The following is a 120,755-nucleotide window of genomic DNA, read 5'->3' on the forward strand; positions in this document are numbered from 1 at the left end:
AAGGTGGCTTTGTCTGATGAATCACGCTTTCTTTTACATCACGTGGAGTGCGTCGCTTACCTGGGGAACACATGGCACCAGGATGCACTATGGGAAGAAGTCAAGCCGGCAGAGGCAGTGTGATGCTTTGGGCAATGTTCTGCTGGGAAACCTTGGGTCCTGCCATCCATGTGAATGTTACTTTGTTACGTACCACCTACCTAAGCATTGTTGCAGACCATGTACACCCTTTAATGGAAACGGTATTCCCTGATATCTGTGGCCTCTTTCAGCAGGTTAATGTGCCCTGCCACAGAGCAAAAATGCTTCAGGAATGGTTTGAGGAGCACAACAACGAGTTTGAGTAGTTAAAAGATCTGCTGCTAACATATTGGTGCCAGATACCACAGCACACCTTCTGGGGTCTAGTGGAGTCCATGCCTCGACGGGTCAGGGCTGTTTTGGTAGCAAAAGTGGGACCAGGACAATATTAGGAAGGTGGTCATAATGTTATATCTCATCGGTGTAAAGCTCCACCATTTGTATTGGTTTATGTAGTTATGTAACAGCTAGCGTCCATAAGATGGCAGTAGTACTTAGCCATAGAGGAGTGCGTCGTGGGTTTTGTGCCGTGTGCAGCAAGTATGCTACCGTAATGACCCAAAACAATACGTTAAAATTAATATTCTGTTTTTTAGACGTTTAGTCGTTTAGGCCAGTGATAGCTCAGTGGTTAAGGTACTGGACTAGTAAACAGAAGGTTGCCGGTTCAAGCCCCGCCACCACCAAGTTGCCACTGTTGGGTCCCTGAGCAAGGCCCTTAACCCTCAATTGCTCATCGTGTTCCGCTCATTGTGTAAGTCGCTTTGAATAAAAGCGTCTGCTAAATGTTTTAATTACATTAGATTTATTTTACATAATAAGAACGTAAATAGTACTATATTTGTCGAAAAAATTGAAATGACTGTTTTGTTTACATATTTTATTTTACATGTTTATCAGTATTATAGACAGTACGGTACTGAAAGAGCTAACCGCATCGCGGATTGATTCTTGCTCACGTGACTAATGACAGGAGAAAGCGGAAGAGGAGATCGTGGTGTCTGGGTAAGGAGGTAAACAAATAGCTTCTTTTCTTATTATAAGTTACACTTAGTGAGAATGGCAGTCGCTTGTGTTGTTTGTATATATGTTAATAGAGGGATATCTAATGGAGCTATAATCATATCGGGATGTCTAAACGACCATGCAATCAGACGTCATCAAGTCTATAAAAAAAGATGAATTAATTAGAATTACAATGTACAGTAAATAGATGCGCGGTTCTGTTTTACTACACAGCAGAACCGCTTTACATCTAACACTCGAAACCAGCACAATATGTTCAAAACACTATAGCTTTCGTTTTCGTGTAATGAGGAGTAAAGCGAAAGCTACAACCCGAAGGATAAACTAGCTTTTTTATTTCTTTATATTATATTCAAATTTATTTGTGTTTATTTTATAAGGGTTTAGTTTTTTTAGTAATAAGCGCGGTGACTTTACTGTTTAAACTGGGAATTTCCCAAAGCCGTGACGTCACTGGACCAGAATAACGCTTGCGTTCATGATATCAGCCATAACACTAAAATCAGCTCCACTTACCATATGGAAGCAATTTCAAGTTCTACAATTACTGACTGCAGTCCATCTGTTTCTCTGCATCATTTTTTACCTGCTTTTACCCTGTTCTTCAATGGTCAGGACAGGACCCCCACAGGACCACCACAGAGCAGGTATTATTTAGTTGGTGGATCATTCTCAGCACTGCAGTGACACTGATATGGTGCTGGTGTGAGTGGATCAGATTTTTTAAATACAGTGTTCACTCACTGTTCAGTCTATTAGACACTCCTTCCTAGTTGGTCCACCTTGTAGATGTAAAGTCAGAGACGATCGCTCATCTATTGCTGCTGTTTGAGTTGGTCGTCTTCTAGACCTTCACAAGATGCTGCCCACGGGGAACTGTTGGCTGGATATTTTTGGTTGGTGGACTATTCTCAGTCCAGCAGGGACAGTGAGGTGTTTAAAAACTCCATCAGAGCTGCTGTGTCTTATCCACTCATACCAGCACAACACACACTAACACACCACCACCATGTCAGTGTCACTGCAGTGCTGAGAATGATCCACCACCCAAATAATACCTGCTCTGTGGTGGTCCTGACCATTGAAGAACAGCATGAAAGGGGGCTAATAAAGCATGCAGAGAAACAGATGGACTACAGTTAGTAATTGTAGAACTACAAAGTGCTCCTATATGGTAAGTGGAGCTGATAAAATGGACAATGTGTGTAGAAACAAGGAGGTGGTTTTAATGTTATGGCTGATCGGTGTAAATGCTAATGTAAAATAACCGTTACCTGTCTGTTTCTCGGTCTACCTCTCCAAAAATACATGCAGACTGGCTTTTCTCAATTGCCTCTACATGTAAACAAATGAATATAGAAATGTTCCAGGTTGTGTTCCTGTCTTAATAAAGCAATAAGCCACGAGAGGAATATTCATCATAGGTACACTTCAACTATGAGAGACAAAATGAGAGAAAAAAAAATCCAGGAAATCACATTGTAGAATTTTTAAAGAATTTATTTGTAAATTATGGTGGAAAATAAGTATTTGGTCAATAACAAAAGTTCAACTCAATACTTTGTAACATAACCTTTGTTGGCAATGACAGAGGTGAAACGTTTCCTGTAAGTCTTCACCAGGTTTGCACACACTGTAGCTGGTATTTTGGCCCATTCCTCCATGCAGATCTCCTCTAGAGCAGTGATGTTTTGGGGCTGTCGCTGGGCAACACGGACTCCACAAATTTTCTATGGAGTTGAGGTCTGGAGACTGGCTAGGCCACTCCAGGACCTTGAAATGCTTTTTACGGAGCCACTCCTTCATTGCCCGTGCGGTGTGTTTGGGATCATTGTCATGCTGGAAGACCCAGCCACGTTCCATCTTCAATGCTCTCACTGATGGAAGGAGGTTTTGGCTTAAAATCTCACGATACATGGCCCCGTTCATTCTTCCCTTAACACGGATCAGTCGTCCTGTCCCCTTTGCAGAAAAACAGCCCCAAAGCATGATGTTTCCACCCCCATGCTTCACAGTAGGTATGGTGTTCTTGGGTTTTTCTTCTTCCTCCAAACACGATGAGTTGAGTTTTTACCAAAAAGTTCCATTTTGTTTTCATCTGACCACATGATATTCTCCCAATCCTCTTCTGGATCATCCATATGCTCTCTGGCAAACTTCAGACGGGCCTGGACATGTACTGGCTTAAGCAGGGGGACACGCCTGGCACTGCAGGATTTGAGTCCCTCTCGGCGTAGTGTGTTACTGATGGTAGCCTTTGTTACTTTGGTCCCAGCTCTCTGCAGGTCATTCATCAGGTCCCTCCATGTAGTTCTGGGATTTTTGCTCACCGTTCTCATGATCATTTTGACCCCACAGGATGAGATCTTGACCCCAAGGGAGATTATCAATGGTCTTGTATGTCTTCCATTTTCTTACAATTGTTCCCACAGTTGATTTATTCACACCAACCTGCTTGCCTATTGTAGTTTCACTCTTCCCAGCCTGGTGCAGGTCTACAATTTTCTTCCTGGTGTCCTTTGACAGCTCTTTGGTCTTGGCCATGGTTGAGTTTGGAGTCTGACTGTTTGAGGCTGTGGACAGTTGTCTTTTATACAGATAACGAGGTCAAACAGGTGCCATTAATACAGGTAACGAGTGGAGGACAGAAGAGCTTCTTAAAGAAGAAGTTACAAGTCTGTGAGAGCCAGAAATCTTGCTTGTTTGTTATTGACTAAATACTTATTTTCCACCATAATTTACGAATAAATTCTTAAAAAATCCTACAATGTGATTTCCTGGATTTTTTTTTCTCATTTTGTCTCTCATAATTGAAGTGTACCTATGATGAAAATTACAGACCTCTCTCATCTTTCTAAGTAGGAGAACTTGCACAATCAGTGGCTGACTAAATACTTTTTGACCCCACTGTATGGCTCTTCTCAGTCAGGGAGGTCAACATCAGTAGAGAGGAAGGGTAATGCAATCGGGTAATTGGATACGACTAGATTGGGAGGAAAATTAGGGGAAAATGTAGATATGCATTTGGTGATTAAAGCCAAAAGAATATACATTGCCTGGCCAAAAAAAAGGTCACACACACTAATATTTGGTTGAACCGCCTTTAGCTTTGATTACGGCACGCATTCGCTGTGGCATCGTTTCCACAAGCTTCTGCAATGTCACAACATTTATTTCTGTATTGTATTGATGATGGGAGATTCGGACCACTGTGCAAAGTCTTCTCCAGCACATCCCAAAGATTCTCAATGGGGTTCAGGTCTGGACCCTGTGGTGGCCAATCCATGTGTGAAAATGATGTCTCATGCTCCCTGAACCACTCTTTCACAATCTGAGCCCGATGAATCCTGGCATTGTCATCTTGGAATATGCCCGTGCCATCAGAGAAGAAAAAATCCATAGATGGAATAACCTGGTCGTTCAGTATATTCAGGTAGTCAGCTGACCTCATTCTTTGAGCACATAACGTTGCTGAACCTAGACCTGACCGACTGCAGCATCCCCAGATCATAGCACTGCCCCCACAGGCTTGTACGGTAGGCACTAGGCATGATGAGTGCATCACTTCAGCCACCTCTCTTCTTACCCTGATGCGCCCATCACTCTGGAACAGGGTAAATCTGGACTCATTAGACCACATGACCTTCTTTCATTGCTCCAGAGTCCAATCTTTATGCTCCCTAGCAAATTGAAGCCGTTTTTGCCGGTTAGCCTCACTGACAAGTGGTTTTCTTAAGGCTACACAGCTGTTTAGTCCCAATCCCTTGAGTTCCCTTCGCATTGTGCATGTGGAAATGCTCTTACTTTCACTATTAAACATATCCCTGAGTTCTACTGTAGTTTTTCTACCATTTGATTTCACCAAACGTTTAAGTGATCGCCGATCACGATCATTCAAGATTTTTTTCCGGCCATATTCCTTCCTGGAAGATGATGTTTCCCCACTGTCCTTCCACTTTTTAATAATGCGTTGGACAGTTCTTAACCCGATTTTAGTAGTTTCAGCAATCTGCTTAGATGTTTTCTCTGCTTGATGCATGCCAATAATTTGACCCTTCTGAAACAGATGAACATCTTTTCCACGACCACAGGATGTGTCTTTCAACATGGTTGTTTAACAAATGAGAAGCTACTCACTGCATCAGTTAGGGTTAAATAACTTGTTGCCAGCTGAAACATAATCACCCATTCAGTAATTATCCAATGGGAGGCTCTTACCTATTTGCTTAGTTAAATCCAGGTGGTGACCTTTTTTTTTATCAGGCAGTGTACTTTTACTTTATTAGTCCAGAGCACTTGTTCCCAAAAGGTTAGGCCACCAATAATGCACTACCACTTCTGTGTCAGCTGAATTTTCTGCTTTTGCTTTAGCTTTCTTGTCAGCATAAGAACAGTTCAATCTAAGAGATTTCTTGTTCCTCCAGATATTGCCTAGCCTTTCACAGTTACCCTTAACTGTCATTTCATTTCTCAGGTCGTAAGAATTGTAGGCTGTAATACTGTGAAATCTTTTCCTCCTTTGTACTGTAGGGATGAACTAACTTTATTTTGATCCTCAGTCATTTGATTAGCTTGTTGAGTAAATGGGTGTCCAAATGTTTGCACACAAGACGTATATGTGCAATTGCATCTAAAACAGTTTACTGCACTTTTGCATACAACTTTATTAACACATGTTAAAAGTCAGTCATCGCTGGGAAAATGAGCCTTAAAGCAGCAGTTTTTCTTTAATGATGTTTGTTTTTGAAGCTGACTACCCTTTCTTAATGCCCGACTTTTCTGTCACTGTTCCACAGCTAATTCGAAAGCCACCATGCAGAGTACAGCTAACTACCTATGGCTGATCGCAGATCTGCTGGGCCAAGGTGCCACAGCCAACGTGTACCGTGGTAGACACAAGGTAGGCAGCTATTTGTGTGCTTGATGTGCATCAGGAAACTAGTTGACAAGATGTGGTGAGATTATGAGGAAGCCACAGAACTGCATTTCTGCTCGTCAGTGTTTTGTGTTTACACAGATGTGTAGGTGTCCGAGCTAATTAATATGCAAACAGAAAAACAATTCCTTAATAACAGTTATGATTTATTTTTAGCTTAATTCTAGCTTTGTTATCCAGTTTCTATTCTACCAATATTTCTAAGTATGCAATTAGTCTTATTTCTCTGAAATCAGTTTGTTCATAATCATGATTTACTTACTACTTTCAGTGCTGTGAGTAGTAAATAATTAAAAGTATTTGCCCCCTCACAGTTTCCTCTATTTGTTGCATATTGGTCACATTTATATGTTTTAGAACATCAGACTACTTTTAGTGTTAGACAAACATAACCCAAGTATACACAAATGTTTTAAAATGATGATTTCATTTATTAAAGCACAAATACTGTTTGGCCCCATATAAAAATCAATCAGTTAATACAAATACAGTTGGGTTCAGATTTACTAGACACACCCAGATCTGTCAGATCTGTTGATTCCAAAGGTATTTAAATAAAACCTGTCTAGCAATGTGACACAGGTTAGAAATCTCAAAAAGCAGTACATGATGCCACATTGAAGAGATTCAAATACAATGTCACTAAAATCTACCAGACTGGAAAAGGTTCCAAAGCCAATGCTAAGGATCTGGGACTCCAGTGAACCACAGTGAGAGCTATTATACACTTACAAATGGGAAAACTAGGAACGGTGGTAAACCTTCCGAGGAGTAGCCGGACTACCAAAGTTCCACCAAGATTGATAACTTATCCAGGAGGTTACAAACAACACAGATGAATGTCTAAAGAACTGCAGTCCTCACTTGCCTGAGTTAGTGTATACAATTTCACAATTAGAAAAACACTTGGCAAAAATTACATTCATGGAAGAGTTGCAAGGTGCAAACTACTGCTGACCAAAAGGAACACAATGGCTTGTGCATTTGTCAAAAAATGATCTAAATGATAGGTGATAACTATTCTGTGGACTGATTAGTCAAAAGTGAAACTCTTTGGAAGACATTAGGTCTGTTGCCATAAAGCTAACACCGCATCCCTTCATTAAAACATCTTAACAACAGTCAAACATGGTGGTGGTGGTGTGATGGGGCTTTGTTGCTTCGACCAGACCTGGGTAGAACCATAAATTATGGTCTTTATCAGAAAAGGTTGAAGAAGAATGTCCGTCTGGCGTATTGTGACCTAAATCTCTAGTGCAGTTTGGTTATGCAGCGGGACAATCGGAAGCACACAAGCAAGTCCACCTTTGAATCACTTCAAAGAAACAAAATTAAGGTTTTTAGGTCTGAATGTCCTGACTTAAATTCCACTTAGATGTTGTGGCATGACCGTAAAAAGCAGTTTGTTCTTGAAAAACCCACCAATGTAGCCAAACTGAAACAATAATGCAAAGAAGAGTGGGCCAAAATTCCTCCAAGGTGATATTAAAGACTTGATTGTAGTACCAAGTGAGGCACAATCAGTCATTAGGTTAAGAGGGGCAACCACTTTAATAAATGGAACGAGTATTTAAAAGATGCATATTAAAATTAGTCTGAAAATCTGAAACATTTGAATTTGACAAAGTAGCAAAAAATTTTTGAGGGGCTAATGCTTAATCATCGCACTTTACATTGTTAATCCACCCTAGTCAGTCTCTGTTCCTGCCTTTTAGTCATATACATAACATTATCCAGTAATTTACTCTTTTATTTGTATGTACTGTGTAGCGTAAAAGCCCAATGAACAACTGTAGAGAGAGTGTACAGATTGTGTTAGTGGTTAACCAAGCTTAAACAAAACACTGAACTTTCTCAATTTGCGTTTGCTAGCTAAAATGATAAGAGAGTGGTAACCTAGTGGGTAGAGCTTTGGGCTATCAATTGAAAGGTTGAGAGTTCGAATCCCAGCTCTGCTGTGCAGACACTGTTGGGCCTCTCGGCTCCAGGGGCGCTGTACGATGACGCTCTGACCCTGGCTTCCAAACAAGCTGGGATATGCGAAGAAAGAATTTCGTTTTACTGTACACCTGTATGTGTATATATGACAAATACAGGCATTCTATTCTATTCTATTCTATTCTATTCTATTCTATTCTATTCTATTCTACTTCAAAACATGACTGGCTAGCATTTGGTATGTATCAAACGTTATAGACGTTCTTTCTAACTGACGGCTGGGGCACAGTGCTGAATGACTGACGTCACATGTCTTTGTGGAAAACATGCCAAACTGGTTCCTCATAAGCATACCAACGTACTGTTGTATGGATAGTATGGTGCTATAGTATAGCCAGATTCCTGACATATAGTCTGGTTGTGAGGAACACCCTTATTATGTAAGTATACACTGCAAAGAGATCATCTTGTGGCACAAAATGGCTTCAGTTTCCCATATAGTCACATGGCCCTTTTCCATTGCCCAATACAGTATGTACTTAAATCTCTGATTATTGCCAGGTGGGGGACAGTGGTAGCCTAGTGGGTAGAGCTTTGTGCTATCAATCGAAAGGTTGATCGAAAGGTTTGAATCCTGGCTCTGCCATTGCTGGCCCCTTAAGCAAGGCTCTTAACTCTGTCTGCTCCAGGGACGTCGTACAATGGTGACCCTGCGCTCTGACCCTGGCTTCCAACAAGCTGGGTTATGCAAAGAAAGAATTTCATTGTACTCAACACACTGACCAGCCATAATATTAAAACCACCTCCTTGTTTCTACACTCACTGTCCATTTTATCAGCTCCACTTACCATATAGGAGCACTCTGTAGTTCTTCAATTACTGACTGTAGTCCATCTGTTTCTCTGCATATTGTTTTAACCTGCTTTTACCTTGTTTTCCAATGATCAGGACCACCACAGAGCAGGTATTATTTGGGTGGTGGATCATTCTCAGCACTGCAGTGACAATGACATGGTGGTGGTGTGTTAGTGTGTGTTGTGCTGGTATGAGTGGATCAGACACAGCAGCGCTGCTGGAGTTTTTAAATACCATGTCCACTCACTGTCCACTCTATTAGACACTCCTACCTAGTTGGTCCACCTTGTAGATGTAAAGTCAGAGACGATCGCTCATCTGTTGCTGCTGTTTGAGTTGGTCATCTTCTAGACCTTCATCAGTGGTTACAGGACGCTGCCCATGGTGCACTGTTGGCTGGATATTTTTGGTTGGTGGACTATTCTCAGTCCAGCAGTGACAGTGAGGTGTTTAAAAACTCCATCAGCATTTATGTGTCTTATCCACTCATACCAGCACAACACACACTAACACACCACCACCATGTCAGTGTCACTGCAGTGCTGAGAATGATCCACCACCCAAATAATACCTGCTCTGTGGTGGTCCTGTGAGAGTCCTGACCATTAAAGAACAGCATGAAATGGGGCTAACAAAGCATGCAGAGAAATATATAGACTACAGTCAGTAATTGTAGAACTACAAACTGCTCCTATATGGTAAGTGGAGCTGATAAAATGAACAGTAAGTGTAGAAACAAGGAGGTGGTTTTAATGTTATGGCTGATCGGTGTATGTCAGAATTTTCTAATATCCTCTAGTTTTGTATATTTGTCACATTAATTGTTTGTGGTTTTTAAATTATTATTATTATTTTTATGTAAAGTAAAAGTGTTTTTGATTTTCAAATGACTGAGCAAAAAGGATATTCATAAAAGAGTTGCAAGGTGAAAACCATTGCTAACCAAATGAAACAAAGTCTTGTCTCAAATGTGCCAAAATAAATGACCCCAAGCTTTGTGGAATAATGTTCTGTAAGATCTTAACACCAATAGTCAGTGGTAGTGAAGTGCTTTTGGCATGCATATAATATAAAAGCAACGTTATCACCGGTCTTGACGAGTTTCCCTTTCTACTTTCTCTCCCTCCCTCTCTGCTTTCAGAAAACTGGTGACCTCTATGCTGTCAAGGTGTTCAACAACATAAGTTTCCTGCGGCCTCTAGATGTACAGATGAGAGAGTTTGAGGTGCTGAAGAAACTCAACGACAAGAATATTGTCAAACTCTTTGCTGTTGAGGAGGAGGTAGGTTTAAAAGTGTCAGAAAAAGTTAAATACTTTTTAAAAAATTCATTTTCATTAAGTGCTTTATCTTGGTCAAGGAAGCTGTGGGTTTGGTTCCACCAGGAAACACTAAGCACGAGACAGGAATACCCTGGACAGGGCACCAATCCGTCACAGGGCTTCAGCCATCAAGTGACGTGGTGAAACTAAAAAAAATTAATTAATAAAATAATTCTGACTTTTTGCTTCCTGCTTGCTTTAACTATCCTATCCTATAGATTTAAATCTCATAGAAATTCTTGGGTGGAATTTAAATAAAGCAGTTTAAGCCTGAAAGCCATCGGAACTTAATGAGCTGGAAGCTTTTGCATGAGAAGAATGGGTAAAGATCCACATGAGAGGTGTCAGCAATTAGCAATTACCAAAATTGCTTATTAGAGGTTATCAAGGCAAAAGGAACCTCCACCTAGTACTATAGTCATATGGACATAGATGCTTTTCTTTGTTTCAACTCAAAATGTCAACTTATTAAAATTTCCTGTATACACTGACTATGCATAACATTATGACCACTGAAAGTTGAAGTGAATAACACTGATTATCTCTTTATATGGTGGGATATATTAGGCAGCAAGTGACCATGGATCCTGCCATCCATGTGGATGTTACTTTGACACGTACCACCTACCTAAGCATTGTTGCAGATCATGTACACCCTTTAATGGAAACGGTATTCCCTGATATCTGTGGCCTCTTTCAGCAGGATAATGCTCCCTGCCACAGAGCAAAAATGGTTCAGGAATGGTTTGAAGAGCACAACAACGAGTTTGAGATGTTGACTTGGCCTCCAAATTCCCCAGATCTCAATCCAATCGAGCATCTGTGGGATGTGCTGGACAAACAAGTCTGATCCATGGAGGCCCCACCTCACAACTTACAGGAGTTAAAGGATCTGCTGCTAACATCTTGGTGCCAGATACCACAGCACACCTTCAGGGGTCTAGTGGAGTCCATGCCTCGACGGGTCAGGCCTGTTTTGTCAGCAAAAGGGGGACCAACACAATATTAGGAATGTGGTCATAATGTTATGTAGATGTAGATGTAAAAAAAAATTGATTGCAAATTCAATTAAACTTAAAAAAGTGTATATTATTACATTTAAAATTTGTTAATGTGTTATCATATTTTTCTTATACGTACCTCTACTAGTCAAACACGCGTCACAAGGTCCTGGTTATGGAATACTGTCCATATGGCAGTCTTTACACAGTACTGGAAGAACCATCTAATGCTTACGGCCTCCCTGAAGATGAGTTTCTCATTGTGCTGCAAGATGTGGGTGAGTGAAATTGCCTGAATTGTGAAATACAAATGCAAGTACGGTGGATTCAGAAAGTCTCCAGTGTTGGCCGCTCAGGTGGCGCAGCGGTAAAAACACACGCTGCAACCGGAGCTGGATCTCGAGTACGTCGTATCGAATCCAGCTCTGCCTTACCGACCGAGGCTGGGCGGCTATATGAACAACGATTGGCCTGTTGTGCAGATGGGCGTGACTAAGGTCGGAAGTGGGTCTCTCTCTGTCAGTATGGTGATGCAAATTGGGCAATTGGATGCGCTAAAGGGGGAGCAAAGGGGGGGGGGGGGTGTCCAGTGTTGACTTTAAGCACACTATTGTGTTGAGGATTTTTACAAAGCATTTTTACTACTTTGTAGAAGCCTCATTGGTAGCAAGTACCTGTTGCTGGTCATTTTGGATACGACTTTACAATCTTTGTACTCCTGATTTTGGGCAGGTTACCCCATTCTTCATGGCATATTTTCTTAAGCTTTGTCTGTCTTGATGGTAAGCGTCCACAATGTGGGCTTGGGCTTTGCTGCATAAGCACTTGTCCTGAAGCCACTCTAATGTTTTGGCTGTATGCTTTGGGTCATTGTCAGAATTAAAAGGTGAGCTCTTACCCCAGTTTGCGTAGGCTCTGGAGGAGGTTTTTATCATGTTTCACTCTAGGCATGGTAGTAGCCAAGTAATGTGCAATACCTGTTTTTGCCAGACATAGCACAAAGGACTTTCAGAGACTCGTCCTAAAACCACTCTAATGTTTTGGCTGTATGCTTCGGGTCATTGTCAGAATTAAAAGGTGAGCTGTTGACTTTAGAGGAGGTTTTTATCATGTTTCACTCTAGGCATGGTAGTAGCTAGGTGATGTGCAATACCTGTTTTTGCCAAATGGAGCAAATATTCATCAAGAATTTTCCTGTTTGGCTGCATTCATATGTGTCCTATATAATTCTTACCCATTTTCCTGTACCTGCTGCTGAAAAGCACCATCACAGCATGTTGTTACCATCACCCTGTTTCATTGTATGGAAGGTATTAGCCAGGTGTTTGTGCTTGCTGTTCTGGCCAAGGAAATTTTGTCTCATCAGACTAGATAATCTTCTTTTGCATACCATTTAGGAAACTTTAGTTGGGTCGTTTACTTATGCCCTTTAGTGGCTTTAGTGGCCTGATTTCTGGAGTGCTACAGAGATGATTATCTGTCCAACAGGTTCTCCGATCTCTACACAGGACTTTTTAAGCTATTTTAGAGTAAAAATTCAGTTCTTTCTTGCCTGATGGACCAACACCCTTCTTGTTTTAATGCCCAAACTCTAGTAAGGTTCAAGGCTGTGTCTGTCTTCTTTCATTTCATAATTTTAGAGGCCACTGTGGTCCTGGGAAGACTTAAAGCCTCGGATACAGTACCTTAGCCTCGGATACAGTACCTTAGACTTCATGGCTTGATTTTTGTCCTGACAATGCAGTGTCAGTTGTAGGTACTTTGGACACAGATGTTTACTGTTCCAATGTCCAATCAGTTCAGGTTGCAGCAGGTGAACTTCAGTTGAATTCTAGACGCATTTCAAAGATAATTAAATCAAACAGGATGTATCCGAATACAATTCGGAGTGCCACAGCAAAGGTTTTGAATACTTTTGTGAAAAAGAAATGTTAGTTTTTGAAGTAAACATGTTTTCACTTTATTATTATGGGTGATTAACTGTGAATTTATAAGTTAACAAATGCAACTATATTGTGGCTCAATGGGTAGCACTGTTGCCTAACAGCAAGAAGGTCTAGGGTTCGATCCCCAGGTGGGGCAGTCTGGGTCCTTTCTGGGTGGAGTTTGCATGTTCTCCCAGTGTCCGCATGGGTTTCCTCTGGGAGCTCCGGTTTCCTCCCACAGTCCAAAGACATGCAAGTGAGGTCAAATGGAGACACTAAATTGTCCAAGACTGTGTTCGATATAACCTTGTGTGAACTAATGAACCTTGTGTAATGAGTAACTACCGTTCCTGTCATGAATGTAACCAAAGTGTAAAACATGACGTTAAAATCCTAATAAACAAACAAACAAAATGCAACTATATTAATTCAAAATTAAATTTAAAAAAATGCATAAAAAGTCAGGTGGTCTAAAAGCTTTCTGTATCTGCCGTATGTGTTGACTAGACATTTAAATGCATACTTATGTTTTATGTTAATAATTAACCTTTTTATAATGAAGTTCTGACTTTATATGTATAGTGGCTGGAATGAACCATTTGCGGGAGTATGGAATAGTTCATCGGGACATTAAGCCAGGGAACATCATGCGTGTGATTGGAGAAGATGGGCGCTCGGTGTACAAGCTGACAGATTTTGGCGCAGCACGAGAGCTGGAAGATGATGAACAGTTTGTGTCACTGTATGGGACGGAGGAATACCTGGTAAGACCTGGTGCAGGAATAAATGTGCTTTTGGTGCACACTTACACTATTAAGCCTTAACATTATGACCACCTCCTTGTTTCTACACTCGCTGTCCATTTTATCAGCTCCACTTACCATATAGAAGCACTTTGTAGTTTTACAATTACTGACTGTAGGCCAGGGGTGGGCAATTACATTTTCGAAGGGGCCACATAAGAAACTGGGACTGTTGTGGAGGGCCTTAATTCTGCTCAATATTAATTTTCTCTTTATTTACATTTACTTTACATTTTCAGCATTTAGCAGACGCCTTTATCCAAAGCGATTTACAATACAGTTACAGTATACAGTCTGAGCAATTGAGGGTTAAGGGCCAGCAGCAACCTGGCAGTGGTGGGGCTTGAACCAGCGACCTTCTGGTTACTAGTCCAGTACCTTAAGCACTAGGCTACAACTGCTCACTCTTTATTAAAAGCAGTAAATTGTACAGTTCTAATAAGTTGTTAATGTTTAGATGTTACAATTAGAAGTAGGCAGAGTAAAACATGAACATTATTTACATTTTCAGCATTTAGCAGATGATTTTTTTTGAAAACCTGAAAATGTGAAATTAAGCACATTTTCCTATAATTTTAGTAGGGCCCTAATCATAGTACTTCACAATCAAGTTGCTGTCTGAACAGTTAACAGCACAGCAAAGTCTGGGTTGTGAGTGCATCACTTTAAGAAATTTGGCAACATCCTGGACATATTCATTTCAATTTTTCTCAATTCTTTTTTCTCACTCAAGTTTTAGGGCTGGTAGCCCCTCACTTACCGCACCTATGCACCCTGTCTACCCCAAATGTAACATTTGTGTATACATGTATACATCACAAAAAACAAAATAGACATTGAATTGTATGTGTTATACAGCATCCAGACATGTATGAGCGTGCAGTGTTGAGGAAAGACCACCAGAAAAAGTACGGAGCCACAGTGGACCTGTGGAGTATTGGGGTAACATTCTACCATGCTGCTACCGGTAGCCTACCATTCAGACCATTCGAGGGACCACGAAGAAACAAGGAAGTGATGTAAGGCCACTATCTTTAATTATACTGTAAAAATTACAACTTGAGCTTGGGGCTGAGAAATATAGATGAGTGTTTATGATACATTTAATGTACAATGCTGTGGAAAAAAGTATTTGCCCACTTTGCACACTAATTTTTGCTAATGTTTGAGATCATTCAACAAATTTTGATACTATATAATGACAACAGAACTAAACACATGTAGTTTTTTAAATGATCATTAATAAAAGATAAAGATTTATTTAAAACTGATATCACATGTGAAAAAGGTAATTTCCCCTTTAAAACTGATAACTACGGTATTAAGAAACAGAGGAGGAGATTAAGGGGAAAATGAAATGGGAATAAAGGCGGGACTACAAAGGTCTGGTGAACAAAGATTGGGCAAGTGTGATAAAAGGGTGTTGGTTTTATAGTGGATAATACAGGATACCAGATGGGGGTATCAGGTTACAAGATAAAAGAATCAAACCGGAAGTGTCCTTTCAATATCCAAAAAAGTGCAAGGAGACGGGGTTAGGGGAGCAGGTGAGGGGTGAATCTCTTAGTTCATCTTTTCACCTGCACAAGGCGAGTTCATATGCGAATCAGCTTTGTGCACGGAGAGCCACACCCTGATCATCATTATTCCTCAATCAGCCAGCAGAGGTCGTAATTACATCAGTTATGAGGTCCATATCCAGCTTTTCCCTCCTTGTGTGAACAACAAGCCAATCGTTGTTCATGTAGCCTCCCAGCCCAGACGGATGGCAGAGCTGTGTTTCAAACCGACGAGTTGGAAATGTCAGCTCTGGTGTGCTAGCGTGTTTTACCGCTGCGCCACCTGAGCATCGTGGCTAGTGAAAATTAACTCAGTTGTCAGTTGGCATGGCTGAACAGCATGTTTTTGCTTCAGTAAATGAAATCATTGTTTTAAAAAGCATTTTATGTTTAATATAGCATTTTTATGTCTAATATTAAAGCTAATTGGATGATCTAAGACATAACTGTGAGAAATATGCAAATACCTTCACTACGTTACAAACAAAAGAAGGGAAATATTGGATATTATTCCATTCAGGGAAGTCAGCAGCAGTTGTACAAGTCAGTGTCAAAGCAGTACAGCAGGGGGCAAAAGTCTGAGACGACTAGTGAAAATGATTTTTTTTTTTTTTTTTTTTTCTCAAATTTAATTCAACGTTTTTATTACAATTCATAATCTACAGAACAAGTTGAACCTTTCTGTAAATGACAGCAGGCACTTGAGCCAGCATTGACTTCACAAGTGATCTATATTGTCCCTGTATGATTTTACAATATTTCACCACGCATGCTGTGATGTTTAGTTTTCTGCCCCTGTGAACACTCACTAGTGTTTAGGTCGGGTGACCACGGGGGAAAAGTCCATTACAGCTTGCATTTCTTGATCTTTGGTCTTCAGGTAGTTGTTGCAAAGCTTTGGGGTTTGAGACTTGTATTTTTAAATGTTATTACATTTAAGAAAAATGCTAAACATAGGCTTTTTCACTAGTTTGCCCCAATGGAATATGATTTGGCCTTTTATTAAAAGAACCATGCTGAACATAAGTTAAAATGCTTTACACTTACCTCCTTGCAGGTATAAGATCATTACAGAGAAGCCATCAGGGGCAATCTCAGGACAGCAGAGGTTTGAGAATGGCAAGATCGAGTGGAGTTCCGAGATGCCAGTATCCTGCAGCCTCTCTAAGTATGCACTCTCTCTCAGAAACAGATGTACAGTTTTTAATAGAATGCCTTTATAAGCTTTATTTGTCATATATACATATACACGTGTACAGTACAATGAAATTCTATTTCTACACATTCCAGCTTGTTTGGAAGCTGCGGTCAGAGCGCAGGGTCAGCCATTGTACAGCACCCATGGAGCAGACAGGGTTAAGGGCCTTGCTCAAGGGCATAGCCAGGATCCGAATCTTGAATCTTCTGATTGACAGCTTATAGCTCTACCTACTAGGCTACTGCTGTCCCAACATACCTTAATATAATAGTAAAAATAAAATAAGTGTAGTAGTAGAAACAATAAAACAGTAGTAACAATAATAACAGTAACAATACTATATGTTAAGTCGTAATAGTGTGTGTGTGTGGTATGGTCACCCACTGTCCCTCACCTGGTGGCAGGTGTGTGAGTAGAATGCTGCTAGTATGTAGCTCCCTCTGTGCTCCCCCAGTAGGTGGGGCAGTTTGTCAAAGTCTGAGAGGGAGTTAAAGTAGGGGATGATGGTGTGGAATTTGGGGTAGAATTGGGTCAGAATGTGATGGTACAATAAACTTGTGAACTGATGAATCTTGTGTAACCAGTAGTTACCTGACCTGTCATGAATGTAACCAAAAGTATGTTATCATGACGTTTAAAGCCTAATAATTAAATAAATAATTATTTATTTAGGATCAGACACAGACACACCATACACATCTGCTACTCTAAGGTCCAGAGTTAAATGCAGTTTCAGTTTCCCAATAACTCAGATACTTCATTTTAATTGTTTGTGTAATTTGGTTCATTCTAAGTGGGTCTGCAGATTTCTGTTGTTCCTGAGTCTTTATTGTGTTAATGTGTTAGTGATGTGTAGGTGATCTGTAGGTGTGTGTTAGTGGTGTGTCAGAGCAGTGACTCAGGACTAGTGGGATAATTCTGCCCTGCATGCTCTGTTTGTGGTGTTTAGGGTGGAAATATGATCAGCTGTATGGTAATTCAGTAAAAATCTGCCTTTTACACAGGATACTCTATTCAGTAAGGAAGTGTGAGTATATATACAGTCGTGAGGTATATATACTGCAGTTACCCTAGATTACTGCTCACATAGATGCCTCCGTAAGCCCAATTCATAATCTCAAGATATTAGTAAAACATTGCAGCAGGGAGGTGCATTTCATATATTTTAATCTTTTATTTGTATATTATATTTTAATTAGTCCAGTCTTTGCGTTTTCAAGATCTATTCTATTCAACCAAGCAGTTGTCTCTCACTGTTGTACCACAAAGCAGAAAAAGAATGACTGGCGCCCAGGTGGGCACACCAGCACGAGTTTCTGAACTCCCCGGTTCGTAACTCTGTGTTGCCACCGGTCGGCTGGGCGCCATCTAGCGGGGATAATTGGCAGGGCCTGCAGCAGATACTAATTGGCCACCGTATCTGCAGGGTGGGGGCCGGACAATGTGTGGGTGGGTGGGTCTTCATACACTGTGTAAGGATTGGCGGAAGACACGCCTGTGCAGAATGCAGGGGCGAGAAGAGGAGGGCTGTGCACATGTCGGAAGAGGCGTGTACAGACGTGCTCTCCTCGGATGAGATCTGGTATCTCTCAGCAGCAGAAGACAAAAATTGAGTGTGCTAAATCGGAAGGAAAATAGGGAGAAAATGCATTAAAAAAAAGAAAAAGAATGACTAAATGTCCTAATAGAACTTTAAAACTTCATTCTTCAGCTCTCCTGAATTAGCTGTGTAGATAAAAGTACTGACAAGAAAGTTTCTTATAAATGCTCTGTCATGATTTGATTTAGAGGTCTACAGAGTCGACTGACCCCAGTTCTGGCAAACATATTGGAAGCAGACCAGGATAAGTGCTGGGGCTTTGACCAATTTTTTGCTGAGACCAGTGACATCCTGCACCGTATTGTGATTTACGTTTTCAGCCTACAACAGGCCACGCTCCACCATGTCTACATCAACATATACAACACGTGAGTGCATTACAGCATCCACAATGTAATGTTTATGTGATTAATGTGTGAATGACACAAGCCAGGAATGATTTTTTATGCATAGGTCATGGAACAGAATTAAATTATAAACAAGACTTTGGCTGCGTCCGAAATTGCATACTTAAACAGTACGTACGAAATTCGAGGCAGTGCGCACTGCTCGGCAGGTAAAGCGGTACTCTCTTTCAGTACGGAAGTGTGCAGTATGCACGCAACCTCGTACGTACTACGTTCACCGTCTTCCCAACGTCACATGATACATGACCACAGTTATAACAATTTTTAAATCAGACAAAATTAATTCTGGCGTTCTCCACAAATCTTTTCATAACGTTATTCAGAGTTTCCTCTATCTTTCTTCTTCCGCTTCGAATGACTTTGCAGCTCCAGTTGAATTATGGGATAGATTATCGGACTGCAGTGTGCTGTGTTTGCATACTCAAACTAGGTCATCCAGGTACTTTTTGCGTACTGTTTAATGAATACCACGAATTCGGACACACTACCCTCTCTTGCGTACTGCTTTCGCATACTGTTCAGTATGGAAGTGTGCGGTTTTGGATGCAGCCTTTCACTTCAACTTTTAGGCAATTAATTTGCACCCTGATGTTTTAATATTTTTTTTAATTGTAGTACATTTTAGAATCTGTTGTTTTTGCAGTGATTGCTAGCTCTCCAGATCCCGAAGGCAGGAACTGACACTCACTCTACTGTACTCTATTGAAAATTTGATGTTGGTGTATAGTGTGTTTTTTTCTTTCTGAACAGAGTATTGTAATTTTATTCCCAGAGCATTAGAGCATTAAGCTTTATAAACATCCGAGTTATATTTTGCAAATTTAAGACTTTGTTTTGGAGGACTGTAGTGTCCTATCATGAAAATAACCTGTTTGATGGACAAATTTTTTATGATTTATGCAGTTCTCTTTCCATTTGTGTTTCTCTATAACATTGCATATTGTGTTCTTGGTGTAATCTTTGCAGTATGCAGCAACAATACTAAAATCCTTCTTCATATTGTGGACTGATGAACACCCAAGTCTGCAAATGCTATTGTAGCCCTATCATTTTAATCTGGTCCCCTGAAATTCTACATTACATTAGAATCTTAGATTGTATGTGCCATTTTTTGGGTAGGGCACTTATACAAGCCACACTTCCAGTTTCAATGATTAAGACACTTGAAAAGTCATTAGGATTAAGGCTTGCATTTATTTTCTTCTATGGTCTGTACTACAGATGTACACAACGGCAATGTGTACAAACCCCATTTTCAAATAATTTGGGACATAAATATAGCCACATGTGATTTTACTTTGGGAAAAGATTGTCTCATTGTCGTCTATCCCTGCATCATACAATTCAACTGAAACTCTGTTACTCAAAGAGAAAGCCATACATTAATTCTGTCCAAAGATATCTGGGCCCAAGCTCAACTCAGATGGAGTGAAAGACTGTGGAAACGTGCTGTGGTCAGAGGAGTCCACTTTTCAGCTTGTTTTCTAAAAGACGGACGTTGAATTCACAAACAAGAACTGCATTGCTTTTATATCCCACAATCTTACCAGCTGCTTAGTATATACATAGCTTGGCATTGGTTATGACATGCCTAGTGTGCTTCAGAACTTTAAATTAAAGATGCATTTTCCTCTTTTAGCACAGTCAGTTTACTACTTTTTCCATGTATTCAGGTAGAAGTCTGACCCGAATTTTGTCCTCATTTCTGCCTTCTAGAACCCAAACATTCCAGGAACTACTCTTTAACTGCACCAACATCAACCCTTGCAACCAGGAGCTGATGTATGAGGGCAGACGCCTCATCCTGGACCCCAACAGACAGGCACAGACATTTCCTCGCACCAGCAGGGACAATCCCATCATGCTCCTTAGCAGAGAGCTTGTCAATACTGTCGGGCTTATCTTTGAAGACCGTAAGTTTCTGTTCCTCTTTCAGATTACTTCTGTTCTTAAAATTTGTTGTTAATACATTTTATCTCATACTGAAAATGTAAGAGAAATCTGACCTTGACCTGATAAAATAAAATGACAAAAAATTGCCAACATAACAGCACTAAATCACAAGTTTTAAACAGGTTGATTGATAAGTGATCATTAGATTTTTGTGGATTTTTGTGTGATCATTAGATTTTTGTGGATCTCCTGGTACTTTATGAAGTTCATGTGATCTGTATAAACCATTGCAGTTTCTAGGCCATTCTGAACAGTGGGAAATCAGTTCTTTTATTTGTATATTATTTAGGGCAGTTATTTAAAATGACAAGCCTGTTCACATTGTCTGGCTGAAAACTGGCACTTAGGGTACTACAATGAACCATTTCTAGATGCAACACGTATAACGTCATGTAGACCCACATTGTTAACTACGTTAAAGCGTCTTCAGTCCATTGCGATCCATTTAACACCAATGTTTGTAATGTTCCCACGACGTGTATAGTCCATGGGCTTTCCATCCTAATTCCTCTGAAATAAAGTTGTCTGAGCTCATTTTGCCTGTAACGCGTGTATCTGTGCCCGCAGACGCCTGACGAGACAAAGGCGTGCTTTGACCAAAGATGATATTGAAGCGTCAGTTAATAACTGTAATTTTGCCTAGTGAAAGCTTTTTGAAAACATAAATTATTATTCGTAACACTCCTACATTTCTCAATATGTAGCAGCAGCTAGAGTAATTTGTAACTCATGACCGCAAACTGGAAAAAGACCCGTGTTATCACTATACAGTATAAACACAATGTTGCCGTGTTAAAGCAGTGCAAATTACCACAGTGATGTATGTTTAAAGTGGCACAAACATAGCCCAATAAAAATCGTTTGATAAATTTTTTTATTCTTGATTAATTTTTTTCATCGCGATTAAAATTTTAACACGTTAATCGCGTTAATTAATGCAATTAACGACAGCCCTAATATTATTTCTTCCTTTTACTGGAACTTGTCTTATTTTATAGAATGGGTTCTATCAAATAAGACAAGTTCCAGTTGTGTCTAACAAACTTTAGTTTTTGAAGTTTGTGGTTAGATAAGAAAGAGGTTTTATTTTTGCACATCATCCACATTTGTGGTCTTTGAAGAGAGCTGCCTCTGTGACCGTTTTCCTTATTGTGCAAGACGGCAAAATACACAAGTTTGTTAAGGTTCTTTAAGGCTCAGGTCATGTTTGCTTATGCAGGAAGTATTGTGTGCTTTTGTTTCAGTATTGTTTCCCTAATTGTCTCTATGCTGGTAAATGACTGAGAGAATTTGGTTTTTGTTTCGTAATACTTTAGTTAAACAGAAAGTCACAGATGAAAATCTGGTGAATGCTCAGGTAAAATAAAAAGAATAAAGGTTCAGTGTAAATAGGAAACATGCTTTAGTTACTGTAATACACGGTTTTGTTAAATCATTTACATGTAACCAGTGATTGTGGTTAACCAGAGAAATCTAACCAATATATTAAGAACATCAACAAAGATATATTTCTTAAACTATATGTGCCAATTACTTGTGTTTTACACAGTATACATTATTAATATTCATTATCTAAGCTATCATCTTGATAAACAGTACTTTTAGAACTAGCTATACAACTTTGTTCTTGCTTGTAAACCTTAATAATAGCAAATTAGAAATAATGTGTTTGTAAGTGATTGAAATTACCATTTTGTTTCATATTTTAGATTTTCTACTACAGTGGTACCTTGAAACTTAACGTCAATTGGTTCTGGGAGTGGCGTTGAGTTTAAAAGGCGTTCAGTTTTAAGGTCTTTTTTCCCATAAGGATGTATGGGACACCTGTTAATACCTGTTAGAGTTGTTTTTTATGCTTATACACTGAAAATAACACAAATATAATATAAAAACACTAAAAAACTATTGACAGCAAGAAGGTCCTGAAGGTCCAAGAGGGTCCTGGGTTCAATCCCCAGGTGGGGCGGTCCAGGTCCTTTCTTTGTGGAGTTTGCATGTTCTCCCAGTTTCTGCGTGGGTTTACTCCGGGTGCTCCGGTTCCCTCCCACAGTCCAAAAACATGCAAGTGAGGTGAATTTGAGATACTAAATTGTCCATGATTGTGTTTGATATAACCTTGTGAACTGATGAATCTTCTGTAATGAGTAACTACCGATCCTGTCATGAATGTAACCAAAGTGTAAAACATGACGTTAAAATCCTAATAAACAAACAAACAATAAAACCGTCACATTACCCATATTTCTTAATTTTTTCCTTTATGCTTCTTAATCTTGGAGATGCTTGATCTTTGAATACTGTATCCTATTCAGTAAAGGTGCATTCACATGAAAAGCGGCACATTAGCTTTTGTGCTGCTTTTTAACGATAAGCATTTTAGACTCTCTCGAAAAAAAGCTGATTCTCACAATTTCTCAGAACCCCGAGATATAACACAAGTTTAAAAGTGAACAGGATGAAAATCCAGCTAAACACAGATACATGTGGAGCTTTCAGAGTGGATTTGACTGTTATTCCACACAAATGTAGATTCGTCTCATATGCGCACTTTGACGACGTTTTACTCTGCCCCGCTCAAGCCAAGCGCTGAACAAAGTGACTGTTCATTGTTAATTTGAAATAAAATAAATAATTAAAAAAAAAAAAAAAAAACGGAACAAGTTGAGTTGAAGGGAAACGTTGAGTTTAAGGGCACAAATTTCTCGATGAAGGGTGGTGACTTTCAAAGTTTTTGAGTTTAGGGGATGCTAAGTTACAAGGTACCACTGTATTATTCTATTCTACTAAAATGTGACCTTATGATAAGCTCTATTTGTTTGCGCATGTCTGTTTGTGAGCAGCAAGCCCTCCTAAAGTGCAGCCAAGGTATGACTTGGACCTGGATGCCAGCTATGCTAAGGTAAAGAAAACATAAAGAGAAATAGCATTTTATACCCTAATCTCTGAGATTTTGTAAAAACCTAGATTTCTCTGTACTGTGCCTCATTTATTTTTCCTTTAACACTGTACTGCCTCCATTCCCTGCTTGTATAAAGCACTTCACAAACATGATATTATCACCACTACATTTTACAGAAGGGATGACGTTACCTGGCTGATGTGCTTTTTTAGATTGGAACCACTTGGAAAAGTGTTTTACTTGCAAATGTCAAGACTTTTTTTTCTCCTTTAAGTGCTTATTTTAGTCTTTTTAATTGCCCATTGTTGCAGCCACTGATTCCAGTCACTTTGAGTGGCAGTTTGGGTCACCGTAACTATTCTAACTAAACTCCCTTACTAGCATAAAATAAGCAGCTTGACATACAGACTTACAGAATGTACTGCTACTATTTTTATCAGTGTTGAACAATAATCATATATTATTTTATTGTTGTAGACATTTGCAGGAGATGTGGGTCACTTGTGGAAAACCTCTGAATCGTTACTCATCTACCAGGAGCTGGTGAGGAAAGGAGTGAGGGGTCTAATGTAAGTCCATGTTTTTTTTTCTCTCTCTCTCTTTTTCTCCAACCCCCCATTTTCTCCCCTAATCTAGTCGTATCCAATTCCCCTGATTGTGTTACGCTTCACCTCTACTGATACAACCCTCCACTGCTGACCGAGGAGCTTTGCAACTGACACCCGCCCCCTCCGACACGTGTGCAGCACCTCTTTTCACCTGCAAGAGGCGAGTTAATATGCGGATCAGCTTTGTGCATGAAGAGCCACACCCTGATCAGCATTATTCCCCAACTCTGCGCAGGCGCCATCAATCAGCCAGCAGAGGTCGTAATTGCACCAGTTATGAGGAACCCTGGCCGGCTTGTCCCCACCCTATGAACAACAGCCAATCGTTGTTCATGTAGCCGCCCAGCCCAGCCGGATGGCAGAGCTGAGTTTCGATACGATGTATTCGAAATCCCAGCTCTGGTGTGCTAGCGTATTTTACCGCTGCTAAGTCCATGGGGTTTTGACCAAAAGTATATCACTTAATCAGAACTTTACATGATCAGCCACAACATTGAAACCACTGGCAGGTGAAGTGAAAAACATAATGTCATTAACATGGCACCTGTCAAGCAGTGGGATATATTAGGCAGCAAGTGAACAGTCAGTTCTTGAAGTTTATGTTTTGGAGAATCTCCGAAGCCACAGTACAATACAGTACTATACCTGCCGTATCTAATGTGCTGTTTTCCTTTACCGCTTGCACAATGGTACTCTACTTGTGAAAGTAGGAGTTCGCTGAAGATCTCAAGTCTTCACCAGACACTGAGGACAAATATGCTACAGTAACTTTCAACAATAGCAGTAGCAACAACAACTACGGTTGTTGTGATATTTGACAGGGTCACAGGGCACCCTAGGCTCGTTGATGCTAGCCCACAAATAGTCCTGCAACCCACTTTTGGGTCCAAACCCACCAGTTAAGAAAGACTGCCCTTGACTTTATTTCCGAATGTAAACACAAATGTTCAATAAATTTGAAAATGCATGACAATATTAAGATCTCATACTTATGTGCACTAAAATTTTGTTTCCACAGAGAACTGATTAAAGAGGACTTTAATGAGACAGCACATAAAAAAGCAGAGGTTTTCCACATGTGCAACTACTCCAGTCAGACTTTAGAGAAGACTGAACAGATGTAAGAGCTTTGAACATTCTTACATGTAGTAGTAATTATTCTTTCATACAATAAAATAAATGTATGCTTAATTAATTAAATTGCTTTTAAATTGTCTTTTTTAGATGTGAAGCGGTAATGCAGGGAAACATGTTATCAGCTGAATTTGATGAAATCTCAGACATGCGCAAACAAGTGAAGAGAGTAAGAATCATTTATCATTTTTTTGCTGACATAATAGATGCAAATGAGTCAGTGACTAGTAAGAGTGTCTCATATGTGAGTTTGTGTGTATATGGCTTCAGAAAGTATTCAGAACTCTTAACTTCGTGTTACCAAGTCACATGCTTATTGTGGAAATGCTGTAACTTAAATATTCTGTACACTTTTTACTCTTATTTTGCCTTTTGATGTATGCATTAAATTCTAAAGGTGTTTCTACTTTTGTCAGTGAAATATTCAAGATATAATTCCTCTTTTTACTGCATTTCAGAAAATGTTCCAATGTCCCAACTTTTTTGTGAATGGGATTCACAGTGGATTCATTCCATGGTTTTTGAATGACATTCAAATAAGTTGATGGTCATCATGGTCAGTGGAGATTTGCTTTTATACTCCAGACTTTGGCTTTGCAGTCCCCAATGTCTTGAAACCTGTTGCCCACTGTAATTGAACCCCTCTTTTGTCACTGAGAACTTTTTTCACTCTTTTGACATGTCAGTACACCCAATTTTCCTTCCAATCTAGTCGTATCCAATTACCCTATTGCATTATGCTTCCTCTTGACCGATGTTAACCTCCACCCTGACTGAGGAGAGCCGTGACTAACACATGTCCCCTCCGAAACGTGTGCAGTAGCCGACTGCATCTTTTCACTTACAGAGAGACACACCCTGATCAACACACTCACTGGACAGTTAATGACTGGAAAAAACATAGCCTGATCTAATAAGTCTCAGTTTCTTCTTTAGAATTAAGTGTAAACAGCATAAATCGATAAACCCAACATCTTGGCACAAATTGGACCCCCAATACTTCCAATAAATTGCCTACTTGAGTATTGTTTCTGACCATGTATATATAGCAAGTATCTCAAACTGGTTCCATGAGTTCCTTTATTTCAGTGGCTTTCTCAATTACCAGCCTGAATTTATTATACTTGAGATGTAGTACTACAGGTGATTTGAAGCATAAATGTGCAGCTGACTAATCTGCTGCAATTTTGTAATGCAATCATAAAAACATGGATCAAAATCTCTAAATGCATCTTACCAGTAATCACTAGTGTTTGGCCCATGCAGCAAACACATTGAAGAGGAGTAAGGTTTGTCACTGAATCAATAACATACACTACTACAATCCTACACACATGCTCATGACTGTGATCTCTGCTCTCAGCTGTCTAACTCACTGGGTTCCATGGATCAGACCATGCAGGACATCAAAAACAAATTTCTTCCTGGGGGCACACTGACAGATACATGGACACAGCAAGTGGGCACACACCCTAAAGACAGAAAGTGAGTGTTCTGTTTGCACTACATGGTAAATGTCTACATTGAGATTACTGTAGTCTGTTACATTTCTAATTATTTTACCAAAAATGAGGTCAGTATGCACAGTAGTATAGTGTAGATTTAAATTTTAATAGCACCATGGTATTGTTACTGTTGACACACACCACACACCTCACATCCCTCAGTTTTCCGAAAATGAAAAATGAAACATTGTATTCTGAGGTACACTACATGGTGAAATGTGCATGGGCACCACTTTTAAATAGTACTTTCGGCTTTTTAGCCACAGTTGTTAACAGTTGCATAAAACTGATCGTACAGCTATGCAATCTCCATAGACAAACACTGGCAGTAAAATAGATCTCAAGTAAAAAGTCACATTTCTGCCATGATAAAGCTAACAAAATGGAAGGATATATAGCATGTAACACATTAAAGTAGTTACCATGTTCCATACTTCCATTTTAAATAAAGTGCATTGTTGAGGCCCCAATGTAAAAAGTTAACTATTGGTAGATCAGACTGTTAAAAAAGGCCGCTTAGGTGGCACAGCGATAAAATACACTAGCACACCAGCGCTGGGATCTCTGATGCATCATATCGAATCTCGGCTCTGCCTTCCCGCTGGGCTGGGAGGCTACATGAACAATGATTGGCTGTTGTTCAGGGTGGGATGAGCCGGACCGGGTTCCTCATAACTGGTGCAATTACGACCTCTGCTGACTGATTAATGGTGCCTGCGCAGGTTTGGGGAATAATGCTAATCAGGAAAAAGCTGATTTGCATATGAACTTGCCTTGTGCAGGTGAAAAGATGCAGTTGTTACTGCACACGTGCCGGAGGGAGCGTGTGTCAGTTGCGAAGCTCCTCAGTCAGAAGTGGCGGGTTGTATCAGTAGAGGTGAAGCGTAACGCAATCAGGGTAATTGGATACGACTCGATTAGGGGAGAAAATTGAGGGAAAATTTGGAGAAAAAGAGAGAAAAAAAAACAGTTAAAGGGTTTTTTTAAATGCATAATAAAATTTTAAAGAAGGCTCACATTTCAGTGGCAGCTGGATTAAAGCACATTGCTATTGAATTTTAAAACAGCAAAGATCCAGTTTTGACAGATTTCTGGAATACACAATCTCCATAAATGTGTAGTACCTGTTGTAAAGGCCACTGGTGGTTTGTAGGCCCTGGAGTAGTAATATGAAGGTTGTAGGTTTTTAAGCATGCCAAGCTGCCACCGTTAATACACAACAGCTTACCTCAATTGTCAATTTAGATTAAAAAAGAAGAAAAGTGTCTGCCAAAATGCACAAATCTAAAGTTGACATCACCTGTTTGAAATCACAGCATTATTTACGTTATTTACCTCATTACTAGCCCTAAATTGCCCCCGTCCCAACTTTTTTTGGAATGAGTTGCAGGCCTGAAATGCAGGAATTGATGTATATTAATGAATGAAATGAAGTTGACTAGACAAAACATGAAATATCTTGGGTTAAAACTGTCTGAAATGAAATAAAAGTCAAAGTACATTTGTATTATTTGCATTTTCCATACTGTCCCAACTTTTGATCTGATTTTATGTTGTTCAAGATTAGTATTTGGCTCATTTTAGTGTACATTAATAGATTATGGCCTGAACTTTTAAATAGTGATCTCTAACTACTAATTTACATTTAGTCATGTCATTACTAAGTCACTGACCTTTTCTTTTTGCTAGTGTGGAGAAAATAAAGGTTCTTCTTGATGCCATAACTTCCATCTATCAGCAGTTTAAGAAGGACAAAGCTGAGCGACGTGAGTGTAGCACAGTTTTGATACAATATGATGAAATTTGTTTGTATTAGGTCTTTAACAGTTCTAAAGTCCTTTGTTCTCTCACTTCAGGTTTACCTTACAATGAAGAGCAAATCCACAAATTTGACAAGTGAGCTCTGCCTTATGTTCATTTCTAGAACTGTCACAATTTCCTTATTTTCCTTATTATTTTTACAATGTTTTATCTATGTTTAAATAATTATGATTCTGTTTTTTATTAAAAGGCAAAAGCTAGTGTACCATGCTACCAAAGCCCTTGCCCTGTTTACAGATGAGTGTGCAATGAAGTACCGTCTCTTCATCTCTAAGAGTGAGGAATGGATGAGGTATGGACACACACACACGCCGATCAGGCATAACATTATGACCACTTTTCTAATATTGAAGCTGTGCTGTGGTATCTGGCACCAAGATGTTAGCAGCAGATCCTTTAACTCCTGTAAGTTGCGAGGTGGGGCCTCCATGGATCAGACTTGTTTGTCCTGCACATCCCACAGATGTTTGATTGGATTGAGATCTGGGAAATTTGGAGGCCAAGTCAACACCTCAAACTTGTTGTTGTTCTCCTCAAACCATTTCAGAAGCATTTTTTCTTTGGTGTGTGAATTATCCTGCCCATTGCCCATTTTGCCCATTTTTCCTGCTTCTAACACATCAACTTTGAGGATAAAATGTTCACTTGCTGCCTAATATATCCCACCCACTAACAGGTGCAGTGATGAAGAGATAATCAGTGTTATTCACTTCACCTGTCAGTGGTCATAATGTTATGCCTGGTCGGTGTATATATAAATGGAAGCAGCTGCATGTTTTATGAATGATTATAAAACCTTACGTATATAGCAAATGTATGAATTATCAAGTTTTGCTGTAGCTAAGTCGTATGTGTTTATGTATTTTATAAAGTACCTTGTTAATCAGCATCAACACATTTTCTAATGTGCTAATTAGTGACAGAATTAAGCAAGTCAGTACATTATTAAGCATAATAATAAGGCTGCATCCACAGTACAAAACAACAGGGGAAAATGGTGAAAGACAGGAGTGAATACGCTTGTGTACGTGTGTATGACTGTGTGCGTATGTGTGTGTGTGAGCATGTGTAAATGCAAGAATAAGAACGTGAGAAGGTGTAATGTAAGAAAGAACGTGAGAAAGGGAACGTGTGAGAGAGAAAACGTGAGAGCGAGAGTGTGAGAGAGAGAACATGAGACGGAGAGAATCAGAGGACACTCTTGCATGAGACACTTCTTACATGCTGAATGGGTCTGGCCTGTTGCCGTGGAAACTGGAGCAGAAATGCTCTGAATTAGTTGTAGAGGAGAAGCAGAAAATAATGGCATGCAGGACAGGCTCTCGTACTGCTAGACATATACTGATCAGCCATAACATTAAAACCACCTCCTTGTTTCTACTCACTGTCCATTTTATCAGCTCCACTTACCATATAGAAGCACTATGTAGTTCTACAATTACTGACTGTAGTCCATCTGTTTCTCTACATTCTCTTCAATGGTAAGGACCACCACAGAGCAGGTATTATTTAGGTGGTGGATCATTCTCAGCACTGCAGTGACGCTGACATGGTGGTGGTGTGCTAGTGTGTGTTGTGCTGGTATGAGTGGATCAGACACAGCAGCGCTGCTGGAGTTTTTAAATACCGTGTCCACTCACTGTCCACTCTATTAGACACTCCTACCTAGTTGGTCCACCTTGTAGATGTAAAGTCAGAGACGATCACTCATCTATTGCTGCTGTTTGAGTTGGTCAACTTCTAGACCTTCACAAGATGCTGCCCACGGGGTGCTGTTGGCTGGATATTTTTGGTTGGTGGACTATTCTCAGTCCAGAAGTGACAGTGAGGTGTTTAAAAACTCCATCAGCATTGCTGTGTCTGATCCACTCATACCAGCACAACACACACTAACACACCACCACCATGTCAGTGTCACTGCAGTGCTGAGAATGATCCACCACCTAAATAATACCTGCTCTGTGGTGGTCCTGGGAGAGTCCTGACCATTGAAGAACAGCATGAAAGGGGGCTAACAAAGCATGCAGAGAAACAGATAGACAACAGTCAGTAATTGTAGAACTACACAGTGCTTCTATACGGTAAGTGAAGTTGATAAAATGGACAGTGAGTGTAGAAACAAGGAGGTGGTTTTAATGTTATGGCTGATCAGTGTATATAAAATGTGTTTGTGTACATGTGCTCTCTTATAATTGAATTTTTGCACACTTAATTTGATTGTGGATTTGGTTTTGATTAGATACATTTGTCATTTTTACTCATTAAAATTTATTAAAGAAAATTTCAGAAATGCATTAATTAGACATAGTTTTAAAAGACACATGCCTGGGCCAGTTAGGGCCCATTGTCAGTACAAAAACCGAGCCATGAAGTCCAAGGAGCTGACATGTGTTTCTCTGAAATCAGACTGTAGCAGCACATAAATCAGGGCAAGAATATAAAACTATTTCTCAGCCTCCCACAGGGACCACAGTGGCCTCAATAATTCTGAAAGCGAAGAAGCTTGGCACAACCTTGAACCTTTCTAGAGTTGGCCGTCCAGCCAAATTAGGCATCCAGTCAAGCACAGTCTTAGTCAGGGAGGTCAGAAGGAAGCCAACACTGACTCTAAAGGAACTCCAAAAGTCCTCCTGTGTGCACACAAACATGGACTGAGTTTACAATTCACATTTCAGCAGCTAAAGCAACACGTACAACAAATACCCAATAGAAAATCTGTGGCGCGATCTGAAGATGGATGCTTGCCATGCAGTCTGATAAAGCTTGAGAATCTCTGGCATGAGGAATTGTATAAACTGCCCAAATCGTGTGTATCCAGGGACATCTTCATATGTATTTGCTGCTTATACAAAGAGGCTTCCACAAAGTTTATATTTTTTAAATAAGTGTTTGATTTTTAATTAATAAAAAACTTTTAAAAAATTATTTTCACATTTTAAGTGTAGAAGGATTGGTAACACTGGCAATTGTATCCGTTTAAAATCAAATCCACACATATTGAAGTCAACAATTCTACAACCTCAAATCAGAAAAAGTTGGGACAGCATGGAAAATGCAAACAATAAAAAACACAGAGTTTCTTACATTTACTTTGACTTTTATTTGATTGCAGACAGGATGAACCTGAGATATTTCATGTTTTATCTGCTCAACTTCATTTCATTTATTAATAAATATCCATTCCTGCATTTCAGGCCTGCAACACATTCCAAAAAAAGTTGGGACAGTAAAGCATTTACCACTTTGTAATGTTGCCATTCCTTTTCACCACACGTAAAAGACGTTTTGGCACCGAGGATACCAAGTGATTTAGTGTTTCAGCTTTTATTTTGTCCCATTGCAAAAGCACATCACACATTCTCTATTGGGGACAGGTCAGGACTGCAGGCAGGCCAGTCCAGTACCCGTACCCTCTTCTTCCACAGCCATGCCTTTTTAATGTGAGCAGCATGTGGTTTTGCATTGTCTTGTTGAAAAATGCATGAACGTCCCTGGAAAAGATGACGTTTTGAAGGCAGCATATGTTGCTCTAAGATCTCAATGTACTTTTCTGCATTAATGCTGCCATCACAGAAGTTTAAATGACCTTTGCCAAGGGCACTGACACAGCCCCATACCATGACAGACCCTGGCTTTTGGACTTGTTGCTGATAACAGTCTGGATGGTCCTTTTCGTCTTTGGTCCGGAGCACACAGCGTCCATTTTTTTCAAAAAAGACCTGGAATGTTGATTCATCTGACCACAATACACATTTTTACTGTGTGATGGTCCATCCTAGATGCCTCCGAGCCCAGAGAAGCCGATGCTGCTTCTGGACATGGTTAACATAAGGCTTCTTTTTTGCACAGTAAAGTTGTAAGTGGCATTTGTGCATGTAACTCTGTATTGTAGAGCTTGACAAAGGTTTGCCAAAGTAATCCCTCACCCATGTGGTTATATCAGCTATTGTTGAGAGGCGGTTCTTGATGCAGTGCCGTCTGAGGGATTGAAGATCACAGGCGTTCAGCTTAAGCTTGTGTCCTTGGCCTTTACGCACTGAAATTCCTCTTGATTCCTTGAATCGTTGAATGATATTATGCACTGTAGAGGGAGAAATATGCAAATCCCTTCCAATCTTTCTTTGAGGTACATTGTTTTTAAACATTTCAATAATTTTCTCATGCATTTGTTGACAAACTGGAGATCCTCTGATCATCTTTGCTCATCAGACTCTCAAAGACTTGGACCTGGATGCTGCTTTTGTACTAAACCATGATTACAATCACCTGTTGACATCACCTGTTTGGAATCACATCATTATTTAGTTTTTTCACCTCATTACTAGCCCTAAATTGCCCCTGTGCCAACTTATTTTGGACTGTGTTGCAGGCCTGAAATGCAGGAATGGATGTTTATGAAATGAAATGAAGTTGAGCAGATAAAATATGAAATATCTCAGGTTCAAACTGTCTGCAGTCAAATAAAAGTCAAAGTAAATGTAAGGAACACTGCATTTTTATTTTATTTGCATTTTCCATACTGTCCCAACGTTTTCTGATTTGGATACTGAAAATCCACTGAATACCCCATACGTAATTTTTTTTGTCTATTTCTTTACTTTGGTTTAAAATGTGTTTCAGGGGTGTAAGTGGGGGACAACATAGTAATGCAAGTGGAAGTTGTAATTCATGACTGTGATGTAATGGCTTTAACAATGTTTTTGCAGGAAGGTGCATCAGATTAGGAAGCAACTGCATTTGCTGAACAGTCAGTTAATCAAAATGGAACAGGAAGTGACTGTGATCATGCAGAACATATACAAGGTAAAAGCAACACAAAGCATTCTACTGATTTTAAGGGGGGCTCTAGAGAGATGCAGAAAAACAATGATTATGTTAAGAGGGAAAAATGGGGATGAGTGAAATGTGTATGTGATAAGTATTTTGTGTATGTTTAGTTACAGGAACAGCTCCCACAGAAGATCATTCCCATACCGTCAAGTGGAATCAAGCCCCAAGCTTACCTAAGCCAAAGCACTCTAGTGGAGATGACAGTTGGGTGAGCATGCATGCTGCAGTTTTATCCTCTTATCACACACAGTAATAGAGGAGTTATTACATCATCCTATTATCAGTGGGGTTTCTAAAAACTTGTTTTATGTAAGGTTTAAATGTGCCTATACAATGGTACCTTGTAGCTCAACGTCCCCTAAACTCAAAATCTTCTTCAAGAAATTTGGACCCTAAAACTCAACGTTTCCCTTAAACTCAACATGTTCAGCTTGTTTTTTAAAAATGTATTTATTTAATTTCAAATTAACAATGAACAGCCGCTTTGTTTAGCTCTCGGCTTGAGCGGTGCAGTAATACATCATCAAAGTGCGAATATGAGACAAAATATTCACCCTGAAAGCTCCACATGTATCTGTGTTTAGCTGAATTTTCCTCACTGTTTCACTTTTAAACTTGTGTTAAAGCTCAGGGTTCTGATGAATTGTAAGAATCAGCTTTTTATTTCAGAGTGTTTATATTATATTTGTGTTATTCTCAGTGTATAAGTGTCAAAAACAACCCCATTATTTTACACAAGCCTAAAATGTATGCAGTTCCTCGGGACCATGTAATGCAATGACAGGTTTCCCAAACATCCTTATAAGAAAACATACTTTGAAACTCAATGTCTTATAAACTCAATGCCAGTTCCAGCACCAAATGACGTTGAGTTTCAAGGTACCACTGTATTGGCTAAATTAGTGACCTAGGCCTGCACATTCAGAGAAAGGATGAACACCTGCATGGCTGGTGGCTCTTTCAGATTTTGATAAATAACTATGTGCTATTCACACCAACAAGGTTGCCAGGTATCTTCTGTAAACTGACTGCTCTTAAGAAAGGATCTTAGTACAGATCCATGTTGTATGATGATAAACTTTTCAGATTCTTGGCTAGAAAAATGTATCAGAGTTTTCACACTTTTTTAACTCTTTATTAAGAATTTCAAAAACAAATGACATCACTTTTCTACATAGTCACCTTCTGACTTTTTTCCCAGCATCGTACCAACTTTTTAATACTATCAGCAAAAAAATGTTTTTGGTTGAGTGTGTAGCCACTGATGCACCGCAGCTTTCACATCATCACATGAAAATCTTCTTCCCCTTAAAGCTTCTTTGAGCATCCAAAAAAGTGGAAATCAGATGGTGCTAAATCCAGACTATAAGCTCTCTCTCAGTCTCTCAGACACAACCAATTACTACTCCTCCCACCGTCACGAATATACAAAAGTGCAGAAACTTTTTGAAGATCCCTCATATATTTGTGGAAAACAGCCATGATTTAATCTGTTGATGCATGCTCAATAATCCAGGTACACAAATCCACAAAGTTGAATCAGTTCATCTGGACACAAGTTTGTTGTAGAGATACGTTTCGTCACTCAATTCGAATGACTTCTTCAGTCTGAAGAAGAGCCATGATTTGAGTTTACTACATGCATTTAAAAAGAAACAACAGCAAAAGTGACAGTTTTACGTGAACAGAAGCTTAAGTCTGACAAAACTACATACTTTTTTTCCCTCTTTTTCTCAAAATTTTCCCCCAAATTTTCCAATTACCCTGATTGCATTACGCTTTACCTCTACCGATACAACCCTTCACTTCTGACTGAGGAGCTTTGCAACTGACACACGCCCCCTCCGACACGCGTGCAGTAGCCGACTGCATCTTTTCACCTGCACGAGGCGAGTTAATATGCGGATCAGCTTTGTGCACGGAGAGCCACACCCTGATCGACGCGTTATTCCTCGACTTTGCACAGGCGCCATCAATCAGGCAGCAGAGGTTGTAATTGCATCAGTTATGAGGAACCCTGGTCTGGCTCATCCCACCCTGAACAACAGCCATTCGTTGTTCATGTGGCCGCCCAGCCCAGCCGGATGGCAGAGCTGAGATTCGATACGATGTATTCGAAATCCCAGCTCTGGTGTGCTAGCATATTTTACCGCTGTGCCACCTGAGCGACCCCTACATACTTTTTTGTGCATGAAAAATTTAATCAGGGTTTGCACATCATAAAATTATTACTGAATTAAAGTCCTAAACATTATATTTAATTAGAGGACTACTCACCATCTCACATGACCAGACACCATAAAGTGAATTCTCTGTTTAAGGAAAATGAGTCATGGGTTTATATGTCTGAATGTCTCGACAGGATGAAGAAATTAAAAGAAGAGATGGAAGGCGTAGTCAAAGAGCTAGAAGAAAACAATCTTTTTTTGGAGAGGTACCTAACAAGTCTTTGATCTTTCATTAATTATATTTTAGATTAATCCATCCAGTCATGTTATGCCAAGTTCACACTACATGACTTTCCAAGTTGTTCAGATCACTGAACAGTTCACACTACAGATTATCTTCAGTCAGCGAGTGTTTGGCGAGCCGCTAGGATCGAGTTGTTGAGCAGTTCACACATAGTGATTGAGAACCGAGTTTTGATCGCCCAGCGAACACCAAGTTGCTCCCGAGCCAGCAATTACTCGGCGAGCGAAAATCAGGTCAAAAATCGTGTAGTGTGAACTAGGCATACGTTATTTAAGAGATGAGCTAACTGGGAGTGTATGTGGTCTGCTTTAGGTTTGGCACTTTGACAGTAGATGGTGGACTGAGAAATGTGGACCGAATGTGAAAGCAGTGCACAGCTGAGATACAGCTCTTACAACTAGGGTTGGACTCTTTGAAAGTGAAAAATAGCTTTGAGGATTGAAGAAATGATGTATTCTTGTAAATATGCTCATTTTCGATGTAAATACTGATTTGAGTCGTATGAAAATTTCTAATTTTACCGGTTTTACTTTTTCTTTTAATTATAGCTAAGTCTCATAGGCTGCTTTACTTGACATCTGTGCTTTTTTCTGTCATAATATTACCACTTATTTTTTGTTAGCAGATAACCTCTGCATTAGTAGACTGTACTGTATTCCTTTCTCAGTACTGCACATGACCACTTCTAAAAACCTCTTTCATTACTGTATTAGTATTTTTCCCCAAACGTGTCAAAAAAGCAAAATGGAGGAACTATTAAAGGTACAAAGTGTGGCTTAGATCACTAATTAAGACTCATTTATTAATAATACAACTGTAATATAAGTGTAGTATTCAGATTTATAATTTGAATGTAGGATGCTTTGTATTTTACATGGTTTCAGGTATATAAAAACTATGGACATTAAGCTCTACATTAAAATGGTCAACTGTGCTTCATGCCTTTTTGTCATCTGCTGATCCAACATTTAATCATACAAGTGTTAAATTCTATCACTTAGTTCAAAATGTTTCTTCTGTAATAGCATTTTGTATCATACACTGTGGTTTCAATACACATAAAAGAAGTCTTCAACTCCATTTAAACTTGACAACAAAAGCCACGGCAAGCCAGCTATTTATTTATTTATTAGGATCTTAACGTCATGTTTTACACTTTTGGTTACGTTCATGACACAAACGGTAGTTACTCCTTACACAAGGTTCATCAGTTCACAAGTTTAACGTCAAACAGAGTCATGGACAATTTAGTATTTCCAATTCACCTCACGTGCATGTCTTTGGACTGTGGGAGGAAACCAGAGCTCCTGGAAACCCACGCAGACACGGGAAGAACATGCAAACTCCACACAGAAAGGACTCGGACCACCCCACCTGGGGATCAAACCCAGGACCTTCTTGCTGTAATGCAACGTGCAAGCCAGCTAAAAGCCTAGATCACCCCGATCAGGCTGTCTGGTGGTGCAGCACTAAACTATGCTAGCCCAATACTTCTGGGGTCCAGGGTTCAAATCCCCAGAGCTGGTTTCAACCGGTCAAGCCTTGACACACAGACATGATTGGCTCTGTCTCAGGAAGTGGAGGGCAGAGGCTCTTCAATGAATCAGCATTCTGTCTGGGTTGTGTTACTGCATTGCACCTACAGATTTTGAGGAAACCGGACCCACCACTACCCTGACCAGGATAAAGCGGAGCTAAAACATTAAAATGAATGAATGTAGCCTGTGTCTGTGTATTGGCTCTATGTCCAAAGTATTCCCGCGTTGCGCCAGAATTCCTGGTGGAACCGGACCTGCTGTGATCCTGACCAGGATAATAATAAAAATGTCGTTTTTATATAATGATTCATTTGTACTTACTGCTTTATCCTGGACAGGAGTATGAAGGGTCCAAAGCTACTTAGAAACACTAGAAACCCATCCTGGACGGGGTACATATCCATACTTGCACCTAAGGGCAATTTAAAGCAAACAGTCTACCTTCTGCACATTACTGGTGGGTTTAAACCAGACTACCCATGTGGACACAAGGAGAAGACAGACAGTGACTGAAAGTCCAGTTCTCCATGACCCATGTTACTGTGGCAAGTTCATCATGCATGCTTACCCACAGACATCACACTGGATGTGTGTCTGAATACTTGTGAATAAAACATATGAAAAATGTGTTGTCTGGTATTTACAGGGAACAATAAGGTAAATGTGAAATGTTATATAATTTGTGTTTTTTTTGTGTGTTATTATTGATGGTCAAAAAAAAAATAGTTTCACTCTTCAAGCTAAGCCTACAGAATACTGTAAATATGTGCATGCAAAGGATTAATCTAAAAAATACACTAAAAATGTATATATGATATTTAATTTAAATCTGAGAATCGAAGTATTTACTTAAAATAAAAGATGAAGGAGACTTCTTTGGTACCGGAACCACAATATTTTACATTAGAACCTTTTTCAGACTCAGGCTTAGGCTGTGCTGTAGGATATTCAGGACTCTGGGGCCTATACCATCCATACCTGGAGCTTTGTTCCTACATGGTTATAGAGTTGGCGTCATCTTCATGGGGCTCACAGCGTACATCCCAGTTTGTGGCCTCTAAACACCCCTGCAGAGTCCACCTCCTTACAATCTGAGTGGTCAGAGGCTGCTGCTGAACAATGGGTGTGTAGGTGGTGAATAAATGATCCAGACTGTGAACTGGTCTACCAAGGAGGTGGGGGGCAGTGGAGGTTTATGCCTTCTTAACATTTGCATAAAATAAATCAAATGTCTAATTGTCTCCTGAGGGGCATTTAACAAGTGTGCAGTGTTTGTAGTCTGGCAGTGAATGTGTTAATGACATCACATGCCACGTAGGCGTCAGCAAATCGCAAAATGTAAACAACAACAATACTGGTGCATGTGAACTATCTCAGCAGATAAACTCATGGGTAACAGTTCGAGTTTGATGTCAGAACCTGTACAGAACCTCTCTTTTACAGCATCTGTAATTTACAAACACTGCAATTCTCCTCTACTTCCTTCTTTTTGCTTAATCTGTAGTCTCTGTCAGCCTTTAGAGTCCGAAAGCTGGGGACGGTAGAGTTGGAGCCCGGAATATGTTCCTGCAGACATTTCTCAGTAAAACACATAATAGTGCATTCCCAATATTCTCGCTATGTACTCTTCAGAGCCAGCTGGTGACATGGGTGGTATAGGCAAATGCTAGGGGCTGCCATCCATCCATGGGGTGCCCCAATTGCCTATGGAGAAGGGGTGCCACCAGTGAGTGAGTAACAGTATGTGAATAACAGTAAACATGAAGATTAGCTAAGAACATAGCGGCCACTAGCAAATACACATCAGCCATAACATTAAAACCACCTCCTTGTTTCTACACACACTGTCCATTTTATCAGCTTCACTTACCATATAGAAGCACTTTGTAGTTCTAAAATTACTGACTAGTCCATCTGTTTCTCTGCATGCTTTGTTAGTTCCTTTCATGCTGTTCTTCAATGGTCAGGACTCTCCCAGGACCACCTCAGAGCAGGTATTATTTGGCTGGTGGGTCATTCTCAGCACTGCAGTGACACTGACATGGTGGTGGTGTGTTAGTGTGTGTTGTGCTGGTATGAGTGGATCAGACACAGCAGCACTGCTGGAGTTTTTAAACACCCCACTGTCACTGCTGGACTGAGAATAGTCCACCAACCAAAAATATATCCAGCCAACAGCGCCCCGTGGGCAGCATCCTGTAACCACTGATGAAGGTCTAGAAGATGACCAACTCAAACAACAGCAATAGATGAGTGATCGTCTCTGTCTTTACATCTGCAAGGTGGACCAACTAGGTAGGAGTGTCTAATAGAGTGGACAGTGAGTGGACACGGTATTTAAAAACTCCAGCAGTGCTGTGTCTGATCCGTTGTGGTCCTGTGAGGGTCCTGACCAATGAAGAACAGAGTGAAAGCAGGCTAAACAAGTACGTAGAGTAATAAATGGACTACAGTCAGTAATTGTAGAACTTCAAAGAGCTTCTATATAGTAAGTGGAGCTGATAAAATGGACAGTGAGTGTAAAAGCAAGGAGGTGGTTTTAATGTTATGGCTGATCAGCGTATGTCAAAAAGCCAAAGCCCTCTGGAAGTAATGTAATGTGATGAATGAATGCTTTATCTGCTGCATAGTAACAGTTACCATCACATGCTACCAGCTGGCAAGATGATGTTTGCTAATTTAATAAATACCTACCCAGATAGCAACAGAATGTTGATCCAACGCTGGTAAATCTCAAAACTCTCAAAAACACTTTGTATATTACTGTCAGACCAACATTGATCTGCTTGCCTGCACATTCAAAACATTGAACAATAGTCTATTGTGTTTTGTGTCTGACATTTACTGGTGCTCGTAAGCACACTGCGCTCGTTCACCCTATTTGCCAGGGATTCTTTTCAGCTGTGTGTTTTCTTTAGCTCATCTTGTATTTGGTGTCTTGCTCTTGGCGATAGTGGGGTTTTTGAGAGTGCTGTTAACTGGTCATGAAGGTAAACAATAGCCCAGCTGTCATTAGCAGAAGATGGCAATTGCTTGTGCTTCTTAACTGGACAGATCTATATTCCTGCATGTTAATTGAGTACAGTAGGTGTTCTACTGTAATAATTAAGTGTTCCCTTAATTTGTTGAGCAGTGTATATCTATCTAGTCTTCATGCACAGTTTGTGTTATTTGTCCTTTAGGATTTTATCAAAGGACAATTCATAATCACAAAACACTGTTGATATTGTATTTTTGGTTGAAGCACATTGAGGTGGTTAAAGACCTAACAACACTGCAGCACCTGATACACACGTACCAGTACAACAAACACTACCCTGTCATTACCACATTAGTGTCAACGGAATGCTAAAGATGATTCACAATCCAAATAACGATCACTTTAGTTAGTGTTAGGGTGGCCACATTCATAGTCACAAAAAGGAGGACATTACACCCCAAAAGGAGGACTTCATACCAGGAAAAGGGGGACATGATACTGCAACACACAGAATGAAACCATAACCCATATACATGGCTGGATTACTGATCGGGCCAGTGGGGCCAGGGCCCAGGGGCCCTTGAGGTCAGGGGGCCCTGGGGGGGCCCTGGCCCAAAACATTTTGCAATGCCTATCAACATTTATGATACAATATATTTTTATTTCCGAGGGCCCTCCATTTTAAGGATCCTATGACTATTAGGGACTTTGACCCCAGGGCCTCTTGGGGGCCCTAGCCATGCTTTTGGGGGCCCTAGCCATGCTTTTGGGCCCCTTATGAAAATGGATGAGGCATTGTGGCACTGCTCTGACTTCGACTTCTGGCTATTAGGGGTCCTAGGAAAGAGGGGGGCATATTTTTAGAGGGCCCTGGTTATGAGAGCCCCTACCAGGGGGCCCTAGAGAAGAGCAGGGCATACCATTAGAGGGCCCTTGATCACGAGGGCCCCTGCTATGGGGCCCTTGACTTCCATAGAAGTCGTTTACCATGGCTCCTTGACTTTCTAGGGACCTACAAATTGCCAGGCAAGCTACCATATTTCATTCAGGATTAGAATGCGCCAAAACCGCCTGAACTCACTGTCACTTCTGGCCATTGAATCAGATTTGGTCAGACAGCTTAATTTTGATGAATTAGTGGATGACTTTGCAAGAAAGAAGAGTAGAAAGAAACGTATATAAAATAGATTCTTGTGTTAGGGTTAGTTATTGACAGGTTGTTTAATGTATAAATTTATTTATGTTTTTGGAGGGGGGGGTGGGGTGTTCCCTGGGCAACTCTTTGCCCAGGGGCCCAGACTATCCTTAATCCGTCCTTGCCCATATAACAGAGTTTTTGTTTTACTCACCATGTTGTGTGTACTTTTGATATTTAAGTCTGTTCCTCGCTGCCTTCAAAAGTTTACTAATTGACTCAAGTAGAGGTGTATGCAGAACAGAGCGAGCGAGCGAAATTCAACAACCCAATCACAGACTAGCGTTTAGAGGGCGGACCTTCTGCGGTTGGCCAGTGGTGGGCGAGCATTTGTTTTGACATGTACCCGAACCAATGACAGATAATATTGATCAAAAATTTAACCAGTATATTCCAAAAGGAGGATTTTTAAGTGTCCGTCCTAGCGTTGCATGGGCGGAGGACTGGCAGCCGAAGAACCGGACTGTCCGGCCTAAAGCCGGACGGCTGGCCACCCTAGTTAGTGTTCCTTTTAAAACACCAGCCAATTAAATAGCTTTAAAGCTCCTGCCCTTAATGTTGCTTTGTTTTGCCATTTTTATCCAAAATTGAGGAGCTTTTCATCAGTATACATGCACAATTGCTTAATTGTGTTATGCAGTACATCTTTCTAAAAGCATCTGTCTCAACTTCTGTTTAAACACAATATAATATATTATATTGTGAGCATCTATGTAGAGTATAGACCTTTACATTGTCTTTTAAATTCATAGCCCTATTCTAATCTTCTCATCTCCATACCTCTCATCACACATTAGACTCTCATGGTGACCATCAGCGAGAGTTACTCCACTCAGCCTTTTGGTTTCCATGACAATATGTTGCTACAGTAACATCTATGCGCTACAGATCTGCAAATGATAACAAAGCCACCTGATGCTCCCATGTGGGCCAAGAGCCAATAAAGCCCCAAAAAGACCACATTATACTCATATTTAGGTGCTGTGCACTAAATGGCTTTAGCAAGCTGCAGGAAAAACACCTACAAGTACTAAAATGTATAACATATTTATTTACATTAACATTTTCAGCAGACTCTTTTATCCAAAGCGACTTACACAATGAGCAGAACACGATGAGCAATTGAGGGTTAAGGGCCTTGCTCAGGGACCCAACAGTGGCAACTTGGTGGTGGCGGGGCTTGAACCGGCAACCTTCTGTTTACTAGTCCAGTACCTTAACCACTGAGCTACCACTGGCATTTATGACAATCAATAAGCCACATTCAAAACTTATCAATTATCACTCATCTCAAAGCAAATTTTTTAGATTATTAAATTAAAATACACCATTTGATGGTAACCATAAATAATTACCATTAGTAAAAAGAGTCACCATTTGTGGCAACAGTTTGGGAAAGACTACTTTCTCCTGTGCACTCAACAAGGTCCATAAAAAGTTTGGTGTATAGGAATCTGGTTATTCAGTCCTTAAATTAAAGTTAAATTATTATTATTATATTAAAGTTTTGTTAATATAAATAGTAGTCTGGAATTCTAAACTATCAGGCAATATGCCAATTTAATGTCTTCACCAATCAGAGAATTTAGTAGTTGGAAAGTTTGGAAAAATATAAACAAACAAGCTGTTAGCGCCCAGGTGGTGCAGTGGGATATTCCGCTGGCACACCAGCGCCGAGATTCTGAACTTCTCGGTTTGAAACCCGGCGTTCCCACCGGTCGGCTGGCAGCATCTAGCGTGCATAATTGCCAGTGCCTGCAGCAGACACGGTTCTGCTAGGGCGGGATGACCGGACAATGTGGGTGGGGTCTTCAAACACTGTGTAAGGACCCTGATTAGAGAGGCGCCTGTGCAGAATGCATAGATGAAAAAGGTCAGAGGAGGCGTGAGCAGCAATATACCCACCTCAACTGCAATCAGAGATCCCCCAGCAGCGGAAGACAAATTTACTACACTGAATTGGAAGAAAATGCATAAATAAAATAGAAAAAAAAAAAAAAAAAAAAAAGCTGTTATAGCAGTTAACAATACCTAGTTAAAAGGATGCTTACACTTAGTATGCAGTAAAGATTTTAGGTAAAATAATGAAATAGTTCGAGGAAATGCTTCATATGATAGTTTTATCGAGTGGAAATTATACTAAAATTTGATTTGGGGTATTTTTTGGTTGGTTGTGTGATTTGATATACAAACCCACATTTTTTATGTGTTGTTTGTTTTAAACTTCCTTTAGCCTACATTGGGTCTTTGAGAATGGACAACCCACCTCAAAAGTGCAAAGGTCATGGTATGATCACTATAAATGATTTAGATTCGGTTGTTGATGCATATCCCGCTAAAGTTGTCCCAGGTGAGTAAGCTCCCAACATCCCAACAAATGTCCAACATCAACCAAAATCAGTAAATACCAATTCATCAAATTTCCCATGAACAAGAAGACAATGTCCTTTAACATCATCATTTACATCAACTGTAGGAATAATATCATAACCTCATAAGTTTTTTTTAATACAAGGGGGTCTAAAAGAAATTCCCCTGACTGCTATTCTGACTATGGAGATGACTACCAACAAAAAACATGTCACACAACACACTATAATAATTCAGCATTCAGCATTCAGCAACAGGAGTCCAAGTCCAAGTCAACACACTGATCACCAACACTCAAGAAATTTAAGAGATGTCTGTGGGGGCAGTCAGCATCACTTTCAAGGAAATTTGTAGCTGTTGATGAGGTGCACTACAGTCCCACACAGTCGTTTAGAGCACACATAAATGGCATTGTTGAGGGTACTGATATGCTCATAATGGTTGATAGGGGTTCCAGTATGTTGCTCATTAACGACAATACACGCATGCCGATCCCGTCATTAAGTGAAAGACCACTGACTTTGGAAAACATGTCTAGTATAGTTAAATGATATCACTGACTACAGCAAGAATTTTGCTGATCAATTTATGATTGTCTTTGGGGCAAAATTGTAGTTTCACACAGAAGGAGGGGACTTTTTTAGGATATGAAGTCTAAACATTTTCCTCATTAAACAACCTCAGTAACACAAAAGAGTTTCAAAACCTCTTGTCATTTTGGTTTAATGCTGTATTTCACAGTTACCAGGGTGGGTGGTCCTTTTTTGTCTTTGGTCCGAAGCACACAGCATCCATTTCTTCTAAAAAAAAGATCTGGAATACTGATTCTTCTGATTACAATACATGTTTTTACTGTGTAATGGTCTATCGCAAATACCTCTGAGCCCAGATAACTCAACATGCTTTTGGACATAAGGTTTCTTTTTGCAGTAACATAACATGGGTAACAAAAGGCTTCTTTTTTGCACAGTAAAATGTTTGCCAAAGTAATATATTGCCCTTGTGTTTCTATCAGCTATTGAAGAATGACGGTTCTTGATGCAGTGCCGCCTGAGGGATTGGAGATCACTCCTCCTTGCACTCATGCTCTTTATACACTGATTTATTGAATCCTTTAATGATAGGATGCATTGTAGAGGAAGAGATATGCAAATGCCTGGGATTTCACAAAATGTGCACATCCTTCTTGTATGCTATGTGTGATGGCATGGTTCAGGGAGACAAACAGATCCATAAAAGTGGGACCCATGAAGGTACAGTTAGTGATGTGAAAGTGCCAACTACTATAACACCTGTCGAGCTCTCTGGAGTGAGGAGTCCCTAACACTTCAGTGATGATGCCTGATTTAGACAGCGGGTTTTCCATGCTGGGTCATGATTACTGTTGTCTGTTCACTCACACTGTTCTGTGTTGATTGGAGAAGTCTTAAAAGAGGGGAGAAACAGAAGTGTGTTGTCAGTGTGAAGAAGTATTTTTGTGTGTTGTCAGTGTGCTAAGGAGATGAAGTAAAGAAAGTATTAAAAAATAACCTGTTGTAACTCTGAATTATTTTCACCCACGTCAATCTACCCCTTAAACTTGTATGTTACAATAATAATTTGAAAAGTTGTAGGGAAATCCAATGTCTGTGTAAGGCAAGGCCAGAAACCACTGTTGAATACGACCTTGAAGCCGTTGGACAGCAGTGCATAAGAAATCATCATTCCACTGTGATAAATATAGCCACATGGGTTTGGACGAACTAAGGAAAATCATAACGTAGATCAATGTCTCTATTTTTCTTTGCAATTCATAAAGGCAAAGTAAAAAAATACTTGAAAAAACACTGCAAATGTGTTTGATTCAAAACAATAATGAAAAAAAAACTGATGTGTTAACTAATAAACTTTATTGCTTTTGTATGGACATGTTTTCCATGGTTACATAACGTATACAGCATTGAATGTTTCCATTTTTTCCTTTTTTTCTTTCAGCTGTTCCAGTATCAGGGGTCGCCACAGCAAATGATTCTGATGAAACTGGTTTGCTGCTGGAGATTCTGCAGTTAACTCATGTTAAGAGTTGTGCTGTGCAGCCTAATTTGGCCGACAGAGGGTGCACTGAGTCACAGTGTCTCACTGTCAGTCACCTGTGACTCATGACACACTCCAGGTGGCTTCTTTCTGTTCTCTTTGTCAGTGCAATGGCTAACACACTTCTGTTGTTTTCTGGGAACTTGCCCCAGTGTTTCGGTGTTTAGGGTCTTGCAAAACTGGGCAATTCCACTCACTGACCCAACCCCCCAACCATGAAATGTAGGGTAATAAGGTGACCATAACCTCTCAGTCTACTGCATTGCATTCTGAAATTAAATGCGGGATTCTCTCAGCTTCTCATCTTACTTTTATTACTTAATTACTTGCTTTTATTGTACAGTGATATTTTCAGTAAGAGCACCACAGATTTCACTAATCTAGTAAAGCACAAAATAAAAAAACACAGATTTTCATACTGTCACACAGACCAACACTGTCAATTTGGTTCTTATAAAAGAACCAAGTAACTACTCAGGAATTCACAAAACATGCACATGTTGAGGGGGGCAAACAGGTCCATAAAAACAACTGGCTAAATACCTGTACACTATGTTGTACACTACCTGTACACATTCAATGCTGTATAAGTTATGCCCCAGTGTTTCGGTGTTTAGGGTCTTGCAAAACTTGGCAATGCAGGCAATGCAGTTGTCTTTCTTCTCTTGAGTTTTCTGACTTTGCAGCTTTGTTTCATTTTCCTTTGTGTATTTTTTAACTGTATTTGTTCATTTAGTAATTATTATTTTCTTGTCTTTTGTTTTTATTGCTTTTTAGCCACGTTATTGTTCTGCTTTAGTTAAGCCTACTGCAATTGAGTTTACACTCTCTTAACATCACAGATGCAGGGTTACACACAACAGTAACACCCCATGACAAAACAGCAATTAATTAAGCTGATTAAGCTTATTGTCTTGGTTAAAATTAAAATTCTTAATGTGAAGTAATATATTTTACAATTTGTTTTTCATGACTGAAATCATATTAGACGCTGTGCAACTCATCCTAAAATGTGCAACCACATTTAACCTATAGATTTAAAAATTAACTCAAAAATAATCATTAAATCATATTTCCAAACCTTTTTGCATTTCTTACCCTATTTTCCTCCCAATCTAGTTGTATCCAGTTACCCAAATGCATCACACTTCCTCTTTACTGATGCTGATCTCCACTCTTGATTAAGCAGAGCAAGACTGACACACAGACCCTCCGACACGTGCAGTAACGAGCTGCATCTTTTTACCTGCACGAGGCGAGTTCATATGCAGATCAGCTTTGTGCACGGAGAGCCACACCCTGATCAACGCATTATTCCTCGACTCTGTGCAGGTGCCATCAATCAGCCAGCAGAGGTCATAATCGCATCAGTTATGAGGTCCCTATCTGGCTCCCACCCTGTCTGAACAACAGCCAATCGTTGTTCATGTAGCTGCCCAGCCTGCCAGATGACAGAGCTGATTTTCGAACTGACGAGTTCGAAATGTCAGCTCTGGTGTGCTAGTGTGTTTTACCGCTGTGCCACCTGAGCGGCCAAGAAGGATGGGTCCCTGCTGAGTCTGGTTCCTCTCAAGGTTTCTTCCTGTAATTTTAAGGGAGTTTTTCCTTGCCACTGTGGCTCTCGGCTTGCTGAACAGGGGTTTTGGTCTGTTGGTCCTGGATTCTGTAAAGTTGCTTTGAGACAATGTATATGGTAAAAAGTGCTATATAAATAAAGTTGACTTGACTTGACCATTTTCTAACCTTTTAATCCTGGTTAGGGTTACAGTGGGTCCATGTTGCTATGGGACACCCAGTCTAGCAATTTTGACACAGCACTGCCCAGACAATAATATTCAAATGTATTATGTTATATTGACAACTAACCATTAATATTTCATGATTGCTTACCTGAAAGAGGACACTGCACCAACCAACCCAGTTCTCCCCTTATAATAAGTTTATGCTGCATATTAAAAAGCCTTTCAGTGTCCTTGAGAGACATTTTGTCCTGTAGTGACAATCCTGGGTAAATGAAACATTTAAAACAAATGCTATCCCCCCCAACCCAAAGGTGAACTACAGCATCAGATCATTTTCTCTTATCCAATAAACCAATTAAATTCAGACCATTAACCAATAGAGTATTCCATGTTTTCATTAAAGAATAAAGACTGGAGGAGTAATGTAATCAAGACAGCTTTGCTTTGTGCTTTTTATTCTGTTTTAGTTGTGTGATTAACTTGCTTTAATTACATTATTTCCACTTTCCATTTTCATTTTGTTTCAGTGAGTTCTCCAGATATTGCCACCTTATTTTCAATACTAAGAATAAATCAAATATAGATCAATTCACCCTTTAAAAAACAATTGAACTCTTTTATAATGTTTTTCCATACAGCTAAAGAAACTTCGATGTAGATGTGATGGTGAAATGGTGAGAAACAATGAGTTAGTAAGATCAGGGTTGGATGTGGAACTCTATTTTGTAACTCAGTGCTTTCTCACTGCTTCCTCTTGTCTCAGATTTGAAGGGAGAGTCGAGATCGAGTCTTACCAAACCACTTCACCATCAGAACCTCGTCAACCACCTCCACCTTCCCTTGCATCATCAGTGGATTGGTGTTTTTTTGAGAAGGGAAAACACTGAATCGCGAGCGAGGTAAGAAGGAAGAAGATGTGGTGATATAATCCGGGAGAGATTATTGAGGATGCTGATGGAGGAGTGCAGGAGAACTGGGAGCGGATTGGGAACGGACGGCCTGTCGGGTAAAATGAGTGAGAAAGAAAACGAGAATGCGCTTCTCACCAGGTGAGGTATGTACAGCCAGTGTTTGTTCATCTTCTATTTTATTCATTATTTGATTAAAAGAAAACGTTAACAAAGAAGAGTCTTTTTTATTTTACATGTGCGTAACGTTCCGCTAAAATTTACAACGGCCGTCGCGGTGATGACAACCTGGCTCTAATAATCACTGGCAATGCATGGCGACATTGACATCAATTACATCGGTTCCTTAAAACATATCTGCCTTAATCGCATCCTTTCTCGAAATATTTCACTTGACATGATATATTTAAACACGATTTATATTATAACCAACGTGTTATCACATTATCAACATCTGGAGACCTCTGTCAAGATACACGCCACGTTCAACACCATGTTCTTGTACAAAGGCAATTAAACGAGTATAGCCTATATCTAAAACAAATAGGCTTAGATGCATGGTTCGAATTACAGGGGAGATTGGGGGATCTGACCCTCCTAATTAATACTTGGACACCCCCCTTTCCCAAAACAACACAATATGGCTAGGTGTACAGTATAGACGAATACATGGATAGGTGGATAGTGTAAACTCAGGTTAAGTTTATATACACTTGGAACTGTATGTAATGACACCTTTGGGATTTTAATGCTATTCGGATCTTATTATTCAGTGATTGTTTTTTTTCACTGAATTCGAGTTATTTCATCATTTTCTTATTGACTAAAATATGCAAAAGCAAAGATTTACATACAGCAACCTAGGTTATTAATTAGGTAATGTACAATTTTGTCAATCAACTGTAAGAAATTATGATTGACTATATGATTAACAATTTATTTTTCTGTACCAATATTCAGTAAATAGGGCTAGTTTGACTTCACCCATTGAAAAAACATGAAACTATAATAATAATGACATTGTTCTGATGATCATGAGAAATCCATGACATTATAGAATTATAAAAGTATTGGTTGCTCTATATAAATGTTTAACCCATTAAATAAAACACAACAGACTTGTTTTGTGTCGCAGAAATCATTAAAATAACAACCTTTCAACACCAAACATGTCCCTTACAAGTGAATGTAAACGTTTGACTTCAGCTTAATGGATAATTAGGTGGATAGGAGATTTTTTTATTATTTCACTGCTTCATCCTGGTCAGTGGATCTGATTCAGTGGGTGAAAGGCAAGAAAGACCCTAGACAGATCACCAGTCCATTACAGAGCAGACACACACACATTCACACACACTTAAGAATTTTTAGTAGCTCTAGTTGGCCTACATGTCCAGTTGACCTGATTGCATGTCCAGTTGGCAGACTGTATGTCCAATTGACCTGATTGCATGTCTAGTTGGCCTGACTTCATGGACGTTGGACCATTAATAGATTAAAATTTCTTTAATTTATTCAGTGTGTGCCAACGTTTAAACTTAAAACACACTATGAGTTTCACATGATAAAATTATGTTAAAGTCAGTGATGAACAGATAGGTAAATGGTTGAATACATTTAAACTTTTGCATTCAGTTTGTTTCACCACAACCTTTTTAGAGCTCCCAAAATACAATTTACATGATGCATGAATACTGCCCACCCTATATGACAACAAAGTGTAGTACACTGTATTAAACAGTACATTGTATTAAATATCCCAGGTCAAATCAAAAGTTTACCATTTATCAAATGTTGCTTTACAGTGGTAAGCATGCTGGGTTAAATGTGATAAACTGCACATTTTACCCTTACATGATGATAAATTGTCACCCTGTCCAGGGTATTCCAGACTTGCGCCCAGTGTTTCCAAGTGGAACCGGATCCAAAAAGGTTATTAAAAATGAAATTAAAAATAAAAACATTTAACTTATTGTAATGGATTTTTAAGTTGTATTGCAATTTATTGCAGTAGGTAGCACTGTCGCCTCACAGCGAGAAGGTCCTGGGTTCAATCCCCAGGCGGGGTGGTCTGGGTCCTTTCTGTGCAGAGTTTGCATGTTCTCTCCGTGTCTGCGTAGGTTTCCTCCGGGAGCTCCGGTTTCCTCCCACAGTCCAAAAACATGCAGTCAGGTGACACTGAATTGCCCTATAAGTGAATGGGTGTGTGTATGTATGTGTGTGTGTGTGTCTGCCCTGCTGCGATGGACTGGCATCCCGTCCAGGGTGTTACTGTGTGCCTCGTGCCCATTGAAAAGCTGGGATAGGCTCCAGCACAACCCCTCCCCCCCTAATTGGATAAGCGAATAAGAAAATGAATGAATGAATGAATGTTAAAATGACCAAAACAATACAGTAGCCACGATCATGTCCAACTCCAGCTCTAAAAACCCTTATCATTACCTAGACTTCTTCTAGCCTTCCAAAACATCCAGAAGGTACATAATGTTGTCTAAATTTTTTGTAGATGTAGTAATGACTTATTGTTTATGTCCCTTTGTGAGGCCAGTATTGGCCAGTTATCATTTTAGTTATTTCCTTCTTTTTATGGCTCTTTGGCCACGGTTTTGTTCTACCTTGGTTAAGTGTCCCGCATTTGGGTCCATCTCCTCTTGTGCCCTGTGGCAAGGCTTTCATAACCACATTACAGAAGGTTATGTTAACCAGCCTTTTCAAAAAATGTCATCAGCTGATTTAGCTGCTGCTACTGTGGAGTCAATAGTTGGATTTAAATACTTAATTGTAAAATTTTTCTTTATATATAGTAATGTGTTATAAAGGCATAAATATTAGACTCTTTTTGTTAGTCAGCGTAGCAGCATGGATACTAAATGCTATATGGACAAAGTATTGGGAGGCTCCTTCTAATTTTTGAATGTGTATCATCCCCAACAACTGCTAACAGGTTTAATAAATCAGTTATGTAAAGATAATTATATGTGTGCAACAGTTTAGGGAAGACCTTTTCCTGTTCCAGCCTTACTGTGCTCTTGTGCACAAAGCAAGGGCTATAAATACATGATGAAAATCCTAGTTTAAAGAAACTAAGGTGGCCCTGACCTCAGCCCCACTGAACTATGGAAATAATTGAAACATTAATAGAGGATTTCTTGAACAACAGCAGTGTCCAGTCATTTTAACTGAATGTGCACAAACTCCCACAGACATATTTTAAAATCTTGTGAGAAGACCTCTCAAAAGAATGGCTGTTCTATAGCTGAAAAGATCACACAGGATCACACATCACTCGATTTTAATACCATTCGTTTTTGAAATAAGATGTCTACCAAGCTTATTGTCTGATGTCAAGATACCAATATGTCCAAATTTGGTCCTACAGTGTTGATGCTTATAGATTTAAATAAGTGACCCAAAACTTAACCCAGCATATGTGTAGAAACAAGGGTGTTTAAACTTAAGCAGAAATGGCAGCCATGTCACCGTGGCTCATTTAGAGAGAGAAGACGTTACCTGGCTGTGTTGTGGAAGACGTTACCAGGGGAATAGAGACAACGAGGAAAGAAAGAGTGAGAGAGAGAGAGTGAGAGAGAGAATAAAGTCTCTGGGGTAAACACAACCCTGAGATAAGCAGTGACACGGCCATAGAGAAATGAGTGTTGTCTCTGGGCGCCTGTGTTTAGTGCACATTCCCTGAATGCACTTAATGAAATAATGAGAGAAAGTGAAGGTCAGGTGAACTGTTTATACAGGGAGAAGAGAAAGCTGTAGAAAATGCATAAACTAAAACAATATACAGGTCCTTCTAAAAAAATTAGCATATTGTGATAAAGTTCATTATTTTCCATAATGTAATGATAAAAATTAAACTTTCATATATTTTAGATTCATTGCACACCAACTGAAATATTTCAGGTCTTTTATTGTTTTAATACTGATGATTTTGGCATACAGCTCATGAAAACCCAAAATTCCTATCTCAAAAAATTAGCATATTTCATCCGACCAATAAAAGAAAAGTGTTTTTAATACAAAAAAAGTCAACCTTTAAATAATTATGTTCAGTTATGCACTCAATACTTGGTCGGGAATCCTTTTGCAGAAATGACTGCTTCAATGCGGCGTGGCATGGAGGCAATCAGCCTGTGGCACTGCTGAGGTGTTATGGAGGCCCAGGATGCTTCGATAGCGGCCTTAAGCTCATCCAGAGTGTTGGGTCTTGTGTCTCTCAACTTTCTCTTCACAATATCCCACAGATTCTCTATGGGGTTCAGGTCAGGAGAGTTGGCAGGCCAATTGAGCACAGTAATACCATGGTCAGTAAACCATTCACCAGTGGTTTTGGCACTGTGAGCAGGTGCCAGGTCGTGCTGAAAAATGAAATCTTCATCTCCATAAAGCTTTTCAGCAGATGGAAGCATGAAGTGCTCCAAAATCTCCTGATAGCTAGCTGCATTGACCCTGCCCTTGATAAAACACAGTGGACCAACACCAGCAGCTGACATGGCACCCCAGACCATCACTGACTGTGGGTACTTGACACTGGACTTCAGGCATTTTGGCATTTCCTTCTCCCCAGTCTTCCTCCAGACTCTGGCACCTTGATTTCCGAATGACATGCAAAATTTGCTTGAATCCGAAAACAGTACTTTGGACCACTGAGCAACAGTCCAGTGCTGCTGTTTCTGGTTCAAAAGTGGCTTGACCTGGGGAATGCGGCACCTGTAGCCCATTTCCTGCACACGCCTGTGCACGGTGGCTCTGGATGTTTCTACTCCAGACTCAGTCCACTGCTTCCGCAGGTCCCCCAAGGTCTGGAATCGGCCCTTCTCCACAATCTTCCTCAGGGTCCGGTCACCTCTTCTCGTTGTGCAGCGTTTTCTGCCACACTTTTTCCTTCCCACAGACTTCCCACTGAGGTGCCTTGATACAGCACTCTGGGAACAGCCTATTCGTTCAGAAATTTCTTTCTGTGTCTTACCCTCTTGCTTGAGGGTGTCAATGATGGCCTTCTGGACAGCAGTCAGGTCGGCAGTCTTACCCATGATTGCAGTTTTGAGTAATGAACCAGGCTGGGAGTTTTTAAAAGCCTCAGGAATCTTTTGCAGGTGTTTAGAGTTAATTCGTTGATTCAGATGATTAGGTTAATAGCTCGTTTAGAGAACCTTTTCATGATATGCTAATTTTTTGAGATAGGAATTTTGGGTTTTCATGAGCTGTATGCCAAAATCATCAGTATTAAAACAATAAAAGACCTGAAATATTTCAGTTGGTGTGCAATGAATCTAAAATATATGAAAGTTAAATTTGTATCATTACATTATGGAAAATAATGAACTTTATCACAATATGCTAATTTTTTGAGAAGGACCTGTATATGTAAAAAACATACATTAACTGAGGGAAGTAAGGCCTGAAGTTCTTTAAATGTTCACCGGGGTTCTTTTTTGATCTCCTGGACGAGTCGTTGTTTTTAAGATAAGATATCCTTATTGTCACTGTACAAGTACAATGTGATGTTGTTTGAAGCAAGCCTGTAGTAAATTATATGAAACGTAAAAAAACAACAACACTACAATTAAGCACTTATGCTTAATTAAGGTAATTATATCAAAAGGACAACACTTAAGTTACAAGATCTAGCAAAATAATAAATTAAAAAAATACAAATAAAGTGTCCATTAGAATAGTGAAGAAAAGTGTCTGGTGCCAGGAGCAATGTAGAGATATTGCACAGAACAGTTATTTAACAGTTATATATTGCACAGTGTATAGTTATATATTGCTTTTTTGTGTAAGTTTGTGTGTCCAGTCACAGTTACGGAGATCGTATATAATATATAATCAAAAGCAGTGGAATTTATTGTACAAATCATAGGCGAGTGCTGTGATATGTAAATCTTGAGACTAATAAAAACTGTATAATTGTGTATGTGTAGGAACTATAAGGTAGTTAATGAACGCTCTGTGTTCATTAGTGAAACAGTTTTTACATAATACAGTGGACCCTTGACTTACGAATTTAATTGGTTCTGAAGGGCTCTTCTTAAGTCAAAATGTTCGTTAGTTAAACCTATTTTTCCCCATAAGAAATAATGTAAATAGAATTAATCCGTGCCATCCGGGTGTGGCTAGTGAAATTGAACCCAGTTATCAATAAATTTGGATAACTGGTTGATTTAGTAGCTAAGGGGACAATTACCATTTTGTGTGTACTTGATGATCTAAAAATATACATGTATGACAAATACACAACAGTAAAAGAAATTTGGAGGGGGTAAATACTTTTTCACAGCACTGTTGCTTTATTTATTTGGTTTTATAACAGCTAGTTTTGTTTAAGTTAATTTGACAAATCACCAACTCTACATTCATGTGTATGGTTTTCAAATATTATGGCCAAGAATCTCATGATCAGGTGCATACTTCTGATTCTTTACATTATGTATTTAGTAACAAATGCATTGTGCCTTATTCGTGTCATGGGTTCTGCAATGTATTGAAAACGGTCCTTTACATTTACATTTTCAGCATCCGAAGCGACTTACAGTACTTTGACAATATACAGTCTAAGCAGTTGAGGGTTAATGGCCTTGCTCAAGGACCCAACAGTGACAACCTGGCAGTTGTGAGGCTTGAACCAGCGACCCTTTGATTACTAGTCCAGTACCTTAACCACTAGGCTACAACTGCCCTTTGATGTTTAGATTTAGATCTGGTGACGTGGAAAGCCATTAATGCCAGTAAACTTATTGTCGTGCTTATGGAACCAGTTTGAGATGATTTGTGCTTTGTGACACAAGTGTACTATTACACTGGAATTAACCATTAAAAGAACTTCTCATAAAGAGCACATGGTCAGCAACAATTCTCAAACTATGCCCATCAAATAATGCTTGATTGGTATTGGGGCACAGCTTGAACTGATTAAGAAGTTCACGAGTACATACTGTTTACACCAATTTCAGACAATAATTTCAATCTACACGTTAGAGCAGTAATCAGCATTCGTATTAATACGCAATATTTTTCTAATATTTGTCCAATTTCAGTGAGAATGTGCCTGGCGAGTACGTAAGTATCTGTGTCAATCTCAAGAACTTTAACAGGGTGGTTAAAGCAAGGAGGCATTTTACCTGCTTGGTTGGATAAAAGGAAGGTTGTCGAGTTAAAAAATTTTAGCAAAAAATTATTTATCAGTGCATAAGGGCTCTTGGGTTATGATTATTGTTATATGTTACCAAACCAATAGAAGTCATTTAAATAAACTATTATTAACGTATGCGTGCACATAATCTAGGACTCATCTGAGTAATTTGGGCAACTTCTCTTCAGTCCAACCATCTAAAATAAAGCATTAGCCCCCAGGCTTCTGGGGCTTCAATTATGCAGTTTTGTTGGTTGGGAGGATTATGCTATATACTCTTACAAATAAACATAAGGTCTACCATGGCTATCAACAAGTGACATCAGCAGTCATCAAGAGCATAAAAGACAAGTGACATTTAGAAACGCTACTTTATAGGATTAGTAGGTGGTCCCCCCTTGTGCCTAGACGTGACCCATCTGTTTTCTGGCTCGTAGAAAATTAATTTCTTATTAAAATGCAATAGTTTCCATGAATAACTCTAAAATTTCCATTTTGAAGCACTGCTTTCTCAGTTCCACGTAAGATAAATCATGCTACATTCTAGAAAGCAAAGTGGCTCTACAGCGGCTCAGTAAAGTCACCATTTAATTGGGCTGACATCATTTTCTTGACTTTATTACATTCACAGAAGCAGACATATGCTGCTCCCTTAAGTGATTGCTAGAGAGAGAGAGAGAGCGTGTGTGTGTGTGTGTGTGTGTGTACAGCTTCATTAAACAATATCTCCTGTCGTATCGATCTCCCAAGCAACACAAACACTACTTTTACTTGTTTCTGGGACAAAACTTCAGTACAAGCATAACAATTGCTAAGCAAAATAGTATTCTTTGAATCCAAAAGACTAATGTTGTGCAGGCCTGTACGCAGGGGCTGTCTGGATTTTATTACCATGGAAACATTTTTTGTTATTTCCCTTTAGGAAAAATAGCGGTAGTGCTAATAGTGAGCAGTTTTCATTATGTTTAATCATTGCAGTTCATGAACACAATGCTTTGTCATTTTGGATATTAAAGAGGAAAATAAATCAAGTTTAGCATGTGGACATTAGATTTCATACATTATCCTTTAATAAATCAAACATAGGCACCCAGGTGGCACAGCAGCATATTCCACTAGCACACCAGTGCCGAGATTTTGAACTCCACAGTTCGAAACTCGGCGTTGCCACAGGGAGGGTTGACCGGAATATGTGGGTGGGGGTCTTCAAATACTGTGTAAGGACCCTGATTGACGGATAGAGGCACCTGTACAGAGTGCATGGGTGGAAAAGGGTTCCGTTAAGGGCTGTGCGTGGGTCGGAGGAGGAGTGAGCAGCAATATACCCACCTCCACTGCAAAATATCGGGGATCCCCAGCAGCGGAAGACAAATTGACTACGCTAAAAAAATGGGAGAAAATGGGAAAAAAACGCATAAAATATAAATAAATATATGTATCAAACATTGGCAATTCCGTTCTTGGATAGCTGCATTTCTTTACATCATTACCTGAGGTACCTGATCCCGGAGATCTAACCAAAAGGTACTGTTTATGTTCAATTTAAATGTTAATAGTACAAGAATGATCCTTTGAAGAAAAGCAACTTCACTGTACCTGAGGAAATCTCAGTTTCTAAATAGTACATAAAAGCCTGAGTTATAGGAAAGTATTATTAATAGACAAGGTAAAAATAAATAGTAATAGAAGAATAATGAAAAGAAAGTATGATGGGGAAAATTACCATGGTGGACACTGCGGGTGGGTCAATGGTCTTTATTAATACTGTGATAGTTAATAACAGCAACACTTTATGAAGAGTGCAGAATTATCTTAAATGTACCTCAAATGCCTTGCAATTCACCCTGCCTTAAAATGTAAAACATTCTTGCCTGCTGCCTAATCTGAACCCGGTTACTGTGTATTTGATTTACTAAAGCTGACAATAAGGACATGAGCCCTTTTACAAAAGTAAGACGATGTTACCACTATAACAGCAGAAAATATAGCTTACTTATAGAAATCTTTGTACAAGCACCAGGTTGTGAACCCTGTCTGTTCGAACAGCTTTTGCTGTCTTCAAGCGATGACTGTACTTATCTCTTCAAGTACTTGAATGAAAACTAACCCTGCATTTACTAATGACTCTTATCTTAAAAAAAACTCTGTTCTCTGTTCTAACTGTGCATATTTGTTCTAACAAGATTTCAGCAGATTTGTTTTCTAGGATGGTTGTCAATTTGTACATTTGGCCCTTTGGATAAGAGTGTCGCTAAATGTTGTAATTCTAATTGGTTAACATAATTTTTAAATTTAGGATTATCAGTAGTAGAGCAGTCTCTATTCAAATAATAATAATTATAATAAATGTATGACTTTATTTACAATTTAATGTACAGTATTATTTTTTATATATATATATATTTAAAGTCATATTTGGAAAAATGCATCCATTGATTTATAACTGTCATCTTTTTAAAATCTATATTCATAATACTCTTAAGTACATAACCAACAACATACATTTGTATCAGAAATCTTATTCAGAATTACAAAAAAAACGCTTGATTGTCATTTTCTCTAGTAACTGTGCGACAAAATATATTGGGTACCAATATTTTTGTTGATGCTGTTTTAGTTTATTATTTTAAAGGTACAGTCATAAATCTCTTATTACTATAAAAACTACTATTACTATATTAGCTTAGTAATTAGCTTAGAGTACCCCTCGCAGAATTTGGGCAGTCATCAGTTATGCAAGCGTCAACGATTTGCAAACATGCTATTCTTTAACATATTGATTATTAATTTTAGTTTTTGTGCTCTGAAATATGTTCAATAGTAGTAGTGTTTTTTCTGACCTTAATCCCATTTAAAGGATAGATCAGAACATTAATTGCAAGCCAGGCTTTTTTGTCCATCGTCAAATGATCCAGAAACCTCTGGTCAGGTGTCTAGAAACATCTGGCTATGTAGTGTATGTATTTCTAATGAAAAATACGTCAAATGGTTCATAAATCCCTTCATGGTTTAATTAAGAATCTAAGTGTGTACTGGAATGTCTGGGCATTAACCTTTGCACTTTTTCAAATGCTTTTACACCCTATCTTGATGCTCCTGTTAATTAGGATTTGTACTATATTTCTGTATGGATATTAATTTTGTTGTTTGGTACTGGGCATCAGTAAAAAGTATTAGACAAGGGTTCACAATTAAAAAATCATTTACATCGATTGTACATTTACATTTTCAGCATTTAACAGATGCCTTAATCCAAAGTGACTTACAGCTTACAGTCTATGCAGTTGAGGGTTGAGGGCCTTGCTCAGGGGCACCTGGCAGTGGTGGGGTTTGAACCAGCGATCTTCTGATTACTAGTCCAGTTACTTAACTGCTAGGCTACAGCTGCCTGTGTAGGGGCTTTACATACTTGACTATATTCTTAATCAACAAGAGTCTCCATTAATGCAGCCATACGTCATCATACATTTGAGTTAAATTACAGTAGCTTAGTTGTATTTAGTTTATTAAGATCTGAGCAAACAAACCATGAGACTGGGCTAGCAAATAAGTTTATTATTAGGGCATCCCTCCTTATTTTATATTATTTTCATTAACACTAGAAAGTCATAAAAACTTGCTTTAGTAATGTCTAACCTCTTTTTTCTTTTACATTACAGGTCTGATCTGAAACAGCTACAAAGATGGTGTACGCATTGCCAATGGATCCTATAAAGCCCTCTCTTCACTCACAACTCTTGACTGAGCTCATGCAAAATAGTTCAATTAGGGACAATGGATCAACACTCCTGGCTGGCTCACCCACACCCATCTGCAATTTAGATGCCTCCTCATTCCTGTCTAATGGAACCCAAATGTCCTATGAGCTCACCCCAGCAGAAGTGACGCTTCTTGGGCTGATCTTTGGAGTCTTCTGGCTGGTCTCAGTCCTTGGGAATGCCTTGGTGTGTTTGGTGATACACCGCAGCCGAAGAACTCAGTCAACTACGAATTACTTTGTGGTGTCTATGGCTTGCGCTGATTTGCTGCTCAGTCTGGCTTGTGCTCCATTTATTCTGCTCCAGGTATCTTCTGGATACTGGCCCCTCAGTGCGGCAGCCTGCAAGGCTGTGCGTTACATACAGCACTTGTGCCCTGGAGTCCAGGTGTATGTGCTTCTTTCGATTTGTGTGGACAGGTTTTACACAATTGTATACCCATTAAGCTTTAAAGTTTCTAGGGAGAAGGCAAAGCGCATGATCCTGGCTTCTTGGCTTTTTGATGCAGCATTCGTCTCTCCATGCCTCTTTTTCTATGGCTCCTCTACATCAATAGCTCAAAAGCACTGTGACTTTTTTCTTCCAGACTCCTGGGATGGTCTGGCCTATGCTATGATCCATCTCCTGTTTGGGTTTCTGGTGCCAGCACTTCTTATTTTATCCTTTTACCAGAGGGTGGTACGGTACATCTGGAGGTTAAGCGCAGATGGACGAACAGTTCGCAGAACCATGAATATTGTGCCGAGGACGAAGGTGAAAACTATCAAGATGTTCCTGATGCTCAACACTGTGTTCCTTCTCACATGGATGCCTTTTTACGTAGCACAATTATGGCATCCTAAAGTATCCGCTGGCCCTAGCAGACAAGGGGCACTGTTTTTTGTTGCGATTGCCTGGATGTCGTTTAGCTCCACAGCTTCAAAACCCACACTCTACTCTGTGTACAACGCCAATTTCAGACGAGGGATGAAAGAGACGTTTTGCATGTCATCGATGAAGTGCTACCGCAGCAATGCGTACACGATCACCGCCAGTTCAAGGATGGCTAAAAAAAACTATGTTGGTGTGGTAGACTTGCCTGTCCCATCCAAGACTCTGATTAAAGATTCTGTTTATGATACGTTTGACAGAGAAGCAAAAGAGAAAAAGCTGGCATGGCCGATAAGTGTCAATCCACCAAACACATTTGTATGAAATGGTACAAAAGGTACTAAAAAGTACAAATCAATGTGCTCAGGTTAAAATCTGGAACAAGCAATTAAAAACCATAGACTGTATCCAGTGCTATATGTACTGTGCCATTCTGACTAAATTATTCAAGCAGAAATGAAAAATATCTATAGAGGACATTGTTCCAAATGCTGATTAGGTTTCCAGCCAATTGTTTTAGGGTTATTTTGTACCCTGATTTAAATTTTAGTAGCCAGTTATATAATAAAGCTAAAGCCTCCTTGGAAAGAAGCATACATGTAATTTCTCTGTGTTGTGTTTAAAAACCTTAATGGCTAGTATGTTGTTACTTGTGAACAAAGATGTCCTCATCTCAAAACAGCCTTGTTAAATGAAATAATGTAGCTTAATGTCTGTCTATGTGTACATGCAGTCTTAATCGTTTTTCTGGGTTGAATCCATCATGATTGGGTGTGTCGTGTTAAAAATAAATGTCAGGTAAACCCAGTCTAGGATGAACATGTTACTGCTGCTTTAATACTTTTACCTTATGCCACATAAGTTACTTGATTTATAAAAGATGTCCTGTTTCTGCAAATGTCCAAAGCTGTGTCCAGGCCTTTGCTTTTACTGTGGCAAGCAAAGAATAAAGAATCAATTTGGACAAACGTACAGACTAAATTCCTGTTCTAATAAAAACCTGATTCTAAAACCAATAAATAAAGGACAGAATTGTTTATGGTTAAAATGGATTTTTTTGTTTATAGGTGGGCAATGTGTTAAAAATGTTTTGTTTTAATAAAAAAGCTATAAGAAAATGACCAAGTACAAATAATGTTTTAAACTACTGCTTAATTAGCTGCTTTGACAAAATACTTATTGTCATTTACACTGATCAGCCATAACATTAAAACCACCTCCTTGTTTCTACACTCACTGTCCATTTTATCAGCTCCACTTACCATATAGAAGCACTTTGTAGTTCTACAATTACTGACTGTAGTCCATCTGTTTCTCTGCATACTTTTTTGCCTGCATTTACCCTGTTCTTCAGTGGTCAAGACCCCTACAGCACCACCACAGAGCAGGTATTATTTAGGTGGTGGATGATTCTCAGCACTTCAGTGACACTGACATGGTGGTGGTGTGTTAGTGTGTGTTGTGCTGGTATGAGTGGATCAGACACAGCAGCGCTGCTGGAGTTTTAAAATGCTGTGTCCACTCACTGTGCACTCTATTAGACACTCCTACCTAGTTGGTCCACCTTGTAGATGGAAAGTCAGAGACGATCGCTCATCTTTTGCTGCTGTTTGAGTTGGTCATCTTCTAGACCTTCATCAGTGGTCAAAGGACCCTGCTTACGGGGCGCTGTTGGCTGGATATTTTTGGTTGGTGGACTATTCTCAGTCCAGCAGTGACAGTGAGGTGTTTAAAAACTCCAGCACAACACACACTAACACACCACCATGTCAGTGTCACTGCAGTGCTGAGAATGATCCATCACCCAAATAATACCTACTCTGTAGTGGTCCTGACCATTGAAGAACAGCATGAAAGGGGGCTAACAAAGCATGCAGAAAAACAGATGGACTACAGTCAGTAATTGTAGAACTACAAAGTGCTTCTATATGGTAAGTGGAGCTGATAAAATGGACAGTGAGTGTAGAAACAAGGAGGTGGTTTTAATGTTATGGCTGATCAGTGTATTTTCTAGGTAAGACACGCTAGCCCACTACAGCAGAGATCTGGGGTTTGAATCTCAGCTGTGCTATCAGCCCTTGGGCGACATATTTGGCTGTGTCTGGGGGTGGAGGATCAGGGCGGTTTTGTGGCTGAACAGCCTAAACATTAGATTTACATTTTCAAAATGTAGTAGACACCTTTTATACTGTAAGCGACTAACAGTACAGTGACAGTATACAGTCTGAGCAATTGAGGGTTAAGGGCCTTGTTCAAGGGCCCAACAGCAGCAACCTGGCAGTGGTGGGGCTTGAACCAGCAGCCTTCTGATTACTAGTCCAGTACCTTAACCGCTAGGCTATGACTTTCCACAGGCGGCACGGTGGCTAAGTGGGTTCGATCCCCAGGTGGGGCAGTCTGGGTTCTTTCTGTGTGGCGTTGTGCATGTTCTCCCCATGTCTGTGTGGGTTTCCTCCGGGTGCTCCGGTTTCCTTCCACAGTCCAAAGACATGCAAGTAAGGTGAACTTGAGATACAAAATTGTCCATGACTGTGTTCGATATAACTACCGTCACTACCGAGTGACTATCGTTCCTGTCATGAATGTAACCAAAGTGTAAAACATGACGTTAAAAAATCCTAATAAACAAACAAACAAACGACTTCCCACAATGGGAGGTGCACTCGTCAATGCACTCTTAGTGCTGGTCCCAAACCCAGATAAAAATAAGGAGGGTTGCGTCAGAAAGGGCACCCGGCGTAAAACTTCCAAATCAGGTATGCGGACTGATGATGAATGATCCACTGTGGCGATCCCTTATAGAGGGCAAACAAACAAACAAAAAAAAACCCTAAGACTGAGTTTCACCTACCCTCAACCTCACAACACTGCCTCTCTTGTAAGGTAGGGTTTTTCCACTAGTGTCTTCAGATTCTGTAGGTTTAACCAGTTTTGGTCCACTTGTCTCACTACAGTAAGGGGTCACTGCAAATCAATAAGAAGCTTTTCTGACTGATCACTGACTGATCTATTCTGATGATATAAACATGATACAAATCATTATGTGGCCTTAACACGACTGAAAACTGGACATTTTTAAACCAAAGTGTTGGACAGCACTGAACAACCTGTTATTTCTGTCACCTGTCCAAGACAAGCTTAACATATGTAATCTGTGTTTGTAGAATGGATGTCTAAACTAAATAAACAAAAGACATATATATATATATATACATATACTGTGTATATACAGGGGTTGGACAAAATAACTGAAACACCTGGTTTTAGACCACAATAATTTATTAGTATGGTGTAGGGCCTCCTTTTGCGGCCAATACAGCGTCAATTCGTCTTGGAAATGACATATACAAGTCCTGCACAGTGGTCAGAGGGATTTTAAGCCATTCTTCTTGCAGGATAGTGGCCAGGTCACTACGTGATGCTGGTGGAGGAAAACGTTTCCTGACTCGCTTCTCCAAAACACCCCAAAGTGGCTCAATAATATTTAGATCTGGTGACTGTGCAGGCCATGGGAGATGTTCAACTTCACTTTCATGTTCATCAAACCAATCTTTCACCAGTCTTGCTGTGTGTATTGGTGCATTGTCATCCTGATACACGGCACCGCCATTGGATGCACATGGTCCTCCAGAATGGTTTGGTAGTCCTTGGCAGTAACGCGCCCATCTAGCACAAGTATTGGGCCAAGGGAATGCCATGATATGGCAGCCCAAACCATCACTGATCCACCCCCATGCTTCACTCTGGGCATGCAACAGTCTGGGTGGTACGCTTCTTTGGGGCTTCTCCACACCGTAACTCTCCCGGATGTGGGGAAAACAGTAAAGGTGGACTCATCAGAGAACAATACATGTTTCACATTGTCCACAGCCCAAGATTTGCGCTCCTTGCACCATTGAAACCGACGTTTGGCATTGGCACGAGTGACCAAAGGTTTGGCTATAGCAGCCCGGCCGTGTATATTGACCCTGTGGAGCTCCCGACGGACAGTTCTGGTGGAAACAGGAGAGTTGAGGTGCACATTTAATTCTGCCGTGATTTGGGCAGCCGTGGTTTTATGTTTTTTGGATACAATCCGGGTTAGCACCCGAACATCCCTTTCAGACAGCTTCCTCTTGCGTCCACAGTTAATCCTGTTGGATGTGGTTTGTCCTTCTTGGTGGTATGCTGACATTACCCTGGATACCGTGGCTCTTGATACATCACAAAGACTTGCTGTCTTGGTCACAGATGCGCCAGCAAGACGTGCACCAACAATTTGTCCTCTTTTGAACTCTGGTATGTCACCCATAATGTTGTGTGCATTGCAATATTTTGAGCAAAACTGTGCTCTTACCCTGCTAATTGAACCTTCACACTCTGCTCTTACTGGTGCAATGTGCAATTAATGAAGATTGGCCACCAGACTGGTCCAATTTAGCCATGAAACCTCCCACACTAAAATGACAGGTGTTTCAGTTATTTTGTCCAACCCCTGTATATATATATATACAGTGTATCACAAAAGTGAGTACACCCCTCACATTTCTGCAGATATTTAAGTATATCTTTTAATGGGACAACACTGACAAAATGACACTTTGACACAATGAAAAGTAGTCTGTGTGCAGCTTATATAACAGTGTAACTTTATTCTTCCCTCAAAATAACTCAATATACAGCCATTAATGTCTAAACCACCGGCAACAAAAGTGAGTACACCCCTAAGAGACTACACCCCTAAATGTCCAAATTGAGCACTACTTGTCATTTTCCCTCCAAAATGTCATGTGACTCGTTAGTGTTACTAGGTCTCAGGTGTGCATAGGGAGCAGGTGTGTTCAATTTAGTAGTACAGCTCTCACACTCTCTCATACTGGTCACTGAAAGTTCCAACATGGCACCTCATGGCAAAGAACTCTCTGAGGATCTTAAAAGACGAATTGTTGCGCTACATGAAGATGGCCGAGGCTACAAGAAGATTGCCAACACCCTGAAACTGAGCTGCAGCACAGTGGCCAAGATCATCCAGCGTTTTAAAAGAGCAGGGTCCACTCAGAACAGACCTCGCGTCGGTCGTCCAAAGAAGCTGAGTGCACGTGCTCAGCGTCACATCCAACTGCTGTCTTTGAAAGATAGGCGCAGGAGTGCTGTCAGCATTGCTGCAGAGATTGAAAAGGTGGGGGGTCAGCCTGTCAGTGCTCAGACCATACGCCGCACACTACATCAAATTGGTCTGCATGGCCGTCACCCCAGAAGGAAGCCTCTTCTGAAGTCTCTACATGAGAAAGCCCGCAAACAGTTTGCTGAAGACATGTCAACAAAGGACATGGATTACTGGAACCATGTCCTATGGTCTGATGAGACCAAGATTAATTTGTTTGGTTCAGATGGTCTCAAGCATGTGTGGCGGCAATCAGGTGAGGAGTACAAAGATAAGTGTGTCATGCCTACAGTCAAGCATGGTGGTGGGAATGCCATGGTCTGGGGCTGCATGAGTGCAGCAGGTGTTGGGGAGTTACATTTCATTGAGGGACACATGAACTCCAATATGTACTGTGAAATACTGAAGCAGAGCATGATCCCCTCCCTCCTGAAACTGGGTCGCAGGGCAGTGTTCCAGCATGATAATGACCCCAAACACACCTCTAAGATGACCACTGCTTTATTGAAGAGGCTGAGGGTAAAGGTGATGGACTGGCCAAGCATGTCTCCAGACCTAAACCCAATAGAACATCTTTGGGGCATCCTCAAGCGGAAGGTGGAGGAGCGCAAAGTCTTGAATATCCGCCAGCTCCGTGATGTCGTCATGGAGGAGTGGAAAAGCATTCCAGTGGCAACCTGTGAAGCTCTGGTAAACTCCATGCCCAGGAGAGTTAAGGCAGTTCTGGGAAATAATGGTGGCCACACAAAATATTGACACTTCAGGAACTTTCACTAAGGGGTGTACTCACTTTTGTTGCCGGTGGTTTAGACATTAATGGCTGTATATTGAGTTATTTTGAGGGAAGAATAAATGTACACTGTTATATAAGCTGCACACAGACTACTTTTCATTGTGTCAAAGTGTCATTTTGTCAGTGTTGTCCCATGAAAAGATATACTTAAATATCTGCAGAAATGTGAGGGGTGTACTCACTTTTGTGATACACTGTATATATATATATATATATATATACACTGTATATATAGGTTTTTATTAGATTTCTATTAACATTAGATTAACAAGGTCACAGGGTGACAAACCCATCAAAGAAGACTCACAATCGCAAATCAGTTTAGTTATTAGTACAACTTTATAACTTCATAATAAAAGTACCTGCACGTCATTTTGTTCCACAGAAACATTTTCAGCATTTCCAACACACAGATTAGCTATAAATATAAAAATAGACATTTTTCTTTGAAAATAAATTGACATAACTGAAAATGTAAAGAAATGAAATTGAAAACAAATGTTTTTATGTGTAGGCAGACGAAAAGGTACAACTCCAAATCAGAAAAAGTTGGGACAGTATGGAAAATGCAAATTGAACATGCAAATTTCTTATATTCACTAAATGTGAACCCAGGATATTTAATATCTTGTCTGGTCAACTTCATTTACTTTGTTAATATACCTCCATTCCTGCATTTCAGGCCTGCAACACATTCCAAAAAAAAAAATGGGATGGTAAAGCATTTACCACTTTGTAATGCTGCCATTCCTTCTCATAACATTTAATAGATGTTTTGGCGTACTGAAATGCAAACAGATTCCTTGAATCATTTAATGAAGAGAGAGAAATAGCGCCCCCTGCAACTTTGGAATGTGTTGCAGGCTTGAAATGCAGAAATAAATGTATATTAACAAGTTGACCAGACAAAACATGAAATATCTTGAATTCATGTCTGCAATAAAATACAAGTAAAAAATTTAAGAAATACTGTGTTTTTTTTATTTATTTATATTTATTTACATACTGTCCCAACTTTTTCAGATTTAAGGTTGTACATTTACTCACACACCATCATTCATTTTACATCTGTTCCTCAGAGTTGCTCATCACATTATTATTGATTTAATTTACATGAACACCCTATTCGCCTTATCAAAAATAAAATGGGAAATTTATCAATACCATAATTTTACTTCTGGTTTCAAGTTAGTAGCTGGAAATGAAACTAATTAGGCAAGCATACAACTGAAATATTGGTTCAGCCAACCAAGTTAAATAACATTAAGAAAATGAATAGCACTTTAGTATGGAATCACAAAACATAAACATAAAAACTGCAACATATATGAGTTAATGCAAAGTGTCAAAAACAGAAAATTTAATTTAATGTTATAATGTGGTATAAGCACTGTATCATACAGGTTCATTTAGATAATGAAGAATTGTGATTGAATTATAGTATACAAGAAATTTATTCACTACAGGTGGGAGAAAATTAACATTTTAACATGTGAAGCATTTTTATTTAACACACAGTATTATAATATATAGTTTTGCTATGTGACAACAAAACAGAGCCACATTATAAATAAAGTACAAGTTCAAAACTAAAAAAAAAAAAACAGAACACGAGCAAAAGGTTGACGAAGAACAGAAGGAAAAATAAATATTGTTTAATTGACATGACAAGCAATGGAGCTGATTTGTTACAGAAATATTTTAATAAGACACACATCCTGGTTTTAAAGTCAGATGGGACTGCTATACCTCACCTAAAGCCAAAACAGAAAAATAGGCTATATAATAAGCTAATAATATTGCCCAGCTTTAAAACTAAATGATTGATTAAATGGTATTTTCCATCAGATGTGGCCTCTAAGTAAACCAAGCTTTAATGTACAAATAGGGGGTAGGAAGAAAAGTGCTTACAGTAAATAAATAAACATGTATATACGCTCACCATCACCCATCGTGCACATTAACTTCTTTGGCCATTTATTAGGTACACCTACCATACATATGCACTTTGCAGGTAAACACTTACTAACTGTAGCTCATCTGTTGGTCTGTACAGTAGGTAGCAGTGTATTTTAAAGCACCTTAATGTCAGTGATAGTAGAAGAATTGAGCTCTAACCAAAAGTCTAAAGGATTTACACAAAGAAAATATGTGCTTCATTCATATACATACATACATACATACATACATACATACATACATACATACATACATACATACATACATACATACATACATACATACATACATACATACATACATACATACATACATACATATATATATATACACTGTGTGCACAATTATTAGGCAAGTGAGTATTTTGACCATATCATATCAAGGTGTGCATAATTATTAGGCAGCTTCTTTTCCTTAGGCAAAATGGGCCTAAAAAAAGGTTTAACTGACTCTGAAAAGTCAAAAATTTTAAAAATTCTTTCAGAGGGATGCAGCACTCTTGAAATTGCTAAAATATTGGGGCGTGATCACAGAACCATCAAGCGTTTTGTTGCAAATAGTCAACAGGGTTGCAAGAAACGTGTTGAGAAAAGAAGACGCAAGTTAACCACCAAAGATTTGAGAAGAATCAAACGTGAAGATACCAGGAACCCATTATCTTCCAGTGGTGTCATTTTCCAGAACTGCAACCTACCTGGAGTGCCCAGAAGTACAAGGTGTTCAGTGCTCAGAGACATGGCCAAGGTAAGGAAGGCTGAAACCCGACCACTACTGAACAAGACACATAAGTTAAAATGTCAAGACTGGGCCAAGAAATATCTGAAGACAGATTTTTCAAAGGTTTTATGGACTGATGAGATGAGAGTGACTCTTGACGGACCAGATGGATGGGCCCGTGGCTGGATCAGTAACAGGCACAGAGCTCCTCTTCGACTCAGACGCCAACAAGGTGGAGGTGGGGTACTGCTATGGGCTGGTATTAATAAAGATGAGCTTGTTGGACCTTTTCGTGTTGAAAATGGACTCAAAATCAACTCCCAAACTTACTGCCAGTTTTTAGAAGACACTTTCTTCAAGCAGTGGTACAGGAAAAGGTCTGCATCTTTCAAGAAGACCATGATTTTTATGCAGGACAATGCTCCATCACATGCATCAAAGTACTCCACTGCGTGGCTAGCCAGTAAAGGCCTAAAAGATAAAAGAATAATGACATGACCCCCTTCCTCACCTGACCTAAACCCTATTGAGAACTTGTGGGCCCTTCTTAAACGGGAGATTTACAGTGAAGGAAAACAATACACGTCTCTAAACAGTGTCTGGGAGGCTGTGGTTGCTGCTGCACAAAAAGTTGATTGTCAACAGAGCAATTAACTGACAGACTCCATGAATGGAAGGCTTATGGCTGTCATTGAAAAGAAGGGTGGCTATATTGGTCACTGATTTTCATTTTGAAATGTCAGAAATGTTTATTTGTAAATTTTGAGTTGTTTGTTTATTATTCTTACTTTAACAGTATTATTCTTACTTTCGTTTTTCATTTAGTTGCATAATAATTCTGCACACTAATAGTTGCCCAATAATTATGCACACATAGACTTTCTCCTAAGAAAGCTATCTATTCTATAGATAGATAGATAGATGGATAGATGGATAGATAGGATAGATAGATACACTGATCAGCCATAACATTAAAACCACCTCCTTGTTTCTACACACACTGTCCTTTTTATCAGCTCCACTTACTATATAGAAGCTCTTTGTAGTTCTACAATTACTGACTGTAGTCCATCCGTTTCTCTGCATGCTTTGTTAGCCCCCTTTCATGTTGTTCTTCAATGGTCAGGACCACTACAGAGTAGGTATTATTTGGGTGGTGGGTCATTCTCAGCACTGCAGTGACACTGACATGGTGGTGGTATGAGTGGATCAGACACAACAGCGCTGCTGGAGTTTTGAAACACCACACTGTCAGTGCTGGACTGAGAATAGTCCACCAACCAAAAATATCCAGCCAGCAGTGCCCTGTGGGCAGCGTCCTGTGACCACTGATGAAGGTCTAGAAGATGACCAACTCAAACAGCAGCAATAGATGATGAGACCAACTAGGTAGGAGTGTCTAATAGAGTGGACAGTGAGTGGACACAGTATTTAAAAACTCCAGCAGTGCTGCTGTGTCTGATCCACTCATACCAGCACAACACACACTAACACACCACCACCATGTCAGTCACTGCAGTGCAGAGAATGACCCACCACCCAAATAATACCTACTCTGTGGTGGTCCTGACCATTGAAGAACAAGGTGAAAGCAGGCTAAAAAAAGTATGTAGAGAAACAGATGGACTACAGTCAGTAATTGTAGAACTCTGCTGCTGCACCTGATACACTAATACAAGAACAACAGACACTAATATGTCACCACAATGTTATTGCAGTGCTGAGAATGGTCCATCACACAAATAAAATCAAACATACATCTGGTCAGTCGGGTTCCCATAAGGGCCCTTTTCCATTTACTGTGGGGTACAGGTGGTGACAAACTGTACAAAGCAACAGATGGGCTCCATTTAGTATTTGTATACTCAAGAATACATTCTATGAGGTAGGTGTAGCTTGTGTAGCTCAAGAATGTAATGTGTGTAAGTGGCTGGTGAGGAAAAAATATATACTCAAATATATTTCACACCATTACTTTAACCCTTAAATCCTAAAAGAAAAACATTAAGAGCTTCAACCAGTGCTATGCAAACCTGCAAAGTGCTTAAAGTGAAGCTGAAGATTTGGCTAGTTGTGTCTGTCTTTAAAGGGTTTATTGTATTTGAAATTTATTGCACATGCTGTGAGCTTAATGTTTAATGTAAATTGATTTGGAAGCATTCAACGTAACAGCCTCGATTCATTTCTTCACCTACATGCATTCGCATACCTTTCTACCTTGTTTAAATCTGATGAAAGTAAATGGAAAGTCATTGGCTAAACATGGGCCTAAATAATAGACTTTACAAATACAATACTGTAGCGTTCCTTCAGCAAAACAGCAGCTGATACTATCTGTCTGCTGCACTGTTCCTTCATATAAATTAGGTTCTACCAGCACCGGCTCTATCAATGATTATTTATTTCCGATTCATTTCACCCATGATATCCAGAGCAAGTTGTCTTAAAACGTCTTCTGAGTCGTTTAGCTTGGCCTAAGATGATTTACTCTGGCTGATCCCTGTTGAGTTGTACTTGCCATTCTTGGGCGTCTTGGTGCTACTGCTTTGTGGGGCTTTCTGATCATCTCCCGTTAACAAAGCCTTGATTTCTGATGGGATTTTTCCCTGGTCCATAGCAATGCACCACTGCTTGTACTAAAGAAGTGAAAAACCAAATACATATACACAATTAATAAAAACATGAAAGCATTTCAATCACACACATAAAAACAACACATATTAGGATCATAGGGAACATGCACATTATTAAACAAAAAGTATTAAAATATACACTGATCAGCCATAACATTTAAACCACCTCCTTGTTTCTACACTCACTGTCCAGTTTATCAGCTCCACTTACCATATAGAAGCACTTCGTAGTTCTACAATTACTGACTGTAGTCCATCTATTTGTCTACATATCTTTTTAGCCTGCTTTCACCCTGTTCTTCAATGGTCAGGACCCCCCCACAGGACCACCACAGAGCAGGTATTATTTAGGTGGTGGATCACTCAGCACTGCAGTGACAGCAGCGCTGCTGGAGTTCTTAAATATCGTGTCCACTCACTGTCCACTCTATTAGACACTCCTACCTAGTTGTTTCACCTTGTAGATGTAAAGTCAGAGACGATCGCTCATCTATTGCTGCTGTTTGAGTTGGTCATCTTCTAGACCTTCATCAGTGGTCACAGGACGCTGCCCACGGGGCACTGTTGGCTGGATATATTTTTGGTAGGTGGACTATTCTCAGTCCAGCAGTGACAGTGAGGTGTTTAAAAACTCCAGCAGCATTGCTGTGTCTAATCCACTCATACCAGCACAACACACACGAACACATAACCACCATGTCAGTGTCACTGCAGGGCTGAGAATGATCCATGACCTAAATAATACCAAATCTGTGGTGGTCCTGACCATTGAAAAACAGCATGAAAGGAGCTAACAAAGCATGCAGAGAAACAGATGGACTACAGTCAGTAATTGTAGAACTACAAAGTGCTTCTATATGGTAAGCGGAGCTGATAAAATGGACAGTGAGTGTAGAAACAAGGAGGTGGTTTTATTGTTATGGCTGATCAGTGTACAAACAAGACAATAATGAATAAGACACTCATGAATAAGTAATGAATTGATTAGAAACATGCACCATTACAGCAGTGCAGCCAATTTATTAGCCTTGCACACGGTGTTCCCAAGAGCCCCTACAGAATTGACTTACAGAAGTGCTATACATGTGTATTGTAAACAAGATGGCAATTAGGATTAATTAGTTTATTAAAAGTTCAAACAATATATTTTCAGAACAAAATGGAACATTTTGTGAAATGCAGTAAAAGGAAGAATTTTTGTTAATTCTGACTGACCAAAATACAAAGAAAAAATTACAATGTCAACTGATTATTGTAGTTTGTAAATATAAACATCTAGAATTTACCTGCAACACACTACAAAAAAGCTGAGATCAGCAAAATGATGGGCAAAATTAGCATAAAGTTGGGAGAATATTGAAGGTACATGTAGTGAAACATTCCATAATAAGCAGGTATATTTGTAACAGGGAAGAAAATCATGACTGGGTATAAAAGGAGGATCCACCAAAGGCTCAGTTTGTACAAGCAATGATAGGTCAGGGCTCACCACTGTGTTCAAAACTTAATAAGATAAATGTCAATCAGTTCAAAAAGAACAGTAGCTACCTTACATAATATTGTGAAAAGATTCAGGTTACATGGAGAGATATCAGTCTGTGTAGGGCAAAACTGGAAACAACTGCTGAATGTGCGTGACCTTTGAGCTTTCAACCATAATGCTATTGTGATAAATACAGCCAGATGGGCTCAAGAAAACTTCTTGTAACTTAAAGTCCACCACTGCCTTAAGAAACGCAACCTGAAACTTTATTACACAAAGAGAAAAGCCAGACTTCAATTCTTTGCAGTCCTCTGGGGCAGAAAGACTGTGGAAATGTGTCAGGCATCAAAATCTAAACGTGTTAATATTAACAAAATACAATGATGTTAATCAGTAAAAACATTGGAAACTTTATCTTTCTACTTTTGCATGTTAAATAAAGGCTCAAGAAAATTAACAAATCACAAATTCTATTTTGTATTGCATTTAAACGGCCCAGCTTCTCTGGAAATTGAGTTTGTACTTTTCCTTGAACAAAAAGTTTAAATGGTACAAACCCATGGGTAAACCAATAAAAAAACAAATTATGTAAAACATGATGTAAAACATTTCAGGCTATATTTAAAATCACAAGTACTACTGTTTGTGCAACAAGTTAAACACTATTTGTGTCTCTCTATTTTTACCTTACACGGTTCTTACTTCGAATAATTATCTAAGTACTTTTACTCTAATAAGGTTTTTCGACACTCCTCCTCTTCTGTGAATAACAAACATTATCTAGAATTCAAATTGATCAAACAAATCTAACAATCTGTTTGCATATTTAAATAACCATGCCCACCCTTGTTAAGATGACTGTTATTAGCTATCTTGCCATGGTATGTGTTCTGCAGCATCTGTATTAAGTGACGTAACCATAACTGCATGTTTGCTACTTTTTTATTATACAGCATCCCATACTGCAGATGGGATTTAACAGATTTAACAACTTTTGTTTTAGACAGAAATTGGCCAAGAGCTGAGGTTTGATCATTACTCAACATCAAAAACAGGTCTTGTGGCGCCCAGGTGGCGCAGCGGGATATTCCGCTTGCACACTAGCACACTACAGTAGTTGTTGCCTCTGGTCGGCTGGGCACCATCTAGCGGGCATTATTGGCAGTGCGTGCAGCAGATACAAATTGGCCACCTTATCTGCAGGGTGGGGACCGGACTATATGTGGGTGGGTGGGTCTTCATACGCTGTGTAAGGACCCTGATTGGCAGAAGAGACGCCCGTGCAGGAAGCACGGACGAGAAGAGGAGGGCTGTACACGTGTAAAGAAGGCGTGGGCAGCGGCGTTGCTTTCCCTGGATGCAAATCTGGAGTCTGTCAGCAGCGGACAAATTGGATGCGCTAAATCGGGAGGAAAATGGGGAGAAAATGCATTTAAAACACCCACCATCTCTAGCTCCTCTCTCAGGGCACAAATGGCTCTCTCCTTGCTGGACACCAACTCCTCCAGGTACTGGTAGCGCAGTTTCTTTCTGGCCCTACATTCTCTGGCACTCTGTCTGCTTCGTTCTAGCTTGGCCTTCAGGTCGATCTTGGCAGGTTTTCGACCCCGTTTCCCTGGTTTCTTTACTTTTCCACCAACCATCTGATTAAAAGGCAGATAAAAAGTCAAATGTCGCAATAAAAACCAGTTATTTATTTATTTATTATGATTTTAACATCATGTTTTACACACTGTTGTTACATTTATGACAGAAACGATAGTTATTCATTACACAAGATTCATCAGTTCAATTTTGAATCTCCAATTCATCTGACTGCATGTCTTTGAACTGTGGAAGGAAACCAGAGCTCCCGGAGGAAACCCACGCAGACACGGGGAGAACATGCAAACGCTACACAGAAAGGACCCAGACCGTCCCACCTGGGATCGAACCCAGGACCTTCTGGCTGTGAGGTGACAGTGATACCCATTGAGCCACCATGCCGTCCCAATAAAAACCAGTGTTAACAAGACTAAATGCAAGTGGTCTCAGAGTGGCTTGCACTGTAAATCTAACTAACGTTAAAGCAATTAAATATTGTTTTACAATTTGCACATACTACCCATAAGATTAATTGTTGGAATTAGGATTTAAATGCAAGTAAACCCCTACCCCAACGATTGAGACCATCAGCACCATTGTTGTGTTGTTCCACCAAAATGTAAACACTAAGTAAAGAGTGATCATGGCCTAACAGTTAAAACTCAACAGACCACATAAACTTGTAAGTAACATATTTCAACTGCATCTGTCTGTTTTCTGAGTAAATCATTGGATAAACACACTGCATTCATAATGTTAGTGTGTTGTTTTTTAATAATTAAAAAAAACTGCTGGGTCAAGGTTGTTAATTTTGTTGTATAGAAATTCTAATTCATTACTAGTAAATATGACCATATAAAAGGCTAGATTGACTAAACCCAAGTGCAATATCTTATGTTACTACAAAAATTACTTCTAATTAAAATATAAAATAAAAAAATTTCGAGTGTTATTGAAACTGGTATAGCATGTTAAATTCCTAAAACTATTAATGAGGTAAACAACAGTATATAAAAGCTACATCACTTTGAGTATAGAGGCTGACACACAAGGAAGAAACCTACATCAAAAACAGCAGCTTAAAACTTTACCAAAGTTTGATGCTGATCCCATGTACAAAGATAAAGTAGAAACAGGGGCATTTTCTTGAAACCCCAAAGTTTGTTTGTTTATTAGGATTTTGACGTCATGTTATACACTTTGGTTACATTCATGACATGAACGGTAGTAACTCATTGCACAAGGTTATATAGAACACAGTCGTGGACAATTTAGTGTCTCCATGCGGACACGGGGAGAACATGCAGAAACTCCACTCCACACAGAAAGGACCCGGACCGCCCCACCTGGGGATCAAAGCCCGGACCTTCTTGCTGTGAGGCGACAGTGCTACCCACTTAGCCACTGTACCGCCCCAGTAACCCCAAAGCAGGTAAGGATGCAACAATGATGTAAAGCTCACTTGACAGTGAAGAGCAACACCCCTGTTCCAGCAGCTTCTTATTCAAGACAGACCTAGTTTTAATGGCTTTTCATTCTTGGATTACACTTACCACCCAAACAAATTTCCATACAGCATAAGATGACCATCACAATCACAATCAACATTTTAATTCATCCCAAGGGGGCGGCACGGTGGCTCAGTGGGTAGCACTGTTGCCTCACAGCAAGAAGGTCCTGGGTTTGATCCCCAGGTTGGGCGGCCCGGGTCTGCGTGAGTTTCCTCCGGGAGCTCCGGTTTCCTTCCACAGTCCAAAGACGTGGGTAAAGTTAGGTAAATTGGAGACACAAAATTGTCCATGACCGTGTTTGATATTAAACTTGTGAACTGATGAATCTTGTTATGAGTAACTACCGTTTCTGTCATGAATGTAACCAAAGTGTAAAACATGACGTTAAAATCCTAATAAATAAATAATAAATAAATTCATCCCAAAGGTTTTCCATGGGGTTAAGGACTTCCATTATATCAAATTTATGAAAACATGTCTTTATAGACATTTTAAGTGCAGAGGCACATTCATTCTGAATAGGAAAGGCTCTTTCCCAAGCAGTTGTTTTCCCAAGCAAAATTGTTTGCATATAATTGATTTTATATAGTTAATAAATCTGTTAGCAAGGAATAAACAAATGGGATGTCCACATACTTACAAACCATGCACTGTTTATGTTCCAAACATTTGATCAGAGTGAAAGAAAAAAACTGTTGCAATCGTTTACATCCCAAAATGTGAAACAAATGTACACTTTTGACTTGAACTGTATAATTATTTATAACATATGTACATTTTAGAGAGCTAACGAAAAGCCAGCCACTACAAGCTAACAAGTAGGCCAGCGAATTAGCATGTTAAACCATCTAAAAGTACACAATAATAATAAAAATAAAACATTGACCATACAAAGATTAACTATTACGAACTAGGTTTATAGTAACATAGTCTGGCTATATAAACCAAGTTTGTCTGGCTTACCTTACTGTCATCCATGTTGGATGGCCAGACTCTGGTAAACAAACAGCTAGCTAACAGTTAGCTAGCCAATCCCCAAAACAGTCCGACAAACACACTATCAGGTAGCTTTTCTTTTCCACACAGAACCTACTTTGTAAAACAACGTGTAACTTGAAGAATGGAAAACAAACGCTTCGTAAATAAAAATCGCTTTAGTCAAATTTAGCAATAAAACACTTCTATACAACCCTCAGCAACGACAATGTTTTTAGCATTTCCGCCCCTCAGCCGTTTTTATGACGAAAGGAACGCCTACAAAACTCAATGAACGCTGGGTGTTGATGGCTTATGGGATTTGTAGTTTTACTAAAGTAAAGAAGAAGGTCCTTTACTTATTCATGTTTGTTTGTTTGTTTATTAGGATTTTAGCGTCATGTTTTTACACTTTGGTTACATTCATGACAGAAACGTTCATCAAGATTCATCAGTTCACAAGGTTATATCAAACACAGTCATGGACAATTTAGTGTCTTTGGACTGTGGAAGGAAACCAGAGCACCCGGAGTAAACCCACACGGACACGGGGAGAACGTGCAAACTCCACACAGAAAGGACCCGGACCGCCCCACCTTGGGATCGGACTCAGGACCTTCTTGCTGTGAGGCGACAGTGCTACCCACTTAGCCACTCTGCCTCCCCCCTTTGCTAATTTAAGTTTAGGAGACATTACATGTTAAATAATATGGACGACACGTCGACTGCTGCAATCGGTTGCCCATTAGTAGCAGTGATCATACATACCTAGTAAAGAGAACTTCTGACACATTAACTTAATTCTGATGCCTTCCCGCTGTCATAATGCTACTTAGTGTAAAATGTTCTGCCGAAATCCACAAGGGTGGTTATATTTAAAAGATGATCAATGGCTGCAGATTTATTCACCTAAATATGGTTTGGCTGAATGCCATCTGAACATATGCAGAAAATATGAGTGTCAGTTTTACAAATATGCTTACTTGTTTTTCACAAGTGCAATTCTAAAATGTTCAAAAAAGATTCAAATATTCTCCTATATGGCTATGCTATTTATAATTAATTAAGTTTAGTTTGATGCCTGCAATAACGTAAAAAAGCTAATAAGCAGGTGAATTGGTAACAGATGAGGGTATCATGATTGGGTATTAAATGAGGATTCAGCAAATGTTCAGGCTTTGCAAGAGAAGCTGGACCAAACTCACCATTTTGTTTGCCAGAGAATGTCTTGAAATAACTGTCAATCAGGTCACAAAGAAAGTTCTAAACTCAATAGTGCAAATAATTAAGGGGCTTTTACCATAAAAAGAGGCCGAAAACCAGTCCTGAAGGTGCGTGACCTTCAAGCCCTCAGATGGCATTGAATGAGAAACCATCTTCCTACCATGATAAATATAGCCACATGTGCTCAAGAGTACTTAAGAAAATGGTTAACATAGTTAGCATCAAGAAATTCAACCTGAATATTACACAAAGAAAGACATATATTAATTCCATGCAGAAACACTAGCAAGTTCTGTGGGCCTGAGCTCATCTTAGATTGACACAAAGCATGGGTGACTTTTATATGTGTGAAGGTACCATTGACATGGATGCGTATATTGGGCTTCATAGACATAGAGTGAACATGCTTGACTGGCCTGTATGCAGTCCAGATCTGTATTCTATTGAAAATGTTTGCTGCATCATGAATATAAGAGTAAGACAACATTGAGCAGACGAAGTCTTGTAGTAAGCAAGAATGGGCAAAAATTTCACTTGCAAAACTACAACAAGTAGGATACTCAGTTACCAAATTATTAAACAATAATGGGAAAGTTGATGTAATATCATTACCTTTATAAAATGAAGCTTTTCATTGACAACTGTAGACCTTGCTGGTGTTACCTTACCACAAAACACGACATAATAAATGCCTGTTTAATGATGTTGGGATACTGACACAATGTATTTGTTTATAATACTGTTATTGTTATTTTTATAGTTATTCAAATAACATAGCAAAATCAGTGAGTTGTTAATACTCTCAAACAATAGAATTAAACAAAAATTAACACAAAAACATTATTTTACATTATATTATATGACTATAATGAATGAATTCATTCATCTTCAATAATCGCTTTATTCTGTTGATTATAATTAGTCCAAAGTCTTTTGCCAGAGCACTAAGGTGGTAATACATCTTAGGCAGGTCATCAGTCTATTGAAGGACATCATCTTCACAACAACAAAATAATGGCCTCACTCAAAAATCTGTGGGGTGACCTGAAGAGGGCTGTGTACAGGAGATGCCCTCCAGAATGCCCTCACTTTTGCATGGAAAGAATGGGCAAAGATTGCCAAGTCAAGATGTGCCATGCTGATAGACTCCTACCCAAAATACTAAATGCTGTCATATAATCAAAAGGTGCTTCAACAAAGTATTACTTTAAAATGTAACTTTTAAGTATTTTTATCACTATCATATCATGATGTCCTGAGGTCATAAGGTGGTAACCTTAGGCAGGTCATCAATCTATTGAAGGACATCACAAAATAACTTCTTTATTAAGACAGACTCATGCCTTATGCCAAGTTCACACTACATGACTTTCCAAGTCATCAGGTCGCTGTACAGTTCACACTACACGACTGGATCTTTTGTAATCGGGAGTCTTTCAAGTCGGTGTGGCTTTCACACTACATGACTGATCGGCGATAGGGGGTCACACACTACACGATCTGTCACTAACTGGAATCGCAGGCAAGCTTCTCTGGTCTCCCAAACTACGTTTTGTCACAAAAACAAATGCACAAAGTGATGAGGGGTTTAATAATACCACGTACAGAAATGCACGTCAACAAGTAGCGAGCAATCAAAGTTTGTGCACTGATGTGCAGCGTAAAATCAAGGACAAAAAATAAATGAATCTGAGTGAATTGGGCTATGTGAACAGCAGGGATTGTTCTATAGTGAGTTGGAGGTTAATAAATATTTGCAATGCAACGTTGGTGTTATGTTTTGTAGAGAACGATAAGGTCAGAAATACTGTAAAACTTGTGTGTGTGTGTCGATTTATTCTGACAGAAACTATATTATGCCTCTGTCCCACCTTTTTACAACTTCTCCCCTGCGTTTCCCCTCACACCGTATCTTGTGTTCTCATTGGCCGTTTTACATAGCACTCATTGCCAGTTGTGTGACTCAGATCCAGATATTTGACATGCTAGATACCTCGCTCGCCGAGCCGCTCGGATCGAGTTGTTGAGTAGTTCAGACATAGCGATTGAGAGCCGAGTTTTGATCGCCGAGCGAACACTGAGTTGCTCCCGAGCCGGCAAATCTAGCGCCGACCAGTCGGCGAGCAAAAATCAGGACAAAAATCGTGAAGTGTGAACTAGGCATTAGGGTCACTAAGAGCAGCCATCAGTTTCAAGTATGCTTTTGAAGAAAAACAGGAGTACCATCAATAATAAGAAATATATACAATACCTGTTGGTATTATTTTTTAGCATTACACTTTGCAATGTTTGTTTTGTAATTTATTTTAGAAATGATTAACATAACAGGTTAGCTAAAATATTTTTTATTATTACAGTGGTACCTTGTAACTCCACGTCCCCAAAACTCAAAATCTTTGAAACTCAACGCCCTTCGTCAAGAAACTTGTACCCTTAAACTCAACGTTTTCCTTAAACTCAATTTGTGTGCGACTGTTCAGCGCTCGGCTTGAGTAGTGTGGTAAAATGTCATCAAAATGCGAATATGAGACGAATCTGCATTTGTATGGAATAACAGTCCAGTTTGAAAGCTCCACATGTATCTGTGTTTATCTGGATTTTCCTCACTGTTTCACTTTTAAACTTGCGTTATAGCTTGAGGTTCTGAGAAAATGTGAGAATCAGCTTTTCTGAGAGTGTCTAAAACACTTATCATTAAAAAAAGCTTAATGTCAATTCATGTATTAAAAGAACGACATAGAAACACTAAACCTGTCTTAATTATTACTGCTCATAAGTTCTCTCCACTAATTAAGAAGCATAAGGAAACAATAAAGAAGTAAAGGTAAAGAGAAAGATTTATTGTATTTTTTATTGATTTGTAACAATTTTCAGTGTATAAGTGTCAAAAACAACCTAAAATACCTAAAATACATGCAGTTCCATGGGACCATGGAACACATTAACAGGTTTTCCATAAATCCTTGTGGGAAAAAATATCTAAAACTCAATGCCTTTTAAACTTAATGCCACTGTATTATTATTATTATTATTATTATTAATGATAATAATAATAATATTAATATAAAATAACATTTAATCCAACTCAGTATTTAACAGTATAGAAATTAGAAATAGAATGTAAAAATATTTAAATGTAAAAATAATTTAGTATTTTATAATGTAGAATTTGTAATAACATGATTTTAATGATTTTATCTTTTAAGCTATGACAATGTAATAATTCATTTGGTATTATAATGTATTATTATAATTAAGTTTGAACGTCAATAATAATAATGATAATAATAATAATATTAATATAAAATTAAATTTAATCCAACTCAGTATTTAACAGTATTGAAATTAGAAATAGAATGTAAAAATATTTAAGCTATGACAATGTAATAATTCATTTGTTATTATAATGTATTATTATAATTAAGTTTGAACATCAATAATAATAATTCTGATTAATATTATAAGTTAATATTATATATTTATTTTTTATTTGATAATAATCCAGTGTTGTAGTATTGTAAATGTGTTATAAGGATGAACTATGCGTGACGGCCCTACCACAGAAAGTCCCGCCCCCGACTTTAAACCCGAGACAGCCAATGGGCCTGTAGATGGTAGCTAGTGCCGGATCTAGAGCCGCTAATGCAGTAAGATCGTACAGTGGTTCGGTTCTTCAGCCAGCAGCGATAATGAAACTGATCTTCGGTTAAACGTTTTAGTCGTGATCAGAAGGAAAATCGCGTTTTGGATGGTGTGTTTAAAGCTTCTCTTCCGCTCGCAGTGCTACTGGTTTCAAATGACGCCATCGCTTTATTTTTACCACGATGACCTCATCTCCAAGATGAAGTTCGGTGACTAGAGAAACTTTACCCGAGTTTATTTTACCGCTCACTTTCACTTTGATCTAGTTTAGCCGCACAGAAGAGCACTGCCACTGGGATCGAGGAAATGAACGATCATTCTTAAATGCTTCCACTTTCTGACTTGTGGACGGTAAGTTACCGACATTTCTGCATTGACAAATGGGGTTTCTATCGCCAGAGGGCCTGAAGCTAGCAAAAAGTGTGTGTGTGTGTGTGTGTGTGTGTGTTAGAGAGAGATAGAGATTGTAATATATTTGGTAATATTGTAACCACTGTAACAGTCATGCCAATAAAGACCATTGAATTGAATTTTGAGAGAGAGCGTGGTGTGTGTGTGGTAGGTAAAGGAGAAAGTAACAGAACAGTTGTGTTTATGTCGTTAAGCTAACTAACCCGCTGAACAGTGCTCTCAGACGTCAGAAATGACCTGTCATTGTTACAGTAATTAAACATTATTATTATCATCATACATCAATAATATATATATATACTGATCAGCCATAACATTAAAACCACCTTGTTTCTACACTCACTGTCCATTTTATCAGCTCCACTTACCATATAGAAGCACTTTGTAGTTCTACAATTACTGACTGTAGTCCAGCTGTTTCTCTACGTACCTTTTTAGCCTGCTTTCACCCTGTTCTTCAATGGTCAGGACCACCACAGAGCAGGTATTATTTAGGTAGTGGATCATTCTCAGCACTGCAGTGACACTGACATGGTGGTGGTGTGTTAGTGTGTGTTGTGCTGGTATGAGTGGATCAGACACAGCAGCTCTGCTGGAGTTTTTAAATACAGTGTCCACTCACTGTCCACTCTATTAGACACTTCTACCTAGTTGGTCCACCTTGTAGATGTAAAGTCAGAGACAATCGCTCATCTATTGCTGCTGTTTGAGTTGGTCATCTTCTAGACCTTTATCAGTGGTCACAGGACGCTGCCCACAGGGCGCTGTTGGCTGGATATTTTTGGTTGGTGGACTATTCTCAGTCCAGCAGTGACAGTGAGGTGTTTAAAAACTCCATCAGCATTTCTGTGTCTTATCCACTCATACCAGAACAACACACACTAACACACCACCACCATGTCTGTGTCACTGCAGTGCTGAGAATGACCCACCACCCAAAAAAAACCTACTCTGTGGTGGTCCTGTGGGGGTCCTGACCATTGAAGACCAGGGTGAAAGAAGACTAAAGAAGTATGTAGAGAAACAGATGGACTACAGTCAGTAATTGTAGAACTACAAAGTGCTTCTATATGCTAAGTGGAGCTGATAAACTGGACAGTGTGTGTAGAAACAAGGAGGTGGTTTTAATTAGAGATGGGACGATCGATCGGCTATGAATCGGTATCGGCCGATTTTTAATCAAAATATGCTATCGGCAATCGGCCGATATTTCCTAAATGTAGCCGATCCGATCGTGTGATATATAAAGATCACGTTAAGTTAACAGCTCAGTGGATCGATCCAGACTTTGAGCTACGAAGCACCAACCATCACATCAAAATTCGTCAACAATCACACAGAAACCACCGTGAAAGCTCTTCATGACCTAAAATAACATCATTAACATTGTGCATCATACATATGATGCAATTTTGCTGATTGTAATATTTACTTTAAAAAGATAATTCAACCCGGTCACATCTGAGTCGATTCTATCAGCACGTTATATAAACTCCTGGTTCACTTTGGTAAATCGTAAGCGGTTCTTACTTGTGATGTAGATGAGAACAGAAAACATTACAGAGCCAATCCGAGGCAAAAGTTTATTCATTACCAAATTCGTTAGTTCAGGATCATCTGCTGAACTTTTAGGATCATCAGAAAACTTTTAGACGGAACGAGTCTGACGGTCGGTTACAGATCTGTGGTAATAGCAGTTTAATTAAGCTTTTAAATTAAGCTTTTTAATGTAAAAGAGTCACACAGAATGTTCTGTAGTAGCTGGTGTTTATTTAAAACCACGACATTTAATTAATAACAGTAAACACGGAGAGATAACTGAGAAGAAGAACTTACGCTTCGCATGAAAACGAATCGACTCATGAATCACTTAGCGACACTAAACAGATCATCTCTTAAAGGCACAAACACACACACGCGCGCTGTTGCGTTTGTCTCCGGTTTATCTTCACTGTGAGGCTCTTTAAGTTTTTTTTTCAGACTGAACTGGATAACATTTTCTGCAGATTTCTTGAATTGATTAATGATATCATGCACTGTATATGGATACATAAGCTAATCCCTTCCAATCTTTTTTTAGGTAACACCGTTTTTAAACATTTTAATCATTTTCTCACACATTTGTTGAAAACTGTAGATCCTCTGCCAATATTTGCTCCTTAAATACTAGATGCTGCTTTTGTACCAGATCATGATTACAGTCACCTGTTGACATCACCTGTTTGAAATCACATCATTATTTAGTTTTTTTTACCTCATTACTAGCCCTAAATTTCCCCTGCCCTAACCATTTTTCTAAAATGCAGTAATGGATGTGTATTAACAAATACAATAAGTTGACCAGAAAAAAAACATGAACTATCTGTTGTTATTACTGTCTGCGATAAAATAAAAGCAAAAGTCAATATAAGAAACACTTAGCCGCTCAGGTGGCGCTGCAGTAAAGTACGCTAGCGCACCAGAGTAGGGGTTTCGAATACATTGTATCGAATCTCAGCTCTGCCTTTCCGACTGGGCTGGTCGGCTGCATGAACAACGATTGGCTGTTGTTCAGGGTTAGAGGGTAAGAAAGTCGGATCATAGGTCCTCCTAACTGGTGCGACTGCGGCCCCTGCTGACTGACTGATGGCGCCTGCACATGGCTGAGGAATAATAATAATAATAATGCTGATGGGGGTGTGGCCCTCCATACACAGTGCCCGTCAAGTGTATAAGTCTGTACTGACTGTATGTGCCGGAGGGGGCGTATGTCAGTTGAGAGGCGTCCTCAGTCAGCGGCGAAGGGTCGAATCAGTATAGAGGACGCATTCAGGGTAAGTAAACACGACTAGATTAGGGGAAAAAAAAAATATAAGACTTATAAATTAAAAACACCTTTTAAAGGTAGCATTTTCCCTACTGCCCCAACGTTTTCTGATTTGTTTTATACATTTTATCATAAAAAACAAATAGGTGTGTTTAATATTAAACAATATTAAGAAATAGGCATGTTATGTGAGCTACATTTGTGTTACTTAAATATGGTCTGGGATCTCCCTGGGTCCAAACTGAATATGGTGGTTATAGTGACAATACTGTTCACAGGCCCTATTTATGGGTATGCTCTAATCAGACAGTTCTTTAGAGTTTTTGTGTTATTTCTCTAAAATGTCAAAGGAATGCTCTATTGTAGGAGTGTAGTACATAGTATGTATTGTCATTAGAGCTTATTTGTATGTGATGTAGATTTTAAAGGCTATATATAGGTATTATTAAATTAAGCATGACAATTACTCATACTGATAACATGTATAGATGCTTTTATAATACATGACATCAAGCTAACGTCAGCATGACAGCATATAAATCTGTTATTATGGATTATAGTCAATAAAAATTGACAGGAACTAAATAGAATCAGATAAGTACCTACACACAATAAGGTGCTTGCCAAGGGTATTTTCACATATACTTCTTTGTAAATGAACCAAACTTAGTTCTGTTAAAGTGAACCTGAAAAGGAACCAGCTGCAAATGACGTCAGTGCTTTTTGTGTTTACACTGTAAGTGAACTTTAACGAAGACTGATAGCACTGATAGGATCTCAGCCCCGCTTTTTGTTCACACCACAACTAATTTAGAACTTAGACCTTATCTATATAACAGTAAATTTTGAATAGTGTGTTCAATATTGTGGCTACTTTTCATGTTGTTAAGTTCTTTTTATGTTGCTTTTTTTTAGTGGATTTTCCATTTGGTCTGATTTGGTCCTGTGTATTTATGTAGTTTTGTCTCATTTTCTTTACTGTCATGCAGCTCTGCAGTGCTGTTCTGTTGTATCTTCTTTTGTATCTATTTTTCTGAAAACAAAAGAAAAACCTTCATATTTTATATCAGGGGTGTCAAACTCATTTTTACCGAGGGCGTTTGCATTATGGTGTCCCTCTAAGGGCCGATTGTAACGTATCCTGCTGTGATTGCAGTCTACCTTTTAAGTCTTGGACAATTTGTTGTTTTTCTTGGAGGCTAAATTCTGTGTTTGGTGTCAAAATTCTAAATTTATACTGTATATTCATAATGTATATCTACATTTATATTGTACTTCTTTACCACAGACACGGCCTCATAACACAAGAGACATACCAGTTTTTCTTCTTGAAGCACAAACTTGTATTCACTTTCCCATGTTTCAGTAAATTCCCCTCCTTTACTTTACTTTACTTTTTAACTTTTCTTTAGTTATTTAAGGCCTAATCCTTAAGTATTGTACTGGTTATGGCAAGCCTTGAGGTTATGGACCCAGGCCACTTTGTTTTCACAATGCACAAATCAAGTGGACCTGGAAACAAACCACATTCTAACCTTCTTTTGGTTTCTTTTTGAGGCTGTTTAAATAGGTCTGGGTTTGCTTGACGTGTTCATGTATGCAAAAGAGCACATGACTTTTAGTTATAGACGTTTAGTTTCAAGTGTAAAAATGCCTTAAGACGCTTTACTGTCAGAGCTGTATTGATGGTAATGGGAAAGGGAGCAAATACTATTTTACAACATTATAAGTGCATTCATTAATTAAAACTGTAATTAATAATATCCTGTATTGTCAGTGAACAGTCATGTGAACTGTGAAAATAAATTTATCTTAGCTCAATCACACTCGGCAAAACCTAAGACTGGAGAGTGTGTTCTCAAGAAATTCAGTGAACCTAAATGTCATTTATCATGCTTTGCTTCCAGTTTAGTTAGTGGTGCAGCTTGGAGATTCAGCAAGATTTTGAAGATACACAGTGTGTGTACTTGACTGGCCTGCCTGCAGTTCAGATCTATCTCCTTTTTAAATATATGGCACATCATGAAGAAGAGAATCAGGCATTAACATTTATGCCATTTATCCAAAGTGAGAGTTATGAGCAAATACCATACAAGCTACTGATGGTTAAGGGTTGCGCTCAGGGATCCAACAGTGTCAGCAATGGAGATTGAACAGCCAACTTTCTGATCACTAGTCCAGTATTTTAACCACTGAGCTACCACTGCCCAGATGACAGCAACCACGTTCTGTTGAGCAACCAGATACTTGTATTAAGTAAGAATGTGCAGATTTAAACTTTTAAAACGGCAACAATTAAGATCCTCAGTTTCTAAACAATTAAAAAAGAAGGTTGCTTCAGGAATGACATCTGGTGTAAAACCAGTGACAGTGATAGCCTAGTGGGTAGAGCTTTGGGGTATACAGGCATTCTTCATTTTCTACATTTACCTTTACCATTTATCATTTACCTGATTAAATTACACACACACACACACACACACACATACAGTGTATCACAAAAGTGAGTACACCCCTCACATTTCTGCAAATATTTCATTATATCTTTTCATGGGACAACACTATAGACATGAAACTTGGATATAACTTAGAGTAGTCAGTGTACAGCTTGTATAGCAATGTAGATTTACTGTCTTCTGAAAATAACTCAACACACAGCCATTAATGTCTAAATAGCTGGCAACATAAGTGAGTACACCCCACAGTGAACATGTCCAAATTGTGCCCAAATGTGTTGTTGTCCCTCCCTGGTGTCATGTGTCAAGGTCCCAGGTGTAAATGGGGAGCAGGGCTGTTAAATTTGGTGTTTTGGGTACAATTCTCTCATACTGGCCACTGGATATTCAACATGGCACCTCATGGCAAAGAACTCTCTGAGGATGTGAGAAATAGAATTGTTGCTCTTCACAAAGATGGCCTGGGCTATAAGAAGATTGCTAACACCCTGAAACTGAGCTACAGCATGGTGGCCAAGGTCATACAGCGGTTTTCCAGGACAGGTTCCACTCGGAACAGGCTTCGCCAGGGTCGACCAAAGAAGTTGAGTCCACGTGTTCGGCGTCATATCCAGAGGTTGGCTTTAAAAAATAGACACATGAGTGCTGCCAGCATTGCTGCAGAGGTTGAAGACGTGGGAGGTCAGCCTGTCAGTGCTCAGACCATACGCCGCACACTGCATCAACTCGGTCTGCATGGTCGTCATCCCAGAAGGAAGCTGACGCACAAGAAAGCCAGCAAACAGTTTGCTGAAGACAAGCAGTCCAAGAACATGGATTACTGGAATGCCCTGTGGTCTGACAAGACCAAGATAAACTTGTTTGGCTCAGATGGTGTCCAGCATGTGTGGCAGCGCCCTGGTGAGAAGTACCAAGACAACTGTATCTTGCCTACAGTCAAGCATGGTGGTGGTAGCATCATGGTCTTGGGCTGCATGAGTGTTGCTGGCACTGGGGAGCTGCGGTTCATTGAGGGAAACATGAATTCCAACATGTACTGTGACATTCTGAAACAGAGCATGATCCCCTCCCTTCGAAAACTGGGCCTCATGGCAGTTTTCCAACAGGATAACGACCCCAAACACAACCTCCAAGATGACAACTGCCTTGCTGAGGAAGCTGAAGGTAAAGGTGATGGACTAAACCCAATTGAGCACCTGTGGCGCATCCTCAAGTGGAAGGTGGAGGAGGTCAAGGTGTCTAACATCCACCAGCTCCGTGATGTCATCATGGAGGAGTGGAAGAGGATTCCAGTAGCACCTGTGCAGCTCTGGTGAATTCCATGCCCAGGAGGGTTAAGGCAGTGCTGGATAATAATGGTGGTCACACAAAATATTGACACTTTGGGCACAATTTGGACATGTTCACTGTGGGGTGTACTCACTTATGTTGCCAGCTATTTAGACATTAATGGCTGTGTGTTGAGTTCTTTTCAGAAGACAGTAAATCTGCACTGCTATACAAGTTGTACACTGACTACTCTAAGTTATATTCCAAGTTTCATGTCTATAGTGTTGTCCCATGAAAAGATATAATGAAATATTTGCAGAAATGTGAGGGGTGTACTCACTTTTGTGATACACTGTATGTGTGTGTGTGTGTGTGTATATATATACTGTATATATATATATATATATATATATATATATATATATATATACCGATCAGCCATAACATTAAAACCACCTCCTTGTTTCTACACTCACTGTCCATTTTATCAGCTCCACTTACCATATATGAGCACTTTGTAGTTCTACAATTACTGACTGTAGTCCATCTGTTTCTCTGCATGCTTTGTTAGCCCCCTTTCATGATGTTCTTCAATGGTCAGGACCCCCCACAGGACCACCACAGAGCAGGTATTATTTAGGTGGTGGATCATTCTCAGCACTGCAGTGACACTGACATGGTGGTGGTGTGTTAGTGTGTGTTGTGCTGGTATGAGTGGATCAGACACAGCAGCGCTGCTGGAGTTTTTAAATACAGTGTCCACTCACTGTCCACTCTATTAGACACTCTTACCTAGTAGGTCCACCTTGTAGATGTAAAGTCAGAGACGATTGCTCATCTATTGCTGCTGTTTGAGTTGGTCATCTTTGAGATCTTAATCAGTGGTCACAGGACGCTGCCCATTGGGCACTGTTTGCTGGATATATTTTTGGTAGGTGGACTATTCTCAGTCCAGCAGTGACAGTGAGGTGTTTAAAAACTCCATCAGCGCTGCTGTGTCTTATCCACTCATACCAGCACAACACACACGAAAACACCACCACCATGTCAGTGTCACTGCAGTGCTGAGAATGATCCAACACCCAAATAATACCTACTCTGTGGTGGTCCTGGGAGAGTCCTGACCATTAAAGAACAGCATGAAAGGGGGCTAACAAGGCATGCAGAGAAACAGCTGGACTACATTCAGTAATTGTAGAACTACAAAGTGCTTCTATATGGTAAGTGGAGCTGATAAAGAAACAAGGAGGTGGTTTTAATGTTATGGCTGATCAGTATATATGTAGGGAAAATGGCTTAGTGGTTAAGGTACTGGACTTGTGAGCAAGGCCCTTAACCCTCAATTGCTCAAACAGTATTCAGTCATAATTGTAAGTCGCTTTAGATAAAAGCGTCTGCTAAATGTCGTAAATGTAAAAACTGATTTGCTGTGGTGACCTTTAAATACAGAGTAATGTTGTGATTATTGCTTCCTCTTCCAAAACACACAACACAAACCTCTCCATGTCAACATAACCGTGAGCCAGAGAGCAAGAGTAAGAAATCTGCCTTTCCTAATATTTATAAGTGGAACCTACTAATTAATAAGTGCATCCCAAATTTAATTCCTCACAAAACACCTTTTTATAAAGATTGTTTACTTATATGTAAGGCTTAGGCCTGGCTGGCACTCAAAGCCAGGTGTCCAGTGACGTGTCCTGAATTAGCTGTAGCAAAAGTGGAAGTGTGCCTTTAGAGGACAGGCAGTACGTGCTGTTTACTGGAACTCCAGCACCTCTCTGTTCATCTAGGAGCAGTTTAATGTAAGAATGCTGTCTGCCTTTTATTTTGGATACAGGTTTTTTTACTACATCATTTGTTTATATGGTAATGTGGTACATTTTTAATTCACGTGTTATTGTGAGCCCTCAGTCATAAAGTCTTGGTTAATTTTTAAATTGCCTCATTAAAACAACTGAACTGTGTGTTTCCAGTCAGTCTTTTAAACATATTCTTTATTGCCTTTGAATTATTTTTGGCTTGATATCAAAAAATTTTGCCGCTATAAAGAAAACAGCACTGGTTTTAAACAGCAAACAATGTTAAAACCAATGACAGAGAAAGTTTGACACAATACATAGGGACAGTTTTTGTCTTAGTCAAAGCTAACTTTGTTGATGAGATGTAGTTTGTTACATGTCAATCCTAACAGCAGCAGCTTTTTAGTGTGCTAGAAAAAGGCAAAATGAATGTCATTTGTTATTTCTGTGCTTGACATTTGGGCCATCTGCTATGACGAGTATTTATAACAAGATGCATGACACACTATGACACATAGCCATGTTTTAAAGTAGAGTTCTCGCGTCTGGGACTTTTGTCTTTCTCAGTCAACTTTTAACTTTGAGATTAAAACAAAATATCAAATCAAAAGCAAATTAGGATTTAAAACCCACTGCAATTCACTGTAAAGCCATGAAAGCTCGCAATTTATGAACAGATTACTTTATAAGAGACGCTATAACTCGTCATTCAGAGTGTAGTTTGGTCAGACTATGAAAAAGAATGTGATTTAGAGGAGTAGCCCATGACGGGAGTGTTGTGTGATTGTCTCCCTACAGCACCTACAGCCTTTATTTTCTACTACTGCCTGATAACCAAACATACAGAATAACAACCAATCATGACTTATAATCTACTAAAAATGCTACATTTTTAATGTTTTTCCCTTTGAAGCGCTTAGATTTTGGGCTTGTTTTAATTTTACTATAGTTCTGACACTTTTGACAGTATTGATTGACAGTATTGACAGTTTAAGTGTGAACATTCTGCTGTGGTTATCATTTAGTGACACAAGAAGATGTTCATGGGTTCAGGAAACTTGTTTTATTAATCTAAGGGCAAATTCTATTATACTGAAGAGGTATGAAGCCACCACAAGCGTTTCCAGAATTGGGCAATGCAAACTATTAACCATGCTATATTTTTACCACAATATCATGGTTTTATTTAAATTGGAATCAACCAGTTCAGGATTTTGTGAAGCATTGAAAAATAGTGTCTCTGTCATGTCTGTGCTTCACTTCTGTATTTGTCATATAAACAGTTTCTCTCATTGGCTGCGATTTGAAAAGGTCAGCGACAAACAAGCTCAGAGTTAAATCTGATTGTAAATATACACAGATTAGGCATAACATTATGACCACCTCCTTGTTTCTACACTCACTGTCCATTTTATCAGCTCCACTTACCATACAGAAGCACTTTGTAGTTCTACAATTACTAATCAATGGTCAGGACCCCCACAGGACCACCACAGAGTAGGTATTATTTAGGTGGTGGATCATTCTCAGCACTGCAGTGACACTGACATGGTGGTGGTGTGTTAGTGTGTGTTGTGCTGGTATGAGTGGATCAGACACAGCAGTGCTGAGGGAGTTTTTAAACACCTCACTGTCACTGCTGAACTGAGAGAAGTCCACCAACCAACAGCAACAATAGGTGAGCGATCGTCTCTGACTTTACATCTACAAGGTGGACCAACTAGGTAGGAGTGTCTAATAGAGTGGACAGTGAGTGGACACGGTATTTAAAAACTCCAGCAGCGCTGCTGTGTCTGATCCACTCATACCAGCACAACACACACTAACACACCACCACCATGTCAGTGTCACTGCAGTGCTGAGAATGATCCACCACCTAAATAATACCTACTCTGTGGTGGTCCTGTGGGGGTCCTGACCATTGAAGAACAGGGTGAAAGCAGGCTGAAAGGTATGTAGAGAAACAGATGGACTACAGTCAGTAATTGTAGAACTACAAAGAGCTTCTATATGGTAAGTGGAGCTGATAAAATGGACAGTGAGGTGGTTTTAACGTTAAGGCTGATTGGTGTATATATAGAAAACTTATTATTGTTATTAAAAACATTGAATGAAATTAGCCTATATGCCATGACTGTATTTAAAAAAGTAGTTTTGGAGGTGGGGTGGGGATAGTCTTGTTTTAGTTAGCTGTGTGACTTGCTAAACCAGCTGCTGTTCAGCTGGGTGTGTGCCTACGTGCTGGTATTTAGGGTGAGAATTACAAGCTGGTTGGGAGGTTAACCTTTAGCATGTCCTTTACCAGCGTAAATGACACAAATTCCTTTCCATATGTGCCTGTATACGAGTACAAGTCAAGATGGTGCATTTTAGAATTTTTTTAACCATCAGTTAGGAGCAGTACATACATTTTCATCTCACATACAGGTTATATTTATAAGCACAATCAGGCATGCATACGGTGATGAGCAGGTGGTGTGGTATGTTTTTAAAATGCCTTTTTTGCCACACTTATTATTATAAGTATTGGTTTGGTTTCTTACAAAAATAAATCACAAAATAAATGTTCCACATTACATGATTAAAATGTATTGAAGACAAAGGAGACTAATGAATCCTTGACCAAATTGAGCCTAATTTCTCAATCAAAGTCCATATACCCAAACTAAATGCTTAGAAGAGTTGAATTCAAGGAATATTGGAAGGTAAAAAAGGAAGAGAGGTGGTAGCACTTATCTGGAAAACACATGGCACCAGGATGCACTATGGGAAGAAGGCAAGCCGGCAGAGGCAGTGTGATGCTTTGGGCAATGTTCTGCTGGGAAACCTTGGGTCCTGCCATCCATGTGGATGTTACTTTAACACGTACCACCTACCTAATCATTGCTGCAGACCATGTACACCCTTTCATGGAAACGGTATTCCCTGATGGCTGTGGCCTCTTTCAGCAGGATAATGCTCCCTGCCACAAAGCAAAAATGCTTCAGAAATGGTTTGAGGTGTTGACTTGGCCTCCAGATTCCCCAGATGTCAATCTAATCGAGCAATCTTGAAGTCAGAATCTAATCTTGAAAATCTTGAAATCAGAATCTAAACAGTAAATATAATGCAGTGTTTTTAAACAAAAGCCAGCTGCTACTGGTACAGAAGGGAATTTTATTTATTATAATCTGGCATGTGTAGAGCATGTGCATGCCTTTGAAATCAGCTTGTTGTGGTTGAGAATCTCACTTTAGGGAAATTGGAGTATGTCAGACGTGATTTTCCACTGGTATGTTCTTTTGAAGTTGGAAATTCCCCCTTGTAAAAGTGTTTGTCAGAAGAAAAATGTACTTTATATACAGTACATTTACCTTCTATCAGGTGGGTCCTTAGGATGTAAGGAGCTGTTGCGTGTCTGTTTACTGTGTTAGTATAATCAAACAAAACTTACAAAATTATAGTTAATGTTTAATACAGACTTTACACATCCTCTCTTGTGCCGCATGGACTTTGAGTCTGCATTTATCACACAGAATCATAAGCTCTAAAGATCTTTGTACAAAATGATTATCTAACATTTGTTAACATTGGTATTGGTACTTGTGTGCCAAAAAAAGTAAATAATTTGACATCTCTGTTATGTAATGTTTGTTTTGGGACCTTTGTGCCCTTGACTAGGAAAGTAAGCCAGCGAACGGACATCTAGCTAAATGAGTTGGACTGTCACACAGCTGAAAGTCTGTAGAAACCTGACTTTATTTCTTTCATTTGTATAATCTAGTTTTCAGACAGTATAAACTCAACATACTTCATCTTTTGTCTGGTCAACTTCATTTCATTTATGGCTAGTAATGAGGTAAAAAAACAATAGTGATTTCAAACAGGTGATGTCATCAGGTGATTGTAAACATGAGTCCAAGAGCATCCTGTAAGCTAAGGTAACAGCAGTAAGATATCTTACCTGCCCACATCGTTTGCATAATGTGTAATACCTATACTATAACAACACCATGATATCAAAGACTAGGAGTAGAGGGTCACCCACTGCATTGAGAACAGCTTTAATCTTTACTGGAATGCTGTCCTTCAGGTTCTATATAATTTGTGTTGGAGCTTCCTGTAAGAAAAAATATATTCGAAGTATAAACGAGATGACTGGTTGTACCTTACCATAAAGATTGGCAATTTTAACTAAAACATTGTCAGCTGCAATGTTAACCCAATCCCAGTAGACTTAACCAAGGCAGAACAGTACTTTGGCTGGTAAATACATGAAAATAATAAATAAATGCAAGAACAAAGTAATCAAAGAAAAAAAAACTGAGAAATACTTAAAGTGAAACCAAACCATAAGCTGCAACCCAAAGCAAGACCCTAAGCATCGAAAAGACTGGCGCCTGGTCAGTATATGTAGCAATAGAGGTATAGCACCATAAAGAAATAAAAGAGCATTTGGACGCAGCCTTGCCAGCTACTTGATCCACCAGTGCGTTACATCCCAAATGCTCACTACAGAGACAGACAGGATCTGTTGATGCATGCTCAATAATCCAGGTACACAAATCCACAAAGTTGAATCAGTTCATCTGGACACAAGTTTGATGTAGAGATACGTTTTGTCACTCAATCCGAATGACTTCTTCAGTCTGAGCTGGTGGTGGATACCCCAACCTTATATGCAGCTGATTTGCATAACGACCGATCACCGCCCATTGCATAACAATGGAACCGGTGATCAGGTCCATATGCAAATCACAATGACCATTAATTACAATGGCCATGTGCTCCTATTACGGCATTGTAAGATGGTGAGAGATGTAAATGGACTCTTTGACTCCCCATTCAAACCAGCATTCCTCCTCGTCAAGGATCTGCACATCTTCATCATTAAATGAGTGGCCGCTGGCTTGCAGGTGGGTGTAAATCGCGGAGTCCTGGCCAGAAGAGGTCGATCATCTATGTTGGGCCATCCGTTTCGCCAGTGGCTGTTTAGTTTCCCCGATGTACAGTTCCCGACAATCCTCCCGGCACCTAACAGCATACACTACATTACTCTGTTTGTGTCGAGGAACCCGGTCCTTAGGGTGAACTAATTTCTGGCGTAGCGTGTTCTGGGGTTTGAAAGCAACTAAAACACGGTGTTTGGAGAATATCCGTCTCAATTGTTCCGATACTCCCGCCACATACGGAATCAACACTGGTTTGCGCTTAGACCGCGGTTGTCCTCCTCCTCCCTTCGATCCACTGGAGCTGTGTTTGGGCATTTTTCCCGCTTTTACGAATGCCCAGTTGGGATAACCACATTCACCCAGGGCCTTCTTGACATGAGATTTCTCTCTATCCTTGGCCGTAGTGTCTGTGGGGATGCTGTTCGCCCGGTGGCGCAGCGTCCTGATGACTCCTAGTTTGTGCTCCAGTAGATGATGGGAGTCAAACAGGGATGGGAGACAGACAGGGTTCCTTACAGAAAAGCTGCCATGCAACCCTTCGAACATAAGTCAAGAACTGAGAGGATGCCCATGCCAGCTACAGCACAGGAATGCAACTGTTTAGCAGCTGAGTATCTGGGGAAAAAAGGATAAAACAATGCCAGCAAAAAGTCAGCTAAAGAAGCCAGGCAGGCAAACACACATAAAGATTTATCTCCAGGTGTTAGCTAGTAACGCTTGATTAGGCACAGAGAATGCTTTGAAGTGTGGTAATTAATGAGTATCACTCTTTTGGTCAATTTGCATTTTCAACCACCCTGCCGGCCAGCATGAGTACGACTGGTGGGACATACATAACTAGTTTTTCAGAGCGTTATGGTCTGTTCCTTTTTGGCAAATCATCTGTGATTTTCCAAGGTTACAAGAGACTTTCAAACAGACAAAATCATCCATTATTTGATTTTCTAGACCTTTCAAGATCTTACACTCTCTTGTTAGAAACCATTCCTGCTGTTCAGATTGTCTTTCAACACTTTGCACGTAACGTCTTGTTTCTTTCTTACCTTCAACATCATTAGTCTGAGAGCGCTTTGTATATATTGTGTTGGGCACCCTTATTTGGGATAATTTTGATGCTATTAAATGTTTATTTGCAAATTCTCAAATACTGCTGCATTAGGTGTTGTGAAAAATAACAGGAAATAGAAGCATCCTCACAGTCACCCAATCATGGGGGTCATGGGAAAATCTGCCTTAGTGACATGTTATTTTGGTCTTTTGAGTTCTAGGGTTTGACCTAATGAAACTCAAGACTCAAACTCAAGTTTTTATTTAAAGCTGCTATATTTTTAACACACTACTAAAAATATCACTGTAAATGTGCCGTCTGTGGCTTTTGAATCTCCACTATTTAATTTTTAGTTTTATGACTGATAATTTCATTAAAAATGAGCTGCATACTGTATATCAGATGCATTTATTACCTATAGATTTCAGACATGGTGGTTCCACACACTCTTAAACTTACTACTTAAATTCACTCAGAGAAAGTATACACCGATCAGGCATAACATTATGACCGCCTCCTTGTTTGTACACACGCTGTCCATTTTATCAGCTCCACTTACCATATAGAAGCACTTTGTAGTTCTACAATTACTGACTGTATTCGATCTGTTTTTCTACATACTTTTTTAGCATTAATACCTGCTCTGTGGTGGTCCTGTGGAGGTCCTGACTATTGAAGAACAGGATGAAAGCAGATTAAAAAGATATGTAGAGAAATAGATGGACTACAGTCAGCAATTGTAGAACTACAAAGTGCTTCTATATGGTAAGTGGAGCTGATAAAATGGACAGTGAGTGTAGAAACAAGGAGGTGGTCATAATGTTATGCCTGATCGGTGTACGTCTCTTCATTTATTTTATTATGTTTATATATATACTGACAAGGCATAACATTATGACCACTGACAGGTGAAGTGAATAACACTGATTATCTCTTCATCACAGCACCTGTTAGTGGGTGGGATATATTACGCAGCAAGTGAACATTTTATCCTCAAAGTTGATGTGTTAGAAGCAGGAAAAGTGGGCAAGTGTAAGGAGTTGAGGCCCAAATTGTGATGGCTAGACGACTGGGTCAGGGCATCTCCAAAACTGCAGCTCTTGTGGGGTGTTCCTGGTCTGCAGTGGTCAGTATCTATCAAAAGTCATCCGAGGAAGGAACAGTGGTAAATCGGCGACAGGGTCATGGGCGGTCAAGGCTCATTAATGCACGTGGGGAGCGAAGGCTGGCCTGTGTGGTTCGATCCAACGGACGAGCTACTGTAGCTGAAGAAGTTAATGCTGGTTCTGATAGAAAGGTGTCAGAATACACAATGCATCGCAGTTTGTTGCGTATGGGGCTGCGTAGCCGCAGACCAGTCAGGTTGCCTGATCGGTGTATATGGCTGTTTCTCTCTATCCTTGGCCGTAGTGTCTGTGGGGATGCTGTTCGCCCGGTGGCGCAGCGTCCTGATGACTCCTAGTTTGTGCTCCAGTGGATGATGGGAGTCAAACAGGGATGGGAGACAAACAGGGTTCCTTACAGAAAAGCTGCCATGCAACCCTTCGAACATAAGTCAAGAACTGAGAGGATGCCCATGCCAGCTACAGCACAGGAATGCAACTGTTTAGCAGCTGAGTATCTGGGGAAAAAAGGATAAAACAATGCCAGCAAAAAGTCAGCTAAAGAAGCCAGGCAGGCAAACACACATAAAGATTTATCTCCAGGTGTTAGCTAGTAACGCTTGATTAGGCACAGAGAATGCTTTGAAGTGTGGTAATTAATGAGTATCACTCTTTTGGTCAATTTGCATTTTCAACCACCCTGCCGGCCAGCATGAGTACGACTGGTGGGACATACATAACTAGTTTTTCAGAGCGTTATGGTCTGTTCCTTTTTGGCAAATCATCTGTGATTTTCCAAGGTTACAAGAGACTTTCAAACAGACAAAATCATCCATTATTTGATTTTCTAGACCTTTCAAGATCTTACACTCTCTTGTTAGAAACCATTCCTGCTGTTCAGATTGTCTTTCAACACTTTGCACGTAACGTCTTGTTTCTTTCTTACCTTCAACATCATTAGTCTGAGAGCGCTTTGTATATATTGTGTTGGGCACCCTTATTTGGGATAATTTTGATGCTATTAAATGTTTATTTGCAAATTCTCAAATACTGCTGCATTAGGTGTTGTGAAAAATAACAGGAAATAGAAGCATCCTCACAGTCACCCAATCATGGGGGTCATGGGAAAATCTGCCTTAGTGACATGTTATTTTGGTCTTTTGAGTTCTAGGGTTTGACCTAATGAAACTCAAGACTCAAACTCAAGTTTTTATTTAAAGCTGCTATATTTTTAACACACTACTAAAAATATCACTGTAAATGTGCCGTCTGTGGCTTTTGAATCTCCACTATTTAATTTTTAGTTTTATGACTGATAATTTCATTAAAAATGAGCTGCATACTGTATATCAGATGCATTTATTACCTATAGATTTCAGACATGGTGGTTCCACACACTCTTAAACTTACTACTTAAATTCACTCAGAGAAAGTATACACCGATCAGGCATAACATTATGACCGCCTCCTTGTTTGTACACACGCTGTCCATTTTATCAGCTCCACTTACCATATAGAAGCACTTTGTAGTTCTACAATTACTGACTGTATTCGATCTGTTTTTCTACATACTTTTTTAGCATTAATACCTGCTCTGTGGTGGTCCTGTGGAGGTCCTGACTATTGAAGAACAGGATGAAAGCAGATTAAAAAGATATGTAGAGAAATAGATGGACTACAGTCAGCAATTGTAGAACTACAAAGTGCTTCTATATGGTAAGTGGAGCTGATAAAATGGACAGTGAGTGTAGAAACAAGGAGGTGGTCATAATGTTATGCCTGATCGGTGTACGTCTCTTCATTTATTTTATTATGTTTATATATATACTGACAAGGCATAACATTATGACCACTGACAGGTGAAGTGAATAACACTGATTATCTCTTCATCACAGCACCTGTTAGTGGGTGGGATATATTACGCAGCAAGTGGCACTGAGAGCACACTGAAAAGTGCACTTACAAATGTAAGTGCACCCAAGACACTAGACGATCATGTCTTTGCAGATGACTCACCAGTCAATAGCAACACTGAGATTTAAACCTGTGTGGGAGGGCTAGTATAAGTGGCATGTATTTTTTTCACTACACTCAATTTTACAGTTTAAGGGAGATGGAGGAAAAACAACTTTCAGTGGCTCAGGTGTGAGTTGATCCCAAGGATTTACAAAGTAACAAAAGAGTAACATTTTCCTTCAACACTGTATTTTGGCAGTTTTGACAAAAATTATTCATATTTTTGACAGAGTTTCTGTGTCTTGTCAGAGCAGCGCAAGTAAACATGTGCTTTTTTTCTTTTCTTTATTTAGTCCGGTAACCACTTGAGCATGAAGATGAGATGCAAGCAGATGATGTAATGGCACTACAGCCCAGGAGAAAAGCGCTCTTTTGTAGCTCTGCTGCAATGGTTTGAAAAAAGCCAACCTTCTCCTCCCTTTCCATCCAAGCCTCAAACACAGACAAGTTTGCTGGAAGTGGGCAGAAGTGGTCTCACTGTTTGACAAACACACTGCATTACCACATCTGTACTGTCTGAAGCATGAGCACATACACGATGCAAAAAGAAGACAGTGTTTCCTCTCTCCGCGGTGCATAAGGAGGACAGACAGCTTCCCCCTATTTTTACTCTTTTTCTTTTTATCCCTCATCATTCATTCTCTTTTCTCTTTTTTGCCAAACACAACAAGGATGACTTCATTGCTTGCTGTCACAATGGGGTCATTCTTCTCCTAAGGGGCTTTGCGGTCCACGTCACTGCTCAAGAGGAAGAAAGGAGGAAACAGCGAGAGGGACAAATATATGGATATAAAGGTCGTGGATATGGCAGAGCGTGCCGGGCCGGAGTCTCTGGCCTCAGTGAAACCTATCGAGCCAGAAGGCCTTGTGGCCCTGCTGGAGGGGGGACTGGACCGAGTACTTCTAATTGACAGTAGACCCTTTGTGGATTATAACACGTCCCACATCCTGGAGGCGGTTAACGTGAACTGCTCCAAGCTGATGAAGAGGAGGCTGCAGCAGGACAAGGTGCAGATCTCGGAGCTTCTACAGCATTCGGCCAAGAAAAAGGTGAGTGAGGCCTAAAAACCTTCTATATTTAACAGAAATTCCACACAACTAATTCATCAGAGGTTTTTTTATGTGTACTAGATAAGGTCCTGATTACTGTTTTTAACAGTAAGTAAGTAAGTAAATTACACTCGTAAATTGAATGATAGAATCAATGAAAGCTACATAACGCTGCATAGCCTACCTTAATAGTTGAATATAAACCCAAAGATTGTCCACGTTTTGACACAGACCCCCCTCTGCGTTCAAATAATTGGTTGGGAGTTTTCCTTAACTCAGTTACCCGAGTAGTGTTTTTAGCTGCTTTAGACTTTGACATCTTGGACATTTTGTCTAACCGATTGCTAGTGTAACCAAGCGTTTTTAGAGTTTGCTGAGTTAATAAATAAAGATATAAACTGTACATAGACAAACTATCAAACAACTTTACTGGCTTTTTTTTGAGGCACAGCACAGACTACAAAGCGATGATCACGTGTGTAGAGAAGCACAATTTTCCATTGATTATAGAATCCCCAAAGGGACAAAATGCACTACATACGTATACACATACATTAAACGTGGTCAGCACCAGTGATGGCATAGTTACCTTTAAAAAGTAACTTAGTTACTTTATTGATTACTTGATTTTAAAAGTAACTTAGTTACTTTATTGATTATTTGATTTTAAAAGTAACTAAGTTAGATTACAAGTTACTTTATTAGTTACATTCAGCAGCTGCCGTAATGCAACTGGAGCTGCGATTGAAGCGGAATAAGAAACAAGAAAGACGCGGAAAACGGAGTCCTCTGTTCACAAGTGTAAGTAAGATAAATAAAATAACATTTTTAAAGACAAATAAATAACAAAAAGACGAGAAATATCCAAAATTTTGGCGAGTGGGGTTTGTAATGAGTCTGTAACCATGGTGATATTACGTCATCGCGTCCCCACGTGTCAGTGGCGGCTGCTGGTCTTTCAAAGAGGGGAAAGCTCATTGTCGGCTTACATCATAAAATGTGTCAATTTATTTACACATAAATTCTGCCCTCTGTTCCTTTTACAAGAAAATGGCCTGAAATGGGTTGCAGTTTGTCTTTCGACTTCACTCGCAAAATCCGCGATGGGACTGAACCTCCTAGTGATTAAGTGACTAATGAAGTGTATTGCTTTGGCAATACGAATGTCCCTATTTGTCATGCCAATAAAGCTTCTTTTGAGTTTGAGTTTGAGAAGTGACGTAGCGCTCAAACTAGCTGTCAATCAAAACGGGATTCAGCCTTTCCACTGATCCTCCAATCATCTTGCAGAAGCTCAGCGTGTTGCGTGCATACTGCATACTTCTGTACTGAAAGTATGTACTTCTTTACCGGCCGAGTAGTGCATACTTCCTCCAATCTAGTGCATACTCTGTAAGTATGCGATTTCGAACGCAGCTCGTGACTTAATTGTCGCATAGGCCAGACGTCACTCCCCGAGTTGCAAAAATAGTAACGCACAGTAACTTGGATAAGTAACTTTAATCTAATTACTGGATTGGAAATAGTAACTCGTTAGATTACTTGTTACTGAAAAATGTGGTCAGATTAGAGTAACGCGTTACTAAGTAACACGTTACTGACATCAGTGGTCAGCACAAAAAATGTCTGTTACACTAACTTAATTGGTGTATGATTGCTAGGACCGCCTCATATTGCAAATGAAAAATGTTAAATCGTTAAACACAAACCTTAAATTTTGAATTTCACAGCAAATTGCATATTACATAGGAAATGGCTCATTTCACGGTCCGTGAGGCGATTTTCTTATCCGTGAATTAGGTATGGCCTTAGTAATGATATAACAAACCATTTGAGTTTATCACTGGTAAGTTCATACTCAGAAACATACCAGAGTTCAAAAAAGGACAAATTGTTGGTGCACGTCTTGCTGGCGCATCTGTGACCAAGACAGCAAGTCTTTGTGATGTATCAAGAGCCACGGTATCCAGGGTAATGTCAGCATACCACCAAGAAGGACAAACCACATCCAACAGGATTAACTGTGGACGCAAGAGGAAGCTGTCTGAAAGGGATGTTCGGGTGCTAACCCGGATTGTATCCAAAAAACATAAAACCACGGCTGCCCAAATCACGGCAGAATTAAATGTGCACCTCAACTCTCCTGTTTCCACCAGAACTGTCCGTCGGGAGCTCCACAGGGTCAATATACACGGCCGGGCTGCTATAGCCAAACCTTTGGTCACTCGTGCCAATGCCAAACGTCGGTTTCAATGGTGCAAGGAGCGCAAATCTTGGGCTGTGGACAATGTGAAACATGTATTGTTCTCTGATGAGTCCACCTTTACTGTTTTCCCCACATCCGGGAGAGTTACGGTGTGGAGAAGCCCCAAAGAAGCGTACCACCCAGACTGTTGCATGCCCAGAGTGAAGCATGGGGGTGGATCAGTGATGGTTTGGGCTGCCATATCATGGCATTCCCTTGGCCCAATACTTGTGCTAGATGGGCGCGTCACTGCCAAGGACTACCGAACCATTCTGGAGGACCATGTGCATCCAATGGCGGTGCCGTGTATCAGGATGACAATGCACCAATACACACAGCAAGACTGGTGAAAGATTGGTTTGATGAACATGAAAGTGAAGTTGAACATCTCCCATGGCCTGCACAGTCACCAGATCTAAATATTATTGAGCCACTTTGGGGTGTTTTGGAGAAGCGAGTCAGGAAACGTTTTCCTCCACCAGCATCACGTAGTGACCTGGCCACTATCCTGCAAGAAGAATGGCTTAAAATCCCTCTGACCACTGTGCAGGACTTGTATATGTCATTTCCAAGACTAATTGACGCTGTATTGGCCGCAAAAGGAGGCCCTACACCATACTAATAAATTATTGTGGTCTAAAACCAGGTGTTTCAGTTATTTTGTCCAACCTCTGTAGATGTCCACTTTCTTTAACATGCCTATCTGCCGTGCCCCTGCTAGCTAGCGGGGTGGCGGATGGGGCTTTTGGATTGTTGGTTGGAGGCGCAAAGTGATGGAAATTGCAATTTTCTTTAAACTGCACTTCAAGCATTCTCTGCAGCTAATCAAAAGTTACTCACTTTACCTGGGTTGGCTCTGAATAAGTGTACCTCAGACTCAGCTTGGGGCTGTGCTTTGATTTTTTTCCTTTTGTTTCTGTTAGTTTGTTTGGTTGATATGCCTGGCTGAAGGTTGGACTTGATGACTGGCTGGCTTCTCCTGCTGGCCTTATGCTGCCATTCTTTTGTTTTAGTTTTCTGGAACTTGGTGGGCAGTGGCATCTTTCTGGTTTTGTCGCTGTTGTGGGTACTTTTTTGGTTGAAATCTTTGAATGTTTGGTGCAGTGCACATTTTAGCAGGTGCTTTTTTGTGTATTTCTCAAGTTTTATTATTTCGTCATTTATTCAGTTATTATTTCCTGTCTTTTCAGTCACAGTACTGTTGGATAAGCTTCCTACAGTTTTGTTCATTCCCTTAAATATTTAGTTATAGGGTTACATGTGGTACAGTAATGTGGTGCACACCACCCCATTACACTTTCCTTTGGAGAACAGGTTTGTCATTATATCCCCTTTGGAAAGGCATGTTCTGGTATCAAAACAGTTTATCGAAATTACTTGCTTGTATGGGAGTGCTGGGCTTTGCTGCTTGGCAGAATTACCCGAGTGTTATGCTACACTACTGTGCTGTGTATTTGGGTAACACTAATACATTACAAGTAATAGTAAAGCATGTATACGATGCTATACCATGCCCACTTATTGTGGCAATAGAGGATTCGTTTAACAAATAAACTGATTAGAAATTGATTAATTGATTGGACTGTAAAACACTTTCCAATCACTTTGTGGCTGCCTAGTCAAGCACGGCTACCTCAATTGTTGCTACAGTAAAACGACTATAGTAAACTTACACATACACTGTAGCTGAAATTACTTAATAATGTCGTTTATTTTTTGTGATGAGCTTTAGGCATGTCTGTGATTTTTTAACTAAGTTGAACTTATTCTGAATAGACATGTTGTGTATGGAACATTGTAACCTTACTTATTTTTGAGAGATCAGGGTTACTAGACAAATAAGACATGCACAAATAGTAAAAACAGTTAAAACATCTCCTAAGACTGTAAATCAAATGAATATTCCATGTGTGGAAAGGCACACAGTTTGGAAAGGCACGCATCTGGGTCTATAAGGGCCCACAATTTACATTGTACTGTCAGGAAATGAACAAGCCATGAAGTCCATGGAAATGTCTGTGGCAGACATAGATCAGGGCAAGGACATGACACAATATATAAGACTTTGGGTCTGTCTGAAAACCTAGTGAGCTGCCTTGCTTTCTACTGCCTATCTAGACAGCTGCTAATAAGTTGTCCCTTGTCCAAGTAAGACATCAAAGTTGTAAGGCAGGTTATTCAGACACACTAACTAGACGGAGTTTACATCACCGCAGTTTTCGCTTACTAAGCTAACACAGTTAGCCTCAGGCCATTCAAACCAATGGGCTGAAGCAACACAACCCGCTAGCATGCAAGCTAACATCCCCCTCCATGCACTGAAACCTGTTAAATTGTAACTGACCAGGTCAAATTAGCGAATAAATTACACTTGTACAGCTTTATACAAATTAAAAATCAATGAGAATTTATTTACATTTGAAAAGAACTTTCGCATTTGTCTACCATATTTGCAATCTTTGGCGAGAAAGGTTGTGCTGCACAGAATGCTGGGATTGCCTTCATCGCTAAGAAAGCATCGGATGCTCCTTCATTATTCATTCAGATTATAGTTCTGCAATAAGGCACCTTAGTAGGCAGCATTTTAAGGCATCTAAGAATTCGGACAGACATCTTCTCGGGAGCGTGCGTAGGATGACGTAAAATGCTGTTTATGTAGAGCGCTCACTAGGTTTTTGGACAGACCCTTGGAGTTTTCTCAGGACTACAGTGGTCTCAATAATTTGAACTTTTCTAGAGTTGGCTGTCTGGACAAATTGGGCATCCGGGTAAGACAGAGCCTTGGTCAGGGAGGTAGGAAAGACCCCAACAGTCACACTAAGAGAGCTTAGTCCTGTAGAGTCCAGTGAGAACCTGTTAACAGTATTGGGGTGACAGTTCACCTTTTAACACAACAATGACACTCTTTAAGTGGCCCCGCCTAAGGTTAAACCAGACTTAAACCACTTTGAATGTCTTTGGAGAGACCTGAAGATTAAATTTACGATCCAATCTGATGGAGCTTGAGAGGATCTGCAATGAAAAATGGAACAAACTGCCAAACCCATGTTTTCACTTTGTCATCATGGGTGAGGAGGTGTAGAATAATGGGTAAAATAGCAATTAAAATAATTTAAAAGTGTTATTGTACATATTTAATGGTAGTTTTGTTGTTTTATTGTCAACATTAAAATGATGAATTTAATTCTTCAAGATTATGCATAGCATATATGACCTTTTAAACTACCTAAGCTTTAAAAAACGTTTTGAGTAGCAAAATTGAGTGTTTGTAGACAGTTAAATAAACCATCCCCACTCATGAGGGCCCTTGGGAGGCCCTAGTAACAGGTTGCCAAGTGACCTCATCCTAGTGCTATCTTAGTCCAGCCTTGAGCTTCCCTCCTCACACACACACACACACACACAAACACACAAACACAGTTAACAAAATAAGGGACTTTGTTTCATTTTACGACCATGAGAAAACATTCTCTTTTGTGTTTTAGAACGCATCATCAGGGTTTGGACTGTTTGTTTCCATTTTAAAGCTTACAGACAAACCGTTCTCATCTTTCAGCATTAGCTCTAATGAGGTGTAGAAAATATTGGCAGGCCAAAATTACAGAAAGCAATGCAGTGTCACATGTGAGATGCTTGGGGTTTGGATAAAGGTCAAATGTTACCTAACGGCGGATGACGTAAAAGCCTGAGCTGCGCTGTCTTGTGGAATGCATGAGAGGACTGCGATAAGTAGGGGAGAGATAGCCTGGAAGAGAGGGAGGAGTATCCGGAGAACCGAAAACTGAGGGCCATTTGCTCTGCTGATACTGCAGGACTGCAGTCACAAGACCCTACCACTAAAAATGTTACTCTAGCCTTAGATCAGTGATATTTACATAGCATTGGTTACGCTAAGCTCATTGTTTTGATCTTTATTCAATTTCAGCCTTGCTCTTGCTTTTTTTAGTTACATCAATTTTACATCCCTAGAGACACTTAGTGTTGATACAACACATTTCTGGAATCCCATAATACAGTCTGTTAATGTCCCCTGTGTATTCACCCTGCTGTGGCTCCAACGTCTGCCTCCAATGCAGCAAAATGAGACAGCTGCAGTGATAAGCCAATTAAACCATTGCCCCTACTTACTAAAAAGTGATGAGTTGACTGGGAACATCTGTTAGGCTATGTAACTGTTTAGAAAAATTTAAATAAAATCACATCAAATAAAGTTCAGTTGAAAACACTACAAAGATTGGATTTTTATAGTGTATTGTATGTATATACACTGATCAGGCATAACGTTATGACCACCTTCCTAATATTGTGTTGGTCCCCCTTTTGCTGCCAAAACAGCCCTGACCCGTCAAGGCATGGGCTCCACTAGACCCCTGAAGATGTGCTGTGGTATCTGGCACCAAGATGTTAGCAGCAGATCCTTTAACTCCTGTAAGTTGCGAGGTGGGGCCTCCATGGATCGGACTTGTTTGTCCAGTACATCCCACAGATGCTCGACTGGATTGAGATCTGGGGAATCTGAAGGCCAAGTCAACATCTCAAACTCATTGTGCTCCTCAAACCATTCCTGAACCATTTTTGCTCTGTGGCAGGGAGCATTATCCTGCTGAAAGAGGCCACAGATATCAGGGAATACCATTTCCATGAAAGGGTGTACATGGTCTGCAACAATGCTTAGGGTGGTGGTACGTGTCAAAGTAACATCCACATGGATGGCAGGACCCAAGGTTTCCCAGCAGAACGTTGCCCAAAGCATCACACTTCTCCCCACGTGCATCAATGAGCCTTGTCCGCCCATGACCCTGTCGCTGGTTTACCACTGTTCCTTCCTTGGACCACTTTTGATAGATACTGACCACTGCGGTCCGGGAACACCTCACAAGAGCTGCAGTTTTGGAGATGCTCTGACCCAGTCGCCTAGCCATCACAATCTGTCCCTTGTCAAACTCGCTCAAATCCTTACACTTGTCCTTTTTTCCTGCTCCTAACACATCAACTGTGAGGATAAAATGTTCACTTGCTTCTTAATATATCCTACTCACTAAGAGGTGCCGTGATGAAGAGATAATCAGTGTTATTCACGTCACCTGTCAGTGGTCATAATGCTATGCCTAGTTGGTGTATATATTTATTCAAACATTTCAACTTGCGTGCATCTCAAGAAGTCATCTGGCACATTGTAGTGTGGAAATTGAAGTTTACAATACAACTCATTAAGATGTAAGCATATAAATATGTGAATTTAGCTGACTGTGGTGAGGGCAAATAAAGCCGTTCTTGTATGCTTTGTTTTTGGAGCCTCAATATTTAGATGATATTAGACCACACAGCAGTAAATCATCCTTTTAAGGTGGTTGAGCACCATTGAGAAACCAGCACCATTTTCCATTACGCTGTCTTATGTACTATTTGGGGTCTTTGAAACTCCAGAGCCTATTAAACAGCCTACAAAATATCCTTAACCTCTCACTCTCTCTTTCTCTTTGGTGAATTTGTTTGATTAATCGGTGTCATTTTATTTAACCCTTACAACACTGGGGTTCCTTGGGGAATCCCTAAGAACAAGGCAGTAAAGTCATTGTCAACAGAACATAAGGGTTAAAGTGGCATAGTGTCACTGAATGTTAATGAAACGTCAAACCTAGAAACAATATGACCTGAAGTATTACTTTATTTGGAAATACTCAACCCAGGCTGCACATCAGTGTGATTTTTATTGCTAGTGTTTGCTATTTATGTAAGATTGGGTTTACTGCCTGAAGGTCTAGGCAGTAAATTATATAAAGCTGGCTAGGGTCTCAGGTTTTTCATACTGGTAGGTCAGCAAATACATTTGAATGTCTGGGGTGTATAATAAGTACATTTCATGAATATACATGTCACACGTGTGTGTGTGTGTGTGTGTGTGTGTGTGTGTGTGTGTGTGTGTGTGTGTGTGTGTGTGTGTGTACATGTGTGTTGTACCTGAGCTGTTTAGGTGTAGGGTGGAATTGTTTTTGCTGGTTTCTATTAGAGATGAATAGATCAGGAAATGAGGTAGCTTATTACTCTAAATGACTAAGGACATGCACCACAACACTTTATTGTGTAAGCCGTATAATAATAATAAGAATAACAACAATAATAAAATATTCCTTTTTGTTCTGTATACACTGAATTAAATTAGGTGATTAAGATTATGACAGGAATATTTCTTGGTCAACTATTTGTCATATATACATATACAGGTGTACAGTACAATGACATTCTTACTTTGAATATCCCAGCTTGTTTGGAAGCTGGGGTCAGAGCACAGTCAGCCATCGTACAGCGCCCCTGGAGCAGAGAGGGTTAAGGGCCTTGCTCAAGGGCCCAACTGTGGCTGCATGGCAGCTGGGATTCGAACTCTCAACCTTTCAGTTGATAGCCCAAAGCTCTACCCACTAGGAACTCTCAACCTTTCAGTTGATAGCCCAAAGCTCTACCCACTAGGCTACCACTGTCCCAGTGCTGTGATTATTTCTTAAAAAAAAAAAAAAACGTTAAGTGGAGCTATTGCAGCCAATCACATAAAAATAAGATTTTTTGTAATTAACAAATAGCCAACAAAGGTGTCACTGGCAAATGTCTCATGAGCAGCATTAATCATTTTCAGTGTTTAATCAAATGACTAGTACATTACCAATACACAAAACATGTTTATCTAAATGTTTGGTTGTATATTTAGTATATTAGTATGGTATACTTTATTTGCATGTTGTGTTCAAATGAATGTTTGTGGCTGTGTGTGTCAGTTGGAACTGCAAGATCAGGAAGTGGTGGTGTATGATCAGAGCTCATCTGACCCCTCCTCACTGTCATCAGAATCCTTTCTGACCGTCTTGTTGGGTAAACTACAGAGAAGTTTTCCATCCGTCCACCTTCTTTCAGGTTAGTCATGCCTTTATTTAACTATTATTATACATTCATGAAACCTGTTTGCCTTTTTTATAATTGTTGGGTGTGTTTTTAGGGTGTGTTCCTGATTGAGCCAAACCTTTTAACCAATTATTCTATGGATTTGCAATAATATTTTAGATAATAGCCACATACATTTCAAAATATATACATACATATGTACGTATATACATACATAGCCGCCCAACTGGGGCTTTTCCCACAGCCAAGCAAGTAGCTGCACCAAGTCCTTTCAATAGTGTCTCTATCAGTGTTCAAGTTCTTGGAAATGTTCTTATACCCATTGTCCTTTTGGTGCAATGAAATTATCCCCTCAGCTTTTGTAACAGCTCCTTAGTTTGCTCCTCACCATGGTTGCAACACACCCTGAACACATCCCTGGGTGCTATTCATATAACACTTCACAGCTGTACCAAATTAAGGGTGGTTATTGAGTTCCCAATGGTTTAATCATGTTGTTACCCAACCTTATGTCATACAGACTAGCAGTAGTTCTTACTAAAGTAATTACTGGGATGAGTACTTTTATTTTTATTGTAATGGTAACATTACTTAAAATTGTGTAAGGTATTTGATTACTATACCTACCTATGGTAACATATACCGTATTAGAATATTAGTTTAGGTGAAATAATACTTTCTATGTATTTTAGCAGTTATAACATTTGATAAAAATTTTGCTAATGGGGGAGCCCAGGTGGTGCAACGGGACATTCCACTAGCACCCCAGCGCTGGGATTCTGAACTCCCCAAGTTCGAATCTCAGCTCTGCTACCGGCCGGCTGGACAATTGCCAGTGCCTAAAGCAGACAAAATTGGCCACTAAGTCTGCTGGATGGGAAAAGACCGGACTAATAAGAGGGTGGTGTCTTCGACGTCAAGTCAAATTTATTTATATAGCGCTTTTTACAATGAACATTGTCTCACAGCAACTTTACAGAATCCAGGACCAACAGACCAAAAATCCCTATTAAGCAAGCCGAGGGCGAAATGGCAAGGAAAAACTCCCCTAAAATTACAGGAAGGAACCTTGAGAGGAACCAGCCTCAGCAGGGACCCATCCTTCTTGGGTAAAACGCTGGGTAAGGACCCTGGTTAGTCACCTTGTTGCTTGTACAGTGGAGTAACGCGAAGATCAGTACATGACTCTCTGTGCACGAGACTGGCCTCACACACTAATCCACCAAAATATGGGCAAATTCACTGTGCACGTGTCAGAGGGAGGATGTGTCAGGCGAAAATACTCTCCTCTGACGCAACTGGGGTCCCCAGTAGCGAAAGACTAACTGGCAATGCTAGAATTGGGAGAAAAGGGTAAAAAAAATCTATTCTGGTACTATGAAATCTTACAGGATATTTATTATTCATGTGGTTTAAAAGGATAAATATTCAACATTATTATTCCACAGCCCATATATTGTGTACCTTTAGAGAACAGGTAATAATAGTTGATATACTGACGAAAGGTAAAATATTTTTCCACATATGCATTCAATTAAGACTCAAAAAGAACATTTGTTACCTGAGGTAACCCCTTGGTTACTTAGTAACCAGTACGTCTTTGCTGAGGTCATGGTAAAATCAGGTTGTTTTTACTTTGTGAGCTCTTTCACAGTTTTGCGCTTCACACACACACACACACACACACACACACACACACACACACACACACACACACACACACACACACACACACACACACACACACACACACACACACACACACACACACACACACACACACACACACACAAAACTGTTATCAGATGAGATTATGTAGAAAGTTCAGTTTGAGAAGTGGAAAGTCTTGACACTTTGGGAAGCCAGTATTTGAGCAGCCTTAAGTCCAGCATTACATCATCATTACATAACCTCAGTGTGTGTGTGTGTGTGTGTGTGTGTGTGTGTGTGTGTGTGTGTGTGTGTGTTTGTGAAAGAAAGGCATGGCTTGGTGATAGGAAGTGCTGAAAGCACACAGCTGGAAGAGTTCTTTTTTCACAGTATGAGCAGCTTAAAGAAGGAAGTAATTCTGGTTTTGGAGGATGTGAAAATAATCCCGTTGTTAGTGTTTACACTGTAACATGACCAAGTAAAAAAGAACCAAGGATTACATTAAAAGAATGATTCTTATATCCAAAACGTTACTTTATGTCCTTACATGTATTTTTAATGCAGATACCCTAAAACAAGATTTAAAATGTTGACAGTCTTATTGATTTACATAACTGTATTCATTAGTACCTCTAGTTAACAATATCTGATAAACTAAAAGCATAGTTTGAAATTGTATTATAAATTATAATAAGCAGTGATTAACATCTGATGACAAGTGATCTGATGAAAATAATAATATGATCTTTAACTTTTATTTATCATTGTGGCACTACTGTGTTTAGGAAAAATTATTGCCGGAAAATATGTGACTACGTATGACATGTTTAAACTACTTGTATCAATATAATGTATTCATGAACTGGCATGGTGCAATAATACGAGCCTTAATAAAGAGGTTAATATCATGAATAATGTTAATAATCCAAGCCAAGCCACTCAGGTGGTACGGTAAAACACACTAGCACACCAGAGCTGGGATTTCTAATACATCGTATCGAATCTCAGCTCTGGCATCTGGCTGGGCTAGGTGGCTATATAAACAACATTTGGCTGTTGTTCATCCAAATTGGGAGAAAAAGAGACAAAATGCATGCAAATATATATATATAATAATAATAGATGGGCCATAAAAAAATGGGCCAAACACAAAATTACACTTTAAGAGAAAAAAAACCAGGGGTAATATTTTGTAAACACCCAAACATATGAATGTGTTCTTAAGTTTTGAGTAATGATTTGTTGTTAGAACCATTAAAAAGAATTTTGGCTTAGTGTATATTACAAACCAATTAGATTTGTACCACAAAACAAATTTTTACAAATAAGTGTGTTTCAATCATTAGGATGTAATTTTTGACAGCATATATTTTACTGTCAACCTCCAGAACTTTACATTTACATGACATTTAAACATACATCAAGCAAAAACAAAAGTGAGATGAAAGTTGAATGAACAACACTGTCAGTAGCTGAAATAGACGCCAAAAACTTTGTGTAAATAAGTGTTTGCTTGTCCCAAAATGTGCCTGCACCAAGCACTTCTTTTATAACATAAATACATTGGTGGTATCTATAGATTGTCTTGTTGCTCTATTTATTTACTAGGATTTTAATGTTATGTTTTACACACTTTGGTTACATTCATGACAAAACTGGTAGTTACTGGTTACACAAGATTCATCAGTTCACAAGTTTAATGTAAAACACAGTCATGGACAATTTTGTATCTCCAATTCACCTCACTTGCATGTCTTTGGATTTTGGGAGGAAACCAGAGGAAATACATGCAGACACGGGGAGAACATGCAAACTTCACACAGAAAGGACCCGGACTGCCCCACCTGGGGTTTGAACCCAGGACCTTCTTGCTGTGAGGCAACAGTGCTACCCACTAAGCCACCGTGCCGCCTCGTTGTTGCCCTATAAAATGAAAATAAAAGAAAAATGTGTTCAACAAAAACAGAAGCAGTTTTTTTTATATATAATTTTACTATGTTACCCTCTTTTTAGTCCTTTGCTATTTTGTAATATAAGATATATTATATATTTCTGGCAGCCATTGGGTGAAATAAGCATAACACATCTGGAACTAATGCGATACCGCTTATAAGAAAGTGTTTTTTGTATGTTACAGGTGGGTTCACAGAGTTTTCAAATCTCTTTCCGGGCCTGTGTGAGGGAAAGTGCACGCTAGTGCCCTCCTGTATCTCACAGCCTTGTCTACCCCTGAACAGCATCGGTCCAACCCGCATTCTCCCCCACCTTTACCTAGGCTGCCAGAGAGACGTGCTCAACAAGGTGAGCTACAAACATCATTACAATAACAAAATGATAAATAATGCTTCTAGAGGAAAGGTTCATTAAACATGAATATAAATAAATTATGAAATATTCTTTTTGGATTTTAGTGCCTTCATTTACAGGGTACAAAGAGTCACTTAATGCTTTGATGACTTGTTTTCCATATGCTATGGGCTTTGCAGTCACCAGAAATTTTAGATGTGTTGGGTTGTTGTATCCCTTCAGTGTTGGACTAGAATGTATGATAGAAAGCTTTAAAAGAGTTAATATTACAACTGTTCTCATGGTGGCTTAACACCTCACTTTTTCCTTACCTTTTATTTGTTAGCAATATGTTTCCAACCTTGCTTATTTAACATAGCAATATTTGTACCCCCAATATATATATATATATATATATATATATACGCATACGCTGATCAACCATAACATTAAAACCACCTCCTTGTTTCTTCACTCACTGTCCATTTTATCAGCTCCACTTACCATATAGAATCACTTTGTAGTTCTACAATTACTGACTGTAGTCCATCTCTTTCTCTGCATGCTTTGTTAGCCCCCCTTCATGCTGTTCTTCAATGGTCAGGACTCTCCCAGGACCACCACAGAGTAGGTATTATTTGGCTGGATCATTCTCAGCACTGCAGTGACACTGACATGGTGGTGGTGTGTTAGTGTGTGTTGTGCTGGTATGACTGGATCAGACACAGCAATGCTGATGAAGTTTGTACATACCGTGTCCACTCACTGGACCTATTTAGTCCACCTTGTAGATGTAAGTCAGAGACGATCGCTCATCTATTGCTGCTGTTTGAGTTGGTCATCTTCTAGACCTTCATCAGTGGTCACAGGACGCTGCCCACAGGCCGCTGTTGACTGGATATATTTTTGGTTGGTGGACTATTCTCAGTCCAGCAGTGACAGTAAGGTGTTTAAAAACTACATCAGCGCTGCTGTGTCTTATCCACTCATACCAGCACAACACACACTAACACACCACCACCATGTCAGTGTCACTGCAGTGCTGAGAATGATCCACCACCTAAATAATACCTACTCTGTGGTGGTCCTGGGAGAGTCCTGACTATTGAAGAACAGCATGAAAGGGGGCTAACAAAGCATGCAGAGAAAGAGATGGACTACAGTCAGTAATTGTAGAACTACAAAGTACTTCTATATGGTAAGTAGTGCTGATAAAATGGACAGTGAGTGTAGAAACAGGAGGTGGTTTTAATGTTATGGTTGAGCGGTGTATATACAAATAATCATGTTTGGATTTTTATGATAACTTACAGTCCTGTATAATGTTAGAGTTTTGCCATCAAAACCACTAACAAAATTAAAGTTGACAGATAAATACAATGAAGGCAGCAAAAACTAAGATATGCATGGTTTAACAGTGCAAATAAAGTCTTAAAACTAGGGTTTAATAAATGTGTATTTGTGTTTCTACTACATACTTTGTGCACATATGTAATAACCAAAGCTTAACAACACACCCCACTGTTTTCTTTCTGCTACAGGATTTAATGCAGCAGAACGACATAGCGTACGTTCTCAACGCCAGTAACACATGTCCCAAGCCTGACTTCATTCCAGAGTCCCACTTTCTGCGCGTACCTGTGAACGACAGCTTCTGCGAGAAGATTCTACCCTGGCTGGACAAATCAGTGGAGTTTATAGGTTAGCTGCCAGGAAGTTATGAAACATGTCTTTGAAGAGATTGTTTGCCTCAGAGTCAGGTCGAACCACAAACTTTGCTTATTGTGACACCAACACCATTCTCAGTTTACAAGGAAACTATGAGTCACTGCTTAAGCTTTACATGCTTTCATTGTCTTGCTTCTCTAGTTTGGTTTTAATACTTACTTACTTTCTCTTTCTTCTTTAGAGAAAGCAAAGGCGTGTAATGCTAGAGTGCTTGTGCACTGCCTGGCCGGAATTTCTCGTTCAGCCACCATTGCCATTGCTTACATCATGAAGAGGATGGACATGTCATTAGATGAAGCTTATAGGTATGAGTCAGTGCTTTTATTCCAGTCTGAACCTGGAGAATAACTAATAATATGTCAAATGTCAATGTTTAGGATTCCCCATATACAGCATTTTATCAGCAACATCATTAATATAGCCCAAAGGCTGTCCATATTCATGTGACCCAAAAACATCAGCTTATTTGCCTTCAGTTTTCTTAAAATTGACATAAATGGTCGCTCAGGTTGCGCAGCGGTAAAACACTCTAGCAAACCATAGCTGGGATTTCTAATACATCGTATCGTATGGGAGGCCACATGAACAACGATTGGCTGTTGTTCACAGGGTGGGTAAGCCGGACCAGGGTTCTTCATAACTGGTGCAATTACGACCTCTGCTGCCTGATTGATGGCGCCTGTGCAGAGCTGGTGAGTAATGTTGATCAGGGTGTGTGGCTCTCCGTGCACAAGGCTGATCCGCATATGAACTCACCTTGTTCAGGTGAAAAGAGGCAGTCGGTACTGCACACGTGTCGGAGGGGGCGTGTGTCAGTTGCGAAGCTGCTCAGTCAGCGGTGGAGGGTAGTATCGGTAGAGGTGAAGCGTAACACAATCAGGGTAATTGGATATGACTAGATTAGGGGAGAAAATTGGGGGAGAAAAAAAGAAAAAAAAATTGAAATAAATGGTTTGGTTACATTTTATAATCATATTTGTAAGTATTTCATCAAATAATTTTGTCTAACATGCTAGCTCACTACTGTAAAGAACTGAGTCTCCAGTCAAAGCTTTGAGCTTTAGCTTTCTCAGCTGTGTCACCTGCCCATCCAGGCACTCAATTGCCATAATTTGCCATGTCTCGGTTTGGAAAGAGCGAAAGGGGTATCATTTCCTTACTGTTGCAACAGCAACCTACTGTCTGGTCAAGGCACTGGCATTGGCAGAAAAATACAGATAATGGTGTGTAGTACTCTGTACATACTGAGGAAATCACCAAGTTCCTCATAAGCCTCATTCTTAGGTTACCAACAAGTTAAAGCTGCCCAACTTTTTTCACCCACAGATTTGTCAAAGAGAAGAGGCCCACGATCTCACCCAACTTTAACTTCCTAGGCCAACTGCTAGACTTTGAGAAGAAAATCAAAAACCCCATCGAAGTGACATCTAAATTCAAGCCGGTTCAGCCTGAGCTGACCGATGAGCTCAGTCTGCGCCAGGAGAACGAGCTTTGCAGCTCACTCTCATCCAATGGGGGTGGAATGGAGAAATCCACCTCAGCACCACTAGAGTCTTTAACACTGCCCTGTGTACTGGCCGGGGTTTCTGAGGAGCAGCTTCTTGCCCAGGCTCTGTGCAGCCTGCAGCTAAGCGAAGGAATAGAGGATAGTATGCGACTTAAACGCTCCTTCTCCCTAGACATCAAGTCATACGGGGAGCCAAGTATCGGAGGTGCCTTACAGACATTGAGTGGTGGAGATGCTCCAGACTACTATAAACCCTCCACGTTTAAAGATCCAGCAGTCAAGCCTTGCCAGTTCTCCCCTGTGCAGGAGGTTTCAGAGCAGTCCACTCCGGAGCAGAGCCCTGACAAGGAGCGGGCTGATGGTCCCACAACCAGCAGCCCGGCCAACTCCAGCACCAGCAACCATAACCAATCCAACAAGTCCCAATCTACAGCTTTCAAGCCATCTTATCCAGCCACTTGCCCCCAGCCACTGCAGCGAAGTGGCAGCATGGAGGAAACAGCAAGTGCCACTAGTTTTCTGCTTGGACTGTCACGCTCACAGCAGCATTTGGCCAAAACTGGACTAGGAGCACTAAAAGGCTGGCATTCTGACATCCTTTTGGCACCTGTAACCGGAGGCTGGTACCTCTCATCGGAATCAGCTCGGTTCTACTCCACGTCAGCGATATTTAGCAGTGGAGGCAGCGGAGGAGGTGGTGGCACACAGGCCACTTTTACAGCGACTTACAGCTGCAGTCAGGGTCTGGAGGCTGTAAGGAGGCGTGGCAGGCAGAGGAGCAGCGAACGCGGAGACTCCCGGCGTAGCTGGCACGAGGAAAGCAGTTTCGAGAAGCAGCTGAAGAGACGCAGCTGCCAGATGGAGTTTGGCGATGGCATGACCGAGAGCCGTTCAAGGGAGGAGCTCGGGAAAGTAGGCAGCCAGTCCAGTTTCTCCGGGAGCATGGAGATCATCGAGGTGTCTTGAATGAAAGATTTGAATATCGCTCTGTGTAACTGAGGTAGCTTTTCCTAAGGGGAAGATTTCATGGCTTATTTTTCTAGGCAGATTACGTGTTTGTTTTTGGAAGACAAACGGCAAGTAGTGGTGCTTTGTAGAGTTATTTTTTCATTACTGACCAAGAATATTTTTGTATTCTTATAGCTGAATTTTGCAGGTAAGTACTGTCACTGAATGCAGCACAATGAACTCACTGCATATCAATGATTGACACACAATCACTTTTTCTTTTTTTATTTAGTTGAATTTAAGGGTGAGCCTATTGTCATGGGTGGATCAGTATCACATATTTACCATGTTTTGATTTTACTTTGTCTTTTGTGACTTCAGTACTGAAACTTGAGCCTGTGTTGAGCATTCATGAAGATTTCGATGTGTGCTTTTGACATGCCACAAAGGGTGCCTAATTAGCAACCATGCAGTACCTCACAAATCCAAATTAAGGGCTTATCTTTGTTCTAGTATTTGCTTTTTTGTCTTCTGTCTATCGTCTTTAGCTTTCATCAATTTAAATCTCAGGTGTAATTTTGAACAAGAGGAAAAGATTTGAAAGAAGTCCCAAATTTGCCATGAAATATTTAGATAATGTCAGTGAAATTGAACTTTTCTCATATGTCCAATGATCCAAAACTGGCTCACCACATCAAAGCATGAAGATAAAACCGAGTGTGTGGACTTAACCAAGATTAGTTATTAGAGGTTGAATTGGAGCTGGAAAAATACCTAGCTGGGAAAGAGGAAGAGACTGGAACTCTGGTTCAAAGACGTTTGCAATGTGAGCACTTTTGGAATCAGAGAAGATTGTCGAGAGAAGAGGACAAACACCTGTAAGACGTTGCACTAAGGTAGTTTCTGAATGAACATTATTAAGAAGTCATTATTAAACTTTTGATGAAAGATGTCATGTCATCGTGTCACTTAACTACAGAACAGAAGGTGCTATGTTTTAAAGGTAATGGAGTTTTACTTAAGACCTAATAAGGCTTTCCACACATGCACTAGTAGGTAGGGGTAGACTTAAAATCAAGGGTAGATTGATTTGATTACTGAAATTGCTTATGTGATACAATGCCCGGGTAGAACGGCCTTCACTTTAAGGTGTCTGACTTAAAACATTGAAGCCACAACAACAACCAAAGGGTTTCTGTCAATTAAGAAGATGAACAGAGAAAACATGTTGTAATTGAAGTCATTCAGAAAGCACAAAGCTGTTTGGTATTGGTACCCATGTCAATTTTTGCACCCAAGCTGCTGTATGTAACATTTGGGCACTTGGAGACCTCTTGGAGACGTCTTATTGTGGGTGCTCAGGTGGTGCATCAGTCTAACATGCTAGCACACCAAACTCCTTGAATCTCAGCAAAGCCATGGAGCAAAAGCTGTTTAACTGTATGAGCTCCCGAAGTCTTGTGGAAAGCCTTCCCAGAAGTGTGTGTAGGCTGTTATAGCAGCACAGGGTGCCAACTTCATATGAATGCCCATGGTTTTGATTTAGGTTCTCCTACAAGCTCACAACCAGGTCATCACATACCTTTCAATTTACATTTATGACAGCAGCCACTTTTTTTTCCAATCAAATTACAACTTTTAACGTGTGATTGAATACAGTGTAAGCAATAGATGGCCAAGAACTGCTGATGGCAACTTGGGGCATGAACTAGTGACCTTCCAATTAATAGTCCAACACCTTTGACTTTGCATTTTCTCCCTCTTTCTCCCGATTTTTAGTGCATCAAATTTTTACCCAACTGCGTTATGCTTCCTCTCTACTGGTGCTGACCCACGCCCTTGATTGAGGTGAGCGAACTGACACACAGCATTATTCCTCTACTCTGTGCAGACGGCATCAATCAGCCAGCAGATGTCGTAATTGCATCTCTAACCCTGTATGAACAACAGCCAAACGTTGTTCATATAGCTGCCCAGCCCAGTCGGATGGCAGAGCTGAGATTCGATATGATGTATTCGAAATCCCAGCTCTGGTGTGCTAGTGTATTTTACCGCTGTGCCACCTGAGCGGCACTTTTGACCTGATAGAGAGTGTATGACACAACTTTAGTTTTGATGCAGCAGAAGTGGCATACAGCAGCTAAAATGGAAGTTACAGGGTACAACATGGAGGTGTGCAGGTGGCTACTCTAGTGCTCTCTAAGAATATTGTTCAACACTCTAATTAAGAGAATATACAGGTGTTAATCAGACAGGTTCAAACCACCAAATACATTGTGTGAGCGGTGTAAAAAGTGTAAAAGTGTGCAACCTGGTTAACTGCTGTGTAAGGGCAGCATGTGTGAAAGACAAAGCCTGGACACTACTGCAAAGGTAAACTGGTAAAATCTCATGTTTTGAGTGTAAATGAGAAAAACAGAGGATGAAGACTAGAATGCAAAAAGACACTAAGCTCAGACAAATTACATATTAAAAATCACGCTTTTTGGCCAC

The 120,755-nt window shown here is 39.7% G+C and overlaps 4 protein-coding genes across 8 annotated transcripts; 3 read left to right on the plus strand and 1 right to left on the minus strand.

The window, feature by feature from the left end:
• Positions 1–1,048: 1,048 nt before the first annotated feature.
• On the plus strand, positions 1,049–36,807 carry tbk1 (TANK-binding kinase 1). 2 transcript variants are annotated; one of them, XM_062994693.1, is made up of 21 exons: positions 1,049–1,094; positions 5,904–6,007; positions 9,979–10,119; positions 11,308–11,437; positions 13,667–13,848; positions 14,746–14,906; positions 16,504–16,614; positions 18,433–18,612; positions 20,368–20,564; positions 23,445–23,503; positions 23,981–24,072; positions 25,130–25,231; positions 25,336–25,414; positions 26,609–26,730; positions 28,440–28,516; positions 28,607–28,646; positions 28,762–28,863; positions 33,278–33,374; positions 33,509–33,609; positions 35,764–35,835; positions 36,186–36,807. In XM_062994693.1, the coding sequence occupies exons 2-21, from the start codon at positions 5,921–5,923 to the stop codon at positions 36,235–36,237; spliced, it is 2,184 nt and encodes a 727-aa protein (XP_062850763.1). In that variant the 5' UTR covers positions 1,049–1,094; positions 5,904–5,920; the 3' UTR covers positions 36,238–36,807. The 2 variants fall into 2 exon arrangements, with proteins under 2 accessions (XP_062850763.1, XP_062850764.1); XM_062994694.1 differs by having other exon boundaries at positions 1,068–1,086.
• A 22,699-nt stretch (positions 36,808–59,506) lies between these two features.
• gpr19 (G protein-coupled receptor 19) lies at positions 59,507–60,857 on the plus strand. Its single transcript, XM_063004815.1, has one exon. The coding sequence runs from the start codon at positions 59,507–59,509 to the stop codon at positions 60,773–60,775; it is 1,269 nt and encodes a 422-aa protein (XP_062860885.1). The 3' UTR covers positions 60,776–60,857.
• Positions 60,858–70,822: 9,965 nt separating this feature from the next.
• Positions 70,823–83,045, minus strand: crebl2 (cAMP responsive element binding protein-like 2). 2 transcript variants are annotated; one of them, XM_062994700.1, is made up of 3 exons: positions 82,957–83,045; positions 74,625–74,822; positions 70,823–71,699 (listed from the first exon to the last, which is right to left on the minus strand). In XM_062994700.1, exons 2-3 carry the CDS (start codon positions 74,820–74,822, stop codon positions 71,538–71,540), a joined length of 360 nt encoding a protein of 119 aa, XP_062850770.1. In that variant the 5' UTR covers positions 82,957–83,045; the 3' UTR covers positions 70,823–71,537. The 2 variants fall into 2 exon arrangements, with proteins under 2 accessions (XP_062850770.1, XP_062850769.1); XM_062994699.1 differs by lacking the exon at positions 82,957–83,045 and adding an exon at positions 77,238–77,453.
• On the plus strand, positions 82,121–119,212 carry dusp16 (dual specificity phosphatase 16). Of its 3 annotated transcripts, none has more exons than XM_062994696.1 (7): positions 82,121–82,466; positions 100,248–101,004; positions 110,020–110,155; positions 113,931–114,094; positions 115,621–115,780; positions 115,989–116,112; positions 117,134–119,212. In XM_062994696.1, exons 2-7 carry the CDS (start codon positions 100,738–100,740, stop codon positions 118,278–118,280), a joined length of 1,998 nt encoding a protein of 665 aa, XP_062850766.1. In that variant the 5' UTR covers positions 82,121–82,466; positions 100,248–100,737; the 3' UTR covers positions 118,281–119,212. The 3 variants fall into 3 exon arrangements, with proteins under 3 accessions (XP_062850766.1, XP_062850768.1, XP_062850767.1); XM_062994698.1 differs by lacking the exon at positions 82,121–82,466 and adding an exon at positions 90,842–90,859; XM_062994697.1 differs by lacking the exon at positions 82,121–82,466 and adding an exon at positions 99,563–99,654.
• Positions 119,213–120,755: the final 1,543 nt, after the last annotated feature.

The sequence above is a fragment of the Trichomycterus rosablanca genome, chromosome 1, assembly GCF_030014385.1.
Source record: "Trichomycterus rosablanca isolate fTriRos1 chromosome 1, fTriRos1.hap1, whole genome shotgun sequence".
Taxonomy (NCBI): Eukaryota; Metazoa; Chordata; class Actinopteri; order Siluriformes; family Trichomycteridae; genus Trichomycterus; species Trichomycterus rosablanca.

What these genes read in the sequence shown, in the direction of transcription:
- dusp16 (XM_062994696.1), top strand. Translation starts at nt 100,738, where the DNA reads ATGGATATAAAGGTCGTGGATATGGCAGAGCGTGCCGGGCCGGAGTCT. An exon ending in AGCATTCGGCCAAGAAAAAG is followed by an intron (nt 101,005 to 110,019) that starts GTGAGTGAGGCC and finishes TGTGTGTGTCAG; the next exon opens with TTGGAACTGCAAGATCAGGA. An exon ending in ATCCGTCCACCTTCTTTCAG is followed by an intron (nt 110,156 to 113,930) that starts GTTAGTCATGCC and finishes TGTATGTTACAG; the next exon opens with GTGGGTTCACAGAGTTTTCA.
- gpr19 (XM_063004815.1), top strand. Translation starts at nt 59,507, where the DNA reads ATGGTGTACGCATTGCCAATGGATCCTATAAAGCCCTCTCTTCACTCA.
- tbk1 (XM_062994693.1), top strand. Translation starts at nt 5,921, where the DNA reads ATGCAGAGTACAGCTAACTACCTATGGCTGATCGCAGATCTGCTGGGC. An exon ending in TTAGAGAAGACTGAACAGAT is followed by an intron (nt 25,232 to 25,335) that starts GTAAGAGCTTTG and finishes TGTCTTTTTTAG; the next exon opens with ATGTGAAGCGGTAATGCAGG. An exon ending in CAAATCCACAAATTTGACAA is followed by an intron (nt 28,647 to 28,761) that starts GTGAGCTCTGCC and finishes TTTTATTAAAAG; the next exon opens with GCAAAAGCTAGTGTACCATG.
- crebl2 (XM_062994699.1), bottom strand. An exon ending in TGAGAGAGGAGCTAGAGATG is followed by an intron (nt 71,700 to 74,624) that starts GTGGGTGTTTTA and finishes TCACTTCTTTAG; the next exon opens with TACAAGCAGTGGTGCATTGC.